This window comes from Aythya ferina, assembly GCF_964211825.1.
Source record: "Aythya ferina genome assembly, chromosome: 1".
Taxonomy (NCBI): domain Eukaryota; kingdom Metazoa; phylum Chordata; class Aves; order Anseriformes; family Anatidae; genus Aythya; species Aythya ferina.
In genome coordinates this window covers 68,940,279-69,084,457 of record NC_140296.1, presented here as the reverse complement: position 1 = coordinate 69,084,457, position 144,179 = coordinate 68,940,279, and the positions used below count along the sequence as shown (strand labels likewise).

Sequence of the window (144,179 nt, the reverse complement as noted above, 5' to 3'; positions counted from 1 at the left end):
TCCTCTAGCCACGGCTAAAAGAGGATCCCTTGCACCAAGAAAAATCCTTTAATTAGTTCCCACATTTACAGGAAGCCCTGGAAACCTGGCCTCGGGTATTTTGATCACAAATACATCAGGCGACTGGGGAAATCTGTGGGAAACACTGATCTTTTCTTTTCTATTCTTTTCTTTTTTTTTTTTTTTTTTTCTTTATTTTTTTCAGCAGTTGATGCAGTGCAGCCCACATGGTGTGGGAGGCGGGATGCCTGCAGGGAGCAGGATGCGGCCAGGGGCAAAGCAGCCGTGCAGATGGGTTCATTTGTCCTGACCGCGGCACTGTGCAGCGCCCACCACGTATAGCATCCAGATTTAATTCATCTTCGTCTGGCTGTACAGATTACCAGCTGGATTAATATACCAGTGGGATCAATATACGTACCTTGTCCCCTGCCCTCACGTCTCAGCCATTCTCAGTAAGCTGAGAGGACAGTGGAAAACCTCCGCATTGCCTTTTTTTTGCCTTGTTTTTTTTTTTTTTTTCCTTTGGCATTAGGTTGTACACAAACATGAAAACAGATTAAATAACATGCCTTTCAGGGCATACATTTCATAATACCATAGAGAGCATAAGCCTTTAAAGCAATTCTCTCCCCTAAAATTAAAACAAACTGCTCCAAATAGCATTTTTAAGGCTCAGCGGAGGCCGGGGGATGCTGATTTCCATGCTACTCCTGTGTGCCCTGTTAGCAGACATTGAGAAACATATGCAGTTTCCTTAAAAAAATGCAGTTAGGAAGTCATCGCCCATTCCTCAAACGATTTCACAACGTGTGCACTTGCACCACAAGGACAAAATCCTGAGTAAAGCCTCCGAGTGCACACAGGTGTGTGGAAAAGCCATCGATGGGGGTCCTTGAGGGAATCATCCTGCTCCCAGGAGCTGGCTCTTGGCCCTGGGGTGCAGGAGGGGAGGGCTGGCACGGGAGCTGTTGGGCAGTGGGGATGGACTTCATCCCAGTAGGAGCAACTGAATAAAAGGGCTGAGATCAGACAAGAGAGCGCAGAGGACCCGGAGCCTTAGGGAGGCAGATGGGACATCAGCAGTTGGAAATGGCATGGTTGGGTTTTATGGTTTTTTTTTTTTTACAATACCTGCATGTCCCTACAGGATTTTTGCAAACCCCACACATCTATCACAATAACCCTTTGCAGGAAATATATACATATATATATATATAAAATATCTTAAGAGTTTCACAGTCTTAAAGCAGTGTTAACGTTTCCTTCCATTTCCTTCTTTCTGTAAAATTGGTATCATGGTACCAGAAATTCAAATGTAACTATACCAAGGAGAGAAGAAGATCATAATTAATCAATGTTGCTTTCAAAAACACCTGCTTTTAGGGCTCAATAACATCTTGACTTTATAACCCAGTGCCTTGAGGCTTAGCAGGACTTGAAGGAAATGCTGTGCCCCGCTCCCATTGCCTCCTACCCCTGGGCCAACAAACACCGAGGAGAGGCTGTGGGGCTCCCAGAGGAGCCCAGGACCCTGCACATCCACATTTCCCTGCTTGCTCTCAGTGAGCAAACAAAGCCCAACGTGAAATCCCAGGCAGAGCAATTTTCATTACAGCTCTCTTCCAGCAGAGCCCCCGTGTGATTTCAAAGAGCAATATTGATCTAGGGTATATTTTGATAACAAAGGTATGCATTATGTTTGCACAACTAAAGCGCTTTTCAAAAACAGGCACTTGTCGAAAACAGAAAAATTGTGTTTTGACTGCACGGAGAGACCCGCATATTCCACATTTAACTACTGTATTTTTGCCCAGGAGTCATTTCGTTCCATAGCAATCTTTTAACACAGTTAGCAGCATTTAACTCGGCATGGAGCATAATCGTAGCAGTCACCTATTTGTCTGATGGAGCTGGTAAACTGGAAGCCGCACGTGCACAAAAGAAAGGAGAAGAAAGGGGCTGAGCCCGGAGAAGCACGCGGGCAACCAGCTGCGGTCTGAAACCGCGGGCTTCTGCTGGTAAAAGGTAAAAAACAGGACAGAGGATTTCAGTAACAAGCTCTTGCAGGGACAAAAAGGTGACTGGGAGGGTTTTTGGAGCTTTGAGGCTACAAGTCCTGCAAGGCAGGAGAGATGATTGCCTTCAGCAGTAAGCAGAAGAAAGCATGTATTTAAAAGCCCAGCAGGAATTACTTCTGCTACCCATTCACTTTCTACAAGTAATTCAGAGGCTTTTTACATAGTTAAGCTAAAGACACTCCCTCTTGCTGATTGAAAAATGATTAAAACTGGGCCTAAATGCCACGTGATGCTCTGGGGACCATCCAGGCCTCCCCAGCTTGGTTTGCAGGTCACACTCTGTTAGATTTCAGTTCACGGCTGCTTTTCTTCTGCCATTGTCTTCAAGGTGGACAAGGAAAGACATGAGGACACAGCCTGATGTTGTGGCAGGGGAATGGGTAGAGAGCATGGTGCTCCTCAGCCTTGAAAGCACCCGTCTACACCAGGTCTCCATGACCCAAGACTTTCCTGAGGAAGGTTTCCATGCCAGGGAGATGAGGTGGTCAGAGGCTTCGCTCTGAGGCTGAAGGACATCCCGTGGGCTGGCCATGAGGTGCTCCAGCAGGCTGCAGAGTCCTCCAAGGGCTCGTGAGGAAAATGCTGCACCCCAAGGACACCTCTACAGCAGGGGCCGGCTCCTGCCCACCTGGGGGTTAGGGGATCACTGTACGTGGCTGTTTCCTCCTGAGGTGTCTTCGGTGGCAGTCAGGCATTGTGGAGAATGGTAGGGGTAAATGCTTCTCCCCTAGTTATACAGAAAATCTCCACCAGGCTTTTAGAAGGATAAGGGGAGGTTTAGAGAAAAATTCTGGATTTTGGAAGGATTTTTCCCTTCATTTGGAAAGTTGATAACGTTAAACCCAACAGCCACAAGCAATATGGGAATTGCCCAGGTGAGCATGCCTATCCTGGAGCATCTGAACACGTGTGCATCACACACTTGAGACAGGCTTGGAAAGGTCATTCAGAAGTGCCTGTTGCTTCTGAGGCAGCAAGATGACCACCATGCTGTCCTGTTTCATTGTGGTGACCACCAGGAGCAGCCCAGCTCCCTGGCTGGAAGCCGCAGCTTGGTCTCTGAGCCCACAGAGCTTTCAAAGCACCAGGGAGGGTTATTAGTGTATAATGCACTCAGCCTGATCACAGGAACATGGCACAGCTGAAGAGGGGCTGACAGAGCTTCCCTGGGGGAAAGTCACCTACTTGGACCTGGCCTTAGAGGCAGGCAGTGATATTTATTCACTCTATTACAAGCCAAGAATAAGCTGGCTGGCGCGGCTCCAGGCTGACCTGCTGTGCTACTACAGAAAATGCACCAGATCAAACCGATGCTCATGCCTCCACTCTCGACCATTAGAGGGAATTAGGATTTCTCATGCCACCTCCTCCTGGCCTTTTATCTCCTGTGCTGGCTGCCGGGCTGATCCCACTCAATGGGATCCCTGGTGCTTTCCCTAATGCCTACAAAACATGGGAAGGAGTTCATGTTGTTCTGCTGCACAACAGTGTCTATTCCTAACCCCCCCCCCCCCCCCAAAAAAAAAAAAAAAAAAAAAATTGTTTTACAGTCATCCTTCCTTTATGAAGATCAAAATATTTTCTCTTCTCCAAAAGAAATTCAAGGCTAGTACACCCTAGTGTATTTTAGGCTGGAAATGCTGTTTCCCATAAGGACTGGTGATCTGCTCGTAAGGCACACATCCCTCCTTCTTTCTGGGGTGTTTTCAGACGTATGCCCAACAAACATTTTGTATGCAGGTCGTCAGAAGGCTACACAGCATAATAAACCCTCGTGGGCATGTCTGTGGCTACAGGGACAGACAGGGCACGCAGTCTCCCTCTGAGCAGTTCTGAGTTGCAGAAGATTTGAGTCCACGTCCAAGCACCTTGGGTAGGATCCTACCCATGCATCGCGTGGCTGAAGCAGAGCCCTTAGTATATGTTATACTTCTAGAACCAGGATTGTCCCTTTTTGTCCCTTTCGTGCAAGTTGATTTCTATTCCTGAGTGTGTGGAAACATAATTATGTGTGTAATATATGTGTCTATCTATATAAACACAAGGCTTCCTTTTTTTATAATAAGACACACTCATCTACTTAGGGCGTGCATAAATGTACCCAGAGAAGCCTGACTATGCCATCCTCCAGAGAAATGCATGTATATATATTCTTACATAAACACATACACTCACACATGAAGGCTATGTATAACATTACAGGAAGCTCAGCATCAAGCTTCCTCTGGTTGTTTCCTAAGTGCCTTGCAAAATTGCGTAAACAAGCACAATACAAGGATATAGAAGGGTGGGAGAGTCTTTTTTTTTTTTTATACTGCACAGTAGTATGAGGAGCTGATAACAGCAAAAATAAGCGATTGCCTCAGAAACTGGAAATCTCGATAGCTGAATGGTGCATTTTCTCCCTTTTGACCTCAAGAGCATCCAGGAGTAAGAGGTTATTGTCCTACTTTGCTGTCTCATTCAAATCTGGTGCTGCAGCTGACTTTCAGCACTGAACATGTGCTCAGGGATGTGTTTTTCTCCCATTTCTGCTCTTGTTGCAGACATTTACAGAGTAGAAGTTTAAAAAAAATAATAATTTAAAAAGGGTGCCAAAACTGAACTCCCAGAGGAAGGCAGTTTTCAAAGATTTCTGATCATTGACAATAATTTTGTCTAATAATATTCAGGAGAAAAAAAATCAGAACCTTTTCAGCAGGTACCTGATTGCCATGAATGCTCAAATTAAGGAAGCTCAGAACTGAAGGGTGCATTATCAATAGTAATCATGTTAATAGATATCATTGTTGATGGATGTGGCTGATAGATTTGCAAATATTGAGTACAATTTCCTCTTTTTTTTTTTTTTTTTTTTTAATGCACTGCTTGGCACAGCTATCACTCTCATTTCTCTGCAAACTCAGAGCAAAGAGATTCAGAGCAAAGCGGTCTCTGTGAAGATCCCAGTCCCTTGCCATGGTGTAATGAGGCCAATGTAGCTTCAGCAGGCCAGGCTGTCTCTCTGTGGAGCACCTACCACAGCGCATCTTGTTGTCTGGCCTCTAATACCCCTTCATAATGCCTGATCCACCACAGGATAGCTGCCCACTAGATAACACCTGTTTAAATTCCAGCCTATAAATGCTGCTTAGGTCTATCCTCTCACTTTGTACTTCAGATAATGAATGTGGAGGGGATGGGAAAGCTCCCCTTGGCCTGCATGAAGGGGCAAGGCCATCAGCTGCACTGAGATAACCAGGAACAAAGAGCTGGGTCAGCTTCACATTTTGGTGGACGTGCAATGAGCCTGTTTGTTAGCTTCCAAAGGGACTTGAGGTGACTGTGGAAGCTCTGAACTCGGGTGAGATGAATCCCACTCTTGAGAAGCCCAAAGCTTTCTCTGGATGGCCTTTACTTATCACACTGAGGTCTTGTGCTGCAAGCCAGGGTCAAACCTGGTTCGCCTCATTCTCCACCTGCAAGTGGTATATCCCCTCAAGTCTGTCTCATCCAAATGCTTTGTTTTGTACCGTGCAGAGCTGCCATTTACAAATAACCTGTGAGTTCTGCTATTTGACAGGATCTTATTATAAAGAGCCGTTCCAAGATTCAGCTAAACATAGCTTTTCACTTTCCCAAAGAGCACGCACTTACGGAAATAGACTTTCCTCCCCAGCTCTGCAGTGCGATAGCACAAACTTTAACGACGCAAACTCATTTAATTAGGATTGCAAACCATACCCACCCTTTTTTTTTTTTTTTTTTCAGAGCTCTGAATGACTTCAGCACAGCGCAGAGCTGCTTTCCTCCCTCCTCCTCTGCTCCAGTCACCAAGTACGCAACAGCCTTGCAGCCAGATCAGAGGCAGCCAGACGGTTCAGAGATTTATGGTATTACTTAGTAAGGGCAAGTGAGAAAGTCAAATGGTAACTTCCCAAGAGAGACTGATTACTCTGAACTGCAGCTCGTACGGTTCGCTGACAGAGAGTTATGAAGACGTCAGTTCACAGCAGGGCAGAGGACAGCTGCCACGCGGGTGCTGGTGCTCCTACCAAACACCTTCGGGAGGTACAGCTCAGAAGTGTCGCTGCTTCAGACACCCATAGATCCCAGTAAAGTCCCCCTCAAGCCTTTAGGAAGCTGTGTTTTCCACTGTATTCTTGTTCAATGGTATTGTATATTCAAAGCGGCAGAGCTCCTGCAGGGAGCACTGTTTGACATCACCTTGGCATTTTATCCCCTTGTGCAGTTTAGCTGCTCGTGCCTCCATCTGAAAGTCACGGATGTAACTCACTTGTTGCATTTCCTTGAAGCTGACACATCTCCACAGCACTTCTCTTCATTGGTAGAGCCACCCTGAGCACATCTGCAGCCAGTAAATGGCCAGTTCGAGCCCTTTCTCAAGCTGCTGCTGCACCCAGGGGTGCCCTGGGGCTGGGCTCCTAAGAGAAGACGTGTGCCTCAGCCCTGCTATCTGCCAGCTGTCCTTGGGGCTCAGCATCCCAGCACCTGCTTTCAGGACCGCTTCTCCATTCTCAGTCAGTTCCACCATTGGGAGGACGATCCCACTGCTTGCACCAGGGCTCAGCTCAGCCCTTCTCCTTAGTTAGCAAAACAGGACACTCCTACCTTTTTCTGTTTCATTTTTATTATTTTTTTTTTTTTTTAAGAGGGCAACTGGGGAGGGAAATTACAGGGAAGGGTTGAACATTTGATTTCATTTAATGAGTTTTGCACTTGCCCTAAGAGCCTGCTCTGGAGAAAAATCCTTGCAAGATTTAATTTACAGAGCAGCAATGGAGGAAGTTATGGGGGGCGGGGGGAGGATGAATAATTCTTTTGGAGCCTTTCTTCCACTTACAAAAATGAAATGTATTGAGGCTGTGGGAATGGCTGCTGTCTTCTGGGAGCTTTAATTCTCTGCACTACCAATCAGTCCTGGGAAGACGAATAGCTGAAGGAGTCCTCCACAGATCACTTCATTACCCTCCAAAGACCATCAAGGGAATAACAGGCTCCGGAGGAATGTGAGCCACCATTTCTGGGGAGACTTGGGGAATTTCACCTCCACACCATGAAGCTTTTTTATTTTCTTATGAAAAATAATAATAATAATAATGAAGAGCTGAATTTGCAAAGACATTCCTGCAGGTTTTTTTCCACAAGAACTGTGGAACTGTGGAAAAGAACTGATGCTCCTCTCAGCAGAAACCCACTTCAGTCCATATACACGTGTACGTGTCTCCTCATTTATCCTGGACAAAGCTCATCAGCAGACTTCATGCTGGGTGAAATGAGGGGTCCAGGATGGCTGGATACGCCTCAAGGAGGAACTCCCAATGCACAGGAGCCGGCTGTTCCTGCGTGCCCTAAGATGAGCCAGTGGGGAAGAAGACTGGTGTGGCTGAAGAGAGAACTTTAGCTGAGTGTCCAAGAGAAAAAGAGAGTTTATGTCTACTGGAAGAAGGGGCAAGCAACTCATGACAGAACAAGGAAGTTGCCAGCATATGCAGAGAGAAAAATCAGGAAGGCTAAAGCCCAGCATGAGCTCAACCTGGCCGCTATGGTTAAGGATAATAAAAAATGTTTTTACAAATATATTAATGGTAAGAGGAGGGCCAAGGAGAATCTCCATTCTTTACTGGATGCAGGGGGGGACAAGAATACTGAGGATAAGGAAAAGGCTGAGGTTCTTAATGCTTTCTTTACATCTGTCTTTACTTGTCAGACCACTTATCCTCGGGGTACTCATCTTCCTGACCTGGAAGTCTGTGACAGGGAGCAGAAGAAACCCCCCATGATACAGGTAGAAACAGTTAGAGATCTGCTGCTCCACCTGGACTGTCACAAGTCCATGGGGCCAGATGGGATTCACCCCAGGGTGCTGAGGAATGTGACAGATGTGATTGCTGAGATGCTTTCCATCATCTGTCAGCAGTCATGGTCATCCAGAGAGGTCCCAGATGACTGGAGACTTGCTAATGTGACTCCCGTCTCTGAGAAGGGTCATAAAGAGGAGCCAGAGAGCTACAGGTCTGTCAATCTGACCTCAGCGCCAGGAAAGGTGATGGAACAGGTCATCTTGAATGCAATCACACAGCAAATGCGGGACAACTAGGAGATCAGGCCCAGTCAGCATGGGTTCATGAAAGGCAAGTCCTGCCTGACCAATCTCATCTCCTCCTATGACTGGGTGACCCACCTGGTAGATGAGGGAAAGGCAGTTGATGTAGTCTACCTAGACTTCAGCAAGGCCTTTGGCATGGTCTCCCACAGTATTCACCAGGAGAAGCTGTCAGCCCATGGCTTGGACAGGTACACTCCTTGCTGGGTTAAAAACTGGCTGGATGTCCAGGCCCAGAGAGTGATGGTGAATGGAGTGAAATCCAGCTGGTGACCAGTCATCTGCGGTGTTCCCCAGGGGCCAGTGTTGGGTCCCATCTTCTTTAACATCTTTATTGATTATTTGGATGAGGGAATTGAGTGCACCCTCAGTAAGTTTGCAGACAACACCAAGTTGGGGGGAAGTGTTGATGTGTCGGAGGGCAGGAAGGCCCTGCAGAGGGACCTGGACAGGATGGGTTGATGGGCAGAGGCCAGCGGGATGAGGTTCAACATGGTTAAGTGCCGGGTCCTGCACTTTGGCCACAACAGCCCCATGCAACACTACAGGCTTGGGGCAGGGTGGCTGGAAAGCTGTGCAGAGGAAAAGGATCTGGGGGTGCAGACTGATGCTCTCCTGAACATGAGCCAGCAGTGTGCCCAGGTGGCCAAGAGGGCCAACAGCATCCTGTCTGGTATCAGGAACAGTGCAGCCAGCAGGAGCAGGGAGGTGATCGTCCCCCTGTACTCTGCTCTGGTGAGGCCGCACAGAAGCACAGAATCACAGACCTCTAGTGCTGTGTTCAGTTTTGGGTCCCTCACTACAAGAAGGACATCGAGGCCCTGGAATGTGTTCAAAGCAGGGCTACGAAGCTGGTGAAGGGCCTGGAGCACAAGTCCTGTGAGAAGCAGCTGAGGGAGCTGGGGGTGTTTGGGCTGGAGAAAAGCAGGCTCAGGGGAGACCGCATTGCTCTCTACAGCTACCTGAAATGAATATGTGGGGAGCTGGGAATAACTAGGTGATAGGACTAGAGGGAATAGGCTCAAGCTGGCAATGAGGAGACATTTCTTCTCAGAAAGAGCAGTCAGGCATTGGGATGGGTTGCCTAGGGAGGTGGTGGAGTCACCATTCCACAGGGTGTTCAGGAAAAGGCTGGACATGGTGCTTAGGGCATTTAGGGTGTTTAATGGGTGGCATTGGTGGTAGGGGGATGGATGGACCAGATGATCTTGGAGGGCTTTTCCAACTTTAATGATTCTGTGATTTTATGATTCTGTGAAATCCTACCTGCTTCAACTTGGCTTTCTGAGAGATCGTTGTTCCAGCTGCCTGGCTGTGTTGTAGCCAGATCCCACTGAGAGAGACCCATCCTTTCCCATTTTCCTGCTTCTTCACCACACAAAGCCCTGTAGCCAGCTGAGTCCAATTAGGTGTCCCAGAAACACAGAGGAAACCCGAGGAGGAATCACAGCAGCTGTGGAAAGACCTCCTCAGCACAAGCCCTCTGGTCAAGAAGGCAGAGGTGGCTGCATCCAGCCATTCTGCCCCAAAGTTGCCTGCATTCCCTCCCAGCACCTTTACATATGCACACAGCAAAGACTTTTAAACCCAGCAAAAAGGCGAACACCAGAGATTTATCACCAAATATGTTTTCTCCATCCGGTCTGCCTGGATAACAGTGTCAAGTACATGCCTACCGATTCCCTATTGCTGCTATAAATTTTTTACCCTACTTTGCATTCTGCCCGAGAGAGTAAGTCACAAAGATGGCACCTCCCATCTCATCCCAAATTCCTCTGCAAATCATATCCCACTTCCTGAAGCAGAAGCAGATTTCCACCTCGCCAAACCAGACAGCTGTGTCCTGAGGTGATGGTTTACATCCATGCAGAGAACCAGTACAAGAATTCAGGGGCAATTAAAGCCTGCAGAAGGGTCATGAGGACTTGGACTGTTGGTTGAAACTGTCTGCTTGAGCACAGGCCTCTAGATAGGTGACATTTATTCCCCAAGATAAATCATATAGGCAGGCAGTGTGATCTGAAGCCAGGGGGAGTGCAGGATGAGCAGTGATGCTGTACAGTAAAACAAGCAGATGGACTCCTCCGGCAGATGGACTACCCAGGCATACACAGGATTTTACCAATTTCTGGGGCTGGAGATGAGCACTGGGACTCTTTCCCCACATCCAAGACATGGAGTGTGATTCTCCTCTCGTGAGTCCTTGTGCCAGAGGACAGAAAATAACCCTCAGGGTCCTGGTTAAGAAAACCCCTGCATTTAATCCTGACCATACAGAGCAGGGTTAGGCCATAAGCGAAAACTTCTTAATTAGCTAGTGTATTGGGTTTACATTACAAGGTTTTGGAAGTGAGGGGCTGCAGGGGTGGCATCTGTGTGAATAGTACAAAAGATGCACCATGTTAGATAAGGGCCAGTTTCTGCTGGCTCCAAAGATACCCTCCGCTGGCCAGAACTGAGCCAGGGAGCAATGCTGGTTGGGCCACTGGGAGAGCAGGTTTAGAAAAGGGGAAAAAAAAAAAAAAAAAAAAAAAAAAAAAAAAAAAAAAAACACTGCTGCACAACAGCAGCCGGGAGAGAGGACATGAGAGAAGAACCAGCCCTGCAGACCGCAAGGTCAGTGCAGGAGGGCAGGAGGTGCTCCAGGCAGGCAGCAGCAGTTCCCCTGCAGCCTGTGCAGGGAGAGGTCCCTGTTGGAGCAGGCTGTCCCCCTGCAGCCCATGGGTCCCACATGGAGCAGATCTCCATGCTGCAGCCCCCCCATGGGTGGAGGAGCCCCCGGTGGAGCAGGTGGATGTGGCCTGGAGGAGGCTGCGGCCTATGGAGAGCCCCTGCAGGAGCAGGCCCCGGGCCGGAGCTGCAGCCCATGGAGAGGAGCCCACGCAGGAGCAGGGGTCTGGGGGGAGCTGCCGCCCACCCGTGGGGGACCCGTGCTGGGGCAGTTTGCTCCTGGGGGATGGACCCCGTGTTACGGAGCCGTGTGGGAGCAGCGCTTGAAGAGCTGCTGCCTGTGGGCAGCCCCCACGGGCTCAGTTTGGGAACGACGGCATCCAGTGGGAGGGACCCCATGTGGAGCAGGGGCAGGGAGTGACCATGAAGGAGCTGTGGAAACGAAGCGTCAGGGACTGACCACAGCCCCCATTCCCCATTCACCTGTGCCACTTGGGGATTGGGAGGGTAGAAGAGAGTGGATGGGGCAAAGGAGTTTTTAGTTTGTTTTTTGTTTGTTTGTTTCTCACTGCTCTAGTTTTTTAGTAATAAGTAATAAATTATATTAATCTCCTTATGCTGAGTCTGTTTTGCCTGTGACAATAACTGTTGAGTGATCTTCCTGTCCTTATCTCAACCCATGAGTCTTTTCCATTGTGTTTTCTTCCCCTTTCCCTCTGAGGAGGGGGAATGAGAGAGTAGCTGTGGTGGAGCTCAGCTGCTTGACTGGGTGAAACCACCACAGCCAGTCCCTAACAGAGTGGGTGATACTAATAAAGGGAGGACTAAAGGCCTTTTGTGCACTTTTCTGAGGTTTGATGAGTTGTTTCACAGATGGGGATAGAGATGCAGAGAGCCCCTTATCTTTGACATTAACACTGAGAGATAGCAACATGTCACAGGGACACTAATTCAGCAAGGATAACCTTGCAGAAGGAAAGACAGCAAATAGAAGAATTACATGAATGTTCAAAGCACAAGCAAAAATTAAGGATTAGTTTATAGGCACAAGGTTGTACACTATTTTTTCTGTTAAACACTCAGCAATGACTTCTCAGTGTGACATCAGCTTTATATCAAGGCCAAACAAAGACAAACATTGCAAAACACAGGCAGGATTACTATTTTTTCAGAGCCTACTCTTTGTGACAGGTTAAGCCATAATTTTGCTGTAACTCATTCCATCCCTGAAGTTGCTGACATTTATTATGGTGCTTTGAAGCATTGGTATACCCAAGGATTTTGAAACATTAGATTTGGCATGCCACGTTAGTTCATCAGCTCCTTCCACAGCAAATCCACAATGTGGTGGCTGAGGGCATGACAGCTACATGGTGCCAACACCTGACATACCCTCCAAAGCCCCATATTTTGTTAGCAGGTACACTGAGCCCCTGTTAGCTGTGTCCATCCATTAATGGAGCAGAAATGTTGCCTGTAGTTGATTGTCTAACTACAAGAAAACAGAGATGTGGCAGATGTGAGACACCAACATATTCCTACTGTGGGTGCAAGTCGCAAGAGGAGGTCTCAAGGGATTCCCATATGATGCTCTTTGTGAATGGTTCCTGGGAGAGGTGAGCACCCAAAGGAATAAAAATAAAAGCCCAAGGACTTAGGAGACAGCTGCTTCCTCGAGAAAAGAGTGATCAGAAGAGGCATGGCCTATCCATTGCAGGGTCTCAGGAGAAAGAAGCCAAGACCCTTATTTTGATACTTGTCTGTTAGGTTGTGGTCAGGGCAACCAACTTTCAGCAGCCTCTCTAGGCTCATAGGTTGAAAAATCTGGTTAGGGTCACCCCAGATGTGCTAGCATGAGACAATAAAGCATTTGGTGTTTAATTCAGGTGTAACAGCTAAGTGCTACCCTGCTAGCAGATTATGCCACTCAACGGCACGCAAGTGTTGAGTCCAGGTGACGGGGATTTATCCTTATGTGCCCCTGCTGAATGAAAAGGCCTTTATAAAAATAAACTAGAGGTGAAGCAAACTCTTTGTGTACTTTCACTGTGCCTTTAGTAAGATATTTGTAAACATCATGTCTGACGGTTTATTTTCCTCCAATTCAGTGTTGCATTTCTTAATCATCAGCTTGAATCCTGTCTCTCTCCACTAAGCCCAGCATACAGGCGAATGGTAACACTACTGAGTGAGGTCTTTTATCGGACCTGAAACTGGCCTTCTGATGAAGGAGAAGCTTTCCCACCACTCTCTCAGTACAAGAACAAATACAAATACAAATACAAATAAATGCAAATACAAATACGAAGTTGTGTTCTATTCAGGACAGAAGGGAACACAGAGGATTGTCTGGCTTTATCAGCAGTAAAAATGTTGTTCAAGCCACTTAGGTCTAGTTACTGTAAGTTCCTGTTTAATTATAATCCTGATGTTCTTGAGGCCCTCTTACCCTCTAGCACACTTTGATGAGCACTGTGCAGAGGAAATGCAGCTCCGCAGTTTTCAGGGTTAAGATGCTCTTTGGAGACCATGCCAAGAGAGCTGCTTTGCGTGGAGGGGAGATGGGGTCTCATCCTACATAACTAGGGGGTTATTTCAATCAATATAAATTGTAATAGTGTCCTGAGTGGTAATTGGAGAGGCAGGAGAGCAAGCAGCTCCCCACCCCTCACTAGGGTTTGCCCACATGAGCTGATCCTGCCTACTCAGGCCTTCCTTAACAGCACCTGCTAAGATGTGGGAAGATGTTCAACTCATCACAACCAAAGTGGCATCCTCCAGCCTTCTGAAAATGTCTGCACGATGTCTGGTTTGTTTTCCCTCATAATGCCCTGTTCGCTTTCTCTTTTGCTTCTTCTATCATAGCCTGTATGTTTTGTTGCTGAGATAAAAAGCGTATTTCAGTTCCTATCAGTCTAAATGCTATTTTGGTTCTTTCAGGCTAAAATCATCTCAACAAAAAGGTGTAGCTTAAACTATTCAGAAATGACCTGGAAAGAGAGGGTAAAAATAACATTAACAAAGACTTCTAAAGACATACTCTGAACAAAGTATATAATGAATTAATTGACCTCATTGCTACAGGATACTGCAGAAGTCAAAAACATAACATGGGCATCGCATACACTAAAACAACTTTTTTATGTCCCACCATAGCTTTTGTCTTTTCTGTTCTAACTGCAAACTTCTTGTTTTCCACATGAAAGTCAATCATTTTGAGAAAGTTTTCCTTTTGAACATTTAAAAAATGTGCTGTTAAAACAATGATTGCCAAGTCACACAAGATTTGCTTCATTTTGAATGCTCCTCATGTGTATATCCACATTCATTTTGAATGTGGATATACATTCATTTTGAATGTGGATATACAAACCATGGATGTATGTCTCAGAAAAGAATCAGAGACTGGGGTTCTTAACAATGATCACAACTAGTTAACGGTCGCTGCTAATGCAAACTAATAGTCTCTGTCTGCTTGATGGAAACTAATAACAAACCCTCTGAGGTTAAGAACAAAGTTTGTCTTCCTGATTGGCAGTGGTGAAGGCTTACCTCATTTCCTTCTTCTCCTTTTGCTCAGATACAGTAATGAAGTTGCTCAGTATATACCACATGTAAAAGGAGATAAAGTGGTTCTGAACTTGAATTCTTCTCTATTTAAAAATAGTTCCTGAAAAGTTCCAACAACGATTTCAAAACACCACATCCTCTTAACAGAAATTTAATATATACTCATCTTTAAAAATATTGTCATTTCTGGCCCAAGCACTATATTTCCTGAGCTTTAACGTCAGTAACTAGTATTATTTTTGTATTTTTAAGGGATTATATAGTATTGCTAACTACAGCATCTTTCTAAACACATTTCCCAAGCATGTTGTGATTTCTATAGTTCTGTGACACAAAATGAGATTCAAGAAAAAATACTAAGTGCAGGCATGAGCATTGACACATTGACAAAGTGGACAATATTTGGGGACATTGACAAATCTGCAGAAGAACAAAGGCCCTGAAGTTCATGTATTCAGGACAGACATTAAAAGGTCAGATGTCATAGACAGAAAGGAGTTTCTAAAAAATATAATTTTTGCCTCTGCAATTACATTTTTAGTAGATCCTTCCAATTTGATCAGACACTGGATTGAGTATGACAGTTCCAATTTTGCTCTAATTTTAGCAAATAGTCCTGCTATTACATTGTTAGACCAGAGGAAGATTCTGCCATCCAGTGGTGAAACATTGCTCTTTTATTTTAAGGCCATGGTTTATACTAAAAACACATTACGCCTCTAATCAAATTGTCATGTTTGAGTTGCTATGAGAACTTCATTTTTTTTTGTTCCTGCACCAGCAAAGAAGACAAATTTATGGAGGAGTACTCTAGTAAAACTCACAGGTATGCAATGCATGCACATGTTGTCCCTGTTGTCAACAGTCAGCCTTCTTCTCTTATTAGTGCACTTGGGCTCCTTACCCAGTACAGTACAGGATTGCCTTTGAGCCCCTGAGCACAGGAGGATTACCTGTGCTTTTTTTTTGGGCAAGCCATAGCCTACAATAGCTGCAGAAGCATGCACAGAAGCCTGGTGAGACACGATCTGACAGCCCTGACAGCAGGTGAGGAACCTGAATTTTTGTCTGGTACCAGTGCTGTCATAGTCCCAAATGGACTTACCCAGCCTGCAAAACTGCTTTGTTTTACCAGACCTGGCCTACAAAGTTCATTCCTTTTGGATATCCCCCGCCGTTAGCTGAGATAGGCCTGGGCCCAATGTTCTTCAGCAAAGGGTTGATTAAAAAACTCCTTTAATACTCTTAAATTTATGAACCCCTAGTATATTGAGTATCAAATTAGCTTATGATTTGCTCTTATCCTTTAAACAACAGCAGGACACCTGCACCATTCAGGGTGCCTATTTGCCAGAAACAGCTTTGAGCATACACTCGACATACAAATGTATATGTTGGAAAAGTACCCAGAGGCATTCTGATGTTGCAATTGCCAGCAGCGGGAGAGCTCAGACCCCCTGAAGATGTCCATCCCTCTGGGAACTCAGAGGTCCACCAGCTCTGCTGGGAGGGGACAGCCCCCACATCCCTGGACTGGGAGCAGGAGGATCAGTGCTAGCAGCCTGTCCCTCTACCAGTGCCACCACAGCTGGGGCGTACCTCACAGATGACACCTAAATTTAGTTGTTTTCATGTAGGTCTGAAGAGCAGATGTAGACATCTCTTTCAGGGTGCTCTGGACAGTCCCTGGACTGCCTTGACAAAATACTAACAAGGTATTAACAACAAGCAGAGCTGCCACTCTTGCAGGGGACACCTTGTGCGCGTAGACTTACATGTCCACGTTTGGATCCCAGCAGGTCTGTAGGGTCAGGGAGGACTAAAAGCCAACAGGGCTGGAGTTCATAAATGCAGCAGGCAGACCTCTGCCCATAGGGGATTGGCAGGGGAGCCAGGCAAGTGGATGAGATGAAGCCTTTCTAAAACAGGGTTGAGAGACAGCCCCCAACAGGGCTGCGTTGATGGACTTGTTAACCACCACATTAACACACCATGCTCCACTTTACAAGTTCTTTCTGAGGCTTTCTTTTCCCATGCAGGCTCTTCAAGTATTGATTGGGAGAGTGCTGAATTTTCTCACTGATCAGTAGGAGAGCCATAGGTGGGTGGGCTTCAGATTGCATGGTGCTCTCAGGAAATACCCCTTGAAGAAAATACTTTTCAGCACAAAATCATACATTTGTGTTTATTTTTATCCATATGTGTATAAAAGAAAAACATTCTTTGAACTGAATTGGGCTTTAGAGATGGCGAACTGCCCTGGTAGCAAACTGTTAGCATTTACCTTTAAAAAAAACAAGAAGATTGTGAAACGTCGTCATGGCATGAGTTTTGCACTTCTAGTGTGTTGCATCGAAGTGTTTGCCTTGGCTTTATTTTCTATTCAGAGTTTAGCTGATACCTTTACTGCCGGGAGAAAACTGGATTATGAGCAAAAATGTAACTATTCAAAGAGAAAACACAGTTGACCTATCTTTCTAATCTAGTATCCAGGTAGATAAAAAAATATGGTATGAAAAAAAAAAAAATCAATTTTAGATGGGTGAAATCCCTGCTTCTACCATCCTTACTTGGGAGCCAGTTTTATTTACACAACGATAGATGAAAATCACAAGCACAAGCTTCTCTCTGCACAGAAGCAAATCTTTCTCTGGCAGATGTGCTTTAGAAGAGAACTGCATCTCCCAAAGACATTTCTGGCTCTGGGATTCATATTTTCCGCAAGGTGCTCTTCTCACTGAGCCTTATTCCTGCAACTTTATGCTCACAAGACAGGTTCTTTTGACTAAAGTTATACACGTGCTTAATCAAGTACAGAATAGGACAGCGTTTATTCACTATTTTTATAAAGCAATTACAAATGACTCACTTGCATGTGATTTGTTCCGTAAGAATTATGAGCCTTTTACCTCTCTGCTGCTAACACCGGGGAGCTTTGCTTTGTGATTTATAGTCATTTTCTTGGAAGGGCTGGTGCCACAGGTACATGATCAAATACTCCTCTTTGTCCTCACTGAATGTGTGTGAGGACTGCCCTCGCCCTCCTGTGTGAGTGACGACCCAGGTAAGTGGAGTGCTGAGCCCCTGTCAGATCAGCATCAGACCTGCCTGAATGCTGGGCACAGCCTGAGAAAAGCAGAGCAGAAGACACTCGTGGCTGGGTTTGGACCCACGTCACGAGCTTTCCTTGCCAAACAAAGGGCAGTGCAGCTCCCTGAAGAAACTGCAGAACCAGAGTTTCTGCTGGCAGATGCCATCAATGTCAGCAGAATTACACCCCCAGGGAACTTAAACCTTTCAAAAGTGGCAGATATTTAAAAGACTATTTTAAGAAGGTTTCAAAGGGAAAGATTACTCGGAATGCTTTAAACTCCCTGTTTCTAAGAAGTCAGGAAAATCTGAATTCCAGAAAAAGGTTATTTCCTCTGTGAGTAAAAACGAGCTGGCAAAGACGCTGGATACCAGGGAGGGAAAGCAGACAAATATTGGTATTATTTTGTCTGAATAGCATTCATGCCCCAAGGAATTGTTTTATTTCTGGACTACCAGCAATGGAGTTAGATCAAATGCATTTTTTAAGGGAACCAAGTAGGAAATGTGAAACAATGGCCTGCTTAATGCTCCAACAAAAGCTCAAACCCTCATCCTGCTAGTTTTGGTGACATTGCTGTTTTACCAGGGGTGAGATGCTGGAGATCAAAAGGTCCTCATTCATGACAAAAATTGCCTTCGTGGGAGCAAAGAGGAGAATGAGCTGTCAGCGTGGCCACTCTACAAGGGGTCCAAATGAAATCACTGTGATTTCTAGCGGAGTAATAGCCTGCTCATCCCCAATAAAAATATGACAATCTAGTATAAAAACATGACATTCTGTAAAGCTGCTGTACAGCTAAATGACATTTGCTTGTCACTTATTAACAGTAAAAAATAATACATACAGTCACAAGAAAAAATATCACCAACATCTGAAAAGAAAAGCTGGAGGAAACCTGTTCCTTCAGAAAGGTGAAGTAAGCTCAGAGACAATACAGAATATTCATCCTGCCAGTGATTATTTCAAAAACAGGAGATATCCTTTTCTTACATACCAGCAGCTAGTTTCAAAGGCTAGCAAGGAGATGGAGGAAGTGAAAGAGAGTAGAAAAGCTAAAACAATAATGTAAAGAATGCCTCTTGGTTGGGCACCAAAGGAAATCCTTGAAGGAAAAGCTCTGGGCTGCTCAAGGTTTCTGCTGGTTTCCACAAAGTGCTGGCAGGACTCTGCTTTGTGCTCCTCTTCACTCTAAACTCATTGTCATTGAACTGTCTTTCCTAATCTGCTTTTTTATTCTAACACCTCAAAACACGGGGTGAGGTGTACCATATAATGGCAGGTGCTTGCACCCTGCTGAACTCTCACTTTCAGGATATGTTTAATTAGATGTATACCAACATATGATGGTGACAATGTTTTCTGGTGAGAAAGGGTTAGTTATTTACACAGAAATCAACTCCCAGCACTCTTGCAAAAGGCATCCCCTGAAACACAACATTCATTCTTATGGCTGTGACAAATAAGCTTGTGCTGAGGATCAAACACTTCTGCATCTTCCTTTGCTGTCAATGAAGCATCTCAACCATAAATGTCAAATTTGATCCAAATATCCACAAAGTCTGAAGCTGCTTAAATCTGTTGTTTTGTTCACATCAGTTTTATATAACAAATTTTAGATCAGCTAGTTGACATGAATTTTCCCGGTGGGAATATAGTGTTTTAGTTTGGGCCATCCATAACATGGCAAGTAGCTCTACAACTCCATCATGTGCCAAAAATAATACCCACCTGTAAAGAAACTAGTCCTGTTAATTTCAAGTATGCTACAGAAGCAGATAGAGGCCCTTCAAGCCCTTCCACCTAAATTTGACGTACCAGCCACCAAACACAGTGGAACAATGAATTCTTCCCTCTGAACCCAATGACAACCTCTACCTGCTTGTGAGACCAGGAAATGAAGATATCTGAAAAATAAATGCACTGTGGAAATGTGGGTTTTGTATGGGTTACAGGCAGCTCCTGCGACCAGAAGTGGAAGACCCTCCCTTGCATGTGGTCCTGCACATCTTTGCTTTATTATTTACCCATCTCAGTTCTTCAGTTATGAAGGACTTATTCCTGTGCAGGCAAAAAAAAAAAAAAGAAAAAGGCTTGGTGAAATGAAGATCTACTAGCCAGTAATATACATCTTCCTTTTCTCAAGGAAGATGTATATGCCCACAAAACATACCCTACATATTTTTCAACCATTTGAACCAAAAGAGAAAAGAATACTTCGTCTGGAAGAGAAAAAGATGCTGAAACACCAGATAAACATTAAACTAATTAATTGATAAAAAGAATGAAAATCCAGCCACAGCAACAAGAATGATTCAGGTTCTGTAAAACCCAGCTTTTCATCAAACACAAGGAAGCTCATTCTTGTTAGTCTGCAGGATTAAGGAGAAGAGCATTTGTCTATAGGCATGAGATGATCAGCAGAGAGAAGAGCTTGGATGTGAAAAGACTCTTTATGGATCAGACACAGAGGTGTATTACAGTTACGACAAAATCACGATAGAAATAGGGCAAAATCTTGTAATGTTTAAAGTAGTTACACACTGGGGGGGGGGGGGAAGACTTCTTTTCTCTTGAAGTCTTGAGTTGTTGAAGTGAGACCAACTATATTGTCAAAATGACTGGGTTTAGTTAGTGTGGACTTTGTGCGAATTTCTAAGTAAAAGTCTATGGGTTGTGTTAAGCAAGAGGTCATATTACACATTCACAATGTCCTTTCTGGATTTAAAATCTATAAATTTCTGTTAGGAGCATTGGCTTTCACAGGCTGCTAACTTTATGATAAACTCTCTGCTGGGCCTCTAATTCTTCATGTTTGGTCTCGAGGGACAGCATTGTCTGTATATTAATTTTGAAAGAAAATCTTCAATTGACTAGAAATTGAGTGAATGAAATATCTTTTCAGCTTAAAAACAAACGAACACAGACACACACACACAAAAAACCAATTACTCAATTTCCTTTGTGGAGACTCTTTGTTCAGCCACTGAATAAAAAATGGTTAATTTATGTAACAGAGACTGCCACCACTGAGAGTCAGACAATTCATTTCCATGAGAAGATGAGAAGATGTGCCAAGCCAGAGAGCTAGGTAGAACTTCTGAGCAGGCACCCAGAGCATAGCTGGAACTAAATGGTGCAGCTGTACTACACAGGCAGTCCTGGGACCCCACCCCTTACCCTCTGTTCCTGAATTTTGTACAATTGCAGGAGTTGCAGCCCCTGACCACAAGCACAAGGTCACTAGTGACATTATCCACTGCCATTTCTTACAATATAGATATAGGGGGGAAAGCCAAGATGAGGCCAGGCTCCTGTGCTGGCTGCATCCCAGCCTCAGGATGGTTTCTGGGATGGACGGGCTGGTCCCAGCAGAGACCTAAGGAAGAGGGGTGCTGAAGCCACAGAGAAAGGCTGGAGGTAAAGCACCCTTTTGGCCAAGACAGAGCTGCAGGAGACCTAAAATAATGGACAAGAACAGATTTGTGACCAGACAGCACCCACACCAGGTAGGTCCTCTGTGATGAGCACTGAGCAACATTCACTCTTCCCTTCTGAGGCTTTGCAGCATCTGAAACATAAAAAAATATATATAATAGTTCATAAAACTATGTACACTGCTAAAATAGCAATGCCAAACAGTGCAGCAGAGCCTGCTTTAACCTTCTCTTTCCAAATGTTCTTCATTTGTTAGGTCTTTGCTTTTTTATCTTCATGAGAAATATCCCCATCTGTTTGGCAGCAATAATTCTAGGTTTCAGTGTTTTGCTCCAAGGTGAAGCAAAAAGCAAACTATTATTCTGTTCACTGAAGACTAGAAAAATGGCAAATCTTGTAACAAACTCTGATTGAGATGGGACAGAATCAGTTTTCCTCTGTGTAAAAGATCGATTGGAAAAATAATCTCCTTAAAAGAGCATGTCTGACACTTGCTTTTTTGATTTTCTGGAGTTCTCTTCAGAGACTTATTGGGACTGTGGTTTCTTAAGGTACAAGGACAGTATCATTTCCTGCACACTAGCAACTCTTTTCATTCTGCGGAGGAAATTCATTCTTTCTAAATGGATATATCTCCCTTTCCCTTCCCTTCCCTTCCCTTCCCTTCCCTTCCCTTCCCTTCCCTTCCCTTCCCTTCCCTTCCCTTCCCTTCCCTTCCCTTCCCTTCCCTTCCCTTCCCTTCCCTTCCCTTCCCTTCCCTTCCCTTCCCTTCCCTTCCCTTCCCTTCCCTTCCCTTCCCTTCCCTTCCCTTCCCTTCCCTTCCCTTCCCTTCCCTTCCCTTCCCTTCCCTTCCCTTCCCTTCCCTTCCCCTCCCTTCCCTTCCCTTCCCTTCTCTTCCCTCCCCTTCCCTCTGCCAGCATAACTGATTACTGCAGGACTGCACTTGGCCCTTGAACTATGAGGCTGCTTGCTTGCCTAGCAATGTATGTACACATTAAAAAAATATTTCCATTTTCTATAGATGAGCTGGATTGACTAGATGGGAGATGAACTCATCCTTAGCCATCACCTTCTGGCTACTTGTTTATTCTCTCCCAACCCTGTTGCCCACTACTTTTAAGATCAAAGTGGGCCACCCATTTCACCAAGCACAGTACAAGTATGTAGATAGTCATTATGTCCACAATTCCCACACTGTTTATGAGGCTAAACACATGTGCAGGGAAGTGAAAAGGCTTCTCCAGCACAACATGGCTGGAAAACGCTCACCTGGTTGTTCTGCTTCCTCATGCCCCACAGGATAAGGTGAACTCGGAGGGCTGCAGTACCCTAGTGAGGCGCCTGAAGATCAGACCTTGGTGAGAGATCGGCTTTGCCTTGTGATTTGGGGACGATTGGTTTAGGATCGCTGGGGAACTGCCTCCCAGATGTTCAGGATTAGAGCTCTTTTGCTACCCCGCATATCTGGAACCATTTATGTATTTATTGGAAGCTTTTAATGGAAATTTGGACCTGGTTCTCCAGAAGCAGGCTGCTCCTGCTGGACACGGACCAAGAAATTGCACTGTAGCAATTACATTGCTGTCCTTTATGTTGGGTTTCATCTGCCTATAATTTGTAAAGGTAAATACAAGGAAAATACAGACTTTTTATAAATAATGACAGCAGTTCTCCTGAAGCCAGACAGGTACAGATAATTCTTCATGACCCAGGAAAAGGAAAATGAGAGGTGATCGATATAAATACTGAAATACGCGGGCAGGAGCACGTGTGCTGTAACTCATAGCAGTACGTGTTAAAGCACCAAATATAATTTGGGACCTAGTGGGTTTGCTTTTCTTTTTTTGAAATAGAAGATTCTCTTTTCCTTGAAAAATCTTGAAAATAAAGTTACTGAGGTGGCTTCTCAAAACCTTTCTCCCCAAAATTTACTGCTGTAAGTTATCCTTCTTATCTCTATATTTCTTCCAAGGAAAGTGATGTTAGCTGATACATACTTTTAGTGTATTTGGACTTCTAGTCCAAAAAGTTGTTTCTGTATACTGTTCCTTTTGTTCTAGTTCAGTCAGCGACCATCTTTTTCCTGTAATTCCTTTACATAAATTTTCTCAAAGTAGCATCTGTTTTGCCTTTTAAAAATTAACTGTGTAAGCACAACAAAATCAGAGACATGTCAAAGCTGTGGCATTTTCCCTTGCAACCACACCAAGCCAAGTCTTGGATGATTTTGCTGCAAGATGATAAATCATCTCTAGTTAGGGAATTTGGGTTCAGGTTCACTAAGGTGGTGATTATGAAGCTCAGCAAATCATTATTCACTCCTGGTCTGTTGTTGTCGTGCTTTTTTGTTTGTTTGTTTGCTGGGGAGAGAGAGAGGGGTGGTTGTGGGAAGTCCTAATATCATTATCCAGTTATATATTTCAAAGCCTTCCTTAGAAGAACCAGAAGTGCTGTCCTAAACCTGTGACAACTCTCATCAACAATTACAAACAGAGAAAAGAAAAAAAAAACTAGGGACAAATGTTCTCAGAGACAAGTGTTTGCAGTCAGCAAAAGAGCTTTTAGATACAGTTCTCTGAGAAAATCCTGGCAGATGAACTTAATTAAGAGAAGAAAACAATTAAATTGCAATGTGCGACAAAAATTGGCTAAACTAAAGTTCACTGTAAAATCTCCTTATTAGGAAACAAGGGAATTATCGTTCTGCTGTTTTCCACGGAAGGCAGGATGGCCTCTTTGTGTGTGCTCATGGGCAATATAAGTCTCTATTCACTGTGGTCCAGCTGGCAGCCCACAGCTCATGGGCTGTTTCCGTGTGTCCCCTGCCTTCCCCGAAAGAGCCTGACAATCGTTTTGGGGGGAAAACGATGCTATGGCAGCCACCATATCCTCTGGTGCATGCAGCACCATGCACAAGGCTGGCCAGGAGCTACGTCCCCAGCTCCCAGTGGGGAAGTGATGCAGGAAACCTCTGCACGCGCTTGCAGCCCAGCACGCATTAGTGGCTTTCGTCAATCCTGAGCATGGGAAAAGGGGGTCCCAAAAGCAGCTCCAGACATCACAGCTGCTCAGCTTTGAGCAGCCGATGACTCCCTGGCTGACAGACTGATGTGTAGCAAGAAACAAAAGCCAGATTTAGTCCTGTCCAATTTTCTCCAGCATGACTGCCCCGTAGAAACATGGGTCTGTTCTGATCCACAAGCTTCAGTGACTCCTGGCTTTCTTTTTAGAAAAAGTATTACCTTTCAAAGATAAATTAGATAGAAGAGTCCTCCCAAAAACTTCTGGTATTAGCTCCTCAGAGGATTGCTAGCCGCAGGGCAGTCCTGAGCCATGTCCTCCATAGAGGACTGGCAGCTGAGGAACCATGATGGGAAGCATCCTTGTGGAAAGTCCCTCAGCTATGAGTGACTGTAGATGAGGTGAAGAGTCCTGTATGTCCTGGTTGTTCTTCCAAGGTATCTGGGCTTAGCCTGTCTTGGAGAATATTTGCTGTCCAAGAAGGTCTGACCCAAAATTGTCATTTTTATATGTTCCTAGGCAATAAGTATTCAATGGTCACCAAGAACATCTTACCCCAGTGACTAATGAAATTGACAGAAAGAAATCAGACATACTTCTGTGGACATGGGATAGTCCTATAATCTTTTGTGGTTATCATTCTGGTTTTACAGAATAAAACAACAGAGAATTTTAAAGTTCCAATTATGGAAAATCAGAGGAAAACATCAAAAATCTGCTAGCATGTGAAAAATTCAAAGTGTAAATGTTTAAAAGAAAATAAGGAAAATCATGACCCATCCACCAAAAAAAAAAAAAAAAAAAAAAATTCAGCAAGTGCCAGGCAATCTTGTTGGCTCACAGATCTTCCAAGTAGCATATATAATAGGATTAACTTTAATTGCTATCATCCTATATCTAAAGATGAAGAACAGGATACCAGCTGTTTGGAATAGAGCTACCTTACCAGTCATTATCCATTAAAAAAAAATGTCTGGCTCACACACTGATTGCCCATAAATTGGGTACCTCTTGAGGACACCTTTTTAACCTCACCAGCTGTCTTAGCATTTCATAAACCTCTGTCATCCTCAGAAGCCATACTCAAGCTGTTTCTTCTTCCCATTTGAGCCTGTGTCTTGCAAAATCTGGGGTGTTCTGCTCTTGCATCATGCCTAAGTGAGTACTTGGCAGTACAGACACAGTTAGGTCCACAGTTTTCAACTAGGGGCTATACTGGTTCAGTGCCAGAATGGTAAGTATTTTTCAGAATTTAGCCCTTTTTTGAGGATCTACCACTTTTTCAATGAATTGTCTCTTCCCCCATGAAGGAGACTGTTTCAGCTGGTCTGCTTTTGTAGTTAAATACTGCTCAGATTTAGCAGATAGCAGAACTACAGCTTTGCCTATATGTAGTGTACAAACCAAAGAGAAAAGTAATTCTGTTAAATGATTTCTCTTAGCCATTCTCTGCACTAGAATATACTTAAAAGAATAAAAAAATGTGGAATGTAAATGGGCAACTTTTTCTAATGCTCAGAATGTTTCATATGACCTTATAAAAGGTCCTTTTTTTTTTCCTTCTTTTTTTTTTTTTTCCTCCTGGATGAACACCAATCTCACATATGCAATAGAGTATTCATTCCTCTTAGAGTAATTTCTTTCTCGAAGAAATTTATCTTTTAATATTGCACTGCAGATTCCCTTTCGGTGATAGAACTGCTGTTTTTTCTTTCTTTTTTTTTTTTTTTTTTCTGAAACTGGCAATAGACTGCAATCTGTCCCCCTGTTTTTATTCTTCCCTTTTCTCCAAAAGTGTTTATGACCATAGCTGCTTCGATCTTTTTAAACAATTTAAACAAGTAGCAAGAAATATGGGAAGTGACTGGAAGATTAGAAAAGGATGTCAGCTCCGACACGGTATTAGAGTGAAAAATCCCAGTTAGGTTATTGAACCTTGTGATCCCACGTCCCTCATGCACCTATTGGAGTATGCATCCCACTCCATGTTTTCCTGCATCGTATAATTTTGCCATTTCAGCAAATGAAGCTGTCTAGCAGCACAGCATTTCTCTGGCTCAGCCTGTGTGATTGTCCCTTTTCCATCCAGACCGAATCAATTTATGGCTTGGGCCAGACCTTTCCACTTCCCAGCATGTGGGATCGGTGTGCAGCCTGGGGAGCTATCGCAGGCACCCTTGTGCAGTGGATGTAAAAGCAGAGCCTTCCTAAGCATGAGGGATGATCTCTCCGCACGGCAGTTGGCATGGCAGCAATGGATACTGCCTTCTGCTCTCTGCAGCTCTGAAAGATGGAAATTGTTGCCTGGCTTTAGAGTGATGGCTCGACAGCCCTCTGCACTCTGTGATTAGGTGTCTCATTGCAAGGTGAAACCACACAGCTTCCCCATTGCAGCTAAAGCCCTCATACAGAGAGTCTAATGGGAAGAGAAACACTTTAGGACTTGCAGGAATCCTCAGGGATCTTCAGAAGCAGAGGATACCACGCAGTTGCACAGCATGATGCATGCTGTGATTACCTCTTTACTCCATCAGCAAAGCAGCTTTTCAGGAGCAAGAACGTTCACACACCATGATGGGGTTGTAGTCTGGCTCCAGAACTTCTGAGGAGGAAACAAATTCCTACGGATCTGCAACATGAGCTTGCCCCAAGCGGCTATCACCCTAACACTACATCAGTGCAATAACAAGGGGTTACTGCTAACTGGAACCCAGTTACCTTCTGGTACCTGGCTGAGCAATGTAGTGATGCAAACCACCAGCTGAGGACCTGCCAAGGGAATTTGGCAATGGTGTTCTAGGTGTAATATACCTGTGTGTTATCAGCATTACAGATATACCTGAAATTCTAGCAAGGTTCAAGAAAACGGGGTTCTCAACTTGTGCTGGGAACACTAATGGCACACACAGGCCCCTCTTATGCACTCTCGCAGGTGCCAATAAATAAGATCTCCACAAGAATGCTACTTGTCCTTTCTGCAGGGCTCACCTGGGATAGGTTTCATGCAGAAAGTGCTTTGGAAACACAGCTTCTGCTCCTGAAAGTGTGTTGTATTCTTCCTATTCAGACTGAGGGTGGGAGCGTGCTCCACTGCCACCTAACTCGCTGTCAGATGAACATCATGAAAACATGGAGGTAGAATCAAAGTAGGAGTAGAAGGCATTTCTAGGCAAATACAAGTGCTTCTGGCAGACTGCTGATGGTCACAAGGCATAGGAGATGTTGTGATGCCCTGCCTACCTCCCTAGCAGTAGAGGAAGGGAAGGTCTGCAAAAGGATGAGAAGTTGTAGAAAAAGTGTCTTGTGGGATCACTTTAGGAGGAGTCACCAGTGAATACGTCATGTAGAGTCAGAGCAAAGCAGTGACCAGACTGCAAATTGGGTGTATGAAAAACCTGTGGAAAAAGGTTAAGATTCAGAGGCTAAGAGGAGCTGCTGTGATCTGGATGTATTCTCAGGCAAAAGGAGAAGGAGCTCCAGTGTGGAAGGAAAGAATAAGATTTACCTGACCAGATACAGATGCCTACATTGTAGGTATCTCTGCCCTATTTAGTATTCCTGGCTGCCTTGGGAGGAAAAAAAAAAAAAAATAGAAAAAGAAAAAAGAACAGCTCTAAAGCATGATTCACTTCATCCTTAAGTAGATGTCTAAGATATGTCAAATGAGTCACAGCCTAAAATTGCCTATTTCGTTCCATTGATTATAAAGGGAGCCCGGAGTGATTAGTTCAGATGAAGACACCTACAATTATGAGTACATTAGATGAGCTGAATCCCCCCAAAAAAGTTCTCAGTAAGGGTACAGGTATGGACACGGGCTGTGGTACACACCAGTCCAGCAATGCAGAGATAACCTCTGGAGGCTTTATGCTGAAAGCCATCCACAAAAAGCCTTGCAGCTGGCTCAGGCATGAAAAGCAGAATTTGTACTTGTCCACATCACCTCCTCTTTTAAACACAGAGTGTTAAATCTACCCTATCAGTTATTCAAAGAGCTCTTATCTCTGACGGAAAACGTGTGATTTCTCAGTAAAAAATACACCTGACATTAGTCGTGTAGGTTTGTGCATCACAGTTTCCACATAAAGGTTTTGTGGGGTCTGGTGTTTGAACATCTAAGTCTGTACTTGGATACACAAACTGGTGAACTGAGCTAATGCAGAAGTAGGTGTTACATGTCTTTCTATTACAAAGATATTTGAAGGTTGGCCTATTGCTGATAACACAATGGAGTCTGTGAGAACAGGAATAATCTGACTGTTATTTTGCAGTGGAATTAGCTTGGTGGAAGACCGTATCTGGAAGAACTACAGGTTGGCAGAGGATCAAAGGGAAAACAGGACATGAGAGCAATCAGGAGGTCCATTGGTCCAGAGCAGAAGCTGGCTCTGATCTACACCAGGATCTTCTCTGATGTGAACTGCCCTTTCAGACCTCTGCAGATAGGGTGTGTTGGGAAAAAAATGTCCCCCTAGCTTTTTCTCCTGGCCAACTCAGGAAAAGGGAAGAAATGGCAAGAGAATAGGGACCCTGCTAGTGCGTCCAGAGCACTGTAAACAATATTGTTGTTGTTGTTGTTTTAATTTTATTTATTTTTATTTAATTGTTTAGTTACAAAACATTATTTGTACAGACAGCTGTCCCTCAGCCACAAGTAGCTTATCTGATTTTTGGAGAAGCTGCACCAAGGTGTATAAATACCCGTGTTGCCCTCCTCAACAGTCCATCTTATGTCCAGCAACACATACTCATTTTTGTGCTGCACCTGTACAAAAAAATACCTTCATGAACATACATGGGGTGCAACAACTAAGAAGTTTCTTGATTCTGGGAGTGTTTGGTGCAGAAATCCCCAACCAACACTGGGAGAATGGGGTGGCATGACCCTGGAGGTAAACTGCTTCTTCTTGACCCATCACCACACCAGATGAAGAGCTGACTATGAACAGAAAGCTGTCCTTACTCACTGGCACGGTACAGGTCTTTGGCAGATTCATTTGTATTCTCCAAAAGAGCGCTTTGTGCAGAGGTGGTGTAACCTTCAGGTCTCCTGGCAAGGCTAAGGTTCCGGGTCTGCTCTCAGGACTTCTTGCCTCATTTGGCCCAGCTGTTCAGATGGGAAGAGCTGGAGCCAACAGTGGTGACTAAAAGTCTGAGAGTTCTTTATAAAGAAATACTTCTCACATTTTCAGCAAAGTGAAGATAAATCATGCAAGCTTCCCCCCGCCCCCAGACTAACAGACTGGTGACATTTGCAGGTCTGGCTCATGGTAGTCTTACAGGGCTTGACATCTGTGTGTGGCAAAAGCACTTATCTTCAGAGCTGCGTGCCCAGAGAGTGCTATCAGTGTGGAGCAAATCCTGTTCACTTAACAAATGCTCTGTGTCATCTTGGGGGCTCTGTAATATTAGAATAACAGCAAGAGCAGAGTACTCTTAGAACCATCAAAAGAGCAGTCAAAAAAAAGCTTAGCACAGCTGGCCCCTCTGACTGTGAGCCACACACTGGTTAATGTGAAATGGATTTGCAGATGCTCTTCTACATGGGTGAAGTAAGAAATTAGGGGATGTGATGGTACAAGAAGCCATGAGCCTGGGATGCAGAGATGGCTTAGACACCCTGCAACGTGAGGTGATTGGCAGTGTGGCTCTCTAAAGGAAGGCAGCAGCTCAACAGAAGATGGGGAATATGTGTCTCAAGTGTGTTAGCTGGCTCGGTTCAGGAAGTGACCCTTCACCCTGGTAGGACTTCAACCGCCTGATGACCTGGAGCATGGTGCTGCCTCTGTTTGGGGGTGGCCATAATCAAGGAGTTTGTTTTTCTCAGTAAAAATATAGCTCAGAAGTAGTATCCAATAGCAAAATAATATCTTCCTTTGGTCTCTCATGTTTCCTCTGTGGCTTATTTGTAAGAAGTAGATGCAACAGAGAGAGAGATCAGGAAGTGTTTAATAACCTCCTGGTTATTTAATCTGTAAATACCAAGCTTTGTGAGGACTTTGATGTGAAAGTACATCAAACGACAGGGTTAGAATTCAAAATTATCTCAACAAACAGGAGATGTAGGTTGAAAAAAAAAAAAAAAGGCAGCATAAAACTCGGTGAGATAAATACAAGTTTATTCAGGTATACAAGAATAATCAACTAGAGACCTATAGGGTGGGCAAAACCTCAGTAAGAGCTGTGCAGGGAAGGATGCATGGGTTATGATACAGCCATCACAGGCTGAATGTGAGGCAGAACTGTTATATGTGAAGGCAATGCTGAGGTGTATGAACAGGCATCTAAAGCACCCAAAACAGCTTTTGTTGAAAGCTCGGCTGTAGTTCAATGTCTCAGTACAGACACAGTATTTCAGAAAAGATAGAAACCATCTGGGGAGAATTCCAAGAGAAAAAGATGGATTGACTGGAAAATTTAGGTTGAAGGGGACTTCTAGAGGTCACCTAGTCCAAATTGCTGCTGCAAACAAGGTTAACTTCAAAATGCTGTTCATGGTCTTGGCCAGACCAGTTCTGAAATTTTCCAGTTCTACAGTCTTTCCAAGATTTGAAAAAGATTCAAGAAATTGGAGCTTGTCTCTGAAGAATTCAAGTTCAGTGGGCCTCACTTACAATTGCTAGGATTTAGATTGACTCAGGAGAAGCCTGGGTCTTCAGTGTGGGTGGACTAGTATACCTCTGATCTTCAGACCTTTCTATTTCCTGCACCCCATGGAAAATGCCCAGGCTGGAGGCCCTCCCCTCTGTCTCCACTTTACCAGTCATTAAGTTGGTTGTGCAGCTGGCCCGTGCCACTGGAGAGATCTGATACAGCCTGGTCCTGATTCACTCAGGAATTTAGTCCTAAGTAACTATTTGCTAGAATCTATAAACTAAAAATGCTATGAATTTCTGTATTTTAACTTGTCAAATTATCTAAGCATATTTAAATGACAGGATAACCAGAAATCACAGGAATCACAACTGGGATGATTTAGAATCCATTTCCACCTTTACCCTGATCCTATGTCAATGCAGAGTCAGCCTGGAGACCACAACCAGCCTTGAAGGAGTGAGAGCTTTTCTACCGCAAACAGTCTTCACTACAGTCATGCATCTAGCCATGTACATCAGGTCCTTTCTGTAGGCACCTTTATTCTTTCCTGTCCAGAAACAGACACAGAGCTCACCTGCCCAGGATGAATGGTGGAAAGGCTTGAAAAGACCATCAACATCTGACTGGGCATTACTTGCCTCCTAAACTAATTCTAAAACAGAGGGTCTCCACTTAAATTTGGATAAGAGTCAGAGTCAATAGTAGACTGAAAATATACACTTTTTTTGATAGCTGGTACACACTAATGCCCTACACACACACATAAACACACCCACATCTCTTTTTGTTTTGAAGTGATGAATTCACTGCCGTATAGCAATTATCCAATTCAGAAATGAGTCATATCAACTACCAGAAGAGTGAAATCTGTCCACGCAGTAACTTTCAGCATTCTAAGTCTCTTTGAAGAATATGTTTGAATGTTTTTTTACTGATTTTTAAGGAAAAATTGAGGGGCCGGTTTAGTTTGGTGGCATAGAAGTAAGTCATGCAAGGACAGACAAGAGGCAGGCAATCCAGGCAGGACCAAAAACCAAGTGAGGTCTGAAAACTTGTTAAAGCAATTTTCAGCTCATTGCTGGAACCCAGTGAAACCTTCAAACTCATTGTTATTCATTAAGCAGATTGAAGGAGTGAAATGAAATTCAGCAAATTGTCCGCCTCTGCAGAGTACAATATGTTCGTTTTGAAGGGAAAGCGGTGTATGGATGGAAGGTGAAGTGTAAGCCATACTTGCATCGGGGGGGCAGAGGGTCAGATGCTTTTTAAAAAATCCACGTCCCTCTCTTGGCTCACTTGCACATGCACTGATGGCCTGTCTGCCCCTTTTAGTCTGCACTGGTGACCAAGCCCAACTGTCTGTCCCCACCTGTGACCCACACCGATGTCAGGGCATCCACCGTACCTGTGAGGGTTCACAAGTGCCGCTCCCACTGCAGTCCCCATGGGAGCCAGAGTCTCGAACGATCCTTTATTAACACTAACCCCTGGTTCAGCCCTGCTCCCATGGAATTTTGTGGGAGCTAATTCAAATTCTTTGTGGCTTGCTTGATTGAAATACAAAATTAAAAGTGAGCAGGGAAGACTCTTCCTTCAGCCATTGTGTGTGCTATCCTTCTGCCCAGCAATAAGGGTTTCAATCTTTTTATAATTATACAGACAAAACTCTTATTTGGTCTGCTGCAAACTTGACATCTCTGCAGAGAAACCCCATGGTCCCACCTGGGTTTCAGTCTTGCCTGCATGTCTATCATGATACTTCTCTGTTGGCCTGGGCAGTGAGACCTGTGGCAGCCCAGCTCAGAAATGCCCAGTTCAGGCTGTCCCTATCTCCAGCCATGGGTCCAGGCTCAACCTGAGAAAGAGGGAGGGGAACAGGCATCTGCTGGGTTCATCAGATGTAAGGTAGATTCTACTTTGAGATGAGAGTAGTGATGTCCAAGGGACACCTCTATCTCTCCAGTAGCTGCAAAGCAAACCCAGAAAGAATATCTGAAATGACCGGGCTAAAAGAGATGTAGACATTGACATTAAATGAGATGACTCCCTTCTCAAATAATTAGAGGCTAGCAAAGTTAGGGGTAAGTAGTTTAAAGCAGAAGTTTTTTTTCCATAGTCTAGTTCTAGAGGTCCTAGAGACTGCATACTGCAACTTGCTGCTTCAGAGACTGCTTGTATTTAATTTCAGAAACAGTCACTCCTAAAGAAATGTCTCACAAATAGCATTTCTCCAAGCTTTAGTGGTTTATTTGCAATATGAAATTATCTTTTAACAAGAACAGCATTTTGCACGATTTTACTCTTTTCCAGTGTAAGCACAGCACTGTGCAGTTGTGGCCTGAACCTCTCACAACATTACAGTTCTCTGTGCTTGCCACAAATAAAATGGCAAACAGGGATTCCTCTCCGGGGCAAGTCTTGCCTTCTTGATGTATGCAATGCCTGGCAGGATGGAGCCCTGATCACTGATTAAGGTCAATCTGTCATACCCTCATACACAGTGCTCTCATAACTGATTAGCAGCTGAGCCAGGAGTGAGCTCTGGGTGCTCATTACACCACACACACTCCCTGGTTTGCTAATTGTGTCTGAACAATGAAAAGTCATTCCGGAATTAAATCTGGCATCGAATCCCTCAGCCCAAATGTGCATTTGTTTGGGACGTTTTGGAAGCGTGGTAGGTGGGGTAGACTGCTTGTGCCTTACTGCATTCATGGTTGCGTAGGCCCTGGGTGCCTTGGGGTGGTTCGGACTGCCTATGAGGGGGCCTCAGGAAGGCTTAGGAACATGCAAAGGCACTTAGGAAGATGGTGAATGCTTTAAAATGTCTACAGCTGGATAACACCAACCCCTGAGTCCGGTTCTCAGAGACAATAGGCTTTTGCAGCCCCACAGGGGCATGGGGCAGCGCAGCATCCCAGACTTGTGGGGTCCCTAAGGCAGGCTCAGCTCTTCCAGCCCAAAAACCCAGAGGGGCTGCCACAATAAGCAGCCCATGCATGACCTGCACAAGCCAGCTTCACCCACTCAATCAAGGCTAATGCCAGAACTGTTTAAAAACTTCAGACACCCATCTTTTGGGTGGGGAAGCAGCGAGGAGAAGGCCTGGGCCTGGCCCCAGCAGATGCTGCGTGTGCTCCGTCTGTGCCACCGGGGCCTCGCGGTCCCCAACCTAAGTGCAAATTTTGACTGCCATGGCAACAGCATCAGGCAGGTGCAAAGCACTGCGTTTTCTCCGCTGGATGTAAAGGAAAGCCTTTTTGCTCTGGGGAAGGGGGACTGTCAATTGTAATGAAGACTCTCCTCTCCTCTCTTAGCTCGAAGCAGAGCAAGGAAAACTCTTTATTGATTTTTCATGAGGGAACTGGGGCTCCAGGATTAATTATCTTCCGCTGTTTATTTTTGCTGCACAATAGGTATCCATACAGGCACAGGCAATAAGCATTTGGGCTATATATAGCACCATCTACAAAGCAGCCAAGGGAGTTTCTCTCTGCAGCAGATAAGGGCCACAAGAAGGAGGTGAAGTCGCTCAGCAGATGATGATGCTTTTCCCAGTGGCCCTACAGAGGGTCCTGGCCATGGTGTGGGTCACTTCTGACGAGGTACAGGTGCCCCAGGGATCTCCCTGGAGCAGGGATGGGGTGAGGATGCTCCCGGAGCTCAGGGCTGGGCCAGCAGGAGGTGGCACCACATCTGCTGAGATATCCTCTGTCACCTCACTTTTGAATCTATCACACCTCAGGAAAGCCAGAGGAGAGAGGACCCCAGCTGCATGTGTGCTTTCCTTATGTTATGTACCCAAAACCTCAGTAAGGGGGGTCTCTCAGATGAGGGGGACCATGCCCTGAAGAAGGAAAGGGGGAGGCATTTTGCCACATGTGTCTGCATAGCCTCCTGCTAGTAGCCTTTGTCGCCTGATCTGATTATTCGAGGGCTGTCCCTCAGGATTTCCAGGGGGGCCCTGCTCCACACAAGTGCTCTGTTTTACTGTTGAAAATATCAGAAATAAATAACCCTGGAAGAGAGGTTGGAGAAAAGTTAATTACAGTGAAGGGCTGAATCCCTGAGCGTCCGAAGTTTCTAAATCACAGACACCGATTTTTGTGTCCTTCTCTTTGAGTTTTGTCACCATTTTTGTCCTGACGTTGTTCTTGGCAGTTTAAAACAAATTACTCTCGGTTCCCATTAACTTTGCAGCCACAATTACATTACCAGAGGGGAGCCTGGCATGCAGACATCATTCCTTCCAACCTGACAGCCTTGGCTGCTCCGAGCTCTCCTTGAAACCCCTGTGAAGGCACAGCTGGCACATACAGCCACCTTGTGGTACATTTGGGTGGTAAAGTAAGGGCACACTTTTACGGTAGAGGAAAAAGGGAAAGTATGGTGTAGGGGTAGTTATTCACATTCTGTCCCACTCTGTTACAGAAGGGCATCGAACAAACCAGCCCTCTATAACGAAGTATCAACTTTTTCACTTTTTTTTTTTTTTTCTATGCATATGTATCTCAAATTTAATTTTGATTTGACGACTGTGTTCCAGGAAAGAGCTAGCATCCGAGCTTCCCCATCACTTTTTGTACTGTAACATTTTTGCTTGAGTAAGAAACTGTGCACATAAAAACCATTAGCCAGCTGATCAGTGTCAGTGTGTTTTCTGAGGACAAATAACTGTTTGATGCTGTATAATAAATGCTAATTATTAAATGTGTATTTCCATGTTCCATGTTTTTTTTCTCGTGTTCCTAGGGAGTCATAGCCAGAGCAAACATTTTGTGTATTTATCAGCATTATGGGCAATATCTGATTCATTGCATATCACAAATGGCCAAAACCAAGATTATTTCACTGACAGAGATAACTTTGACCTGTCAAGGGACTTCATAAAAGAGCAATGGAAGAGCAGCAAGGCCACCCATTTCAAAGACACTGAAGACTGAAGTTAACTGTATTCTGAATCACAAAAATTGCAAATTCAAAGTAACAAATGCTAACATCCCACTCCTAATGCAACCTTCTAGCTAGAAACAATACATCTAAAAATATATCTGCTGATGAGGTCAGTAGGATTATCCCTGGTGGGAGTCGGAAGGGCGGGAAATAAATAATAATGCAGAAACAGAAAAAAATGGTTATAGCAGTGGGAAAATATCAGGCTCTTTGTTCATGGTTTCAGCTTTCCTGACCAGCTCCAGTATGTGATCTCTTTCCTGTTGCTAAAACTTCGAGTTCAAATGAACACTGCCCAGAGTGCAGCATAATTATTACAATAAAAAGTGTATAAGTGTATTTAAAAACAACACTAGCAGCTACTAAATAAAAAAACATTCTTTCTTTTTTTTTTTTTTTTTTTAAGTAGAAGATTCCTCCACCCCACACCATTGAATACAGACACAGATTTAGTGTAATTATGGCTGGCAGTGACAAATGTATTCATTGTGAGACAATAGCGTCCACTAGCCCATGAGTGTATAGGTGAAGATGGGATGGGCAAACTGTATTCAGAGAATCCTCTTCCCCTGCACTTATGGTTTTCCTGAGAGCCTGATTCATGCCTGGTGCATACAATATTTCCCTTCTCCCACAGGAGCCTTGTGCGAAAAAGAATATGCAACTACTTTTAGTCCTTTGAGCATATTCTTTGAGACATCACCACAGCCAAGCTGCCAGAAACTTCCAAAAATAGCAAGAGGCAGCAGAGCTTTAGGGCAGTCAGGGGGGGTTCAAATGAATGAAGGAAAGAGAAAAACTAAATTCCACAACTGCTCTGAGGAGAAGCAAAAGGGTTTATGAAGAGCCCGACGTGGGACTGCTAGGGCCACTGCAGAGCAGAGGTAGAAAGAAAACATCAGCCAGCTCAGTTGCCACAGGCATTCACTACACATCTCTCAGTGAAGGAATCAAAACCAATTCATGCTTAAGATGGTAGGCTATTTAAAAAGACTCACAGGAAGAAGTTGTGAAAATAAATAAATAAATAAATAAACCTTGGTTTTATACTTCTGCCACACACTGCTAAGGCACAACCTGCAAATGTGTGCTGGGCTTGCAAATCATGCTACAGCATCTGTGCCTGGGGACCAGTCCTGCTCCGAAGTCAGCATTTTCTCCCCCAAAGGCCCAGATCAATGAAATTTGACCTTACTGACACTGCTGCTCTACAAGAAGTGGAAGGGGCCATTTACATCACTAAAGTGACTCCACTGAGGCCAAAGCACCACAGCACCCAAGGCAAATCCACCTGCCAGGTCCCCAAACCACCTTCTGTGCGAGCCTGCATCTGCTCCCATTGCGACAAGTGCCAAACTTGCCTTTGGCTTCAGCTACAACAGGATCAAATGCTCTCTCGTGAGAAAGGCAAAGCTATCCCAGTGCAGAAAATCAGAGCCTACCAAATAGAATCACATACGGAACTCATGAAGTAATCCCCTGGGGGGATTTTTGGGGGAAAGCAGACCTCTATTTGCATTATTGCTCCTGGAGTCCTTTGATGAGACAGTGGTGGCTGTGAAACTCCAAGGCTGCCCCAGGAGGGACAGGGCTGGCAGGTTAAGGTGCAGGTCTTTTATGGCCACAGTGGTTGTTCCTTTTTTTTAAGCTCTCTGAATCACTTTGGACAGCTGAGCAAAGCTGACAAGACTAATAAAAGCCAAGCAGCTAAGCTGCAGCTGTAACACTGCTGTTTGTGGGGCATCAAAATACGAGGTCAAGCACACTGACTTCAGTCATGTTGCACTTGGAATAAACAGGGCCTGTGAGGTTTTCATTTGCTTCACAACTGCACTACGGCTCAGCTTTTAGATGTTCACAGTGTCACAGCCCTGGATGAGTACTCTAGCACTGCTGATTTCAGTCCAACACCTGTGTTTTGAAGCTCAGGATCCAGACCAAGGTACAGATTGCCTATATACTCTGGGCAGCCTGCGCTGGGTGGCCCAGCGTGGGCAGGGGGTTGGACCAGGTGGCCTCCAGAGGTCCCCTCCAACCTCAGCCAACCTGTAATTCTGTAATACATTTTGCCAACCTCATTTTGCCTCACCACCCTGTTTCTTTTTATTTATTTATTTATTTTTAATTGAGTAGAGCTCATCTCAGGAGAGGAGTGTCTGTTTCCTTTCTAGATGTCATGGTTGCCCTTGGGAGGATGGGCACTTCCTAATTTTGCTGTCTGTGTCTTTTAAACAGGTCCATAAGCTGGTTATACTCTCATGTTTCTAACATGAGGTGACTCCCTGCGTCTGTTATTTCTCAAGTGATCAAGATCCCTCAGAGCATAAGCCATTTCTCAGGGAGTAAGAAGTCTTTTCCAAATAACCATATACGACATTAACAAAATAAAGCTTATTTAAGGCATGCACTATCAAGGTTGTTATTTATCCTTGGAACCGTTTTCACAGACAGAAAGTCAATTTTATTTGTACCAATCATTATTGTAGATTAGGGGTACAAGTCAGTATTTGTTCAGGAAAAAGAAAAGGAAAAAAACATGCTATTGGAACAATAAATGCTAAATGCAAGTCAGAGAAAATTTTCTGGTGGATTAAAAAATATAATGATGCAGTTTTAAAATGTTTTTAAAGCATGTCTTATTTAAATCAGAAGACTTTTAAATGTTTAAAACTTGTGGAATTCCAGTTTAAACCTAAGTTTTATCAGCTGTTTCAAAGAGCCTGCAAAGTTCTCCTCTCATACATCGACCATCCTTTGCAGACCAAAGCACAGTTGTGTACTGGGTTCTGCAAATTCTTTGTCCTCTGCTTATCATTAGACACAAGAACACCAGTCACATGTATAGCATTAATCATATACGTAAGTATTTGCAGAACCGAGCCATCATTTTATCCCACTGTGCTGCTGAAGATAGGCAGTGTGTAGAGCAAGGAAACAAATTGCAAAGTCAGGGTGTCCTCCTTCAGTTGTATCCACTCAGTAAAAAACTCTATATGGAAATTAGTGGCGTGGTGCCTAATTAGGCATACAGGATCGGACTTAGCATCCAGTGCATCTTTCTGAGGGAATGGGATCTGGGTAAGAGTTGTGATTACATGTTTCTGACATTGGCTGCTGCTGGAGGGAGAATACCAGACGAGATGTACTATTCTAGCAAGTGCTAAGTCCTTAATTTAGGCACTTTATGGAAATTGTTGAAAAACAGTCTAATTGGAAGCAACTTCTGCTGCTCCAGCATATAATTTTCCCTAGTTTTTAGCACTGAGGCATTTGCATGAAAACAAGCTCTTTGTTTTTAAAATTCCACTGCTCTTGTTGTTTATTCCCCACTGGAATTCATAATCCTGTGTTTGCACAAAGCACTATAATTGGTTGCTGTGGAAGTGTTTCTATCAAAAGGAAATGATTATTAATAATCAAGAATGAACGGTTGCATAATAGAGATTAGTAAAATAAGCACCATTCTAATAATAATGCTAATCTCCGTGAAACCAATCTCTTCAAATGCTTGGGAACACAAACACGTCCTGGTGATACACATCATCTATGAACATGAAGAGCAGTAGGAACTTTTGGAGCCAGTACAGGTGGAGGTTGGCTGTATCAGCGGGAGCACGGCCTTTTGCTGCTGGCAGTAAGATCAAAATCCCACAATGAGCTGAATGCGTCCTAGACTAATACTGATAGGAGCCAATTGATAACTTCATATAGGCAATTCCCATGGCCCAAAACACATGTAATAATGGATTAATGTAAAGGGCAGGTTTCTCCATGTCATCTATTTCTAAAATTCTTGAGAGAAAGAGACGCTTTGCTGGTAGTTTACTTACTTCTGATATGCCTACTGCAGACATGGAGGACTTCATTCTCTGGTTCATGACACTCTGAAGTCTGACACAGGGGATTCTGTTTATAAATATCCTGGGGAATCCATGGAGACAGTCCTACAAAGGGCTTTTGACCAGATCACTGTCCTAAGACAGTTTTTGAAGTCTGTCAAAATATCACCAAATCCCTGCAGACCTTCTGGTCTCAAATATCTTCCTCCTCGGCAAAGAACTTCCTAATTTTCCCTTGTAAAACACATTTCTTCTTTTCCTGCCTGCTCTGATTCCAGCTTTTAAACCTGAGCCATGCTACTTCAGTGGGGCTGCCTTGTCTACCTGTGGGACAATTCTGGGCACATAGCCAGGACTCCCAGCCCCTGGGACTACCTACACCAGACCTCCAGACACATGCCGGCTGCCTGCCAAGTCACTTGCAGTCAGGTTGAACACAAGTCAGGATTTAGGAATAAAATAATATTAACTTTAAAACATTGATATGCAATGATGGAAGAACTTTATAAAAAGAAAAAAATAAATAGTCTTTACAAGGGCATATCGAACAACAAGGATCCTTCTCCATAACAGCTAACTGCTACCTCTTTTTGTCCTAGGTTAAACAGTAATTTCTCCCAAATAATCTTTTTTTTTATTATTATTTTATTTTATTTTATTTTATTTTATTTTATTTTATTTTATTTTATTTTATTTTATTTTATTTTACTTTATTTTATTTTATTTTATTTTATTCTGAGACTGTTTCTGCCTTCTCTTGCATCTTTTCCTCAGTCCCCCTACCTTCCCTCTCCCCAGGAGGCAGTGACACAGAGGAGCATTCAGACCCTTTCTTCATTACAGGCCAGCTTGCTCACTTCTGACCTATGAAACCTCCCCCTCATTGCCTGTGCCTGGGTGTTAGACACCACTTGGACCTGCATGTTCAGTAAGGAGATGGCCTTTATACCACTAAGCAAAACAACTGTATAGCTAAAGATCTTCCTGCTCTGCCCACCTAACAATTCAGTTCAGCTAAAAGAGGAATAAAAATCAAAATTGAAGGTATGACCCAAAAGCAGCCCTATCCTGAGTGGCCATGTGTCAAAGGAAGTCAGAGCTTCTGTTTTTTTAAAAAGGGCAAACTCTACTGCTTCATATAAAGATTCCTCCTAATAATTGATTTTAATTAAGATTTACTTCAACACACGCCCATCTAAGATTTCTGCATACATTCTTTATATAAAATGATATAATTTACTTCTTAGTGAACATTATTTTTGTATGGCAGGAAAACTGCTGGAGCACTGGACAAGTGAGAAGTCTTTATAATGCCAGCCATTTTCTGCTGCCTCCCTGTTTAGTTCTTGGCAAACCAAGGGACATTTTAAGGTGTGGCCCAGAAGCATCTCCAAAGTAAACATAATTTCAATACATAAACATGAAAACACAGTCCTTAATATGGGCTCTAATATACTTCATGAATTAATGACAAAGATGAAGCTGAAATCTTTATGTAATTACCTTTTGTTATGAGCTTTGCCAAAGCCTGCAGCCTGTCCTTTTATGAAGTGAGGCTGGATGAGCTTATTTCCCTGTGTTGACAGAGAGTTCAAAGTCCAGGTACAGCTTCTTCATGTGCAGTCTTTGTCATTAAGTGAATTGTTCAGTAGTATTATGACACAGGAGGGCTTGGACATACCCTTCCCTTGCTTCCCAAGGAGCTCTCTGGTAAAAACACACACTATCTGAGAGTGTAGTGAAAGGGAAATCTCGCTCTTCCTTTTGCCAAATAAATTGCATTGAAGTAATTTACTAAATTTAAGGCCAATCTGATTGATGTGCATTCACTTAAACTTGTTCAGTAAATAGACATATAGCTGTAGTTACTCTTTGCAAATGATCTTCTCTGGCACTTACACACAAGTAACATCTCTCAAACCCTACATGCCTATGTAGGAATCCTTATTCCAGGGCTTATGTAAGATACAAGATACTCAGTTCAAACCAAAGAAATTAAACATTTGTATGCAAGCAACAGGGTAGTATCTTGGAGGTATACATCTGGATTTTCAAAAGGCTTTGAGGAAGCTCCTCACCGAAGACTGCTCAGAATCTAAGTTGTGTTATACCTGTGGGCAGACACTCTTCTGGATTCATAACTTGTGAGAAGACACTATACAATGGACACAGAAAATGGTCTAGGTTTACAGTGGAATGAATTTCTCAGTGGGCTCCAACAAGGATTTGAGGGACCTGTACTGAATAGCGTATTCGTGGAAAGGGAAAGGGGAAAACTGAAGCAACAAAGTCCACAGGGATGCAGAGTGATTCAGAACAGCCAGACCTGACTGCAAGGAACAGCTGAGGTAAAGCTGACCATGCAGAGCTGCAGAGGGACTGCACAACATGGAGGTAATGGCAGGCAAATTTCAGTGTCACTAAGTGCAAAGGAATGCCCATGGGGTAAAAATAAATAAATAAATAAAATAAAAGAACCTTAAATTATATCTGATGGAGTCTAAAGAAGGTACAGCCAGTCAGAGGAGAAATTTTGAAACCATGTGGATAATTCTCTGAAAATAACTCAGTACTCAACAATGGTCAAAGGGGTGTTTAGGGAATTACTAGCAAAAGAATAGAGAAAATAAAACAAAACAGAAAATACCATTATGCCATTGTATAAATCCCTGGAGCATATATTAATTGAATATCGAGCACCATTCTGGCCATGCCACCTCAGAAGAACTATAACACAATTGGAAAGAGCACCGAGGGGACAACAGGATGATATGACATCCACGTAAGGAAATGGCTAAACAGACTAGGAGTTCACTTTGGAAAAGATATGATTGAGGGGGTACAGAACATGGGGCTCCACCATCAGCAGTACTGCAGCTAAAGTGGGGAGAGAAAGGCTGCTCGCTGCTTCCTATTTTTCTGGAAGCAGTGACATGACCTGGCAGCAGGTTTAAAACAAAGAGTAGGAAAAACTTCTTCACGCAGCACATAATTGTACAGCTGAACTCCTTGACACAGGGTAATGTGCGGTGCAGAAACAGCAATCATTTCAAAAAGGGGATTAGATCAGTTCTCAAAACTCCACCAAAGGCTATTAAACGTGATGATCTGTCTGAAGCTGCTTGCTGAGGAATAGTCCCTCAACCACAGGCAGAATGAAGCTGGAAAAGTGCACCAGGTAATACCACACAGGTGCTTTACATCTCTCATTTGCCTCAGCTGCTGATGACTGGCAAAAGCATGCACCAGGCACTAGGTCTCATCTGCTACAGTCACTCTCACCCTAACACATTTACAGTGACTACAGTTTCCATACCGGTAACGTGGGGTCTGGATCACAGCTCATTGGAGCTGGATGTCTGCTTTCCTGACATTTAATATCACCCTACCAAATCATTATGAACAAGCCTGTCTCAATGATGTCAAGGAAGGAGGCAAATGCACAAATGTTAGCTTACTCCTGGGTTTTCCTTTGGACTAAATGGATGATTTTCTCCTGAAACACAGACACTAATCTCGCAGGCATACTGCACCCCAGAGATTGCTGAAGAAAAAGGCAGAAAGGACAAGGTAACACCAGGTTTGGCTCTCTCCAGCCTGTGCAGCCCTCTTGTGCTTTCCTAGCTGGCTCTGTGCCCTCGGTCTCTTACATGGTTCCCCAGGGCCTCCAACACCACACCAGCACCGTGCTGGAAAACCATCGCTCTGCTGGGCCGCAGCACAGCCCTCTGCTTCCCCAGGCACTTTACATGAAAAAATAAATACATTTAAATTAAAATCAACAGCAGCAACAGCAACACAAGCACAGCCACAGGAGTACCCTAGGTGGCCTGAGGAAAGCCCAGTGCCAAGCAGTATGTGGTGGGACCAGATGAAGCTTGCTGTACCAGAGGGGACCAGCCTTGAGCCAGTGGAGGTCTCCGAGCTGAAAGCCAAAGAGGGGAAGGAGTGAAAGACAGACTTGCAGAGGTTCGGTGTATGGTGAGAGCAAGTCCACGTAAGGTGAGGAATTACGTGTGAAAGTTTAAGGCCAACCTTGTCGATGCTTTGCCTGTGGGAAGCTCAGTGAAGGACCATACCAGGAAGCCCAGGGGCCAGAGAGATTTGCAACCAGCATCCACTCTCACCTGCAAATGTTTCCACATTTCTGATGGCCAAATGAAGATTTCTGCTTTGCTGCTTCAGCTTATCCAGGAGTCCTTGTACCAGGCAATGCACTTACCTTATTTTTAGCATACACAGGAAAATTCCATTTTGTTTCTGAAACATCCAGTTCTCCCAGCCTTTTCTACTGAGCTTTTGCTGAGGCCATACAGTTTTACAGGATTATAACCTCTGCAGCTCAGCAGAGTCAGATTCATCAGATACCAAGATGTGTGAAACTGCAGAGTCCAAAGGAAATTATGAACAGCTCAGTCAAAATGAGAAATCAGAGTTAAAAGAAGAGTTCGTTTTTATCATCCTAAGTAAACAAGATATGTGTGTGAGCATGATTTAGGCTTTCAAGGATGTAGAAGCCACATTAACTAGTAAGTCTGACAGTACATCAGTATGACTACAAGATTAACTGTGTTACTGCAAATTATAACTTCTACATATGTGATAATTTTCTGTATCATCTAATACATCTGGTACTTTTTCTGTAGAAATCACAGAACTATGTGCCGCATATTTATTTGTACTAGTTTTCAAAGCCTGAAAATTACAGAACATTGTGCCTGTTAAATTAATGAACCACTAAAATACTGGAGCAGTTTCCAGAGCAATATATTTATGTACAGTTTATGTACAATTACAAGAAATTAAAAGGCACAGGTATTCAGCATCTAATGAGGAAGAAAAACACACAGAAGGAGATAAAAGAAAGTGCTGACAGTGCAAACTCCTGCCAGTAGAATGGCAGAAAGAGAAGTATAAAACCCAGTGAAAACTGGTACTTTTATGTAGAAAAAATACTCCCCCAAGGGCAGTATTTCTGAAATAGTAGCCAGAATGTACTATCTGCAGTCAGGTTAATGAAGGTGAGAGTATGTGAGTAGCTAATCAGACCTATAACTTCTGTAGCTTTATACTTCTATATGACTTTTTCTCACTGGTTGAGTTTTGTTAAAATTAAAATTGTACTTTATCCCCGTAAATCTTACAGTTTGTTCCAATTTCCCTTCCTCTTTTTATAGCAAGATACTTTTTACACTCGAAGCAGTTTTTGTAACTGGGAAGAATGAATGCAAAACTTTGTTAATTTTCAAAGGTGTACAAATAATGTTAATTTATTGTAGTAGCCCACTAGTAGCCCACCAAGGCATGGGGTTCCAGGTTGGATTTCCTCCCCTGGAAGATTAACCCACCTCATGCCACCCAGTGTCCCTGGGAGAGTTCCAGTGCTGCTGAGAGAGGCCCAGCAGAGGAAGGGTCCCTCTTTACAACCTCAGCTTTGCCTAGCAAAGGTTCAGTGGGAACAGAGAGGACAGGAGCTGGTCAGGCTGTGTGCCTTAGTGGCTAGATGCCCGTCTTGGACACAAAAGTCATAAGAGAGGACAGAGCCACCAGCCAGAACCACCCTCAGCCAAGACCCAGGCCTGGATGTGTGGCTTTTACCCACACTTCTAACCCACCTCACCAGCACCCTTGGGTCCCCTGGCACAAGATGCTCCTGCAGGATCTGCTCCTGCAGTACAGCCCCATCACAGCAGTGTTTTGGACACAGGACATCCAATGTTCTCATCCTGTTTAGGACACACGATGGTATTTTTATATGCCTAAAGAGCTTTATTGATCTGATCTACGATGAGCAAGGACAGCATGCTGTCTGTACAAGTAGCACAAAAGAGTGAAGTCTATTAGCGCATTAAGCATTATTGAACACTCCTTGTCCTAACACCTGAAATGCCCAGCAGAAGAGCATGATGGGCATAGGCTCACTCACAGCTCCTCCACCCAATGCCACCTGCCTCTGGTCTTGTCCTGGAGAGGGATGAGGGAAAGATCAGCTATCTGATGTTAAAAAAAAAAAAAAAAAAAAAAAAAAAAAAAAAAAAAAGGATGCTGATAGAGAAGGAAATTCTTCAGGTGAGTAACTGAAGTTCTGTGAAAAATAAGAAAGGAAAAAACGCAACAGCAAATCCCTATGAGAATGGGTTTAACGATCTTATTTGTCAGGCTATTCATAGACCGTGTCATTAAAACTCCCAGCTCCAGGCTCTGCTCCCCCAGCCCTCTCCAATACCAAGGCTCTCTGCTTTCTAGTTCCAGAGGAAGAAGTATATATTCTGGTAGGAGGATAGTGCTGACACAGTGGCACCTACCAGCTGTCAAACTGCTGGCACGGGCAGCTGGGTATGCCAACAGCCCTCGAGCTGTGCGGCATCAGCACAGGGCTCTGGCACAGTTGGAGACAAAGAGTGACTAACATCAGTTTAAAGGAGAAAATGTTTTTCTGAATTGATTCCCTCTTGTTTTTAATCATAAGCAGCATTTGCCTTCATTTTTGCTTTCTCTCTCCCACTCCTTTTAAAGGCCCATCCTACTCTCACTGTCATCCTTATTCGTGCCAAGGCCCAGCATGGTTTACAGTAAGTCTGAATCTTTCATTTCATCACTGGTAATACAGTAGTTAAAAACTTGAACAACCAATCAGCAAACCACATAAAGGCTGGGGATTTGAAGTTGTTGGCAGAATGCCATGCTGATAAGATGTTGTGGTTGTTCTTGGCTGGCTGCCCAATGCCCACCCAGCTGCACTCTCACTCCTCCTCCTCAACAGGACAAGGGGAAAAATTAGGGTGGAAAAGCTCCTGGGTTAAGATAAAGACAGTGTGATAAGAAAAGGAAAAGCTGTGCGTAGAAGCAAAACAAAAAGATGAATTTATTCACTACTTGCAAGCGGCAAGATGTCCAGCCAGACCCAGTTTATAAGAGTGGGAAGAATCTGATCAGCTAGCTATATTATGGGGGAAGGGAAGGGAAGGGAAAGGAAGGGAAGGGAAGGGAAGGGAAGGGAAGGGAAGGGAAGGGAAGGGAAGGGAAGGGAAGGGAAGGGAAGGGAAGGGAAGGGAAGGGAAGGGAAGGGAAGGGAAGGGAAGGGAAGGGAAGGGAAGGGAAGGGAAGGGAAGGGAAGGGAAGGGAAGGGAAGGGAAGGGAAGGGAAGGGAAGGGAAGGGAAGGGAAGGGAAGGGAAGGGAAGGGAAGGGAAGGGAAGGGAAGGGAAGGGAAGGGAAGGGAAGGGAAGGTGACAAACACTGCCTGTTCTGTAAACAAGCCTACTACAGCCAACCATACTCCTACAATTAATCCAACTTCATAGGTGACTACTCTTCCAGCACCAATTAATTCCTTGCAATTTAGGCAATAAAGAAGAGCAAGCTCCGTATCTGAGATTTACACATCCTCTGTCATGGACACATGGAAATTGAAAGAGGCCTTTTAATAGTGTGCAAGATAATAGTTCTTATTGGCTCACGTTATACGTTCAAAAATACAGGCGGATGGTTTGGCTCATCATTTCTTCATGCAGCAACAATTACAATCTGATGATACTTTCATTTTGGAAAGGTCGCCCAATTGGAGAAATAATACTGAGAGGCTTAAGCTCTACAGATTGACAGAAATTCATTCTGGTGCTCTGGAAGCATGAATACCTGCAGAGCTGGATGAGCCATAAAGGCAATTGGAGGCAGGGCTTTGTCTGTTGCTTGCCAGACAAGACCTCAGGAGCACTACCTCCTCTCTGTGCCCAGATGTGATTTTGCACTGGGAAGCTGCAGAAAAGAGAAAATCCAGTGCCTTTCCCTGGAAAGGGAGAAAAAAACATTCCTCGCAGGTGTAGTAAGTGCTGAAGACTTTGGTCTTAGTGTAAGCTCAGCAAAGGCTGGAGCTATTTTCTGAATATCTGAAGCCAGGTAGAGTACCGAGGGAAAAAAGGCTGAAAAGGGAGTCACAGACAGCAAGGCATGGGTTCACCTCACTTAACACAGTCATGACAGAAAAAGAGAGTGCCCAGGTCCTGCTGTAGGCACTGGAGAGGAACTTCTGAAAGCCATTTAGACCTTATGTTGGCTGAATCCCTGTTGGGTTTGCCTATCACTCTCCATCCACAACAGGAACAGTCTAGCAGAGTAGCATTTATGCCTACAGAGCCTGTCTGACTTGGAGACATAATTTTAAGGTGCTATGAGCCAGAGACAGTCATAGAAATATTTTTTTTCCCTGTGCTTAATTTCATCTTGATGACTAACAAGTGAAAGAGAGTCTTAACTTACAGCTACTCCCCTTTGAACTTGGCTAATAGTGCCCTCTGCAACCAGCAAAGAGATTACATGTGGATGGACAGGAAAAAAAATAGCAGCTCAAATTGAGGGCACTGCACTGAAGGCACACTGTATTGCTAGACATTCACACAGTGGAAGCTAATCACTAAAAGTCTTCTTAATCATTTATCTTTTGTGCCCTCTCGAAGCTAAATAAATGTTCATTTGCTGCCCGGTAATAGCTGACAAAGTCCTGGATACTGAAACAAAGCATTCAGCACTATTTAGTCACATTCTGGCAAGCTATTTATGTCTGTTCATTATTATTATTTATTTATTTATTTTTAACACTGCCTTATTAACAGGAACGATCATTGTTTATACACTAAAAAAGTAGGAAATATGTCTGTGTGCAAAATTTATTAGTGAGAGGCTGTTGCCTGGTGTGACAGAGATTGGTATAAATTCCTAATTTTTCACACAAAACCTTGTTTCCAATAGGGAATTGTTGAAAGTGTTGATAAATCTTCCCTGTGATATATTTAAACGCTGCTGGTGAACACTGCAAGGCATGAATCACAGAAGGTGGCATGTTTAACTAGTAAATAAAAAGTAAATGAAAATATCATCACATAGATTTAGAGGGTGTTTGACAACAAGGACCTACAAGCGATTTTTTTACTAGTAAGAGCTCTAAACGGGGAACGACAAATACTGGAAGTCCATATTGCAACCCTGCATTTCTAAGGCAACACCCTATCACCAAAACTTGAATTATGATTACCTCCAGCTGAGAAGGATGATATAATACAGCCCATCACACATATCAACAACCACTTTGCTCAACTGTGGAAGACTCTGAACGACAAAGCACAAAGTGGTTGGAGGGATGGGACCAGGCAGACCCACGTGGAGATCTTAAAGTCTGTCCTAAGCAAAGGAGAAGTGTTACACAAAGGAGAGATCCTACAGTTATGTGAAAAAGGAGAAAACAAAGCAAACAGAAACAAAGCTGATGACATGCTGGCTGGCAAGCACCAAGTTCAAGCAGTAAACAGAAATAAGAAGCTGCAATTTGCCACCGCTGGCAGGTAGTGCCCCTATTATTTCTAGATGTGCAGAGTGAGACTTGTCTAATCCAGAATTTCCCTTCCTACCAATAAAGTGCAGGTTTAACTCAATAACCCACATATAACCACATAATGCACAGAATGAGCAGTGTGCTTGTTGCAGGCTGGGGTGTAGCAGCATGGGGTCAGGGTGCCTGGGCACGACCTTCTTGAACCTCCTGTTACCAGCATTGGCTGATGGGGTGGCACTGATCAGCAGCCCCTCTCTGACACGAGTCCTCCCAGGGCACAACAAGTGCTGGGAGAGGAAGACGAAGGGCAACGTGCTCCTCCTGCCCTCCTTCAGCCTGCCCATGGGGCAGCACAGGGTGCCAGTGTGGTTACAGACAGTGAGCACAAAATCCAAGAAAGTCATTTTTACTCTCTAAAGAGATGCAGGGCAGCTTTCTCTGGTTTACTTCACACAAAATTGAATTTTCAGTATCTTGAATTTCATGGGGTTCTGCTGGAATTTATCCGGGCTATGGAAGTCTTAACATGAACACCTTTATTTACAGGGGTTATTCAAGAAGTCTAGAACCTCATCTGAAACATTAAGCTTTTCCGTCTCAAGTCTTATAATTTCTATGTTAAGAAAGATGTTCCTGGCTAGAAGGAACAATAGAATGTATTTGCTGGAAGAAGAATTACCGAGAGCAGCTTAGCCCCATGTACATTAAACTAAGCCTAGGTTTTCTGCTGGGAAAATTATCTGGTACTTATGTGTATCATCATACCTATATTACACTTCAGTGCCCACAGTGAAAAGTAAGCTTTGCCTTTACACATGGAAGGATGAATGGATTCCAGGCAAATTTCATGTTATTGCAACTTTGGAAGGGTGAAACCCTCCCTTTCCTACTGCCAAACATGGATTTAATCAGCTTTTGGAGTTTGAAATCAAATTCTTCAAATTGAGTGGTGAAGAAGTGTGTGTGTGGATTTCCCTTGAAAAAAAAATAATAAATCCCATATTTTTAATAAGTCAATCCAGATTTTTACCAGTCTTCCAATAGCTCCAAGGAAGGGTATGAGGCCATTAAGTCAGTGGAGCTATATCTGCAATTGTGTTTTCTTCATTTGGTGTCAACGGTGTTGCCAACATTTCTCCTTTTTTAAAAATAAACACAGACAGACTATTTTATTAGCACCAAGACTCTAGCTAGGGAAAAGGATGGGGGAAAGTTAAATTGAGTTTCCTTCATTAGGATGTAGTTTGCATAATTACTGTGATACTGAGATTATGCAGCTGTTACTATCTGCAGGTGTTAAATGCTGGGCAAGATTTTTGTGTCACTGCTATGCTCATTTTTAGAAGCAAATATTAAGTAGAAACACTGTGCAGATCGAGTATTTCAAATAAGCTTCCATTTCTGTCAATTTTGACTACTTAGGTGTTCACGTTTGTAAAACCGAGTATCATACAACTAAAATACTCCTTGTAACACGATGTAGTGGTCACAGCAGGAGAGAAAGGGATATTAATGCCCTCAGCCTGTCACTGAACAAAGTGACCTTCCTCCGCCTCTCTGCACCATTTGTAAAAGAGGCTTTTTAACTATCACCTCAAGACTGTGACCTGGTTTGACATCTTAGCATCCACAAAGCACGTTGTGCTCCAGTGGAAGGCTCAGGAGGGGCCATCTACTCATGTCAAAGTTGCGTTTCTGCTATTAGCCTTTGCTCTGAAGGAAACAAGCCTAACACAATCATGCTGTCTGCCTGCATGTCCACTTTTTCCTTAGTAACATCCAACACATTGGGCAATTTCCACTGGACAGAGGCAGTAGTGGTCTCAGCTGTATGTCATAGACATTTCATCAAGACAGGTGGTAAAGAAAATCAGAGAAATCCTGCTAATGATGCCATAGAGGAATGGCAGGAGGAGTTCAGCCATTTTTAGCTTGATCTGGTAGCTTTACCTTGATATTTTCTCTCCTTCATGCCTATGAATCCACAGAAACATTTTGCATACTGTGGCAGAACACGGCTTTGCAAACCCCCTCATTCGCTTTTCCAAGCCTCTCAAAGGCCACCTCTTCCCCCACTAGTTCATTTTAGCTTTGCTCAAAAGCATCTAGGTATAAAGAAATGAAAAGTCTTTATGGGCATTTCCATGGAAATGTTCGACTTTCAGACAAAAGCTGAAACCTTGCCTGTGAGTACTGTTGTGTTTCACAAGAGAGCTGACCCTTTCTGCTCTTCTTTCTGCTTCTTCTGTGGCATGAGCTGCCGGCTGAGACGATCCATCCCACAAGATAAGGCAGTGTCCCAGATGAAGAAGTCTTTGCAACCTGACTGTGTGGAGCCCTGTAGGCAACCCAGGGCACTGAGGAGCTCAGGAGCATACCGGGCATGGAACAAGGCGGGGTGATCCCTGTGGTGCACCACAGCACTTTGTCCTAATCAGGAACTGCCATTATCTAGAACCTGCCTTTTCACAACATAAATCTGTTTTGTGGTATGTTTTTTTGTTTTGTTTTGTTAGTTTGTTTTTAAAGGAGAAGGAGGCATTTTTCAAGAAAAAGTGTAATCCAGCAAAGCATGCGTTTTCCATCAACAACAGCTTAGATACATTTTTTTTTCACCAATTTCCTAGACCCAAAATCTTTCCTTTAAGGCATTTTGAAGGAAAAGCATGGGGATGCATGGGAGGTCCAGGTGTGAGCTGACTGCCTCCAGCCAAACCCATTCACAGAGCCTGGAGCACTTCAGAAAGGTTCAGCCCATGGCAGCTTGCTTTAATCCTGTCGGTATCCAGAAAGCAATTTATTTATTTTTAGGAGGCAACAGTGGTCTTGTTTCAATGTATTTTGATTACACCATGGGTGAGATTCCTAAATCCAAGTGCCCAAATATGCTAGGGGTGAGGTTAGTGTCACTGCTATCCAGTGCCACTTGTCAGCTGCCACTCCAGAATGAAGGACACAGATGTACCCCTGGCCCAGTGTCATATCTGCCAGTGAAGTTATCTCAGATACCTACACCAAGAGGCCTCAATGCAGCCCTTGATTTCAGCTGGTTGGACATCTGGTTCACAGCCAGATGTTCGCAAGCCCACATTTAACTATAGGTAGTTAAACTTCAGAGCTGAAGCCCCTACTATGCCCTTACTCTGATGACAGTGAGATCCGATGACATTACTAGTACCTGTGTTTGCGCTGCCCTATTTCAAGTGACACTCGGGCTGCAGATTAGGAAGTTTCAGTATGGCCTCATTGGGTATCCGAGCTTTTCCCAGTGCTGCTGAAGGAGCACACGCTGCATCTGTGGGATGTGCAGATTTTGAGCTTTCCCTCTCCTCTTACTCCAGGTCTGCATCAGGTGTAATTTACACCCCTGACACTGATAAATTCCTCTCACAAGCAGCGATCTCTCCCAGAGCTGATCTATTCACCGTGGTGTATTTTAGTCACAATAAAACCCGGGGAAAAGAATATGTCTCCTCTAACTCTGTCAGACAGGCGTTTTGCATTTGGTGAGGGGCAATTTATAATGGTTCTCCACCGAGCTGAGAGCCAGCAAGTGTGGTGACCTTATTGCAAGCAGAAAGAGCATCTGATGATGAGGAAGTGCCATGTCATTCAGGAGCCTTCTGAAAACACACGGTCACTTTCTGGGAAGGAAACCTCTCAGATGGGCCACCCGGCTCACTGAAGGGCGTCCTGACATGGGGTCTTCATCCCTATGTGAGGCTGGTGCTGGTGGACATCCTGCTGTCCTGAGAGGCACCAGTGCTGCTTCCTTGAACACTATCCCCGTTCCCCAGACCCCAAGTCCACCAGGAGCATTATCTGGCTCCTCCTGCCCCCTGCCCTACTTTGGCTCTCACCCCTTTGGCAGAGTCTCATAGGCATCTCCTCCTCGGCATGGAAAAAATGCATCTGAACTCAAGCTTTTCCTCCCTGCCTGACAGTAGCACCTCAAACATCTCCTCTAGCAAACTCTTCCCACTCCTGCTGAAGTTAGTGGAAATGCCGAATCTGCTGCAGTGAGTTAGAGAGAAGGGTGAATGAAGGCTTGTGGTGGAAGCCAAACCCCACATATGAACATGGGCTCAATGGGGTTTGGTTACCTGATGACTCCTTTGTTTAAACCATTTTATTTTTTTTTTTTATATTGAGGCTTCACGAACAATGGAAAAATAAGAAATGGGTTCAGCCCACCCACAGCATATTTTGTACATCTCTTCATTTCTTGTTATTGTTTCATAATTTCAGAAATCAAGTTTGCTGTTAGGACATGCAGAGTCAAAGAGCACAATTTAAAGGGGAGACTGAAATAGCTCAGCAAGGACTGCTCCTGGAAATCAGTGGTGAAGTTCCTCAAGGAACTCAGGTCTGGACCATCTTGGGGAGTATCTTATCAGCGGTCTTCAATCTGGACATAGATGATGTCTCAAATTTTCCCATCATGAGCTCCTTAGGGGAATAAAAAATGCTTGGTAGAACTGATGTACCGGTGAGACCACATCTAGCACAGCACCCTGCTTCTGCTCACCCTGGGGAAGCTGAGAAAGGGCAGGTACAGTGCAGGGCTGCTCCAGTGATGGAGAGCCAACACCATAGCAGAGAGCCAGCGCCTGGCCTGTCCATCCCATGGGAGAGATGCAGAGAGGGGAAGGGATTGTTTTCCTAGAAACGCATGCTGCAGGCCAGAAGAGCTCCTCACCCCAAAAAACAATGCTGGCATTGGGATGAATGCCCATAAATAACGCAATCTGGAAACTCAGTCGGAGAGAGGGGTTTGGCAGCGACCTTCCCACAGGACAGTGGGACAAACAGCCTCAGCTGCTGCTCAGCTGGAGCCTGCAGTGTTGGGAAAGCACAAGCGTGTCGGCGGGGTGAGCAGATGAGCGAGGTTAGGGTAAGACAGTATTTTTTCAATATGCTATAAGTGGAAAAGCGGTGACCAAGTTTTCAGGTGGAGAAGCCCTTCCTGAAGGCATTTTGTAACTTCAGGAGGACACTGCGGGCTGGAGAAGCAGGGCAGCACATGCCTCTGCCCTTCCCCAGCTCCTTCCCAGGACACCTAGTGACATCCCAGTGGTATGGTGACTACTTTTCCCTCTGTCCATGCCCTCTTGCTTGTTTTAAAACACAAAATCACCACGGCTGAAATCTGGAACCGTACAGCTGTGGCCATTTCTGATGTCCCCAGTTGAGCACACCCCGTTTACAGCCCTGCCCTTCGGCCAGCAAGCTCCCTGGCTGCCTGTCCTCACCTGGGTGCAGTGCAGCACTCAGGCTCGCCTGCCACACCGGTGTCTGTGCTTCTTTATCGTGCTGTCTGCATTTCTCTGCAGTGGTGCTTCATTGTGTGCCAGGCACAGCTCGCACCATCACACTGCATGTAGAGCAAAGCCCTCCTGTAGCCTTTCTCCAGGCTGAAGAGCATCACACAACATCTCTACAAAAGACTAAGGATGCAACTTGTTTCTACTAAAAATTTTTGAGTCTCCTGGCTAACTTAGATACAGAGGGAAAAATGTTCAGCTATTCTAGCACTTACTATGAATTTTGTATGTACATAAGTACAATGACTGGAGTGCTGCAATGCCTGGCTATAAGCTCTATAGAAGGGACAGGCAGCATAGAAGGGGTGGTGGTGTGGCTCTCTATATTAGAGAGTCTTTCGAGGCTGTAGAACTCGAGGCTGGGAATGACAAGGTCGAGTCCCTTTGGGTTAGGATCGGCAGGGACAACAAGGCTAGTGTCCTGGTCGGGGTCTGCTATAGACCGCCGAACCAGGATGAGGAGACGGATGAGGAATTCTACAGGCAGCTGACAGAGGTTGCAAAATCATCAGCTCTTGTACTCGTGGGGGACTTCAACTTCCCTGACATATCCTGGAAGCACAACACAGCCCTGAGAAAGCAGTCTAGGAGGTTTCTGGAGAGCGTGGAAGATAGCTTCCTGACACAGCTGGTTAGTGAGCCTACCAGGGGAGGTGCCCCGCTAGACCTTCTCTTCACAAACAGAGAAGGACTGGTGGAGGACGTGATCGTCGGGAGCTGTCTAGGGCAGAGTGACCACGCAATGGTGGAGTTCACTATTCTTGGCGAGGTCAGGAAGGGGACCAGTAAAACCGCTGTATTGGACTTTCGGAGGGCTGACTTTGAGCTGCTCAGGACATTGGTTGGTGGAGTCCCTTGGGAGGCGGTTCTGAAGGGCAGAGGGGTCCAGGAAGGCTGGGCGCTCTTCAAGAGGGAAGTCTTAATGGCGCAGGAACGGTCTGTTCCCACGTGCCCAAAGACGAGCTGGCGGGGAAGAAGACCGGCCTGGCTCAACAGAGAATTGTGGCTTGATCTTAGGAGGAAAAAGAGGGTTTATAAGCTTTGGAAAAGTGGGCAGGCCACTAAGGAGGACTTTAAAGAAGTAGCGAGGCTGTGCAGGGACAAAATTAGGAAGGCCAAAGCTCATCTGGAGCTCAATCTGGCTACTGCCGTTAAAGATAACAAAAAACGTTTCTATAAATACATCAACACAAAAAGGAGGACTAAGGAGAATCTCCATCCTTTACTGGATGCGGGGGGAAACTTAGTTACAAGAGATGAGGAAAAGGCGGAGGTGCTCAATGCCTTCTTTGCCTCAGTCTTTAGCGGCAATACCGGATGTTCTCTGGATACCCAGTACCCTGAGCTGGTGGAAGGGGATGGGGAGCAGGATGTGGCCCTCATTATCCATGAAGAACTGGTTGGTGACCTACTACGGCACTTAGATGTGCACAAGTCGATGGGGCCAGATGGGATCCACCCAAGGGTACTGAGGGAACTGGCAGAGGAGCTGGCCAAGCCACTGTCCATCATTTATCAACAGTCCTGGCTATCGGGGGAGGTCCCAATCGACTGGCGGCTAGCAAACGTGACGCCCATCTACAAGAAGGGCCGGAGGGCAGACCCAGGAAACTACAGGCCTGTCAGTTTGACCTCAGTGCCAGGAAAGCTCATGGAGCAGATCCTCCTGAGAGTCATCATGCAGCACTTGCAGGGGAAGCAGGCGATCAGGCCCAGTCAGCATGGCTTTATGAAAGGCAGGTCATGCCTGACGAACCTGATCTCCTTCTATGACAGAGTGACGCGCTGGGTGGATGAGGGAAAGGCTGTGGATGTGGTCTACCTTGACTTCAGCAAGGCTTTTGACACCGTCTCCCACAGCATTCTCCTCAAGAAACTGGCTGCTCTTGGCTTGGACTGGCGCACGCTTCGTTGGGTTAGAAACTGGCTGGATAGCCGGGCCCAAAGAGTCGTGGTGAATGGAGCCAAGTCCAGTTGGAGGCCAGTCACTAGTGGCGTCCCCCAGGGCTCGGTGCTGGGGCCGGTCCTCTTTAATATCTTCATCGATGATCTGGACGAGGGCATCGAGTGCACCCTCAGTAAGTTCGCAGATGACACCAAGTTAGGTGCGTGTGTCGATCTGCTTGAGGGTAGGAAAGCTCTGCAGGAGGATCTGGATAGGCTGCACCGATGGGCTGAGGTCAACTGCATGAAGTTTAACAAGGCCAAGTGCCGGGTCCTGCACCTGGGGCGCAATAACCCCAAGCAGAGCTACAGGCTGGGAGAGGAATGGTTGGAAAGCTGCCAGGCAGAGAAGGACCTGGGAGTGATGGTGGACAGTCGGCTGAATATGAGCCAGCAGTGTGCTCAGGTGGCCAAGAAGGCCAACGGCATCCTGGCTTGTATTAGGAACAGCGTGACCAGCAGGGCTAGGGAGGTGATCGTCCCCCTGTACTCAGCTCTGGTGAGGCCGCACCTCGAGTACTGTGTTCAGTTTTGGGCCCCTCGCTACAAGAAGGACATCGAGGTGCTTGAGCGGGTGCAGAGAAGGGCGACGAAGCTGGTGAGGGGCCTGGAGAACAAGTCCTACGAGGAGCGGCTGAGGGAGCTGGGATTGTTCAGCCTGGAGAAGAGGAGGCTCAGGGGTGACCTTATTGCTCTTTACAGATACCTTAAAGGAGGCTGTAGAGAGGTGGGGGTTGGCCTGTTCTCCCACGTGCCTGGTGACAGGACGAGGGGGAATGGGCTTAAGTTGAGCCAGGGGAGTTTTAGGTTAGATGTTAGGAAGAACTTCTTTACAGAAAGGGTTGTGAGGCATTGGAACAGGCTGCCCAGGGAAGTGGTGGAGTCACCATCCCTGGAAGTCTTCAAAAGACGCTTAGATGTACAGCTTAGGGATATGGTTTAGTGGAGGGCTGTTAGCGTTAGGTTGGAGGTTGGACTCGATGACCTTGAGGTCTCTTCCAACCTAGAAAATTCTGTGATTCTGTGAATTCTGTGATTCTGTGATAAGCATCATATGAACCTACACATTGAATAAATAAAGCGTAGGTATGGCTAGTCATGATTTAATCCTACACAATTATGTTGTGATTAAACCACTAAACTATTTGTCATGACTAAACCCAACCAAACACTGCAGTGCAGCAGTGTCTATAAGGCCAGCTAAAGTTTGTCTCCACCCTTAGATGTGCCTGCCCGGCCCCATAGCCTGCCCTCAGTCTGTGTGCCAGGGGCAGGGGCTGAGGGAGCTGCAAAAACACAGCAACATTTTCCCTGGTTTTACAGCAAATTGGCACCCCCTGCCACTTTCACGAAAATAAGCAGCTCGTACTCTTATTCCCCAACGAAAATGGTCTTCTGTGGCAGCGTTATTTCACTTTTAAATGCCAGCCTGCAGTAGTTTTTTTCAAGGGCCCTTCACTGCCTGGAAGCGTGTTTATTTGGTGGGTGAACAGTGACATCTGCTGGGTGAGTCCCTGGGACGAGGACTGGGAGCCTGGGGCACGCAGCACCCCCTTGCATCCCCTGTACCCCCACCAGGGCTTGCAGAGAGGGCTCTGCCCCAGCTCAGCTCATTCATTAGGTGCCCCTGTTCATTCTGGACAGGCAAAATTAAAGCCTATGCAATAATGACCTGCCTGACTCTGTCAGTGAGCTGGGTGTGTAAAACAGCAGTCATCCCAGACTTTAAAGAAATAAATAGCATTGTCTGTGCACCCCATGTGTGTGTCAGTTCTTCACCTCCCTCCCAGCCAGGGTTCCTCTGCTTTCCCCACTTTATTGTGAGATGTTCTCAGCAGGGCTTATCTGAAAGTCAGTTTCCCTGGCGGGGTTGTACAAATAGTACAACATCGGGTCGATCGAGTTCTCCTTAAAATACCCCCCCACACACACACACTAGCAAAAAAAAGAGCTTTATGTTAGGAAAAACACAATGTGCTACCCCAAGAACAGCACTGGGCCGTGACGTAGCACACCGTGTGCTTTCTTGGCTTCTTTGAAGTGTCAGTGATGCACTCCCCCAAAATATTATGGAGTTTAAAATGAGTAAATGCAAGACCCAGGCAGCATATCAGACTTTCAGTATGCTCAGCAGCCCTCAGACTACCTGCCAGTGGCTAGGTGACTTCTGTCTTGCAGTTTCTCCTTGTATTTCAGAAGTGCCCAAGGAGAGGAGAATGGTGTGAGCCCAGCACTGGGCACCAGAGATACACCTTGTATGTATTATTCAGAGGGCTTCTGAGCCAGCCTTCCCATGTTATTGATACTGCAAGAGCTATTGTAATTTAAGGGTTATCAGCTCACGATGACCATTGCATAACTTTTAAAAAGAAAACCACTTCTGCCTCCAGCCAAAGCACATCCTGCTGCAGGAAAATCTGGGCTGCTCACCAGCCCGGGCTGCTCCTTCTGGCACAGAAAGGCACTGGTGTGGGAGGTGCTCACCTTCAGCAGGAGGGAGAGGAAGATGCCAAGCATCTGAACTTGTTCCCCTGCAGAGAGACATGCGGTGCCCCAGGCTATATGCCTGGATTTGCCTTCAGCTCGAGCTGCCTGGCTTGGCAAATCGTTTGCTGCAATAGGAACTTGAAGGAGCTGCTGCCTGAGGAGCGCGAAGGCTGGGGACTAAATCATGCTGGCACTGGCACTCCTCTGGGGGCTGCACAGCTGCTGCAGAGCAGCTTCAGTGCCAGGAGGTGGGCAGCGCCCAAAGGCTCCCTGTGCAGTGCCCCATCTCCCAGCCCTTCCTCTCCTGTGGCAGACCCTGGCAGTGTGCTGCTGGAAGCCCTGGGGGCACACAGCAATTCCCAGCAGGCGTGGACTTTGCCCAGACAGGGATACACACGCTATATCCAACACAGCGCTATGTCCTCATGCTGTCCTCCTCCTCCCTGTGCTGGCTGGGTTTCTGCACAGGGCATCCCCCAAGAGGCACAGGCTAGGGGTGAAGCACAAATCTGAAAGGGTGTTTTGCTGGGGAAGGTAGCTCTGATGACTGCCAGCTGTAGCCCCCGCGTCTTGCAACTGGGAGATATGATCACACAGGGCAATGTACCTTCTTGCTCTGCTTATCAAAACCCAGGCTAAAAAAAGACCCAGAAGTGTCTCAAGAAAGCTGCAAAATGTCCCCAGGGAAGCTAGGGAAAGGACTGCACCAAGGTGAACACCAAGGTGAGGCGAAATGTCCTAAGCCAGGAAGAGCAGATGGGAAGCATGTGAGGGAGCTTGGGAGAGGCAGGGTGAGGGAAGAGAGAGGAAAACCTGGGAGATGTTGGGGAAGAGAGAGCCCATGGAGAAGAAAGACATACTGAAACGGGGGCTAGCCTAAAAGCTCATTTTTTATTTTCTTAAGTTGGGAGTGGGGCAACTTTGTAACTGAAATTACACATGAAACCATAACTATTTCTTAACTGTGGAAAAAATAAGTAAAAAATAAACAAACAAATAAAAAAACACATGCCTTTCTGTTTGTGATTTGGGGAAGGACAAAATCAAAGTAAAAACTCGTGAAAGATTCTTTGGAGAAAGCTTCATTTTCACATTACTCCTCTGTTACTCTTCCCACATAGCTGAGCATGTTCACATGAATCACCAGTTTACTCGGAGGAGTAAGCACCCAGATCACGCACGGTGAGGGAGGGCTGGGGTGACCAGAGATGCAGCCTCACCTGGTTTAGACCACGGAGCTGGAACAGCCACAGCAGGCACCAGGAAACCTTCCTCACTCCTGCATTGAGGCAGGAGAAACTGATGGGAGAAAAGCCAGCTGAACAAAGTGGTTAAGAAAGCACCAGCAAATAAATATTTTGGAAAAGAAGGACTAACTTATCTGGCTGTGAAGCTATCACTGTACATCTGCCAGGCAAACACTGCTGTTTACAGCAAGCAGGACTACCACACAGTCCTACACCAAGAGGGAGGCTGAGTAACTGAGCCCCAGAGGGACTGTGTATGCATGCATGTGTTTGGGTGTGCATTCAAATTTAGCGTGCTGGCAATAGTGCTACTGCCAAGTGGTCAAAATCTTGAAGTTAACACACAAAAAAAAATGAGGTTCAAAACATACCCTGGGGAGACTTTCTGCTCTTTGTGCCATTATCGTATTGTGCCTTCCTCATGTGTTCAGGCTTTTCCCAGAACTAGAACGGGGAGACTCTCTTTTAATGAAACCAGAAATGTTGTGGTATTTCCTTTGATTTTAGCAGCTTTATAAAGAGAGAGCACTGCCAGCTGGTGACTTGAGAGGGAGAAATGGCAGCCTTTACTCCTTGATGGAGCTGGCCAATGCTGCAACTTCACCAATGGACCAGAAAGATAAAGAAACAAGAAACAGCCTCCCCTGATCTTGGACAAGACAAAAACCCAAAGCAACACCATGGGGAACCTGAAGTGGAAAGGTAAAATGCTGCACTTCTGAAACGTGGTGTGTAATAAGGAGTAAATGTTTCTCCAGTCCTCCGTCATAGGGGACCTCTTACAATTAGTGATTCCTGAAGGAAACCCCATGGGCAGCACTTCCAGGTTAGTTTGTGTAAGGAGCAACCTCTGAGGACTTGCACAAGGAGGCTGTGCCACCTGTAGAATCCCATTGTGTCCAACCTTAAATACAGCTTGGTTGTGTTCATGTTCTGCTTTGGCATGTTTGGAGTCATGAAACTAAGAATAAAAGTATTTATGCTAGGACTGCAACAGGCTCTCTCTCTGCTTTTCATTTCGGGGCTGCTCTACTGCTGCTAAGTGCTCAAGGGGCTGGCTGGTTGAAGTGAAAGACCAAAGGTGTGTTTTCAATTCGTGAGCACCATCTGTGGATACACCAAGTCTCCAGACACACAGTTCACCATACAAAGAATAGGTTTTCCCTTGAGTAACGTCCGTAGTAGAAGCTTGATGCAAGTCCTACCAGCAACACCTTCATTGCTCCCAGGTGTTGCTTTCTCCCAGATAGCTATGCCAAATAATGCAAAAAAAGCCTTAAAAGAACCAAAAGAGAAGTTCTCCCGCACTCCCCACCAGCACAGGCACAGCACAAGTACGGTGCTTTTGCAGCCTTCACAGCTCTACGCATCTCAGCACTACCTCCCTGCACTGCACAGAGCACCACGCTCTTCTGAAATTCAGGAATTTTGTTGTTCCCACAAGGCAAGGTTAGACAGGCTGATAATGAGCCTCACAGCAACCTCCTCCCACTGCAACAAGTGCTATTAGAGATGTTAACGCTGTACAGGTGGATTGGATAAAGAGAAATGAGGTAGGTAGTGGCAACATTCGGAGTCAAGTATGGCTGTTGCACTAACAAGTTTCTTTTATTCCTCTCCTCTGCTCTGTAGCATCTTTTCATGAGGGGTACCCTGTCTGGGTAGGCTTTCTTCTCTTTTTTCAAAGCGAGCATTGACTGCTCAAGAACAAGTTCCTCTGTTGTTAGCACTCAAGCTGTTCTTTTCCCCCCTAAACTATGGGGCCAATGTGCACAGAAGGTACTCAGGGAGTGGCAAGCACTTTCCATTTTCTTCTTGACCAAACTTAAGAAGAAGCCAGAGGCACAAGGAGCTGTATTTGTATCAGCATCTCAGACTGCATAAGCTTGTTGCTAGTGGGAAGGGAAGGGAAGGGAAGGGAAGGGAAGGGAAGGGAAGGGAAGGGAAGGGAAGGGAAGGGAAGGGAAGGGAAGGGAAGGGAAGGGAAGGGAAGGGAAGGGAAGGGAAGGGAAGGGAAGGGAAGGGAAGGGAAGGGAAGGGAAGGGAAGGGAAGGGAAGGGAAGGGAAGGGAAGGGAAGGGAAGGGAAGGACACCCATTTCATATCTTCAAGCTCTCCCTATTAAACATGAAAGACAGACTCTTTAAAATGTAACAACATATGCTCAGGCATTTGTTGTGATTCTAGCAGCTTCTAAGACCAAATATTTTTTAAAAAACAACCAATAGTAAATGATGGCAGGCTCCTGTTTTCTTTAAGCCTAAGGATAGAATGGTTTCAACAAAGGATTTGAATAAGCGTAAGCATCAAGCATCATGTTTCTGCATCTTGTTTCTGCTGCCTCCAAGCAATTCAGATGGTGGATTCAACTTTCAGTGCTAATGAGCAGACAGTACTTAGGTGGGGAAACACTCGTGGTGTAACAGCCTGTATGCTTTTCAACAGCTTTCATAATATGTGATGCAGAGTGACATGGAGCTGCACAGGGAAAAGACTACCAAGCTAAAGGCAGAAGCATATGTACGAGTGTGAGTTGTGGCTATCCATACATAATGAAGCAACTTGGTGGGGTTATCCTCTCTCTTCCTCCGCTCCCACTCAGTTGTCCAAGCACAGTCATATATGATATGTCTGGGTGTTCTCATGGCTTTCAAGTGCTGGAGACGTCTCCCAGTCTTTTGGAGGATCATATCCAGGTATAACTAATACACATTCTTAACACAGGCAGTAAGAGTGAGAAACATCTGGCGAGCATTTTTCAAAAAATGCTTTTGCATGCAAGTAATGAAACCTAAACCTACTATAACTAGGAATGTGCACTGTAAGAGCCTGCCTGTTATTAGTAGTGAGTGATCACTTCTACGGCTAAATAGAAAAAGGAAAAAAAAATGTATTTCAAGTTCACTATCAATGTGAGATGAAATATTCAGTCATTTATATGGTGCTTCTGGTGGATGAGGCAACTGCTTCATCTTAAAGCAATTCCTGTGTCTTCAACTATAGCTGTTTCAAAAATAAATCTTTTTTAAAGCTGTTAACAATTCATTGACAATAGAAAGACACTTTGTATTTCATTAAAGATCTCTCATCAGCAAAACAATGAGAAGGATTTGATTTATATTTGCTCATTGTGATGCCATGAAATAAATGCAGAATAAAAGAATTTTAAAAAATGGAACTACTTGGACCAAACAGAATTGTGTTTTCCTTCAGAAAATCCCATGAAGTTCAAACTTAATGTAAGATGGCATGCTTGTTGTCATGGTTTAACCCGGCCGGCAGCTAAACACCACGCAGCCGTTCGCTCGCCCTCCCCCCTCCCTCTCTGGGATGGGGGAGAGAAATGGAAAGTGAAGCCCGTGAGTTGAGATAAAGACAGTTTAATAAGACAGGAAAATAATAATAATAACAATAACAATAACAATAATAATAATAATAATAGTAATAATAATACAATGGTGATAATAGGAAAGTAATAATAATATGTACAAACAAGTGATGCACAATGCAATTGCTCACCACCCGCTGACCGATGCCCAGCCTAACCCCGAGCAGTCCGGCCCCCTCCCCCCGGCTAGCCACCCCTATATATTGTTTAGCATGACGTCAGATGGTATGGAATACCCCTCTGGCTAGTTTGGGTCACCTGTCCTGGGTCTGTCCCCTCCCAGCTCTTACTGCACCCTCAGCCTGCCCATTGGCAGGACAGAGCAAAAGGCTGAGATGTCCTTGGCTTGGTATAAGCACTGCTCTGCAACAATTAAAACATCGGGGTGTTATCAGCACTCTTCTCATCCTAAGCCAAAACACAGCATTCCACCAGCTACTAGGAAGAAAATTAATTCTGTTATAACTGAAACCAGGACACTTGTGTAACATCACCTATCAACCTAAGGCTGGAAAGACAATCCTATAGATTTTAACTCCTGTGTTATGAATAAAGGTCAACTTACTCTATCATATAACCAATGTATGTCACCTCTCTTTCCCTTTTTCACACCTGACTCCAGTAACAGGAGTTCATTCAATATGGGAGAAGAAAATATTTATTCCTATTGGGATACATAACTCACTGCAAGCTCCATGATTTATCAGTCTTGTAACTAATGCATAAGTATGCCTCTATCAGTGAGTGAACGGAGGATTTTATTGTGTCTTTCAAGGAAGACTACTTTTATGAATGACAAAAGAACATACTCTGTCTTTAAAAATACAAAAAATCTTCTTAAATCTTTGAAAAATATACTGGCATTGCAGCACTTAGTACTTGGTCTTTCATTGAAGATATATTTTTAACACCAGACTGAATGTCAAGCAACTAATGACAGAAGGTTCAGCTATCCCTGCATGGTCTAAATACTCCAATGTCTTAGCTAATATATTAAATGTATTTTTAAACATATATTTTTACCCTTATTTAGATAATCCTGAGGAAAAAACATATCAGTAAGACAACAGTTAGTAATAGAAAATTCAGCGATGTTATCATTCATAATTGATTCTAGAGTCACACTTCTATGAGGTCCTCTTCTTCATATGTCAAATGAAGCAAACCATGAAATAGTTCATGGTTTTTTGCTCCATTAAGGGTGGCTGAGGAGTGTGACTAATAAATATACAAATTGCTAGCTCCTTCCGTGGTAAGATGATGTCTTAGCACAGGTATAGAAGTGAGAATATATATAGGATCATAATGGTGAGGAAACAGCAACTGTTCTACTGATGTTTTGTTATTTTAAATGATAATTATAGCATTGTGACAAGAATATCTCACGAGTCAGTGCAGCCTTTTTAAGCCTGAATTCCTTTTTCCACTTTCAGATCTAGACATTCACCATGGCACCAACTGGAAAGTGTTGGTATGTACAAATTACTTAACTGTCTTTGCCATCAATTAAGAGAAAATAACAAGGATATTGTACTTAAAACTCACACATGTGTTCATGGAAAGGCTTACACCCTCTCTTGACTTCTTGTAGCCATGAATCACCTAGCTAAGTCTAAAGATAACTATTTCTGGTTTATTTTGCAAGCTCTTAGAATAGTTCTTACTCAAGATGCATGTAATGTGTTCTTCAAATTGCTTGTTTTTAATTAAAAGTAGAAATTCCACCAGAACTCTAAAGCCATTCGTCCTGAAAAACGTGTATCCATGAAGCTTTGGTTCATTAAATCAAGAGACTTTGCTATGTTCCTAAACTTAGTTTCCGCAAATCCTCAAAGTAAAAAAAAAAAAAAAAAAAAAAAAAAAAAAAGGTCATATTATATGGAAATTTTATGTTCTTTTGGGGGGAAAAAATGAAAGGATAAAAAATTTTCAAATATTTTTTTCATACTGAATTAAGCCAGTTATAATGAAAAAAAATGAATGGTTGCATTCAGTCAGGAAGGACCCACTGTGAGATCTCACAAATATTGCCAGTACCTGTAGCTGTAAGCCAGGGTTCCACCATGCCATTTTGGACATCACACAAGACAATACTGAGACACTTAATGCCTGTCAGTCTTGGGGAGGAAACTGCAAAATGCCTGCTTGCTGCTGGCCCTATTCACTGCCCTCACACTTCCCGCTGAGCATCCATCCTGCCACCTGCACTTGGAGCAGTGAGGAGCATCTCAGCTTTTGCTCTCACAAATGCAAAAGTGCCTGACCTGATGTATGGTGCGTGATGGGGAGCTAGATGTCTGTCTCCACCCTGGGCATAGACACATTTCACCTGGCCCCATGTTCACAGCCTTGTGATTCCTACTGAAAGGCAGGTCAAGACAGTTGTCAGACTTAAAGGAAGTGTCCCACACACTTGGAAGAGATCCTGGGGTCAGGCGGCACAGCGATGCACCCCAAGCAACAGCCCTGAGGGCCCTGACTACACAAGAAGTTTCAGGGCTGTGGCTTCATGACTGCTAGTTTAAACCCTGAGGGTACATCTGCTCTCAGACAATTCCATTCTCCTTCTGGCCTCAGCTCCACACTGTGTAAATGTTTGTAATTTTTTTGGCTGCAGGCTCCAGGAGTGGCTCCCAACAGGCAGTATGGAAATGTCCGCAACACCTTGGCACCTCTCCACCTTCTGCCAGCCTCAAGCACCCTCCCCACAGGATCCCAACCTTCACATCCTCCCACAGGTTTTCATGCCATAGCCCCAGGCACAAAGCTTGTAGTCTCAGTTTTCTGCCATTAAGACATTGTTGCAGCAGATTAAAGCAGAGCCTTCAATCTGTTTTGGAGGCTGAACATTCAAAAAGTCACACATCTTCATCACTACCATCATCATCACTGGGCTGTGAGGCTGCACCCAGCCTGTTCTGGAGGGAACCATCCCTACGCCATCTGAACAGGACTGTTTTGCACAGCCTAGCCTGCCCAGGGGGCATGGTGGTTGGTACTAGCCAAAACTGCACTGGAGCTGGGCTAATCCAGCCAAGCTGTGTAAGAAACTACAGGGCAGTGCTCAAACCTATGCCCTGATCCCTACAAGCATGGATGTAGCTGAGATGCCTGGAGTGCTCCAGAGGGGAATGCAATAGGAAAGGAAGTAACCTGATGGTTTCATGAGAGGAAAAAATAAATTGATCATGAAGGTCCGGAGAGGTAAGTGAAACAGTGAATAAAGTCCTCTAGATATCTTGAATCAACAAGCTTAAATTGCCAGGGCCAAGTGCTGCAGCATTGCTCTTGATGTAATATCTGGCAGCCTGTTGCCATATCAACACAGTGCAGGAGTCTCAGAGGGAACAGCTCGAGCCATGAGCACAGAAGAAAGGCATTGGTGATTTTTAATTTTTTTTTTCAAGTGAATGTACTGCTTGCAAAAAGTATCGTGAATGACAGCTCCAGAAGCAGAAGGGCTGGATGCATCTTTTCCAGTACTCACCGTTACAAATGGTGGGACATGTGTAACCCCATCAACCCCACATTATTGAATAAAAAGACACCCATGCTGAATATAGTATGACGAGTCTTAAATCTGACAACAGTGTTGTTAACAAACATCAGAAGAAGAGCCTGAGAGGAAGGGTGATCTCTGTGGGTCTTTCAAGCTGTTCATGCCAATATGTGGGAATAATGAAGCCAAACTGGCATTTTCCAAGAGCTGTTAACATTTGCCCCAAGCCTCTCAGAAAGTTAATTGCTATTATTCTAGAAAAATGTTACTCATGATGTCCTGAAAGGATCCCTGAAAAGCTGAGGCAGGAATTAGATCTCCATACCCATACAATTCTTTGTCATTTTAAACTCAGTTAGTGGGATTTTCTGATGTTATAGATATGAAACAATGATAACGGACATTTGCAACCCATAATATAATCCTCGCTATAATCATGTACCTAGAATTTAAAAAAAAAAAAAAAAGAAGTGTTTTTTAAAGCAGAACAGAATAGCTTTTAATACAAATAATCTGAAAGACGTGACATAGGAATGATCTTAGTCAGTCTATCATACTATCAGCCTCAGGTGTTCAGTTATGTCCCATATTCTTCCTCCAAGTTGCCATAAACTGAGACACTGGCAGTTGTCATGTCCTCTACAAAATACTCTGCTGGCATTGGCTCTTTCCCTTCTACTACTCTGTGCTGATCAGCCACGAAAACACCTAGTACTGTTTCATTTTCTCTTTTGCCACATCCAGAGAAGCTTGCAGGGGGCTGCCTGCCTCCTGGCATCGGGGCAAACAAGCCCAGCAGCTGGCAGCCTTGCAATGGCTGGGATTGCCGTGTCTGGGGGCAATAAAAAATCCCTGACCCTCAGATGTGTCCATAAAATACTATGGGTCCAAATGAACTTTTTTATCAGAAATGTGCAGCACTGGAAAATGGCTGGCCTACTGTATTGGGTTTACATGGCAAGGATTTTGTAGCGGGGGGCTGCAGGAGTGGCCTCTGTGAGCAGATCCCAGCAGCTGCCCCATGTCAGATCAGAGCCAGCTCCCAATGGCTCCAAAAGGGACCTGCTCCTAGCAAGAGCCGAGCCAGGGAGTGATGCTGGTTGGCCTCTGGGACAGCAGATTTAAGGAAAACCTGATGTGCAACAGCAGCTGGGAAAAAGAAAATGTGAGAGAAGCAGCTCTGCAGCCCCCGAGGTGAGTGCAGCAGGAGGGCAGGAGGTGCTCCAGGCAGGCAGCAGCAGTTCCCCTGTGGCCTGTGGAGAGGCCCCTGGTGGAGCAGGCTGTCCCCCTGCAGCCCATGGGTCCCACATGGAGCAGATCTCCACGCTGCAGCCCATGGAGAGGAGCCCACGCAGGAGCAGGGGTCTGGGGGGAGCTGCCGCCCACTTGTGGGGGACCCGTGCTGGAGCAGTTTGCTCCTGGGGGATGGATGGACCCCATGCAACAGAGCCATGTGGGAGCAGTTCTTGAGGAGCTGCTGCCTGTGGACAGCCCATGTGGGATCAGTTTGGGAAGGACGGCATCCCATGGGAGGGACCCCACGGGGAGCAGGGGCAGGGAGTGACCGTGAAGGAGCTGTGGAGATGAAGTGTTAGGGACCAACCGCAGCCCCACTCCCCGTTCCCCTGTACCACTCAGGAGGAGGAGGTAGAAGAGGGTGGATGGGGGGAAGGTGTTTGTAGCTTGCTTTTAGTTTCTCACTTCTTGAGTCTGCTAGCGATAGGCAATAAATTATATTAATCTCCATATGTTGAGTCTGTTTTGCCCATGACAATAACTGGTGAGCAATCTCCCTGTCCTTATCTCAACCCTTGAGCTCTTCCCATCATATTTTCTCCCTCTTTTCCTTTGAAGAGAGTGAGAGAGTGGCTGTGGTGGAGTTCAGCTGCCCAGCAGGGTAAAACCACCACTCCAGATGAATGGACTATTGCCATCTGTTGTCCAGCCACTCTAAGCTTCTCCATCAGTACTTACTTCATAAAAGCCCAAACATGCTATGGTTTTCTGTTTCCACTGTTCAATCTTATGTATGACGTCAGTTAATAATACACAGAAAAAATATTTTTCAAGTAATGCGGTATATACTCATTCCATTATAGTCCTATTGTAGTTGACACTGAATCATTGTTCCACAAATGAGTAGGCACAGGAAGGAGCAGGGGTTCAAATATTTCCAGCATTGGATGACTTCAGGTCCTTCAAGTTTCCATCATGTTACCTCACAGCTTTCCAAAGGAGCAAAATTAGGATGTGCATGGGAGGTCTGCTTGACCTGATATACTCTTTAAGTATTTAATGTCAACTTCATGTAGCACGTTAGATAGTGAGTGAAGAAAGCCGTTGTGGTTGAAGGGTCTTTCTGATCTCAAGAATTAACTCCAGAAGTCACCACCAAAGCTACCTGTTCTGCTAAAGGTTGTCATGTTTCCACCACCAGACCCATCCAGCTCTGGTTAAGGTGAAACAGAGCAGTTGCAATTTCAACCACTGCCTCAGGAGCCAACTGAATGCTGTTATAAGTTTTATACTGGGGGAAAGTGGTTTTACAGTGCAGAAAACAGAGCTCCTCCAACAAAAAAAGTGGTTACTTAATTATACCACTCCAATATACCTAATACATCTTTAATAAACAAAGTATGTGCATGTAATTTACATCATTTGGAATATGAACTACCTGTACGGTGCAAAAATATTGCTCTTAATTGCTTAATTAAAATACAGCTCAGCTCGTATATATGTGGTTTGTCTGGTTGCCAATGCCTAGGCATACTCACTTCCTGCAAATTCAGACAAATAGGCACAGAAGATGGAAGCAGATTTGCCTAAGTCTTTCACAGATCAAAACCACCATATAACCAGTTTTTCATCAGCTGATATATGTACATAAATATACTGGCATCTCTCCATTGCTAAGTGAAATCTCTAAGAGCTTTCTTTTGAATCCGGTGAGCTCCACGGTGAGTCACTGACCCACCTCTGTCAATAACCACATCATTTAAACCAAGGATAATAATAATTCATCACCTACCAGTATAAAGCAGAAGAAACATCTTTAAGCCATGACAAAACTCATCATTATGTTTACCCATTACTGATGGATTTTGTTAACCAACACAGGCAGGCTGAAACACAGAGGTTCAGTGAGTTACCAGGGCTCACCTGGAGCAATAGTTTCTAACCAGTAACATGGGCTTCAGAGTCAAGGAATGAGGATATTGCACCTGAAACACAGCCTAGTGACTAATCTAGCAAATCCAGAAGTCCAGTGAAGGCTTCACAGTGACTCACTGGCCTCAGGACCTATGAAAACTGGGAGTCACTGCTAAGTTGGAGTGTAAGGACCAGTAGGTCTATGTGTCAGAAAACCTTAAGTCTAAAGGGGTTTCTTTCTCTATCTAGTCACCAAATGACAAACCGATTAACAAACAGGCACCATGACTGCTTTTTGCTGGGAAGATATATTAAAAATATTTCACCAAGTTCCTAGAAGTCTGTCGTGGTTCCACTCGAGTGGGCAGCTGAGCTCCACCACAGCCGCTCTCTCACTCCCCCTCCTCAAAGAGGAATGGGGAGAAAATATGTGAAAAGGGCTCAAGGGTTGAGATAAGGACGAGAAAATCACGCAATAATTATTGTAACAGGCAAAACAGACTCGGCATAAGGAGATAGTAAGATTTATTGCCTATTACTAACAAGCGAGAGAAGTGAGAAAACAAAGGAAAAAGCAAACCAAAAGCACCTTCCCCCCCAGCCACCCTCTTCCACCTCCTCCCCCCGAGCGGCGCAGGGGAACGGGGGAATGGGGGTTATGGTCAGTCTACAGCACTTCTTCTCTGCCGCTCCTTCTCGGTCACTCTCGTCCCCTGTGCTGTGGGGTCCCACCCACGGGATGCAGTCCTTGATGAACTGATCCGGCGTGGGCTTCCCACAGGCAGCAGCTCTTTCAGAACTGCTCCAGATATGGGTCCGTACCACGGGGTCCATCCCTCAGGAGAAAACTGCTCCAACCTGGCTCCCCTACAGGCAGCAGCTCCTGCCAGGTCACCTGCTCCTGCGTGGGCTCCTCTCCACGGGCTACAGGTCTGGCCCGGAATCTGCTCCGGCAGGGGTCTTCCACAGGCGGCAGCCTCCGTCGGTGCAGGGCCACCTGCTCCACCGTGGTCTCCTCCACGGGCTGCAGCATGGAACCCTGCTCCCCCGTGGTACTCCATGGGCTGCAGGGGGACATCCTGCTTCACCATGGTCCTCACCACAGGCCTCAGGGAACTTCTGCTCCGGCGCCTGGAGCACCTCTCCCCCTCCCTCTACGCTGACCTTGGCACCTGCAAGGCTGTTCTCTCACTCCCGGCTGCTGTCTGGCGCAGCGTTTTTTCCCTGTCTTAAATATGCTCTCACAGAGGCGCAAAACAACATCGCTTATTGGCTCAGATCTGGAAAATAATGGGGCCCTTCCCAAACATGGGGCAGCTTCTAGATCTTTCTCACAGAAACCACCCCTATGGCTCCCTGCTACCAAAACCTTGCCACGTAAACCCACTACAAAGTCTAAAACTCTAAAGAGACCTTTGGGTTGCCATGCCAGATTTTCAAGCTATCCATCAGCTAGGGCCAGTCATAGCCCAAAGTTTGTAGAAACAGGAATTTCAGAAATTAGGAAGTGAAGAGTTCCCTTAGACACCCATAAGGAAATATCAACACAGGACACCCTGCCTTATCCCGAAAAGGATCCTTATCCCAAAAGTATTTGAAACCCTATCTCTGTTCAGTATTCTCAGCCAAAATATTTCTGAAAAAAATAGGCATATAATCCAGGTCAGCCTTTTGCCATGAAAAAAATATGTGGAGAAAAAAGACGTTTGTCAGTCCTGTTTAGCAAATAGACAAGTTGCCTTTCTTCCAATCTATTTAGTTTTGTATCTCTCTTACTGTTATGCATGCTGCCTAACACAAAGAAAGAAAACTGTGGTGAAAGAAAGGCTAAAAATTGTTTTGCACAGGCCTTAGGTTATAACTGCAAGCCCAAGGCACAGGCAGGCTCACCTCCTTTTACTCTTCTCCCACTCTACCTTCTTCCCTCTCACCCAGGAGTGAGACTGAAGTACAAGTTATCCCACAAGGAGTTGGCTCTCAAAAAAAAAAAAAAAAAAAAAAAAAAAAAAAAAAAAAAGGTAAGCATGAGGATTTCCAATGATGCAAATGAAGCAGAATGTGGATTTTAAAATAGGTACCCTAGAAAAATGCCCCTGACTCTGAGGCACAAGAGAGCACTGGGGTGTTCATGCCCCTTCCTGGCTCTTCTCTGCTTGAGAACTCAGGGTCTCTATTGTGGGAAGGCCAAGAGGCTACAGTGGGTTGGTTTGCAGGGATGTTTATTCTGAGAATCCCCTGGGGCTTGGGGATGAGTGGGAGCCAGATTAGCTCAGCAGGCTCACCATGAAGGTGATTTTGCCTCTACATAACCACAAAGCAGCTCCCGGCAATGACAGATTGTTAGGGGCAGGTATGTTTAAACTTGGACCCGTTCTGCTGGGTTGCTTGGGCAGGGAGGGCAAAGCTGGTGCAAATGTGAGCTGGACCAGAGTTGCTGGTCCACTGCATTAACCTGGAGCTGAACCCAAGGTCTGCTCCAAAAATGCTTGGCTTCTCTCCGTACTGATGCAGGTTTATGGCTTCCGGAGTTATGTCTGTAAACCTACATGGGGTAGGAAGAAGTTGAGGAAGAGCTGTGCAGCACTGCTGGCATTTTGACAAGCGTGTGTGCAGGGGACAGGCTTTGCCAGGCAAGTGCAAGAGGAGAGCTGTTTTAATCCTGTTACTGCTCAACTGTGGGGCTGCTGAGCATTTTCTACAGCATTATCTGACTAGAGGCCAGGATCCACCAAGATGAATGTAGCTGGCTTGTTGGCTTTTCTGAACCACAGCTAAATGAAATAAATTGGGAAGAGCTGGCTAGGTGCCCAAGTCATGCCTTAAAGACTGTTGTCGCTGGGGGAAGAGTAGCATGCATCAGTATGAGAGGCTGCAGGCTTTTGCTGCCAAGGATTTTGTAATATCGTGCCTGATTTACAGGGGTCGGGCTTGGTAGGTGTCTGACTCTGCAGCTCCATCTCTTGGCAAGCACCAGATAACAGACTGAGAGGGCTCTTCGCAGTCCGTGTTACAAATACTTCGCAGTACAAAATATTCCTTATTCCCTTAGCAATAACTCTCCCCTAAAATAGAACAGGGAATTCTCTCATGTACTTTCTTCAGTGTTTGTTATGTTATCAACTGTTGCCCTGGAAACAGAGTCCTGAAGTCAGAAACTGGCAATTTGTAGAGAAGAAACTGGGTTTTGTAGGTTTTTTTTTGTATTTTTTTTTTTTTCCAAATGCTTTAAAAATCCATAATTACATTTTTTGATCCATTACTATTTTCTGGTGATGTGAGTTGCCTTAGCAATTCCTGGATAACCATTTTTACTTAAAAATAAAATAAAATATTTGGGATGTTATTCTTTTCTCTTCAGCTAGTTTGCTTCTGTGGCAGCTGATGTAATCATGACATACACAACCAAGTTGTTCTCCTTTTGCCTTGTTTGTAGGTCAGTATCTCTAATGAAAAATGCAAAGCCCAGAAATTATCCATCAATTACTATTATTTGCTGCACCATGGCCTTCTGCAGCCTGTATGATTGATGAGCTGGTTGGTGTCTCTTTCAGAGTGAACCGCAGCAATTTATCCTAGTTGATGTGCCATAAGTACAGTCTAGTCAAGCCAAATATTTTCAGACCCAATAATAAATCATAGTAATGCCTTGATCTGACCCGGATTTAAAGTATTTAAAAGATGGACAACAGTAATGTAAGAAGCACAGGTGTACTCTGGCTCTGGGAATGGAGAGGGATAAAATGCAGATACAAAACAATCTTGGAGAGTCAAGTGACAAAAGGTTTTGGCTGAGAGAGTTGGAAAACTAACAAGGAAACAGGAGAGCAGAAATGGTAGAAGGCAAAAACATTTAGATAAACCAAGAGGGGAGCTTGTATGGAATACCAAGCAAGATGCCACCACAGATGAATGCAGCATTTTCAAACAGAAGATGGTGCCTTCTGGTAGGAATAATATGAACTACATCTTCTGGCTTCTAAACGCAACTGTAAAGAGTCAGAAAAACAGTTGTGTGTCACTGTAAGCATTTTGAAGAAGATGTCTTTCAGTGGTAAAAACAGGAATAGTTAGTAAGGAAGAAGAATGGAACAGAGAAGTGATGCTGAAAGTATTTCCTATTATCCCAACTTAGTGCATTGTAGCCAGTTCTAGACACCCTGAAAAGGACAAAGCAGAAATAAAATGAGTTCAGAAATTACAATGAAAATAATTAGAGGCATGGAAAACTTCTGGATGAATAATATAATTGTGCCTGTTCACTTCAGAGAAGGGAACAGATGATGGTGTTCAAAATAATGAATGGCACCAAAGAAAGTGAGCCCTGTTCATCGTTTCCCATCCTACCCGAGCAGGAGGGCATTTGCTGAAAAGGAAAGGCAGAGGGGTGAAAAGCAGGCCTTTCCCACAGCCTATGATTGTCTGGCGGAGCTCCTTCCCACCGTAGGCAACTGAGGCCAGGAATTTCACAAATTAAAAGGGAATGGAAGTGTGCATGGAAAACAAAACAAAACATGACATAGCAACAACAACATCAAAATGTTAAGTTCTAAAAATAAATTTTTAATTTGATTTTAATGGAAATAATTTCTCAGATGGCTGGTGTCCAAGTAACAACTGGAGAGTGTCTTTGCTCCTACAGACTACCAGCAACACCCCCTGCTTCCCTAACCGCTTTCACATTCACCCCTGTAGTCACACATTGCAACTCATACTCACTTATTTTACTGTTTTTATTGATGGTTTTCCATTGCCATTGCTGTAATTGAAACACACCAGAAGAACAGATATATTATTTCTTTTTCATTAGCAGATTAGCTAAAACTGAATCTTTCATGGCTCTTTTTTAATTATTATTAAATATATGAAATAGAAAAATATTACCAGATTTGGCAAATGTGGTGTATCCCATTTCTTTCATCATTCTTTGTGTTATAATTTTCACAAAGACCCACAGTATTGCTTGTGGGCACTGTATGAACACACAGTGATGCTTTGCTACCTTTTGAGATGTAAGGAATGACACCAAGCAGGAGTTCTCCTCTACCCCCTCGCTATTGAGGAACCCAAGGCAGGAAAAATGCCTAGCTGAGGAACAAAGGTTTGTGGCTTAAAAGATATGGTATAAATCACACACAACTTCTCAGTATTTCATAAATGTTCCATCTTCTTCCATGTTTCAGTATCTTGTTGAGATGCTCTCTCTTTCCCAGTAGCACAGTTCTGAGTCCTGCTATGACTTGAATTTAAAGTACAACAGATACTCTTTTATGTGAATGGATGGCAGTTCCTATCCAATTGCTTTTCTCCTAACAGAATGAGTTCTGACCCATGGTTCTTATTTTTGTGCTGTTTTAACTCTGCGTCTCTCACCACATCCTCTAGTGCAGCATCATCCTCTGCTAGCACAGTTAATCACACACTCCCTCTGCTTGAAGAGTTAAGCACGACACATGCTTTTACACAGCTAATTTTTCTTGGGTAGGGCTTTCCAAAGCTCCAGGGGAAAAGACTAACTCTATCTATGCATTATCTGTGTCTCTTTGCTTGGTAACTTGAAATTTCATTGCATTAGAAAAACACATTCTGAGGTAGTTTTCCTTTCCCCTAGAGACCTGTAAATCATCATCTGCTACAAGCTCTTTCAGTCTTTTTTCTATACAGGACAGGCCACTGCTTTGAGGACCATGCACCCTCTCTGAATCTCTTCCCATTTCTGCATAAGAAATCCTCCTCCGTGCACATCTAGGTAAAGAGGGGAGCAGGGCAGACCAGCAGGGGAAAATAGCCAAGCATGAGGTACGTACACATCTCTGCCCTTCAGTCCCTCAGCACCTACTGATGCATACAGCTGAGAGTAACACCAACCTGACCCACTGCTTGACTATTATTTTTTGCATAGAGGGCTTGTTCTGCTACACAAAGAATTGTCAGAAAGCTTGTGAGGTTTTGCAGTAAGCAATATAAGCTTCAAGACGGAGATCAGAACAGCTGACATTTAAATACATATACAAATACATGTTTCTGCACTGGTCAGTCAGTATTAACCAAGGGAAAAACTTCTGCACAGATCTCTCACAGTTCTGTGCAAGCTTACAACTTCTTAAGCTGATCAGAGGCAGGTATAGGGATTTCAGTGAAAAAAAAAGTGAAGTCAGTATCTTTATGCAGCTCACAGCTATGCAACTTTTTGAACAGAAGATAAAAGTCAGTGAAAGAGAGAGGACAAGCTCGTCTGTGTGATCATCTCTAGCTCCAGCTTCTCTGCTGATGCTGGTGGGCTACAGAAGAAATTTAAAGCAATAAAATGAAGCAAGACAAGTCTGATTGCTTCAGCCCCTCCAGTGGCATAAGCGGGAATCACACAGCAGCCTGCGTTATCACTTGGTTGTTCATCCCCAACACTAGCTGATGTACTTCCCTCTTTTTCTGAAGTTCAGCTGAGGTTGGCAGCTGGAGTCAAACACTTCATCCGAAGGAGCCCCAAATGATGTTTGAGCATGCATGAAAGCTGAAAAAAAAAAAAAAAAAAAAAAAAAAAAAAAAAAAAAAAGAGCAGCTGCATCATTTCTCATCCTTAGGCTTGCCCTGTGGGAACCCCACCCAACGGCTGGTACTTGCACTCGGATATACAGCTAACATGGGTGGAAAAATATCTTTCTTTCCTGCCTGTGCCTTTGCAAGTAACAACTCCTCCAGCTGGGCAGGTGTGTATATTTATCTGTGTAAATACATGCCACTCACAGGCTAGGGGACGGTGTAACTTCAGGACGAAGGCTTCAGTGCAACTCTCTTATGTGAAGGAGACGAATTTGCTTTGCCAGCCCCAATTGACTTCACTCTTCTGAAATACAAAAAATAAAATAAAATAATTGACCTGCTAAGCCAGAATGTAAATCTATATAGTGGTTTGGATAAACTAAAAAGTACTTTTGAAAACCAGAATGAAAATATGAAAAGGAAAAACTATAACGCACCAATTAAAGCAGAACTTAAGTCACCCAAAATTCTTTTTATTTATTTATACTTTTATTTCAAGGATAGCCTTTCAAAAATATTGAAATTTAACATCAGCACCTCAGACCAGCAGCAGGAATGACAACAACAATAATAAAACACAGTATTTCAAATAGAGGACTGAAAAGCTAGGTCTTTTTAGTTTTATTCACTGTCTTAATAGCTCATATCCATTAAAATGCACAAAAATTTCCACAAGATCATAACTTCACTGCATGTTTGAAAATCAGCAACCAATAGATCCTGTGACATCATTTTAGGCTCATGAAATAAAAATAAAACTGGCAGGAGTTACAAATAAGCTTGTATTTTGTCAGTGTTAGCTGCCATCAGTTCCACTTCTGAATGAAAATTTGCACACACGTGCACACAGATATACATCCTCACATATTTTTCATGACTTCCTTCCTCCCTCCCTCCCTTCACACACACCGCTCAAAAAATGTGTTTGTTTCTTTTTTATTGTTTTAATAATGCAGCTTATTGGCAAATCACACACTGAGTTGGTTCACTTATCAGTAAGATTTATTAAAACCAGTGGAAGAAAAAGTGCTTTAAAGTGGTATCTTGTAAAAGAGCCATGCACAGCCAGTTCACAGACCCTAAAACAGGCTTTTGGTATCCCAAGGTTATGAACATACTATGACAATAAAGAATTCAGCTCTGGAAAAGAAACCCACAACCAAAGGCCCACATCCCTTTAGCACGGATTGTTCGTATGGAGGAGGATAGAAGAGGCTGTAAGAGCTTGGGGAGGATCCTAAGCTGAGAGTAAGCTGATGAAAGCTCTGGTCAGCCACAGGAGTGATTTACCCTCACTGGAAAATTTTTCCTAAAAGCTTATATGCTTTCTGGGACCTTTGCTTACTGCAACAACCATTACTGCTGCAGCATTGGAGGCACCTGCTGTCCTTGCCCCCTGCTTCTCTCCACTTAGGTTTGGACACAGATCCTTTTATTCGTGATTATTTTACTTTGGAAAACAGAGTGCAAGGGGGCTTAAATCCCCTCTGGGGAGCCTCACAGCCCCAAAGAAATACAAATAATAGCAAAATACACCATATGAAGCTGCGGAAAAGGCCTCCACCATTTCTACGTGTGCTTTCTGGGGGTCTGAAGCACCATGGGCTGAAATGTGCCTGCTCACTTGGTGGGAGAGCCCACCCCAGAGCCAGGACCCAGCTGGTAACCATCAGCAAATGAGGCAAACAGAAATGACAGGGTCACCGAGAAGAGTGCAGGGCCACCAGGCCCCCCCACATCGCCTGTCACGCTGCCGAGAAGCCCAGCAGATGCCACCAGCAGGAAGCCTGCCCAGAGGTGTTAAGCAATTCCCTCCTGATATGGGTTGCTAAACCACACCAGTGATTTTTGCTGTCCTTGAAACTCCTCAAAATACAGAGTAAAAGCTCTTTTTTTGTCGTTGCTTGTTTTGTTTAACCATTGTTAAAGCTCAGACTGCCCCGGATGTTTTATACTTTCAGTTCATTTGCTGGGGTGGAGAATACCTTTGGGCAAGGTCTTTGTTTCTGTTAGCTTAACTCGGCTGTGCTATCCACACAGATGAACAGGTTCCAAAATAAGGTACAGAGAAGTAGAGCAGCAAGTTCAGACTCCAGTTTCTTTGCCATATAGACAGTGTCTTTCCTTCTCACAGCACAGCCTGTGTGGCTTCTGTGTACTGCCTTCAGTTTATGCACCGCTTCCCCATTTCTTCAGGCCTCCTTGGACAACCTTGAAATTAGCCTGCCCTGACCACCCCTGCCTGCACACGTTGCTTAAAATAATCTCATCGACACGACTTCACCCCGCGGTGGCCAGAAGCTGCTCTTGCTCCCTCGGAGGGGTAGGATTAGGAACGGCAGGTCGAAACAGGGGACGTACAGGTGGGGAGGCTGACGAGAAAAAAAGCGTGGAGGGAGAGCAGAAAGGAAAAAGTGGGGCTGACTGATTAGTGAGAGCATAAAAGAGCAAAGCAGAGACTGGTATGCAGCTTGGCAGTAGGGAGAGTGCTGTATAAATAAAACATTGTATGGGAACCACAGAAGCCTGGAGAAAACTGGGAACGCAGAGAAAGGCGAGCGCAGGAGGAGACAAAGCAGCATGCAAAGAAAAAGCAAAAAGAGAAAGCAAAAACATCCGTGCTCGGTTGCTTACAGGCGGTGAGACTCTCCTTGCTTTCTCCTCTGTCAAGAAATGCCATGAAAGTTTCCAACAAAGCGTCCCAGCTCTCCTGACACCGCACCCACCCCATACGAGGCAGCTGCTCTCCCTTGTGTCCTTCACCAGCTCTGGTCTTGTGGGAAATCCTGGTTGTTGTCCGGGCTGATGGCATGCCCGCGGGTACCGGCAGCATGACAAATGCATGTTTTTTGCTTTTTAGAAACTCCTGGTGTAAATGCCATTTGCCACAGCACATAGCAGCATGTAACTCCTCTAAGTGTGCATTATGAGACACAGCCCACAAGGACTCTGCACTGCTGGTGGAGGAGAAGGCTAGAAAATCTGCCCCCTACTACAGTGTACCACAAATAAACACGGTTTACTTCTTTTAAGATAAAATATTTAAAATGAAATATTTGGAGCCCATAGGGAAAAGAAAGAAAAAAAAAAATTGTTCCTCTGATAGTTCATGCAAGTTCATGCAGGTTGAAGGGAAGCATTTTAATTTGATTTTGCTGGAGGAAAAATAGGAATTCCACTCCCAGAGCGACACAGCCTCACTTCACGGAGGGGTTTCCAGGTGAATCAAAAACCATCAGTGGGTTTTTCTTTTCTTTTGTTTCTGTTTTTGTTGAAATGGGATTTTCTCCTCAATGAGTAAACTTCATTTTTTTACCTGAAACTTTCTACTGTTGATCTGTAAAACATGGTAATGCTACCTATTAATCTCTTTGAGATGTTATGAAAATAAAACATTGTGAAGCACTCAGTTGCCATAGGAATTAGTATCATGGGAAAAGGCCTACAAGAAAACAGAGGATGTTGTCTTCAGAAAAGGGTTTAAATCCTGCATGAACCTTAAGACCCACAAGAACTGATGAGGAGAAAAAAACATACAGAGGCCCTGCCCATCCTGGACTGCGTAGTGAGGCAGAAATCCTGCAGGAATTAAAACACTAGCTGCTGGTAAAACTAAAGGCTCCACGGCTCACACAGCCACCTTCTTTTCTACATTTCCGGGGAGTTTTTTAGGTGACTTGGCAACCAGGAGAATGTTTTTATTAGTTAATGGGGTTTGTGTCAAACTCAATTTGATGTGCCCTGTTATGTGTAATTTAGTCTCTCGCCTGGATACCTGAGGAAATCATGTCTCTGTATGTTCTTTTTCCAATAGAACGGTCCTCATAACTAGGTCTAAAACATATACCATATATATTTAAAAGTACTTTGGATGATAACCTTAAATTTCTGCTCTAACCTTTGTCCACCTTCTTTTTTTTTTTTTTTTATATATGTTCTTTTAATCAGCCTTTTGTTTCACTGTATCGCCAATAAAAAAAGAAAAGCTTCATAATCAGAAGACATGATGGGGCTTGTTAGGTTTTGAAATAGCAGTGTGCTTGGATGCTTAAGAGCATTTGGCTTTGTGCTTCGCATCTCGCCAACAAGCACACCTAGGTGAGCTGCTATTGGGCAGAGGCATAATCCCTGTCATGTTTAATCACTACATTAAAAGATTTAAAGACTAATGTTAAAGGCCATTCAATTTGGGCCCCGTAGACTTAAATGACTGAGCTGGAAAAGCCACTTGGTTTAGCCAGTCAAAACCTGTCGTAAAGCTTTGAGAACAAAAGGCCATGGGAGTTGAGAAAGGACCTTCTTCCTCACAACCTCCCATGGCTCAGACATCTATCCCAACTTCCAGCAAGCCTCACCTATGTTGTCCTATTTGCATCATTTACTTAAGCAGCTGCCATGAGGGGTTAGCTCTGGCCCACTTCTCTTCTGCTTGGTGCCAACCATCCCTGCTGGGTGCCCTAGTGCACAGGACAGGAGGGGCTGGTTCACTTTCCCTGAAGAATTTGCCACTGAATGTAACCTCTCCGTCTTAAATCCCACTTTGTTTTGGGATCTGACTTCTAGCAGTAGCTGCCAGGGTTGTTCCTGCCTTTCCAGTTGTCTGAGGAGTTAGAAGCCTGTCTTGGAGCTGTAGACTTTGTTGCAGTGTGAATGCCATGTGCTTAACTTTGCTAGGTGTGAATGCCACGTGCTTAACCTAGATCTGAGAGAGCAGAGAAATAAAAGAGGTGCAATGTGTCTGCTCTGTTTTGTTCCCTGGAGCCATGTAAATCCTGTGTTGCATAAACTCCATTGGCTTCAGTGTTCCGTTTCCAGGTCCAACAACTGACTTTGATTTGCCAAAACACTTCTGATTCATCCTCTACATCTGAAAAAACACCTCCTTTTAATCTTCAGTCAGCAATTAATCAGCTGGAGGGCTCTGATGCTACACACAAACCACGAGGCAAATGCAATGCCTTCTGCAGCTATGTCCTAAAGACTCAGTCCCTCAATATCCAGATAAAGGGACTGGTAAAGGCCACCACGGATTCTTCCCTGACTTTCTTACAGATTTTCTTCCAGTGGAAAACAGGGTAGGTAGTGAGGGAGGAGTGACATATCAGGTCTCCTTCTGATGTGCCATCAGGATTCAGGTCCTGCTGCTCAGAGGCATCCTCATGGTTCCCCAGTTAGATGCCTGATACCTCACAGAATACACCATCCCTTCCCCTGGCAAAGACCAATTTTAATTAACTTCTGAGGATGCTTTGAGCATAATTAGCTATTTAATCAGACCATTTCCAGGGTCCTAGTTGGAGGGCCAGAGATCTTGAGGGGTATTTTAGATCTTTGCTGACTACTTGCTTGCATGTTGTTGTGCTGGTTAACTTTACTGTTCGGTTTATATCTGTGGTAAGTGTAAATGTATCTGGAGGTGGTACGGAGATGCACTAAATTAAATAACAAAGTAATAAAACTAATCAGCATATTGATTTTAACCATATTCCTACAATATAAATGGAAGCTGAAATTCTAACTGCACTTGAGATGCCTCCCATTAAGTGGGAGGCACTATCTTTATAATTGCTTTATTTACAGATAAAATTTAGATTTACAGATAAAATTTAGTTTTTCACAGACAACCCTACAGTAATCATCACTCTTTCCAGCTATCAAAACCTGCCACAAATAGAAAGCCTATTTCAATAATCAATATCTGCCAGCACCTGTGGAGCAAAGACATCCTTCCCTGATGTTTTCCCTGCACCCCTTTTATCTTTGCTGCCTTGAACAAAAATGTTTTCACAGCCACAAAGCTAACAATATCACACATCATTCCAAGCATCAAGTCTTCCTCATATGATAAAAAATAATAATATTAATAAATAAAATTTTAAAGCAGCAGACTACACAGTGATGCCCACTGCTGTAGAATAGATATCCCATAAGGGTCTCATCAGAAAGTCATTCCTTATGAACACTCATTCAGATTTACAACGCTTCTGTAGAAATGATTATATTGACAATATGAAGGGCAATTTAAACCCTGCAATCTTTATTTATTTATTTATTTATTTACAATTAAAATTATGCTACTGTTGTTTTATTGCCATTTTTTTTCATTGGGGTAGTACACATTGTCTTTTTCACAGCTGCGTGATAAACCCATACAGGTAGGTTTTAATACTCCAGAACAACCTTTGCAAATGTTAACCTTTATCATATGTTGGGCTCGTCTTTCATGCACCAGTGTACTTGTGCACACACAGAGAAATACACACAGAAAAGCTAAGGAAAGCAAAGCACCTTCCAAATCAACCGCTGCCAGCAGTGGTCACCTACCGATGAGACAAAGCACGATCCCCATATACAAAGAATTATTTGCTCAAGTAGGGCAAGGAAGACTTGGCCTAGGATATTGTTTAATGTAAAAGTAATAAGAAGACTTTCCAGTGCAAATATTCCACCAGTCACATGACTTGAGTATAGTCTGTGGCTCAGCCTGTATGCAGAGTGGACTCATCTTGCACTAAATTATGTTGTGTGTTTTTGTTTTTTTAACATAAGAGAGTAAAAACAAAGATGTGAACACAAAAGAATCGTCAGTGCATCTCACTGAACGAGGCAGCCTTTTCAGTTCTCCCTCCACACAGACACATGTGGCTGAGAAAGGCAGAGGCTGCACACCTCTCTGTCTGTACAGGCACAGCATTTCTTCTTAGGAAAGGTCAACATGAAGCACAGTGCCACTGTGCCCTGTTTACACCTTACCCAAATATTTGCCACAAGAAGACTGAGGGTGAGAACCTCACTTGGTGTTAATTTTCAGAGCTCACACCTAGTTCTGAGTGTCTTCAAATTATTTTTTATACTATTTTCATCCATTTTCAGCACATGATTTCACAGATTTGGCATCGCTTTATTCTGAGAAAAAAAATATCTAAGCATAATAGCCAGTGTTTCAGAGTTAACTTAACTAGTTACTAGTCTTAACTAGTAATTAGGTGAACGGTACACTTCTGATGCACTGTATGAAGGTGGTATTTGAAGCACTACAAGCATTATAGCATTAGAAGTTAGGCTGATTCCAGGTCATAAATGATTACAAGCACTTACCACGTTACACAACTCTTAGCTGAAGATCCTACACACTTATAACTAAGCTTTTGAGGAGCCTCTCAGGGCAAAGATTTTATCATGTAAATCTTTCTTTCAGGTTCAATAGGAGTATTTTTATGGAGAAGAAAGGAAAAAAAAAAAAAAAGAAAGAAAAAAAAAAAAACAGGGATTACTTGCTATATTTAGGAGCTCATTAGTTTAATTGAACATTAAAGAGAGTAATAGTGTCTGCAAGCATGGAATTAACCAAATTAGAAGATGAAAACAGAAGGATGCTCCTTCTAGAGTATAACACGCCAGTCTTGGAAACATCAGCATCGGTATTTTAATGGAAGATAAACCCCAATCCTACACAATACTTCTTAACACATTTCCCCTCATTCTGAGGAACAGAATCTCCAGCAATTTCCAGTCATTAACTTCAAACTGGAGAGTGAGATTTGGTGGATTTGTATGCTGAAAGGAAGGTCTATCATGCCAGCACTGAAGCTCCTAGTGGTGACTGAGCCACTAAAATGCAATTCTTGTGACTCTGGCTTCAACAGCAAACCAATTTAAAATATACTGCACCTTTTCACCTCCTTGATGGTCATTACAGATCAGAAGCACTAGATCAGAAGCACTAAATAACAGACGAGCATCATGTTTGGCTCAGGCAGGAAGGACATGAAACTGAAAAGCAACAGGCTGCACAATGATGGCCACTGTTAGAGAATCCACATCATACAGGGGTCGTACCCTTAAAGTTATGCTTTGTGAGTGCTCATCTGGATTTACAATGCCTTCATGCCTGTAATTGCATCAATTTTGATTAATCTGGAAGCGTGCAATGGCATTTATTTTCATTATCCTCCGCAGGATATTGATGCCAGGTGAGGTACCTCTCCAATCGGATGTCACTGGTGAAAAACCTCTGACCTGCTGCTTCCTTTAGAAAAACCAATGTCACCGCAACCTCTCGGGGTTACAGAGCGATCCCTGGACACAGAACCACATCCGCTCTGTGATTCGTTTTCACATTTCTTTCCATAATTGCAAGGCTGTCAGGACCTTCTGGGCTTACAAAGGAAAAACTGTCAAGAAATCACAATTAACATTTATTGTATGTTTGAATCTGATTCTGATGTGCATCACAACCACTGTAGTTCAATGACTCCAAACAGTGCAAAGTAGCTGCTGTTTTTTTAAGTGCTTGCAATAAATGATCACTGTAGGTTATTAAAGGAACTAATTCACAGGAGCTTGTCCATTCTTTACAAACATAGCAATTTAATCACAAGTTTGGCCTTTTCCATATTAGTAAAGTAAAAGCAGGATTTCACAGTTCACGCAGATTAAACATGAGCCTAGATAAACAGCACTAAAAGCAACACACTGTTTCATACCTGAGCAGACTTTCTGAGACATAGGAGAATTAAGATTCTGTTTTAAAATATACTGATTTTTAGTTCAAATGAGTTCTGGATCCAGACAGCTCCAGCCATTATATCCGAAAGAGAAAAGCAATGGGAACAAGGAGCTCTGAAGCACCTTGGTACTGTTCCAAGGTCTATTTCCATCCCAAGGGCCAAGCCTTTCAGTACACATTCATGCTAAAATCCCGACTATTTAAACTGGATTTTCTTCTGCCGTGAAGCATTTTACCTTCTCTGTGCTGCATTTCTTCAGAATGCCAAACAGAAAGTATTATCTTCCTACACAACCAAATGCAGAATTAAGAACTGTGAAAGCAAAATCACAAATGGGCTAGATGTCCTGTGCTTTTCCAGACAAAGCACCTGCTGAATGCATTCGCTGGGTACACAATGGCCTGGATGATCTCTTCTGCTCCGTGTGCACCACCAGCCCAGGGTGTCCGTCAGCCCCAAAATCCAGAGGTGTGATATGCCCGCATGCCAGCATCAGGTGGGGCTGAGACAGGGACTTTACAGGAGTTTCCATAGAAAGGCGATGCAGGCACAGGGCTCAGACACAGCCTGCAACACTCTCCAGCAGGCCCCAAGCACTGCGTCCTCCAGCTTGGTGCCACCACTTCTATGGTGAGCTCAGCGCTTGGAGTAGAGGTAGTCTGAGTAGGTACGCTGGCTGCACTTCTTTTAACCTCTTGTGTCCAAACACAGCTCATCCCCACCTTGGTAATAGATTAATATTTTCATCCTCTTCTCCCCAGCTAGGCTCTTTCAATGGCCAGTGCCCCCAGCGTCCTTGTCCCTCTGCCCCGTCCTCTGACATTCCTTGGAAGTAAGGCATGGAGCAAGGCTCAAACCACAGGAATTACATTTCCACCTCCTACCAAAACCAGGCAATTCATGATGGGACAAGGCACGAGAGGCAGCTTAAATCCTTCTTCTTCTCCTCTGCTCCTTCTTCCCTCTGTGGTTTTGCTGTCTCTGCAGCAGACAAGGAAGAGCTACAGTAAGGTGACTATTGCTGCTGAGGAAAGGAGGGAAGCCAGGCTTCACACTCACATCTCCTAACACTCAAACCAAGGCAAGCTGGAGCTGTGGCTGACACTGTTTCTTATGCTAAATAAGGGTTTGTTTTCAAGCAGACACCTTTCGGGAGCACCCTCCTTTCCAAATTAAAACCTCCCCAGACAACAGTATTACTAATGCAGCTGTACCAAAAGCACCAGGTGTGGAAAGCTGCATATTCTGTGCTAATTACTCAAGCCTTCAACTTTTCAATTATGTCAGGATGACCTTTTGAAAATCATTTATTGACTGGAAAAAAATATATATATATGGATAGCAAGTTGGACCTGATTTCACCAAAGTGCTGCTGCAGTGCTATTAACCAAACCATGCTTTGTATTCAAGGATCAAGCTGTTTAAATAGGAAAGTAATTATGACATTAAAATGCCAAAGGGAAAAAAAAAAATTGAATTTAGCACCATGTAGTATAACACAAGGGCAAAGTGAGTTGCTGGCATGACATAAGCTTCTCTTGGAAAAATACAGTGTCTCTTCGCAAAAGCAATATTACCAATTGGGCGTTGTGTTGTCCCTTGTTTTAGGAAAACCTGTGCTGTGTTTGTGCTGGGATTGCTCGGCAGATTTTTTTTTAGCTGTGGCAGGTTGATAAATGTGGATGCCTGCACCCTTCCAGGCATTATTAAGTATGTCACATTAATTGCACAAAGTCATTTTGCTCTGCTCAGCATGTCAGGCTTCTATATATATCTAGGAAAAATAATGTAGGCATGTGGTCAGGAAAACAGCTGTGTCAGTCAGGCTTCTCGTTTACAACTGAAACGAGAGTTAACCCAAACCTGCAGAGCTGTGTGATGCAAGACAGTTTCAGCTGTGTGCTGCAGAAGCCACTGAGATCGCCCCGTGAAATCTCTGAGTAAACAGAAGTATTGCTTCTGAGCATCTTTCACAACCTACTGCAGCCACTCAAAGGCTTCTTTCTGAGACTGGAGGACCTGTCGGGAGCTCAGGCCGGGCTGTGAAGGTATAGAAGTGTAAGCACAGCAGAGAGAAAAAAGGCAGGGAAAAAATGGGTTGGAAATACCTGCAGCGCTGGCATCCTCATAGCACAAAGGAAAAAAAAAAAATGATAGTGGCAGAAAAGAGCATTTCCAATTCATCTGCAGAGGTGACCAAAGAATATTTTGGAAACCTACAGCACCAGCCCTGCACTTCACAGGGAAGAATGATTGTGTCCACAATCTGACCCTGCAAGGAAACTGAACAAGGTCAGCATGAGGTGAGCAGAAAGATGGTCAACACAAAGACTTGGGGATGAAGAGGTGAGCATGAGCTGCTTCTCCTTGCACTGTATTTCCTTCCAGATGCCACTGTGCTGGGTGAAGCAGCCTCTGCCCTGCTGGGCGAATTGCAGTGAAGCACAGAGGGAAAGCTCCCTCATCTTGCAGAGAGGAACTGAAACACTGTCACAGGTCAAGACCAGCCTTGCAGGCAGAAGTGGGAAGGACTTCAAGGTGGCGTGAACCTCCACGTCATACCTTAGCTAAGAGACCAGTCAGCATGAAGAAGGTATGAACAGGTATGTGTTTCAGGACTCAGAAGTGTGCACCGCCTTTCAGAAATGCCTATGGAAAAAATAAATCCTTCAGGTTAAAATGAAGAAGCAGAGGTAAGTAGCTCAGGTCCTAGAATGAAATATTAAACACCACTCTTGCTAGCTTGCTCACTAAGCATCCCTCACTTTTCCCTCCTCCAGTGGGAATTTAAGGTAATCGGAAGCACGCCTGACACAAGTGTTGAGTAGAGGCAAGGAATCAAACTTTACTCTGTATTGCTTGCATTGAGCTTCTGTATTTTTCAGACCAACGTTTCTATGTCTCACAAATAAAAAGAGCAGCGTTTAAACCTGGCAGCGTTTAAGTATTCTCCATGATATTCCTCTGTGCCAAACCAATAATAAAAGCTAAGACTAGTTTCAGACATTAAAAATTAACGCTGGCATAAAACCACATCTATATAAAAGCATGCAGGATGTGGGGGAAACACGTCTGGCCAGTCTCCAGAGGACTTTGAAAAGTGAAGTGCCTGTTTCCTTATTTCCACACGCTTCACTCACATCTTACTCTACCGAGAGCTTTACCACAGCTCTTAGCACAAGGAGGGTCACGTTTACTGCAAGTGGCAAAGGGTGGCTTCACCATGCTACCTCCACCATGCTGTCTTGGCTTCATCTCCCCCTTCAGCTAAGGATTACGCTGCATTACGCCAACCGACTTGCACTCCCCTATAGACAGCCTTAGGAGTTCAAGTCTCTCTGTCTGCACTGAAAATGAGGAGATCTGAGTCGAGTGTTGTCCCCATCTCCAAATTTCCTCTAGGGACAAAGAGAGGAGCAGATGAGATGACAGACCATCACTTCTTACCTCAGTAACAACCTATGTTTCCACCCCTGTCACCCAGTCACTGCAGAGATTTTTTTATCTCCCTTTTACCCATACGAGGCTCTAAGTCACTATTTCCTTATGTTAGTGACCATCTTTTCCCCTTCCTTACCTTTTAACTGCAAAGGGAGGCATAAAGTCTTCAGCTATCAGCAAGCTGAAGCATTTGGCTTGGCTCCCAAAGGCTCTTAACACTTCAGTGTATTTTTTCTGTCTAAAGAGGATTAACTAAGTTAGACAGCTCACAAAAAGATGCCTATCATCTAAGGGGTTACACTTACAAGGCTTCAAGATCTCATTTTCACTCTGATAATTCTTTGAAATCAACATAAAAAAAGAGTATTATCGAGTCCTTTGTACTGGGGTTTTCACATGAAATGAAAAAGGGATACATGCAGCGTTCTGCCTATGTTCACTAAGCCAGCTCTCAAGAAAACTTTCTTCTACAAAGCTCCAAAGTGAGACATCAACCTCTACTGAAATTAATATGCAGCAGACCTGGTTCACGATGGCATTTCTCCAGCATCAGACATGAATGGTGAACTGGGCTTGGAATGCTATTTTTAATGAAAATTTTTCCTTTTCCTCCTGCTGGAAACCACTGCCTATTCCATACAACCTGTGTACAAGGCAGGTTGTTAATGTTCTTCTCCAGCAGTTAAGAAAAGACACTTATTTCCAAATGTTCAGATGCTAAAAAATAGGTTTTCTAGAGGGCTTCTACATAGCCACCAGGTTATTAGCTGTAATTGTTTTTATATTTTAACCTAGCACTATTTGCATCAGGTAATTGAAGCACCTCGCTGCAGCCTGTCTGTGGAGGGGCTCGCTGGAAGCCAAAGCACTTGTTCCCCGCAGCTGCAGCCCACACCCATGCCAAAAGCTGCAGCACAGCTTAGTGAGGAGCAGGCAGCAGCAGCTTCTCCACCGGGAATTCCACTCACATTTCTCCAAGTTCAGGCTTTGCTCAGCTGGGAAGATACTGTTGCTTTCCACCAGCTGGCTATGCCAGTGCTGAAAGCACTCAAGGCAGCAAAAGCATGTCTATGCCCCAATACTCGAGCCCTGTGGAATATTTAAAATACTTAAATGAGGCAGGAGAGTACAATTATCCCCCTCCTAGCAGAAACAGCTTGGGGATGCCAATGGCCATAGTTATCAATGGCAAGTCAAGCTACTCCAGTGTAAAAAAAGTTTCAAATACGTGATATAAAACCTAACAATGATTTAGTACTTCCCCCAAAGTAGCAATTTATCCCTAGCAGAAATCAAAGCAAAATCCATCACACAGCTTGGTCATCCGTGCACTACTGCTACAGAACAATTTGCTCAAAGTATATTCCGTGATGTATCGTCCTTTGTATGTTCACAGCCAAGAAGATTTGTCCCACACCTCCTCGAACCAGAAGCAAGGCTGAGACTTTTCCCATCCATGGTCTGTTCAGAGAAGCTTTTCCCATACCTCTGGATGCAGTCAGTGCAGTACACAAGCACCTCCACCCCCACCATCCACATCAGCTGGCTCTATACTGCACGTTTCCTCTGCCTGCTGTCATCTGCCTCTTTCTTAAAATCTCATTTGTGGACTAAGAAATATTGGTCTTGTTTCTTCAGAGGAAAACCTGTGAAACTTCTAAGCACTACCTCAGAGCAGTCATGGGCCATGAGATGACCATTACTAACTCAGGACAAGATCTCAGGATTGCAGTCAATAGTTCCACAGGAAAAAAAAAAAAAAAAAAAAAAAAAAAAAAAAAAAAATTGATGATCTGAAAGAGGGAAAAAAAAATAAAAAGAAAAAAGAAAACAAAAAAAAAAAAAAAAAGAAAAGAAGTGGCAGAAACTCTTTTGGAAAGAAAAAAAGGATAAAATGATCATTTCATTGTATAAACCCATGGTATCTCTATCCTAGATATTTAGAGCAGTCCTCCTCCTTCCTGCTACAAGGTTGTAGGAAAATTCAAAGATGACCAAAGGCCTCCAAAAAGTTGCAGAGAAGGTCTTATGCAGTGACTGAGTAGGACAGATCCCAGCAAGGACTTTAGGAGCACCACCTAAATGTGCAACAACATTGTGAAGGCCAAGGCCAGGCTGGAATCAAAAGTGTTGAAGATTGTGAAGGACAATAAAGGCATCTATTAGTCCATCAGCAGCAAAAGGAGGCCTAAGGAAATTGTGGCTTTGCTGACTGATGTGGCAGAGCACCCAGAAAAGACTACATCGGTGCTGTTGTTACTGTCAAGGTGTGCTATTGGGGTTCCCAGATCTCTGTGGGTAGCAGCAAAGCCTGGGGGAGATAAGGGGCTGCTCACAGCAGAGGAGGATGGAGTTATTCAGGACTTGAAGTGTGCATATAAAAGCTCAGAGGATCAGATGGGAAACAACCAAGCAAACTGAGAGGTGGCCAACGTCACTGCAAGGCCACCTTCTACCGTCTCTGAAAGATTGTGATGCTCACAGGAGGCGACCAGGGATCAAAGGCAAGGAAGATCTGGGGGTCTTAGGGCTGATAGGCTTCACCCAAAACTTTGGGAGGTTATTTGCAGGGTGGGAAGAGCCAGCATGGATGTGCTGAAAATGAATAATGCCTGAGCAGGCTGAGTAGGCCTGTGATGAGAGGACTGGCTCTGTGGGCAAGGGGAGAGCAGACGATGGTGTTTGCTTGGACTTTAGCCCGTGACTTGGCTCCCTGTAACACCCGCAGAGCCAAGCAGGGGGTGAGGACTGGACACGGGGGCACTGCAGCAGGGCTAAGGGGAAGCAGGAAGGGACCACATCTCACAGATCATTTGCTTTGTGTTACTATTTCTGGGGCGACAGGGGAGCTCGTGGCACAATAAACGTTATTCTCAGCCTGCTATTTTACTCATTAAAACTGGCAGGTTTGGCAACTGGGTGGCAGAGGGCTTCCAGACACAAACTCTGCGTGTTTTAGTGAGCAGTTTTAGAGGAGCACTGAGGCACGATGCCGGCTCGAGCCCAGCGACGCACCCCGCTTTGGGACCATGCTGAAGCCCGAGGGCATTTCGCTCAGGATTCATACCCCATATATATGTCTGGAGGTGCTAGGGCTGGGTGTGCTGCTCCAAAAATCTCTCACGTGAGAAATTTTAAAAATTCGAGCTAAATACGGGAAATAGTGAGTTCAAACACGGCAACAGAGCTGCGTTTTATTAAAGCTCTTAAACACACACGCAGGGTAAAGATTTGGCTTCGATTTCACGCCTTTGAGAACGCATTTTCATGGTTTTAAGGGTTTATTTTAATATTTTAAGCGTTTGTGGCCCCAAATTAGATGTGTTTTTTTTTTTTTTAACCACCTCGTCTACCGGGTTGCGAGCGAGCAACTCAGTGACCCCCCCCCTCCCCTCCCCTCCCCCTCCATCAGCGCTTGCGCACGATCCCCCCTACCCATCCCCTCCTCCCCCCATCTTTGCCCTCTCCCAACATGGCCGCGACCGCCTCCCTCCCGCGCAGCGCGCAGGCGCCGCGACTCTATGATCCCACCGCGCTGCTAGCGCGCCCCCCCCTTTCCCCTGTTTCCCCCCCTCCCCGCGCGCTGCACGCCGGGACGCGCCGGGTCCTCCTCCTCCTCCTCCTCCTCCTCCTCCTTCCCCCCTCCGCCGGTCCCAAGATGGCGGCGCGGGGCTCGGGCTGAGAGCGAGGAGCCCGTCGGCGACAGGCGGCGCACCCGCGGCCCGCCCCGGCCCTCCTCCCCTGCACAGGCCTCGGGGGCTCCTCCTCCTCCTCCTCCTTCCTCAGCGTCGTCGCCCGCAGCCCCCGCATGAGCCCGGCCGGCGGCGGTGGCGGCAGCAGCAGCAGGCCCAGGTGGGTAGCGCCGGGCAGGGCCGCGGTGGGGAGGGGAAGGGGAAGGGAAGGAGCTGGGGCGGGGGGGGGGAGGCCTCGTGCCCGTCCCTAAAATCCGGCTGCGAGAGGGCGAAACGCGCTGCTCAACTCTGCCTCAAATAATCCGTAATCTCGCCCTGCCTTCTGCCCCCTCCTCTCTCCGCTTCATGTAATTATTTTTTGATGTTGTGTCCCTCCGTGCAAGAGGTGCTGTCGCAGCCTGGGGTGGGTGCGTGTGGAAACTTCGCTGCCTCGGCAGGAGGCCGGGCAGACCTGAGGCTTCCTGAGATCCAGCTCCTCAGATGGGATTTCCCCTGCCTGTCTGCCAAAAAAGTTCGTCGCCGTGGAGTTGTACCTGGTTTTTAGCTCGGATTCGCAAGGAAGAACAACCCCTGTAAGCCTGTTGTCAGTGCATCTAATGTGTATTTTGAACTAGTTTGAAAAGGAGAGGCCTGAAAGATCAAGTTCCTGAAAGATTCGTGCTAGCAGCATCCACGTAGAGAGGAATTCCCCGCCAAGGAGAAAGCTGTGGTGCGAGTCTACCTGTACTGTTAGGCTGGGTGGGAGCAGGGTGGAGGTGATGGCAAGAAAAAAAAGTAAGAAAGCAGCTGGAAAATGTACTTTAGAGGTCTCCCAAATGACTTGCTTTGGGTGGTGGTAGAGTATTTGAATATTGTGGGACTAAGCGCTCTGTGCGCTTGCAGCGTGGAAACAGCTCAAGGTACTTTTTTCCTGTCTGAAAGTGCTGTGGAACTCAGTGTTTCGTGATTGTGTTGGACTGAAAACATGAGGCGTGCATCGCCAAGCTGCTGTGGGTATTCAGTAGTTTTCCTCACCTGCGTTTGCCTTTTAGAGCAGATGCAGTTTGCAGTGCTTATGACTACTGTCTTCATGACAGGGATGTGCTGTCAGTTCACTACACACAAATCTCAGCAGAAAAAGCTATGCCACTGTTCAGGTTTACAGGGCAGAAAAAACACCTTTAATTGAAATATTACATGAAAATAGTGCAATATTACAGATACTGTGTTTCTTGTGACTGCCCCATTTCACTCTGTTTACTGTTTAATGTGGCATCCTTCATAGTAGAATTAATAAGTTCTTTCTCTTTACCAGAGCTGTTTGATATCTCTTCACTGCAGTAACCTGAGTTTCTCCCAAGTGTTTAGAAATAAAAGCACACCAAGCTAGATGACAAAATAAATGATTTCACTTTTTTTTCCACTTCTTTGTGCATCTGTATTTAAAAAAAAAAAAAAAAAAGCTTGAAATAGTGGAGGTGTTTGTCTTTTTCATAGCAGTGAGTTTCAAAGCCTCATCTCTCAATCCAGGGCTTCTTCAAAACTAATGTGTGGGTTTTGATCGTTTTTTAATAGCAAACAATTTTCAGTCTTTTTTTAATTACTGCTGCTTCTTAAAGACACGCCAATGATTATCTTGTGTGAATGGAAGTTAAAACTTTTCATGTTAGATATCTAGGGACTTGCCAGAGTCTGTTAGAGCACCTTGAGACTGTACCTACGCTAATCAATTCAGGAAAATACAGCACATTCACTTCGTTTTCATTCAGCTTCACTTTTTGTAAGAGAAAACATGCTTCAGATATATGAAATATGTACCTGCAGTGTGAAGTCATGCTTGTTTCACTTTAAATGCGTGCTTTGTTGATGTGTTTGTTAGTTTTTCCATGAATTCACAGGTTCTGCCTTACTGAATGTATAATTTGGAGGAGGGGCAGGAGCATCTTTGAGTCGAGTTTTAGTAGTCCCAAACATATAAACATGTTTAAGCGTATAACATCTTGTTAAGCAGTAATTAGCGTAGTACATGATATGACACTTTTAATGGAACAAATTAAGTGCTTATTTTATTGAAATATGCATCGTAGTTTTTGCTGTGTAAGAAAGATCTATTTTTTTTTTTTTTTTGCCTCTACTACTTTTGGTTTCAGTTTACTTAGGGAATGTCCAGAGAGTATTCATTTTTTTGTAAAAGCAGGAAGTGTCTTTTTCCCCTTCCGCCTGCACCAGTGCATTCATCCACTGGAAGGCAAAACCTGCTATTTCGTGAAAATAGAACATGAAATTGAGTGACAAAGGGAGGGAATTCCTAAAATATGTAGGCATACATCTCATTTCAAGTGTCAGTCTTCGTTTCTGGTCACCGTAGTCCAGATCTTTGCTGAACTTCAGTTAATGACTGATATTGATTTTATTTATTTTCCTTAAGATAAATTTTTTTTTTTTTTTTTTTTTTTTTTTTCCTGAAGTCTCCAGTATATTTGAGGTAGCTATGAGTTTTATGGAGAGCCAGTGTTCAAGGGCTTTCTGTTAGTAATCGAATTCTGATTTGTATGTGGAAGAAGAGGGGCAATAAGTTCGCTGTCAGGGTCCATACAAAATAATTTAAAATTTGGTATTTACTTCCATTACTCTCCTACTTTGCCTAACTGGCTGCCCCAAGAGCATTGCACGCGTGGCTTAAATGTTTGTGTCCCAGAGACGACAGCAACGAGCACATTGCGCGTTTGAAGTGACTTTTGTTCTTGCCACCTTAAACACTTTGACCTTAACTAACATTTACTGCCTGAACTTCCTGTATATGTAGCCAGCACCTGACTGCCTCATGAAGCCACGACGTATGGCCCGTGAACGAAAGCTGGGAGGCTGCTGGCTCATCTGGGCAGCAGTGTGCGCGATATATCTCGCTGGTTAGCTGGAAGTCAGCAAAGGCAGTGTGAAGGTAATAGTTTGTAATGAAGCCACGCTTCAGCAGCTGTACCAACTGGGGAGATGTTTCTTCAGGAAAACAACCTCAGAGTAGAGAGGTTTGAAAATAATAGTCAAAATCAAGTGAGGTTTACATCCAGGATTCCTGCCTGGCAATGTAGCATAGGAATGAGTTGGACTTTAAATCACTAAATTCGAATAGTTCCACCTTTCCGTGGCAGATCGTATTGACAAAGTAACTTGTTGATTGCACAATTGCGTTATAAATTAAATATCATCTTACAAAGACTCCTCTTATGAATGAACCTCTTAAAGGAAGCATTAACTGCTTTTTACTTTTAATAGGTTGAAGCTGCTTCCCTGTGTTATGCAGACTGCTGGCTGGAGGAAGGGGGTGGAGATCAGTCTTTACTGATACTCATTGTCACCGCCTCGCGTGGATTTTTGTACCCATGTTTTACAGGGTGGTGAAGAATTAGGAGAAGCTGCGGTTGTTCAGCTGAGTGGATCTAAATGGGTGGCTTCCCTTTGGACCCTCACTCCTCTGTCTTAGGTAAGAGGGGTGACCTGCTCCTTTCGGAGCAACTTGCGTTTCCTTAGAGCAGGCATGTGTGTGTTGTAAGAGGAACTTCTAGGTAGAGCAGCAGAGGCTTGGACTTTTTTGCAATCTTGTGGTTTGAAAAGGATATTCGTATTATGTGGCTTTCCAAGGCTTTTCATCAAAGAGCATTACTGCTTGCATCCATCCAAACGTGCTCTTGTGCTTATGTACTGGAAGAATCATGCTCATCTTGTGTAGGATGCCAAGGATGGGACACACCGGAGGTGAATTACAGTAGTGATGTTTCACCACAACCTGGAAGTGAGGTACCTGTTGACTGCTTGACAAGCAGGCTACTCATTTTTTTCATGTTATATTCATTAGTGTATCAAAGAACATACTTAAAATCCTTGCGTGATGTCATTTTGCAGGTCGTGGCCTAAAGAATGAAATAAGACAAGCTAAGTGTATCAAAAACTATAAGGTACAGCATCTCTGTTCTGGACCTGCTGGAAATTTTGGTCATGAAGGGCCTTGTGTTAACCAGTGGGCTCACAAGCAGGAAATCATGGAGCTGGTGTTTAGGTTTGGTGGTGGTGTACGTTGGTCTGCTGCTGCTGCTGAGTCCATGTGTTTTTTTCCTCATTCTGGTAGTAGCGTGGCAGGAATGATGCTGTCCTGACTGAGCTCAAAGTGTAGGGTGAGGCTGGACATTCATGTCTCCTGCACAGAGACAACCACGCTCTTCCTCCCTTTGGAGGACCCTTGTTGGGACTTCTTGGTATAAAAAAAAAAAAAAAAAAGGTATCAAAAACTTCTACCAATCCAGATATCTATCTATCTTACAATATCTATCAGTGCTTGAGAATTTCCATTTCCAATATGATGCTTTCATCTTCATCTGAATGTGGTCATACAAATGATGATTACTTCCTAAACCATAGTGAAATCTAATACCCAAAGTCATGCTGGCCACTATCATGGCTTAACACGCACATGCGCCCTATTCTTTGTTTAGAAAGTCCAAGGTACAGCAGTGCGTGCTGGCAACTGTAGCAGCACCTAGATGCTCGCTCAAACTGTTGTAGCAAAATTTGCCTGTTGTGGGTCATGGAAATACATTCTTGCTGTCCACACGAACTGTAAATTCTTCCAGTTCAGAGGCCAGGGGAGTTCTTAGGGGACTGTATTGCTGCACTTGAAATAACCCTGGTTCTTGATTGCAAAGGTTAAGTCCTTTCCTTTATAAGATGGTGATTAAATACTCTGTTTGCGTGGTTCTTTTGACCTGAATATCTACCTCCAAACATCCTCCTTTCAATAAGGCTTGTTTTATTTGACTGATGTGCTAAGAATGTCTGTGGTGGAAGAAGAAATTCTTATTTCAACTTACGTATTTGAAATTGTGTGAGAGGATCTATACTACTAGGCAGAACACCTACCATTTTCTTTAGGATAGCATGCTTAAATTCTTCTCTTCTGTTCCTGTCTTGTGACAGCTGATGTGTGCGGTGTGTTTTAAAAGGTAGAAATGATCATTCAAGCTCCTGATAGATGTGACACTCTTACATCTTTTATCAGGCAAGAAACAAGAGTTGTAAAGTGTTTTTCATAACTTATAATTAGATTCTTAAATATTTTTGCAGTGCTGTACACTACACTTGGTTAATTCAGTAGCTTGCCATCTCTGTTAATGTGCAGTGCGACTCGAAGCCTTTTCTTACTGAAAATGTGTGACGACAGCCACAAAAAAGCAGCACTCTTGGCTCTGGTCATGAGACAGATCGAGGGTTCTTCATGTGGAGTGGAAGCAGCAGCGTTAGCCTTGCTTTTAGCCACACGTGCCCATTTGCATCTTTTTTAAGCAGCTGTGGCTTAGTGTTAATCAGTAAATACACTGGAGGTAAATGTTGAAGTACATCTGATTTTGTGAGGTTACTCTCATTCCCGTTAGAGAAGCGTTGCAGATCCCACGTTCCCTTTTGCTGGTGTTCACGGAGCCTTTCCGCAGGCTGCTGACCTCCTCGGGCTGGAGCTTGCCTTGGTGGTAGCTGGTGGTGGGAAGGCTGAGGAAGGAGAGCTGGCAGTCCAGGTGCTTCACTTTCACGCTCTTGGAGTTACTCTTTGCTGCTGCCAGCCACGTGTGTGAGTCTTCTCTATCCATCTCCTCCACTCGGGTCTTGCTCCTGCCATAACCTGTACTGTCTTCAACTACGTGGCTTCGGTTCCATTGGGACCCCTTGCTTTCTGGTCTCCTTTTGTGGGCAGTAATCCTAAGATCCCTGATAAATGTATTTGTGCTTGTTCTCCATGCTGTTCTTTGCTGGTACTCAGTGCTCACTGTAAGTTGGTGCCTTTGCACCTTAGGGGGTGCTGAGTGAATTGCGTGTAGATGGCGTTGTTCTGGGTGGGTACAAGAATGTGTGCATAAAAAATAAACATATTTTACAGTTTAAGCTGGAAGTCCTGTGGTATGAGATGTGAAAATCCTGTTCACATTTGTAAGAAACCTTCTAGCTGAGTTTGCCTAATGCTTTCACTGTGAAAGTACAATTACTCTTCGTGCTGGTGCTGAAACATGGTGTAAAACAGCTGGATTTCTGCTCGTGGTATGGAGTGTCAGCACCTCCAAACAGGAAAAGCATGTTACTCTCTCACTGTTCAGATAAATTTATTCTTCTGAATATTAGTAATGTTTTTTGACACATTGATGAACATGATGTTATTAATTTTAATTATATATAAATCCACATAATTATTGTAATTGTGTGTTGAAATAGGAATCTTGTGTCACTGAACACTTAGGCTGCCCTGTTTTATTTTATTTATTTTTTTAAATATAGAAGTCATGTACTAACTGTTAGTGCTGTAGAGCTGAACTGGCACAAGTGTGCCTCTCCGGGGTCGTTCCTTTTCGTATCCCTGGTATGGAATTGGGCCTTTCGTCCTGCATGGGTCCTCTGTTTGACAACTGCAAGACAAAGTTGAATGTTCTCTTCAGCTAACCAGATCAGGTTTTCTTTCCTGGGGACGCTCTGATCTGTGTCAGAAATCAGACTGGATCAGCTACATTGAATTTGTTGTTCTTAAAAGAGTTCTAGCGCCAAGAAATTAAGTATTCAATTTCATGGCACTGAAAATGTGATACGTTGCACCAAATCAGTAACTTTCCAAACAGTAATCAGTAGAGCTCTTTAATTATATGCCTATTTCTATGTTACTTAGGTTCACTTAGGTTCTACTGTGCTTGTTAGTTGCTTGTTTGCTTGTTTGTTTAAAAAAAAAAAAAAAAAAGTTTGGAGTTTAGGCATAAGTCCTTTGTTTATTGTAGCTTTTCTACAAATGAACTTTTTATAGAAATGCTTATCAAACTTAAGCAGTAAAGACAAAGATGTGGTTCTCTTCATGAATTCTCTTGATTGTTTTTCTTCATGGTATAATTACTGGTGTCTTTGATACAAAAAATTAAAAGGGGGAGGGCAGGGGAGAAAACTTGCCAGAATCTTCGAGAAGAAGGAAATGGATATTTATAATGAAGTGGATAAACAGAATTATAAAACTGGATTGCATCACTGGAGAGGAAAGAATAGGGAACACGCTGTGTATGGACTTTCTGCTTTTGCAGTTTTCCTCACATACTAAGTATTTTATCTGTTGTACTTTATTTTGAAAGTATATGTTTCCTTTAGCTGTGAACTTATGGACAATTGGATGGCTGTTCTTGAATATGTTGTCTTGAAGCAACAGTGAGTTTCCTGGTAGTATAGAGCATACTGCAAAAACTGAAATACAATGTTTTGCATTATAGGTACAAGAACTGTAGAAGTCCATTGTAGAATTTGGAAGAACAAGTTTCTGCAGCTCTGGAAAGATATGGTATGTTGTTTTTAATTTTGTTTTAATTACTAGAATACACACAACATATTATTATACTTTTTTTTTTTTTTTTTTTTCCTGATTTAAAAAACAGTTGAAAATAAATTCAGGTTCATTTTTTCCCCATATTTTATTTTTATTTTTTTCCAACTGTGGTGCCTGTTACTTTTAGGCATAGTTTTTCAGAAAGCTAAATTATTTGATATTCCTGGAGAAAATAAATGCTGATGCTGCAACATTGATGAATTACCTTTTAGTCTGTTTTACAAGCTCAACATTATGCTACTATCATTTGTCTGTTTCTCAATGGATTGGATAAGAGCTGGTGCTGTTCCTCTGAGGGCTTTTTCCTTGCTGTTGTACACAGTTATAGTCAGGCTTGTGCAGTTTTTAGGTGTAACTTGAAAAATAAGCTCAGAACAAGGAGAAAATTTAACCAAACATCACTGTAAGTGAAAATTGTCAATAGGACTGTTAGGAGACACAGAAATGTAACCTCCACCAACAGTGTTAATGTCAGGCTGTGGTACCTTGTATCTCTTTTTGTATACACTCTTAAGTGTCCAACAAGCTCAGAAGTATTACATGCATTATAGCAGGATTGGAATGTTAACTTGTAGCTATGCTCATTCCTATTTGCTAACTTTTTACTGGCATATTCCAATGGAGATACCTGGTAGTACAGAATATCTGCTCCACTCTGTAGTGGCTCAAGTTCTGTAGAGGTCAGCATCTTGAGACAGTGATTTTTGGAAACTTCCTGAATTCAGAAAAAAATATTATAAAATTCAGACCTTTTCTAGGTTATTGAATAGGTCTGTTAGTGCATATAAAACCATATGGGGCTACTTCAGCAGCTATGGCTAAGCTATGCATGTACCTTATTTCTTTTTAAGTGCTTTAAATGCAGGGAAGAACTCAGTAACTGCTGAGACAATTTTTATACCTGTGTGTTTGTCTGGACCCTTCTTCTGAAGATACCTAATATAAAAACATATTTAAAGTTCTTAAACCTCAACGTTACAGAGGGGTTGTTGAGTGTCTTTTTTTTGTATAGTTCTACTTCATAGGAAGCTATCGACAGGAGAGAGGAACAATTCTAAACTGAAAATTTAAATATAGCGTGTGCTAATTAAAACCAGTACGTTTTTTTAAAACAAAAAAAAAAGTTGCGTTATCACAATCCAGATGTTCCTGAGAGAATGCTATAGATTGGTCCTTTACTCCAGCAGGCATCTATATTCATTTTTGCACCCACAGCACCACTGGGACCACCCACCTGCTTCTTGCTCTCCAGTTTCAATACCTGTTGTGTGTATGACAGGTCTTCAAATCTAGCCATTATTTCTTTACTGCCATTACTTCTGCTGACTGCTTTTTTCCTGAATGTTTAAGTACTTGGAACTGTATGTATGCACATAGTCTTTGTAATGATGTGCACTTCATAAACCAATGAACAAGAATCCCCAATCTGCTACAATATGCAAGTAATGAATACTAACAACATGAGAAAAGCTAAAGGTTGTGCTACAGAACTGCACGATTGTTTGCTTTCAATATGAACTATATACAAACAAACACGCTGGTGATACTGAAGAACTTGGTGAACAGGAAGGTACTTTATGTGGAAGAGGGAGGATGGAAAAAGAAAGCAAAATAACCAAGCTTGAGCAAAAGGATAGCTGGAATAGAAGTTTAAATATTAAAGCTGGAATGTAGCTGTAAAAATTGTTTGGAAGAGAACTTAGGCTGATACCAGCCCAGTAAACAGAGGTCTGCTAAAACAAATCTAAGTAGACAACTGTATTTATTTCACCTTTCCAGGTGGGAGGGCCTTTCCTTTCAAAACTACATATAATTTTGGAGGGAGCCTGAAGTAGCATACATCAGTGAGATAGAAACAAATGGTTCTTCCAGGAAAAAAAAAAAAAAGGGTTTGTGTGGTGGAAGAAGCATCAGCTATGGCCCAAGCAAAAAATGTAGGACCTAAAGATAATTGTACTTCTTTCCCTCTTTTACAAAGGTGAATAAAGTATGTCTGTTATCTTACAAAAATATAAAATGGAAAAAGAATGCTGGGAGGGGAAATCTAGTGTCCAGAGCTGTAGGGATGGTTTTAGAAAATGAGAGTAACAAACAGGCCTTTAGCTTTAGAAGGAAAATGGGGCCAAATGTGAGACCTCTTACTACTACTATGTGATTTTTATTAAGGTATAGCAAGTATACAGATAGCATGGGGTGAAGTTTTTGTATAAATCTGTAGTTGATTTCTTTATTTTGAGATGTACCAAATGCTCCAGATTCTACCTTTATTAAATTCAGGATCTTACGTTTTCACTGAAGTGTAAATTCCAGAATGGTACCAGCCTTAATTTGAAGATGATAATGAATTCAGATCCCCATTCCAAATAACTTATTCCTCACCATCCTGCATGCTTGTGTACCTACACTAACTTGAATTTTTCAACCTGTAGTTTCTAGTTATAGAGCTTATCAAAAGCACATTTTAATTGGAGGATTTTCTGTGCCGTGAGAGGACTTAGTTTCTTCCAATATTCTCATTGATTAGCCTGGTTAACTTCAAACTCTTTCCATTGGTCCATCACAAGGAGCTTTCTCCTGTTCTCATGCTTGCTTTGTGGTTCTCTTCTGCTGCTTCTGGAATGGTTTGGAAGAATACTGAGTAACTGGACGATAGGCTCAAGCTTCTAACGTGTTTGAAGTACTTTGGGCAGATGAACAAACACCTTTCCAGAAACTGTTCATTAATTGTGTGTCTTCAGCTGTTAATACTGGGAGCATATGTGTGTTTGATTCTCAGCTGTGACTTCTGTGGTCACTTTTGGTTGGCATTTTCCATGATAGAATCTCTTTTTATTTTGGTCTTCTAACCACGTGGTTTTCTATTATTCTGTTCTTGCAATTAAATGGGTTTAACTTATGAAGTAGTGAAGAAAACTTTTATACAAATGCCTTACTGCTGGCTTTTGCAGCTCTTCTAGGTTTTATATAATCAGGCCATCAATAAATAAAAATAAAATAAAAATAAACCAACATTTAAATAATAGTAAACTAGTGGCTGTTTTATTTTACTTTAAGGTAGCTGTTAATTTGACCTGCTAGAAGTTTCATGGAGAAAATGTCTGGAGTCTTATGGAGAAGGACATTCAGAGGGATCCTTCAGTAAATGTATGAAAGCTGCCTTTCATGGTGTCATCCTGAGAGATAACCAGAGAGCTGGTTATTTTTTAAAAAAGCAAGTCAGATTTCAGCACTGGAAGTTAAGGAAGGTCATGACACATTTTGTATTGGTGGATCAACTCCTTTTTTTGTTAGATCATCCATCAAAAAGATGGTCTTAAAAAATGGATAGAAGCTTACTCAGGTGGAAACTTAAATTATTCTCTAAAAGAAACTTACGTTCTTAACAATGCCACCTCTCAGGGCATGCATCCTCCCAGCTGTTGATCAGAATTGTTCCTCTGCTCCAGGGTTTTCCTAGACCTCTGACACTGAGTGTCAGCCACCACCTAGCTGTACTGCCCCAGCTAATGGACACCTGGAAGTCAAATAACACAGGGAAACAGTAGGTGTAGGAAATGCATGCAAGTGACAACTCGCTTGGATTACTTATGAACATGTACTTGTGTTCTCCATGGCGTGGCTTTGGATTATGTTTGTTGAAGCTGCATGCCTCTTCTTGACTCATGTTTGTGCTTCCAGACTCTTAAGATTCAGGTAAATGTATAAGGAGAAGGTCTCATCAGGCTATGCAACGAAGTTGCTTTTTACCTGCTTTTGAAGCATCTGAATATGGTTTCACTGCTTGCTTTGAGCAATTTATTATTTATTTCCTCCTCCTCCTTCAGCTGCCAGGAGTATTCTTTTCAGAAAATCTGCACCTTAGAGAAAGGAGTGTCACTTCCAAGTGCTGCATAAACATTACTTATCCTGCTCACTGTTGCAGAGTGCTACTCTGGGCCATTCAGGGCTCTTCAGATGTGTGGTTTGAGGGCATGGTTCTTGTTAGTTGCAATATCGGGCGCTACAGTCCTGCTTCAGTCTTTGCCTTTTACATAGTCACTCGGCAGACATAGATGTGTCTGTCCTGGAGCACGCCCAGTCCCGAAGAGCCTCCAGCAGCCATCTCAGGTTTCTCAGATATATTCCACAGGCATACACTATGCTCGATACCTTCAGCTGCCCTGTGTGTTTGTAAAAGACTAAACCTTAAACCGTGCTAATTATGACAGTGAAGACTGGAGAAATCTTTTTTAGTAACTCAGCTCTGAGAATAAATATTTGCTCTGGAGCTGCTTTAGAGTCAGAAGGTAAGTTACATCCAGAGTTTTTATTGTACAGGAATACCTATGACAGAAAAGCAGGTGTCCTAGGTGAGCTTCCTAGTCATTCTTCCCAATGCATCTTTCCAATATGCTAGTTTATTTGTTAGTGTGGTTTCCCTTTCCTAGTCAAGTTGTCCTCTACAGGACTCTTTTAGCATTTTTTTTCTGCCTTGTCTGGTTCCAGCAGTCAAAATGTGCTGTGTTTGAACAGATACTCAGCATAAGGGATCTCTGGTAGCCTCCTTCACGCCCACCCCGTGTTTCAATGTGCTGGTCTCTTAATGCCAGCAGACAGTACTCTGCTGATGGGTGAACAAGAGAGGTTTTAGTGAAATGAATTTTCATCCATGCTGTCATCCACAGGACTGGCAGTGATTAAAAGTGGGGAAGATAGGATGAGAAGGAGATAGGAGGGAAAATGAAAGTGATTCACTGAAGTTTCTTGCTCCTGGCATCCGGATTGTTGAAAGGGACCATGAGCTTTTTGTACCTCGGTACAGTAAATCTAGTCTTAAGGTACCATGTAACAGATTTGAAATGCTGCAGCTCCATGATTCAGAGTTCTGATCATAAGATCAATTTGTAGATACTAATTTCATTACAAAGCTTGGATAAGTTAATGTCAACTCTGTCATGCTGTTTCAGATAGTCTCTTAATGTGGGTACTGTAAATTTGGTTTGGTGCTTCAGTAAGTCTGGCTAACAGAGCTGGGTCTGTGTCAAGCATGAGCACAAACTTGCCTTGGCCATGACTGTGCAGCCATCATCTCCGACTGTTTTTTAATGTTCCAAACTCGGATGGTTTTGAATCCAGCAGCAGCACTTCGTGTGTTCCTTCACCGTTGACAATCGAGTTCATGGCTTCTTCCACATGAAACAGCTACAGGAAAATCCAGTTTTGCTAAGGTTCCTGTCAGCCTGTTACAATAATATGCTTTTACTCCAATGGAAAACAGCTGCAGTTAACTTCTGGTGATGCAGGACACAGGTCTCGATAGGGTGTGATTGACTGAGCCCTCCCCAGAACAGCAGCTGGTGCTTAGAGCAGACAGACAAAATGCAGGTTTCCCAAGCCATGAGGCATTACAGCTTACACCACTGCCCTCTTTCACCAGCGTACAAAAAGTTACTTGGGCAAAGAGCTTGGTTTTTCATATCTAAGTGCAGTCTTACAGAGCCATTTCACTTCGGTTCTTAAGAAAGCAGCAAGAAATAAGAATAAGAAATAAGAAATAAATAAATTGTAGGTACTGGAGAACCTTCCTTTTGTTTAGGAGGTTTTCAGATGCTTGCTTTCTACTTGCCTTAAATCAACTGCACTTGTGAAGACTCGAGTATTACTGACTTCAAAATTAAATGGCACTTTACCTGTGTCAAGAAATGTACCTGACAAAACTGAAAAGCATTATTTCCAAACTAATATAGATTTTACTCCATTTTAAGGATGCAGTTCGTAGCGGAATGGCAAATCATAGTAGAAAGGCAAAAGTCAGCAGCTCTGACAAACTTCAGAAAATTGTAGGACTTGTTCAGCAATTTCATATCTCAGATGAGTCAACAGGTACAAATTAGTGTTGAGAGTTCTTGATTGCTCATCAAACCTAAGACCTTTCTGAAAGATTCTCATGGACTGAAGCACGAAAGCATTGTTTGATGAAACCTTTAATGCTATGGGTTGTACTCCTGGTGTTTGCACCAGGTGGTGATGAGTGCAGGTGTTGCAGAGCTGTGTTGGTCCTCAGTAGCTCCTTAGCCTTTGGGCACCATCTGCAGAACAATCTAAAAATGTGGATTCTCACCTGTGTCAAGAGATAACAAATATAAATTTTCAGAGACTATAAAGAGGCCTGTATTCATTGCTAGTGGCTGCTCAGGGAAAGTAAGATACTTTTTATTTACTAAGTATAGTAATAATGTTTCAGTTTAATTAAACATTGTACATCACTAGAAACTGAGTAATGCTTTTTGTGATCAGACTCCATCAGAGGCCTGTTTTCTTTGCAGACTATCCAGGTCACCTAGGAGCTTGGGTGGGAGAGAGAATGGGGTGATACTGAGCATTGAGGGTTACATTTGGAGATATTTTATCAGTTAATTTTAGTTTAGAGTAGCTAACAGCAGTAGGTAAGAGACTAATTGGTTCCTTTTCAGCCATGGAAGTAATCAGCTGGGGTGGTCCCAGGGCGCCCTGGGCACGTGTATTGCTGAGTGATCATTGGCTGCCACCTGCGTGACAAAGTAAAGGACCAACCCTTCAATTTAAGCCAGTGGAGCCAGGTCACAGGAAACAATTGACAGGTAAAGGACCCTTTTGAAACCATAAGGGAGAGGAGAGAGTCCGAGCAGCATAAATGGAGCAACTAACCTGACAGACTGGCCACCAGTGGCAAAACTTGCTCCACTGAAACTTTCACACAGCTTTAGCTCGCTTCATTTTAGGGAGAGGCATACAGCAGAGTGTAGGTTATGTGTTCTTCCCTTTGAAACTCAGAGCCTCTTCAAGGCACCAGTATTAATCAAGTTGTAGTAGGGAAACAATTTATCAAATTTTATTGTAGTTAGAACCTAAAGTTCATGTTTACATACATCCTTCCAAATCTGTAAATGCTTCTTGTCGTGATATCAAGTGCTTTCTGCTGATCCAAGAGATGTTTTTTCTTGTGTTTTTTTTGTTTTTTTTTTAGAGACTAAAAATAAGTTGATGAATTTTCAAGTTCACCAGTTGTGTGTACTGTAGTAAGGTATTCTAGCAATCATACAATGCTATCCAAAAATGAACAAATCTTTGTGCAGTAAGTCTTAATTTTGTGAATGAACTAATTCTTAACATCTTTTGCATTTTTGTGTAGCATATTGGCTGAAAATAGATTGTAAGGACTTTTAACTAAATTATTTTTACTTATTTAGAGTTGTTAAGCTTATGCTTAGCCCACCGTGACACAGGACTGGTGTGACAACTTGGTTTTTAATCAGTGACTCAAAATTGTGATCACCCTGATGTCACCGAATGGCCACAGCTTGTAAAAGGTAAGGCTGAAGCATATTGTGTTTTTTTCCTAAGGGTTATTATTAGAATAATATTTATTTTGTATGTTTAATTTGTATTACTTGAAGTTAATTCTATAAATAGTACTCAAGTATATTGTTTATTTAAGATAAGTTAGCTGGCAAAGCTGACTTACACTATTTTACTCAGAGTAATTTCAAAGCTTGCTTACCTTGTTCCTCCCTGCTTTTTAAATTGCAAGCATGGTGGTGCTCCATCGTGCTCTTAAGAGCAAAACCATCACTTAAAAGTCTCTAGTGACTTTTACCATCACACTAAAATTCTGTATAAATTGTTTGATGTGCTTACTTAAGCAACTTGTTGTTTTTAAGTGTTTGTCCAGTAGGATTGATGAAAATTTTGTAGACTTGCATACCTTTACTTTTCTCTCCTAGGGAGTTACAGTGGAGGTAAAAGGAGGGGCTTGCAGAATGGAGGAGTTGCTCCCTGTGTTGTTGGAAGTGAGCCACCATTTGAATTCGCTAGCTCATACTGCAGTATTCAGATTAGATGGTGTCTCATGATCAGTTTCTACCATCTAAGTCAAAGCTGAAATTTGTAAGAGCATTTGCTCTGAGATTTTTCTCTGGACAGAACTTTTTTTCAGATTTTAAAGCGTGATGAAAGGACATCTTGTACTATAGAGTTGTTTTACAGTACTGTTGCCTGCTTAGAGGAATAACAAGGTATCTTGTTTGTAAATCGTTACTTCTTACAAAACAGCTTCTCAACAGATGAGTACAATTCCTGTAATTAGATTGATCTTCCGTGTTGTTTTAATGAATACTGAAAGATCATCTTATTTGGTGCTTACATTGTCATTTGAAACCTGTTAAAATCCAGTTACTGCATGGATTAATATTTCTGCAACTCATTTTTATGGTAGATCTGCTCATGTTACAGAAAATAAGAATGTGAAGGAATTTGAGCCCCCCCCATTTTTTTTTTTTTTTTTTTTTTTTTGTAGAACCACTTCCTTCAAAGGACAAAAAGCTTTTTTTTTTTTTTTTTTTTTTTTAACTCAACTATGTTTTTGGTTTTTTCCCTGGAACTTTTTCTCATACATTATACATAAATCATAAGGGTAGGAAAAGATCTTAAATATACTGATAGCTGTATTTGCTGTATTTACATGTCTGTACTGCAGACTACCAGCTACTTTTTTGTATATTTAGATGTCAATTTGCTCTTTTTCTGTAATTTTTCATATTGCTGTGTTTTTTAAAGTCTCAGAGTGACTAACACTTGACTTCTTTAACACCACTATTTCACTTGTATTTTCATAGCAATTTAAAGCATTGCTCTTATCCAAAGCTTCACTGTGTTGCATTTCATGTGAGTTTTCACATGAGATTTCAAAGATAGCAGCTGCCTCAAACTTCGAAGGTGTTTCTGTGCTATTGGTTGCTGAAGCCATGGATGTCAATAGAGGAGTTAGCCAGTATGAATATAAAGACATCCCATCAATCCTCAGGTTGTATGGCTTCTAACACTTATGTGTACTGGTGAATAATTAGAAAAAAAAAAAAAAAAAAAAAAAAAGAGGTTACTCGTTAAGTATTTGGGGACTTTTGTACACTGGAGTCAAAGGGGAAATGCAACTTCCATTTGTTTTCCCGTTGAGCATTATTTTTTCTAGCAGCTACTTTGTCAGTCCTGAACTTCCTTGAGTAAGGTAAAGTTCACTTGGAGGCACTAAGCAGATCATATTTTGAGACTGGGTAGCTTTTGTTATTTTTTTTGAGCTAGAAGGTATTTGCGTTTTAAGCAGGAACGTAAACTTAGTTGGATAGTAAGGTCGGAGTTCCACCTCTAGCGTCAGATGAATATTATAACTTAGTGAAATGTAAACAAATAACTTCCTGTGTGCTGCATCATCTGTCACTGCACAGTATCCAGTTAGCCTAGGAATTTTAACTTGTCTACCAGGAATGCTTTCTAGGCACCCAATCTGTTAATACAGTACAGTTTGGTAAAATCTAGGAAGCTACTAAGGTTTGGTATGTCAGTAAAAGGAGCCACAGTTTTAGTAGAAAACTGTGAGAACGTTCCAGGCTGTGATAGCAGGGACCATGTAGTGAGGTAATGCAGTGAAATTTAGGATTAGCAGAAGTGCTTCAAGCTATGGTGGAATAATGTGTAAAATAGCATGGGTGGCCATGTAATAAATCAAGAAAAATTAAATTGCTGTGAACAAAGGCTATTCTAGTAAAACTATGGGAAATCCTGCTTAGCTGTGCTAACCAGAGTCCCCTAGCAAACTTGGTTGAAACCTCCAAAGTGAGCTGTATTTACAGATGTTAGCTCACTTCTGTTTAGAGAAAGCTCTGTTGTGAAAGACACTTTAGTTCATGTAAGCTTCAGAGTTTTGCTGTGATGGCTGTGTTGTGTTTCTACTCTCACACAATATGTTCAATTTAACAGTTCTGGTCAACTGTACCGAAGTCTGTATCACAGTGAAAGTTGGGTACAGTTCACGATACAACTTCAAGGCAGCTTAAGGTGACTGAAGTTAAAAACTGCTGCTTTCGTACTGCCTTGTTTCTTGGCTCAGAAGTCTCATCTGGCTTCAGACTCTCTGGGTAGGGGGGAAGCCCAGAAGACAGGAAAAAATTAATGTCTAAAAAATAAATTAACTTCCTGAATCATTGCTGGCATAACGAAGAAGATGGGAATAAGAAGGAGCCAAGCAGCTGTAATTTAGCTGACTTAAGTTAATATAGAACTGTACCCTTTAAATAACTCTCTAAATTAAATTAAAGTGATAGGCAAGCTGCGCAGAACTGCTGCTTGTGTTCAAAAATGTCAGGCAATAACACCTAATTCTCAATATTACTGGTGGATCCATTGGTTGGAGTAAACAGAAAACTGGCTGTAGCTCTTCTGCTCTGTGAAATTATGTGCATAAATCTGAGTAATTAGACATGAAATTTGTTTAGAGATTGTTCAGACCTGCTTCTGACCTGCTGTAGCTGTATCTTTGAATCCAACTGTTGATCACTGATAAACTTGGAATATACGTTTGGCTTACAGAAATGGTTATGAAGAATTACCCCAGAAGTGGTGCACCACGCAGCCTGCATAGAGAGGTACTGCCAGCAGAAGTCTCCTCTGGCTGCTGTTGCATAAGCTTTGGGGAAAAACACCATCCTTTGCCTTAACTGTGTTCTCAGATTTATGTTAAAAGCTGTCTTCTACAGTTTGGTCACAAGTTAAATGTACAAGTGCACAAAAGCTGATGCTTTTTAATTACAAAATAATTATCACTTTGCATTTCTAACTCTTCATACTGTAACAACTTAAAATAACAGAGTGCTTAAGACTTTATATCTGTATTTGCAGATCACCAGGAGAACCTCACTCTGAAAACATTGAAACTAGCCGAATGTAAGTACACGAGTAGATGAGTTTGATGTATGTTGTGTGAAAATGTTTATAATGTGTAGCAATTACTCTTGCACCTGCATAAAAAGAAAGGCAGAAGCTAAGTAGAACTATGGAATCACCTTAGAAAAATTCAAACTAATACTTTTGCTGTGAAAAATTATCTCAGGTCTCTGTAAAAACTAGGGTTTTTGAGTGAATAGATTGAAGGGAAAGTTTGGAGGTTTAATTTAATGTGAACCAGTAGATGGTAGCATAATACAGTGTCAATAATCTTCAGGCCTGTATTCAGATTTGACGGTAGGGGTGTGATTTGTACCTGCTACTTGCTAACATCATGCATGGGTTTGAAGACAGCTCAGTACTAAAGGCATAACACTTGCTAGCATCTATTTTGGCGGATGGATTGCTGAACTAAGAAAAAAAAAAGGTCTGATCTGGCAAAATTCATATGCTAGGTACTACTAGAAACAGCAAACTAACTTCCTTTCACTAAGCAGTATTCACATAGCATCATGCTAGCAGTTTGGAACCTTATTTTGGTCTGTCTTCATTAGTCCAGAAGCCAAGATTAACTAGAAACAAGATTATATTAGACTGAAATGTTCATTTCTATTTCAAATTACAAAAGGTTGTGGGAATGAGGAGACCATTTAAAAAAAAAAAAAAGTTACTTGAGGCTTTATTCTTATGTAAGTTAGCAAATGAAGATTCTTTTCTAGCTATTCAAACCATCCTGTTCTAGAATTCGAATAGAAAAACCACAAGCTTTGCTCTTGTGGCTTAGAACAGAAGTTCCAAAATAATAGAGGGAGTGTATCCCAGTTGCTAGGGTACTGTCCTAGACTTCAAAAGATCTGGGTTCATTTCTCTTCTGTCTGAAATGTCTTCTGTGACCATAAACAAATTGACCATTTCCTTCCCTCCCTCACCCCAAGTGGTCTAGTATTTTACACACCACGGGCTGGATGCGAATTTCAGGAGTTGTCTCGCAGGCTAGGGACATGGTCTGAATGGCTCAAGGACTCCCCTGCTGTAGCTGCCCAACTTGTGGAGGGGCAAAGCTGAGCTGAGCAGCTCCACGTTGGTTTGCATATCTAACAGCAGAAGAGGAAGCAAGGAACACTTCCCCATGGGTTTTTAGGGATTCACTGGAGCAAAGTATCTTCTTGCATTAAGAATATTTCTCCTGGGATGGCGAGTTTGCTCACCCTCTTTCATGCCACCAGCACCAGAAGTGCTCTCAGCTGATTTCTTAAGGGCACAGGTTGCAGAGATCCAGTCCTGAGAGGTGACTGGCTACCACTGCATGGCATGTGTTAGAGGTTGCAGAGCAAAAATCCTGCTATGCTCTCTCCTTTGCAGCAGCCTGTTTTATTGTTCCTGGAGCAAGCTGAGTTATGTTTCTCTGTAGCCAATTGTGCGGAATCAGGCTGTAGTCTGGCTGTAATCTGCTCTGGATATTGTAAGTTGGGACTGCTGCTTTTCACCCTTTGTAAGGACAGATACGTCACGTAACAAGGACCTCGACAGGTGTGAAATGAAGACTGCATAAAGACCTATGATAAATCAGAAGGGAAAGCCAGTACAACTATTTTCCCTTCTAGCAGTTTGACAATTTATGCGTGTTCTCCTTAAAACTGAAGCTGAAAAGTTAGTATCCCCAGTAGCAAGCTTTTCTGTGAAAGCTGTTATTTTTTTTGATGCAGAATGATGATAGGAGTTGCTCTACGTAGGTTTTATGCATCTCCCTAAAATACATGCAAGCCAGTCAAACTGTAGGGATCGTGTTCTGAGTGGCAGTTATATGGCATTAATAAATGGTACGCTTGCAAAAGGAAATTTTGTAAAACTGCAGGACAGTGTGATGTGTACATCACCAATGAAGAATTTCTGCAATCCCGCTGCATAGCTGCTCTCCCCACATCAGGTGGAATAGCATGCTGGGTAACAGAGGTTGACCTGCAAGCCTCCCGTGCAGCTAAAATACTGGCTGTGTTATTAACATGCCTATAATTCATTAGTAAACTCGGGGACTTACGCAAGTGTTTTGTTATTTGCACAATGAATGTTTAAGTTGTTTTGCTCTGGTTGGCTGATATAATTGCTTTATTTGTTCCTGTCTTGCATTGCAAAGCTCCGTACCAAGAGCATGGTCACATGTTTCACATGTTAATTAAAAGACAATAAAATTTGACTCTCTTGGACTCTGCAATGTGCTTCCATGGATAAGAGTCTTACTTATCCCAAGCTTTTCAAGTTCTGCCTCTAATCCTGATGAACAAACATCTTAGTGCAAGCTCAGAGTTAGGAGTCCTTTTTTTCCTTAAGCATTCATTCAAGTCCTTAAATTTTCAAGATGAGCACCTTCTCCTGTCTGCTCCTGCCACAGGACTGCAATAATTTCTGGCATTGATTGGTGCAGCTTTCTAAAAACCCCTTTAGAACTAATTTACAGAATTTGTCATTGTCTAACGGTAACTTGAAGACCCTTCTAAGTTCATGTACTTTCCCTCCACTTATTGTGTTTTGTCACACATCAATCCCAGGGTTTGAATATTATGTTATGATGGTTTTCTATTAATTCAGCTTTCATTTTGGTCTTGAGGATAGGATGCATTGTAACTTTGAAATGTCAGATTTGTTTTGAAGTTGCTTAACCCCACCCATCCCCATTTAGAGTGTTGTTACGGTTCTATTTGATGCGTAGCTGTCTCGCTTTGGAGTGGATTTCATAGTTGGTTTGTTTCCCTTCAAAGAATGGCAACATGAAAATCCTGCAGCAGCCTCCAAAGTATGCCAGAAAAATAATTTACAGCCATTGCAAATATATACAGTGACTATGTAAGTATTAGTGATTCATCATACCTAGTACCTAATGTCTGAAATTATTTTCCTCGTAGCTGAAACCACAGGTGGATTTGCAGAAACTGGAGCTTTCTAATCCGCAGGTGCTGGACTGCTCTTAAACTGGAAGTTAGGGTCTTCAGGTCTTCTGATCCCATGTTGTTTGCAGTCAGTTTCTGCATGACCACAGGCACTGTTTTAGGACAGTGTCAGATGGAATGAACACACAGTAAAAGAATGCTACCATGGGAACCTAACTCATTACAAACTCCAGAACTATTTTTTAACTTGAAAACAGAGTTGTAGGATTGTCCTTTTCCTGTACTAGACCTCTTTCCTTCAAGCTTCACAAGGGGAGTCCGTGGTGATCACTGTTTAGGTCCTTTCCTGCAGGTTGGTCTTAGATGTCAGTCCTCTTCTTATATCAATACTTCTTTTGTCTAAAATAGCTTGTCTTGTGGATCAGGCAGGCTTGCTACAGGAACACAGCAGTGGCCTAGAAGGAGACAATGAGAACCAGTGTCACCGAGTTACTGTCTTTATATGTTTTATCAGCAGCACTGCAATGAGATGCAACCTCTTTTGTTCGTTAGGGCTGCAGAACACAGCTGTAAACTTCACAACTGACAAATTTCAATACAGTTCAACGTGAAGTTTAATCTTTTTAGCTTGAGTGTTGGGACTTTTTTAACTGAGGGAGAACAACACAAAACATAGTAAATATGTATTTTGCTTAATATTTCATAAAATACTCCTTGTTTGTTTTTGTCTTGAACGTTACACAGACCAAAGGGTTCTTGCTAGTGTGTGAAGTTATTGTTGTCTCACTTCTTTTCAATAAAGACAAAGCTGGCCTTTTCACAGTCTCACAGCCAGTACAGAGTACTAGTTTTTAGGACTCCTTAACTTAAAATAGAATTTGGAGAACTGCAGAAATATTCTGTGCATAGACATGATAAACTCCTAAGGAGTTTAGCAGCTGATAACAAGTCTGTACTTTTAACTTCAGTAACAAATTTGTTCAAAGAGGGTAAAACATTGTAAGCTTTTAGTTAGTCCTAAACTTAACTATTAAAAAAAATAATTTGAATTACCGCTGGAATATAGCTGAGTATGTTTGTGGGGTTTTCTGTGAAAGCTGTATTCCTCCCAGCTTTTTCAAAAGACATTAATTCTGTAAACCTGAGCACAGCACTTTTAAACACAGTGAAGTGTCATGATATGCCTGTGGTTGTTACTTACATATGTTGATTGATTACAATAATTGTTTAATAACTTATTTTAGGGGAAAGGATTATTACCTTCTGGCCTGAAATGTTTAGCAAAAAAAAAAAATAAATAATTATCAGGCACTTCTGATATTGCTTGGGTTGAAAAGCCAGGGTGCAACTGATATATTACTCATTTCTAAATGTATTGACTAATTGAATGCTGAAATGCTTTTTTAAGAAGGAGAGATAGGAACCAGGATATGAAACCAGTTAGTCTGTGGCATGATGGTATCTCTGTAGAGTCCTAGAGCTAATAATCAGCAGAGGAAAGGGCAGTAACGAAGGGCGCTTTCCTAATAGGACTACAACCAGGTAATTTGTCTGTGAGACAAGATCAAGAGATACACGCTGACCACATTCTTGACTCCATCTCTCCAGCTGTCTTCCTGCATTGCTCCATGAAGCCAGGATGACTTCTGTTCTCAGCCTCGCCCTTCTTGAGGGAGTGCTGTATCAGGCTGCCAGCATGCAACGCTCATGGAGGCACAGTGGATCCAGAATGCGTGGTGGGGAGGGGGACCCTGGGTTGACCAATATGGTCCCAGGGGTCATTGTCTGCACCTAGCCACTGGGGTTCACAGCCTGAGGCACACCACACTGGAAGGATCGAGGTTTGGAAATGTGAGCTCCATGCGTGTGTGTTTGCAGGCCTACCTTAGCTGGGATGGCAGTGGCTGAGGCAGAGAAAAGGTGTTAAAACAGCAGTGGAACCAAGGGACATTGCTCGGCTCCAGCTCTGGGTGGAAGATCTGGCATTTCAGTGTGCAGGGTCCCTTCAAAGGGGGCTTTGTGGGCAGTGCTTTTACTAGAAACTTCCCACCAAGCATTGCCATTATTATGCTTACGAAACAGAAGAAGGAAAACAGTGTGCAAAGTTTAAAACAAAATCTCATAAAAAAACAATATTTAAATTTGCAAGTAGGTGAGGTTTTTTTTGACTGTTTTTCATCTGTTGGTGATCTTACTTCCAAAGTGCAGTATTACTGTTGCAGCTATGTAAGTCTGCTTATGCTTCTGTTTGTTAAGGCATAGACTGAAAGATGTTTTGCTATTAGTACCCAAAAAAAATTGTTTGTCTTCTGGGTAGAAAAATGTCTAACAAATTTCTCTCTGGTTTTCATGTGTTAGTCTATTTTTCTTCTTTTTTTTTTTTTTTTTTTTTTTCTATCAAGGAAGACAAGAGTTTGTGAATACTTTGGTACTTCTGGATTCTTAATGGCTTTGTTAAGACAGGCCATTGTAAATTCCCATTTATCAATATTGGACATGTTAGAGCAATCTGAGGCTTTGGTGTATTAATAAATTTAAAATTGTGTTCTAAGGAACAGCTATTTGGAAACAACAATCCATGCTGATAATTCCAGAGAAATATGAAACCTTCATAGCTGTTTCTTAAATGTAGGTAAGCTTGAAGTGAAGATTATTTTATGCAGATATCTTTAACTTCAGACAAGTTTTTAAACTTAGATGGAAATCCTTTGCTTTGCAGGTAGACTTTAAAATATGTTCTCCACATTTTTTAAAATTCCTTAAATGTTTAAACTTCTGACTTTCTCTGTTGCAAGTGTTGCTTATTTTTTTAATGTAACATTTCTCTTCATTCAGTGTGATAGCTGAAAAAGGCAAATTAGGTTCTGTAGTGTAGAAACTTTTGAAGCAGCACTTTCAACTCCTTGTTTTGTATATGCTGTAGGCATCCGAAAGAAGGGACTAGAAAATGAGAGTTAAGAGGGGTGTCTGAGGGAATTGGGGGTGTTTAGTCTGGAGAAAAGGAGGCTGAGGGGAGATCTCCTTGCTCTCTAAAACTACCTGAAAGGAGGTTGTGCCAAGGAGGGTGTCGGTCTCTTTGCTCAGGTGACAGGAGATAGTACACAAGGAAATGGTCTCAAGTTGCTCCAGGGCAGGTTTAGACTGGACATTGTGAAGAATTTGTTCACAGAAAGGGTGGTTAGGTATCAGAACAGGCAGGGAAGTTGTGCAGTCTCCATCTGTTGGGACATTTAAGAGGTGTGTGGATATGGCACTAAGGGACACTACTTAGTTACGGGGCTCAGTAGGTCAGGTTAATGGCTGGATTTGGTGATCTTTTCCAGCCTAAATGATTCTGTAAGTCAGTGTGCTTTCGCCTACGTATCCAGAAAGCACCGTGATGCAAGTCTCTAGTGATACGCCACAGATTTTGCAGCATTCCAATTACAAATGCAAAGTACTTAGCTGGCTTTTCATTAAAGAACAATTAAAAAGCCTAGGGCATTCTTCTTTCTTTAAGTACATAAGAGTAAGTCAGTAAACACTAATTTTTAAAATGGGAAATGAGCTTGTGGAACTGTTGGGCTTTGGGGAAGGAAAAAGAGAGGTAATAGTGAGCTCCTCTTGCCCTCGCTGAAGTAGTGTCTCACTTAAGAGAGCTTTGGAAGGCCCCCTGTTTAGGAAGTTATCCTTAAATCAATTTGTGAAATCCTTTTTCGTCATGATGTACGTGGAAACAAAAAAAAAAAAAATGAATCCCTTAGGAGTTAGCTGTTAGAGACAACTCTAAGCTTAGCTTTATCTCTTAACATCTCGGATATGACCTGCTTGAAGTGTAGGGTTTAATATTGCTATTAATGTAATCAGTGTTTATACACTGAAATAACTTAATTAAAGCTAGATGTTAATGAGCTAGAAGGGTGTGTATGCTGCCTAATAACTTGTCCAGCTTGAAAATGCAAGTTACCTCTTTTTAGGGAATTGATCAGCTTTTCTCAATGTAGTTAACCTGAATAACAACTCTAGCTGCTTTAGGTAAAAACATGTATGCACACATTTATGTATCATGTCTCATAAGCTTCTCTGTGGCATTCAGAGCTATATTACACAGGTCAGAAAACAAGTTATGGCAGAGAACTTGTAATCTACATGTAGACTGCAATGGAGAAATAAGACGGAAGGAAAATGTGATGAGGAAGGACAAAGCTTGAAAAGAGGATGTGTGTATGAAATGACTGCCGTTCTATATGCGCTGTGGAAAACATGCTCAGTGAGAGAGGAAAATTAGAGCAGTGAGCTTCAACTCGAGGTGGAAGGAACTTTCATGAAGGTGTCAAGGTAATGCATAGGAGGGACTGCAAGAGCAGTAAAGAGCATGTTGGTGAGTCAGGTGGCCATATCTCAGGTATAAGAATTCAATATTAGTTAAGAAAGCCTTTCATGTGTTACATTTACATGTGCTTACAAATTATATTTTACCCTTTAAATTTGAAGGTCTGGAATGATTCAAACTCAAGAATGATCAAAGCATGAAATCTCAGCATTCAATAATAAATGTCTAAAATTGTGTACTGGTCTAAGTTGTATAGAAGACTATTTTTAAAAACTTCTAAAAGCTGAAGTATTAACGAGAAGATGAAAAATAATTACATTTCTCTCTGTGTATGTACACCTACATGTGTGTACACAAGAGGCTGGTGTTCTGAAGACCACATATATAAAATCTGGAAAAAGCTGTAACTCTTTCCCTGGATCAAAATACAGCTACTCCATTTGTACAGTAGTGGTTTTGATAATATTGATGGTGCTGCTTCATTTTTTGTGGTCTTCCAACTCTGTCTTGGGGTGTCAGGGAAACCTTTCTGTTTTTTCTGCCGTGGAACTTTAGAAAGTCAGGTAGGCATTAAGGTAATAATTTTCTTTGTAAGAAATATTTTCTTTCTTCTCTTACACCTTTATGGTTCACGTGATTTGTAGAGAAGGTACAAGGGTGTTATTGCTGAATAATTCACACCTCAATAGTCACTTTCAGGATGCTTTCCTTTCTGAAGCCACTGCATTGAAACTGATACTTGACCAGCCCATACAAGCAGCCAAGTGCAGCAAATGCTGAGCAGTACCAGTGGGTCTGGTGCTGTAGTTCTGAAGTATTTGTGTTATGGAGAGAAGGTGCATCAACTTGTGGAAGAAAAGCAATTTCAAGTTAATCATCGCAATTCCTGATGAATATCTTGCTTCCCATCTTTATAGCACTGTATCATTAAAGTTGGATAAAAAGCCTATGTATTAGACCTGTTTAAAATGTTTGAAATGTTTTTTTCATAGTTGGTATCTTTAATAACTAGCTTTCTTAAATGAATTGAAAAATCTGGAGGTTTATTTCAAAAATGTGGTGAAATATGTTGTTCTTGGTGCTGCATGCAGCTTTTTCTGTCCTAATTGCCAGCAGCTTTCAGGTAGTTTATTTGCCATTGGCATGTTTTTATAGAAGTCTGACTTCAATAACTGGCCAGTTAGCTTTTTTGTGTGTCTGTATAGTACAAAGCATATTGAGTGGTATACAGATACAGTTGTAATTCTTCAAAATACAAAGTTGCTGTATGTTACTGTGGGAGAAAGGGGAGGATTTGGCAAACAGCTCTTGGAGAGCCCTATACCTTATTAGGCTGAGGTTACTCGGCCTTGAGCTCATCTTTAATCATGGTTTTGTCAGCAGTTTAATTAACCAAGCAACACTTTTCCTACTGATTTAAATAGACTAAATATCAGATAACCCAGTCATCTGGAATCTTGTTTTAAAAAAAGCCCTAGATTTTTTTTTTAAGTTTACATTCTATTGCTGTAGTATTAATAAATGCCTGGATCATTTGTTTGTTGTGCAGCTTCCCTCTCAGTGGCAACTGTACCTCAGTACTATGCAACAAAGACGTGATCACCTGTAGATCTGGTTCTGTTTTACATGCAGCCTTGCTTTGCATCTGCACTGCTCTATTTTTGTTGTCAATTGAGATTGCGTCCACTGTAACACTAGAGTGTAAAGCTGTAAACTATGCATAAAGAGGATTTACCTTTCGTTTGCATAGGACCTATAAATCAAGCTGTGTATTAAATATACTTGCGTTTGTCAAGATGAGTCCTACATTTAAAAAAAAAAAAAAATCTCCTGATGTTCCCTCTGATTCAGAAATCTTGTGTTTCAGTGCCTGACTAATCTCTGCCTTGCTGATGCTTTTTGAACGAGCTTCGTATGTGAAAGCTCTACTAATCCTTGTACTTACTGTTTGAATGTTTGCTACAGGAAGCGAGCAGCTGCAAAGCATCTAATAGAGCGCTACTACCACCAGTTAACTGAGGGCTGTGGAAATGAAGCCTGCACGAATGAATTTTGTGCTTCCTGTCCAACTTTTCTCCGTATGGATAACAATGCAGCAGCCATTAAGGCCCTCGAGCTTTATAAGATTAATGCAAAACTCTGTGATCCTCATCCCTCCAAGAAAGGAACGAGCTCAGCTTACCTAGAAAACAATTCCAAAGGTGCCCACAACAATTCCTGCACTGACAGAAAAATGAACAAGAAGGAAATGCAAGGCCCAAGAGATGACTTTAAAGGTAAGATGTCATTTTAGATTCTTCCTAAAATAGAACACACTTAATATGCGCAAGTATAAGTCTACAGATGTCAGCGTGGTGGTGTTTTTTTGATTCCTTAAATAAAATACAGTATTTGACCTTCAAATATTTTGCTATAGGTTCTATAAAGTGGCTGGGTTACTGATGAACACCGATTCCAAATCTGGATCTTCACTACATCTCTGTTAAAATTCATAAGCATTCTGAGATTACAGTTTCTACAGACATAGAGATTTTTAAGTGCTGTTGTAGGCCTATTTTAGTTCAGTTAATTTGCCTAGTTTTGTAACTGCCCTGTAGTTAACGGGCTGTAAAATGTATATTTTGACTGATTCCTGTTTCTGTGTTAAGAAACTTAAGATGAACAAAATGATATAATGGATAATAGGCTTGAACAGTGGATTTTTTTGGAAGAGGAAATAGGACTAATAAAACCTTGGAGTGTCCACTGGAGATTTGTTTTGGACTATCAGTGGCTTTAACATATACCCTTCTCATGATCTACAGTTAACCCTTAATGCAAAGCTGTGTCTTTGCCAAATGGCAAACCTTCCAGTTATGATGACCAGACATATTTGCAAAGGAAGTCGTTTAAGGAAGCACTAGAGAAAGAGACCACTGCATAAGATATCTTGACTGTTACTTAAAAACAGACATCTTAAAAAAAAAAAAATAAAATAAAATAAAATAATGCATCTACCAAGTGAAAAAAGTTTAAATATTTAAGCCAGAGTGGGAGAGAATTCCAATTCTGTACATCTTTTCAGACTTCTTCTTAGTTTGTTTTTTTGTTTTTTTTTTTTTAAACTCTGCTAGCAGGAGTCTGCAAGAATCGGTTTAATTGTGACCAAAATCTGTGATGCAAAAAGAAATCCCAAGCTAACTGAAATTAGAGCTATTAACCGATGAGCAGACTTAATGTTGTAGTAAATGGTTTAAGCACAGAAGTTTAGATCCATTTATTTTTGCTAAAGAAAGTGAAACCATTTACAGCAAAGAATTAAAAAGGCTTGCAGAATCAGCAGTGAGATGTAGCTCTGTTATAGGAGACCTGAGATGCTCCAGTCAATACTAGCATTAGTTTGTTCTTCAGCTGATGTAAGCATGTGTCCCCAAATTATTTATGATCTGAGTAAGCAAAGAAGCAAACAATAGGGAGGGGAAAATGGAAGCCAGTGTAGCGTTAGACTGGCCGGAGAGGCATTTGGTCTGTTCTCTGACTTGTCTCTTAGTTTGGTGTGTTTCTGATGGAGATGTTCACATACAGGATTTTCATTCCTCTACCCCACTCTGCCATCCTCTCTCCACGATGCAGATATGTAAGAGCCTTTGCACTCCAGAGGCACTCCGTTGTCTAAAGCAATGACTCAAATTTCATGTATTGTAGAGTCACAAGTGCGGACCTGTCTTTGTTGCTGTATGGCCAAAGCATTAATGCGTTGTTTAATACCACTTGGGACTCTTACTTACCTGGGGAAAGGAATCACATTTAAGGAATCGAGCACTCTAGATTTCTATTCTAAATTACTGGAATCACCTCTGAAGCTTGATTTCATGTGTGAGTATGTCATGGAGTAGCATTAGAGCAAGGTTTGAGAGGAACCGTTTACTTTGTTGGATCACTTAGTTGTAGTAGAAGGATTGAGAGAAGGTGTGTAAAGCTCACAGTCAAATGTCAGTTAAAACTGACTTCAATAGAAAGGAAGCTTCAATTATGTCTGGCTTACTCTGCAGATGATCAGTATTGGATACAGACATGTCAGATGCTGATCACTGCTATAAAGTAAAATGGGACAGGCCCTTACAGCAGCTCAGTTGGAGCATGGTCACAGAATATGACTTAAAGCTGTTACGAAACTGCTTATGCTAATACTAAATATTTTAACAGGAAATAGCACATGGTTTCTTATTTAAATACTATAAATCTGTTTAAAAAAAAAAAGAAAGGAGAGGGGTGAAATTGTGTTGAAAGCATGGGAATTTAAAATGTGTTAATAAACTGTCAGCTTTATTGATAATTTCTGTGCTATAAGTAACTTCCATGCTGTGGAGTCAGTGAAGAGTGTAGTCCTTGTTTTGAGGACCTAAGGCATAGAACAATCTGTATCAGCAGCTAAGTTTATTTTAGGCAGGTTTGCTGCTTGCATACGCATGGCAGCAGATAAAAATAGGAGATGTATTAGGACTGAATCCTTTCATAATATTTTCAATGCTGTTATTTATTTAGCGGGACAGATTTTAGTTTTGAAGCTTTTTCCACTGTCTTCATATTTGTTGGAAGTGAATCTCAGTAGCGTGACATAAACTTATTTTTTCCCATGTTACATGTGCTCATGATTTTGGGTCTCTGCAAAAAAAAAATAGTCTCTCTGCATGATTTAGTTTGTATTTTTAACTAAATGACTGCTTAAAATGAATGTTAAGGTAGGTAATCCCATTTCAAAATATTTAAACATACACTGTATCTAAGTATATATATTAAGATGATACAGTTACTACTTTCCTCAAAGGTGGTTATACTGCTGGGGTTGATGGATACAGTGATGTGATGCATGTTCTCAGCCCTGCAGAGATTACACAAATTCAGTTTTCATTCGATGTGCCAGTTTGGAAGAATCTGAATGTTTAAACTAGATTGGCTTTTCAGTGTCTGATCATGTGTTTGGTAGTAATCCTACTCTAAGTCATCACCTGATGCACATACATCTGTGGGCCCTGCTTGAGAAACAGCAGGGAAAACTATATAATGCTTTCTCCTCTTAATAAAGAGAAAGGAAGATTCAGGTTAGCAAATCTATCCCCAAACGAGCTATTGCACTTGGAGAGGGGGGAACAGGTACTTGGAGCCTGTGCTGCTGTTGTGTCTGTAAGCCAGCTTGATCATCTGAATAGCAAGTTGATGAGTGTGCTTCAGCAAGGCCTAGTGGACAGAGAAGTAATTCACCTGCCCGTCTGTGTGTGTAATTTAGAAGGTAGTATACTTTTCTAAACATGTAGTGTGTTTTTTTTGAATGATTTTCAGGTATGTTTAATATATATTATATTATATTTATATGCACACACACTGCAGAAAACATTAGAAATAGAAATAAGAAATTGTATATTCAATCATAAATACAACAAAACAAATTGATGAATCTTTTCAAGATCTGTGTTAAGAAGTGGGGAAGTGCGTGGATTAAATATGTGCTCTGAAAAAAAGTTGATAGTTCAGACAGTTTAATGACTTGTCTGTTAGCTGTGCAGTATTGTTACTGTCTTAAGACTTTCAAAGCTTAACATCTTACCGATTGCCCTAGTTGTTCTTGGTTAGACAATATAGTACTGTTAAATGTGACCAAATGTAGTCAATCAAAAGACAGTGAAACAATTTCACAGTCACAGTATGTTCTCTGATTCGCATCCACAAATGAAATATTACACAAAAGAATTGTGAAAGAAGTTATGAAAAGTTATGAAAGAAGTTATGATTCTTCATGCTATTGAAATCGAAATATGTTTTGAATTTATCAAGCGCTGACGCTGTTTTTTCTAAAGTGTGTTAATGATATGATATACATATTTCATGAGTAGAGCAAATATTTTTTTAATTTTATCTTAATACAATTAAAATATTTCATCTCTTTGTAGATGTGACTTTTCTAACAGAAGACAAGATATATGAAATTCTTGAACTATGTCGAGAGAAAGAGGATTATTCCCCTTTAATCCGGGTGATTGGGAGAGTATTTTCTAGTGCTGAAGCATTGGTACAGAGTTTCCGAAAAGCCAAGCAGCATACGAAGGAGGAGCTCAAGTCCCTTCAAGGAAAGGATGAAGACAAAGATGAAGATGAAAAGGAAAAAGCTGCCTGTTCAGCTGCTGCTATGGAAGAAGATTCAGGCGCGTCGTCGTCGTCATCATCAAGAATAGGTGATAACACACAGGGAGACAATAACCTCCAAAAATTAGGCCCCGATGAAGTGTCTGTAGATATTGAAGCAGTCAGGCGGGTCTATGATAGATTACTTTCTAATGAAAAAATAGAAACTGCCTTTTTAAATGCACTTGTGTACTTGTCACCTAATGTGGAATGTGACTTGACTTACCATAATGTGTACTCTCGGGATCCTAACTATCTGAATTTGTTTATAATCGTTATGGAGAATGGCAATCTTCATAGCCCTGAATACCTGGAAATGGCTCTGCCGTTGTTTTGCAAAGCAATGAGCAAGCTACCCCTTGCAGCCCAAGCAAAACTGGTCAGATTGTGGTCTAAGTATAGAGCAGACCAAATTCGGAGAATGATGGAAACGTTTCAGCAGCTTATTACTTACAAAGTCATAAGCAACGAGTTCAATAGTCGTAACCTAGTGAATGACGATGATGCTGTTGTTGCTGCTTCAAAGTGCTTGAAAATGGTTTACTATGCAAATGTAGTAGGAGGGGATGTGGATACAGATCATAATGAAGAGGAAGATGAAGAACCCATCCCGGAATCAAGTGAACTAACTCTTCAAGAGCTGTTGGGTGAGGAAAGAAGAAATAAAAAAGGTCCTCGAGTGGACCCTCTGGAAACTGAACTGGGTGTTAAAACTATAGATTGCAGAAAACCACTTATTCCTTTTGAAGAATTTATTAATGAACCACTGAATGATGTGCTAGAAATGGACAAAGACTACACTTTCTTCAAAGTAGAAACAGAAAACAAATTCTCTTTTATGACTTGTCCCTTCATATTGAATGCTGTTACCAAGAACCTGGGATTGTATTACGACAATAGGATCCGGATGTACAGTGAGCGACGCATAACTGTGCTCTACAGCTTAGTTCAAGGACAGCAGCTCAACCCGTACTTGCGACTCAAAGTGAGACGTGATCACATCATAGATGATGCACTTGTCCGGGTAAGTCCTGCGGCAGTGACATGGAGTGACGTTGGTTGGGTTTGGCTAGCGCAAACTGCACAGGCTTCCACTAACTGGAAAAGACCACGGGTGTTTCATGTACTAGATTTCCTCTGCAAGGATCTCACATGGCTTTACTCTATTAAGTTTGATTTCTGAGCGTGTTGCTGGAGACTTGCATGGTCAGCAGAACTAGTTTTGCTCGGAGCGCTTGCATCAAAGAGTTCTTGACCCTTGTTAACAGGTTCCACGCTGCTACACATCTTAATGCAGAGGGTGACCAAATTCTGTTTCAATGCCTTATTTTCTGTGTCCTCTGCACTGGATCATCTTTTAATAATATTTTTTTTTTCAGGTGTAAGTTTGAATTAAAACCTTTTCTTTCAGTTGTGTACTATTCTTGTGACTTGTGATCTTCTAGGTGTAAAGTGTGTGGAGTGACTACTTGATAAGTAGAACTTCGCTTCCCCAAGCCTTGTTGGTATTTGGTGCAAATAATGACTGAGAAAGGGGAAGTAAGACCTGTTAGTACTTGAGAACTGTGAGAGCAGCCTGTTTCTGAATATGCTGGCTTCTTAAGGTAAAACTTAAAAATCCTTGTTCACGCCTTTTTTGAAGATGGGAGTTGTGCAGAATACAAACTGAAGAATATTTCACACAAACTTTTTTCGTAACTAGGTCCCTTAATTTCAGGACTTTTCTTCCCTTTATTTTTTTGCTTAAAGCTGTTTGTGTTTTTTTTTTTCAGAAGCTCATTTTTCTGTGTTCTGTTAAAAGCACAACAGTCATTGCAAACTTTTAAACATTGATTTTAAAGCATGTCGCTAAAGAGCCAGACAAGGGTGTGTTTTTGGACAGAGTTTGGGGACAGTATGACTTCTTGCTTCTCAACCCAATAGCTGCTTCTATTTAACTGCTGCCGAAGGTCAGTTGGGAGAGCCCTGTATGAGCTCCCACCTTGATTTTCATTGTACATCTGAATCTCTGAGTCAGCTACTTCATGCTAATTGCTAATATCATCACTTAGCATGGAAAACTTTTGTCTCGAGTACCAGCAGGTGTGTTGGGGATTTCCAGTGCAGAATTGGCTTGTCTGTAAGCCCAGTTATTGTATCAAGCAAGTGAAAAAAATACTGTCGTAAGATTAAGCCTTCCTGTGTACCAGTTTTCTGATTTAAAAATGCTCTTTGTAGTTTCACTCTCTCTAGGGCTTACAGTTGTGCCCTGTTAGGTTTTGTCACCTTGAAGTAAAGAGGTTTTTCATTGATGCTCTTCAGGTTTGAGATACGTAAATATTAGAAAAGAGGGAGCAGCCTCTCTTCTGGAGAGGATTGGTGCAGTTGCTACATCTCAACTGAGCTACAGCAGACATCAGTGCAGCCTCTTGGTCTGCTGGAAATTTAGGTAATTTAAATCACTTGAAAGTCAAGCATACGAATTTAAATTGCAATGCATGTGCAGCAGCCCTAGCACAGCCCAGCAGTCTACAAATACATGCCTGGGCAGTTGCCATGGATCCTCTTACGGATGTTAATTTCAGCTGTCAGAGCGTGTTAAATTATGGTGATCTGACTGTCAAAAACCAAAGGAGAGTAAGAATTTTAGACTGTTTATTCTGAGACCAAAAAAATGGAGAAAAATACAAAGTTTCTAAATTCAAGCCGTCTGAGCTGAGGTGTTAGTGAAAGCAAGTGGAGCCCAGGCACTTCCCAAAAGTGGAAAATGGAGTATCTTCAAGATGAAGGAAGACTCACCCTCCCTAGGAAGGGAGCTGTATGTGACATTTCAAACACATGCATCAAGGTACCTGTTGCGAAATGATGTGGATTGAGGAAAAAATGTGTTGATAAAACAACCACTTGATACAGAAGTCATATATATCAACGTGTTTTAGTTGACAATAAGGTATCAGTGCTGAAGGAAGAGACTTCAAGTATTTCTGAGGAAGCATTGAGAAAGGAGAGAATGAAAAAATACAGTGTCTCTGTTTACCATGTGCTTATGTCTCTTCTGCATTTGTTTCCTATTTTAATATTAAAGGATGTAATAGAAATCCAGAGAATTTATGGTCTCTTCAGAGAGATGATGAAGTCCTCTTAAAGGAAGATGGATGACATGACATAAAAGAATGATGTAAATCTGCTGGTAGCTGGACAAGTGTAGTCAGGGAAATACATCCACACTGTTGTCTTTGCACTTAATTCAGCAGCTGCCTGATTGCTCACTTTCAGAATTGCATGCTGCTGTTATAAGCACTTCCTATAATAAATTCAGAACACAAATCTGTTTCCGCTTCCTAATTGGCATGAAATGGGTTAGGACAATCCTCAGTATTACGTCCCAATTGTAAGTGACTTCCTCTGCCTCTGACTGCAGTAAAGATGGAACTGTAGGTCAAAGGCTGGATGCTGTTAGCGATGGCTGCAGTTTCAGGTATGATGTTGAACTTTGGAAGGGTCTCAGTAACTGTTAAAAAATTTGCCAAGATAAGTCTTCAATCATAAAAGCAAAGCCTTAAACCTGTTCAGTGATAAAACAGTTTCTGAGCATGCTTAAAATACAGGTAAAAAATACTATTTGTAGTATTTTACCCTTACATTTTTTGCTTATGGGGTTTTTATTTAGTGAAACTGTTTGTATGAATTCTTATAGACCTGTTTAAATTGTATTTAAATATGCTTATGTCAGCAGACTGGTGTTTTTAGAAAATATTTACTGCAGGCTTTGTTTGGCTGTATGTGGAATTCCTTGGACAATTTCATGATGAAGGCATTCTCAGAAATATTGATTAAAGCGAGGTTGAGATGATCTTACTCATGTTTTCTTTATCAGTACTGGATATTTTTAAAGCAAATACATCAGTCAGCTTTCATAATTCATATTAGCAAATGGACTGAGTGCAGGTCTTTGCTAATTAGTCGAGCTGGATTTACCTCCATATTTAATATTTAAACTTCAGGAGTTCACTGTGTACATCTTGCTTTTTGGACCTCATTAAAACAAACACAAACTTGGAATGTTTTTAATCATGATAGGGTTATTTTCCTAGAATTTGAAGTAATGCCTTTTAAGTACTTTTTTAAAACTGCTTTTTAATAAGCAAGTTGTAGTTCTCCCTGTAATTAATATAGATAAGAAAAAAACTTCATTTATAAATTCATTGTTCAATTTCTTTGCATGTATGAAACACATTTTTCTGTTTTTTTTTATTGAAATGGACTTAATGAAACAGTAAGTATGTAATACAAAGAAAGACTGTGTACTTAGCTATATGTACATTATTCTGAAAAGCCCTCAGAGGGGAAATGGTCAAGTGTTAGTCCTCACTTTTATTACAGAGCTCTTACACTCAGGAGTTGGCAGCTCAGTTTGCAGTCCTAGAAAGCAGCTGACGTGTTCTTACATCTAATGGGTTTCTTTCAAGAGGTTAGCTGGACTACAACCAAGCCACATTAGGTGGATGCGGTGGTAATGAAAGGTTTATCCTTAAATCCCTTCTTCTGCTTTTTCATCCCCCAGCAGTTCTTTCTTTCATCCCCTTCCTCCGAGTTGACTGTCTTATTTTGCACAGATTATGTGGATTTATCCTCAGGTAGCAGTAATGGAAATGGTTTGAGTTACGACATGTGAGTTCCCCAAGTGGAAAATGCGGTGGGTTCCTCCAGCAGGATCTGGCTGGTACTTGCTTGCAAGCTAGAAATTCGCTTTGACAAATTTGGTGTTGAATTCAGGCAGCTGGCAGGCAGCCAGCCTCTTCTAGGTGCAAATGACTCTGCTAAATGCATTGGTGAGTGAAAACTCCTATGTGACAACTCAAGCCAGCGTGCAGATTCTCACGGGATGCTAAAACCAAGCACTCCAGGAGCTTTAACATGTTCTTTGAGACTGAGTTGGTTTTTGTGTGTATGCAACTGAAAATCCAAGCCCTTAGCGTGCCTTGGTTGCGTGCAGACTGCGTACATCACTACAGCCAGATGTAAGCTCCACTGGCAAGCATATGTGTGAACTATGAAATGCAGCTTGAGAGGCTGCTCCTTAGTCACTTTTTAAGTACTACTCACATGTAGTTCTGCACGTGCACAAAATGTGCTGCCTGACATACGTCACGATGTGTCTCTGGTACTTTGAACCTTGGAGCAGTTGTAGTCACTTTTACCTTCTAGCATGAAAAGTGTTCCTGCTGCTGTTTCTGAACTTGTGTGTTACATGCTGGAGCTTCCTATCTTTCAGGGAAACCCAGTGCTGTTCTGTAAGCAAAGTAAATCATACGGTCTGCTGTGTTGTGGCACACTAACATATGTAAGCCAACAAAATACACTTATTTGTATAACATCATGCCTCAACTTTTTAGCCTTTGAATTTGTATATACTCGGTTTTTGATGGTTATGCTTCAGACAGTTACACAGATGCTTTCTAGGAAGTTGCTGGAAAATACACTGACTTTACCTGCATGGCCAAACCATCATGACAGAAAACATCAGCTTCTAAAACTTTGGGAGTCCACATCCATGCAGATTGGGTTTATCCAGCAGCATCTGTGTTGGCGTGGCCAAGACAGCTCTGTTTGTTTAAAAAAATAATAATCTTTTAAACTCTTTTAAACTCTTTCATACTTCCTTGCTATGGAAGCACTGCAGTTTTACTAAAATGCACTGCCTCTACTGTTGTGGTGGTGTTTTCTACCGAGTTTCATTTATTTTCTTGTTAGGTGTCAGTTGAGAGAGATGGATATTCAAAGGAGCAGCTAAATCTGTGACTTTCAGTTGAGCAGCTTAGCAACGTTGTCCTCATAAAATCTGCTTCAAGGAACATTGCTAGGCTTTGACTCACAATACGGGCCTTTTGGTAATCCCTTATCTGACTTCCTCGCAGGTGTTCAGCACGGTGTTCCAACCAGTGTTGCTCAACTCAGTGTTTCCTTCCCCTTCTTTAATACTGCCATTTCTTTTATGCTGCTCATTACAGCCTGGTTCCCAGCCAAAAATAATTTCCATTTTTTTTGACTGCTACATATATGTAAATATGAGTATTTTCTTTAAAGTAAATGTGTTTCCATGACACGAAAATCTTTATACCATGACAAAAGGGTTGCTGTCCCCCCAAAATAATACACAGGCAATACCTGCCTTCTCAGAACTCATCAACGTTTGTAAAACTTCCACAAGAGTAAATTGGTGGTGGTATATCCTGCAAAGCCAGTGAACTCACAACTGGGAAGAAAAAAAGTATTAGTGTACTTGTAAGAACAAATTCAAAAGGAGAACATCTCTCTAATATATAACTGGTACTTAAGGTCTGTAAATCACTAGTGTTGTTTTTAAAATAATAATAAACTGCTGTATTTAGAACATGGCTTGTGCTCTGTCCTATTCAGGAGCAAAATTCTCCTTACACATTTGTAAGATGCTAAATGTAAAGATTTACGTGAAAGGCAAGATGCAAAACTACATTGATGTGGGAAGCATATGATAGGAGTATCAAGTTGGAGGGAACTGCAACGTGGTCTTGCATCAGAAGTATTGTTGTTTTAAAAGATACAGTGAACTTCGGTTTAAAAAAAAAAAAGTTTTTTGGTCTCCTTTGGGGCTAAAATGGCTCATGGCAAGTGATATGACATAGTCCATCAAATGGATGGACTACTTAATATAGTATATAACTGAGTTTTTCCAGAGACTCTTGTAATGTCCATTTCAATCTAGTAACCTGAGCTCACTTGCTTTCCTTTGTGGAGACTTCATAGCTAACTTGTTTCTTTAGCTGAGACTTATATGTATATTCTAAGGGGTTACCCTCTGTGTAGCTCATCTAGGTTATAGATACTCTGTATCTGCCCTTCCTGATACTGGTTTTCAATACCAGTTGGTGTGATTCTTTCCCCATGTGCTCCTTTTGCATGAGGAGCTTCAAAGCCTCGAGACCCATTATGCTCCCCACCTTCAGCTCAGTCACTCTCCTGCCCTGCTGTGCTGCTCGTGATGTGGCTGGCCCATTGCCTTGGTGTCAGCAGGAGAAAATGGCTCAGGAGAAAGCATCTCACTGGTGGCATCGCTTCCTTCTTTGTCCTCTTTGTTCCTGTTTTCCTTCACACTCCTGTAGTCTGATTCTGGGGCATAAGGGACGTGTTGGTGCTTGTGTGGATAAGGTAGGGTAGTGAAATAAAAAGAGGTTCAGCATGTTAAGAACACGTACCGGTAAGTACAGTTAGCACCATCCTGGATTGTAGGCGGATCTTGCCAGGAATATGGTCTTTGCAGATTGTACAGGTCCTTCTGTGCCTTACATTACTGCTGTTGAGTTTTCTTCTGCACGTGGGTATGTTTAATAATGCTGCACACGTTTGACCAATATGTTTGTGCTGCTAAACAGCACATTTCTTGGCAGGTAAAAAAATATTCTTTAATAACTTGTAATTTAATGAAAGGATACATTTCTGTTGGGGGGAAAAGGTGTTACTGACCTGTAATGGCCTGCACATAGGAATGAAACTCTTTCCTATGAAACATAATAACTTCTGTGTGACTTTACCTGAATTTTCAATTCCAAGGAAGCAATGCAGTAGGTCTGTGTGAAGGCACTGAAATTAAAAGAGCAAGATGTTTCTGAGACTTCTTCACAAGGGTCAGGAGGAACGGGAATTCATTTGACTGTAATATTCATGTCCTTTTATTTGTTTTTTTTTCCTACCTCTGTTAGTAAGATGTGACTACTTTTCAAAGGCATGTCTGCTGTCTTCCACTCTTAAGTATCACATGAAGTATCACATGAAAGTTCAAAAAACAAATCTGTGTGGTCCCTTTGTAAAACCTTTTGTTGTCAGCTGCATAGATCAAACTGCAGTCTCTTGTAGTCCGATGAGTTTAGTTAACCCAGCAGTGCACCTTGTTTTCATATGGTTTTCTGTGAATTTTGTCAACACATTGCTAACTTATTTGAAATAAGTGCTTAGAAGAATGGAAATGGAGAAGGCTAACAGGCTTAACTGGCTAACAGATAAGATCTTTGGTAAGTATCTTGCTGCGTTAATCCCCAAACGCTAATACCTGCTTAAAGTGATTTAGCATTACTGTTGTTTTCTGATGTTTTACAGTTGTGATTTATACTTGCTTTCTTCTTAGGTTTGGAGAGTAGATTTTAATGTAGTTAACCTGATAAGCCATTGGGATGTACTAATGAAATAATTTCATCTGTTCACTCAATAGCTAGAGATGATTGCCATGGAAAATCCTGCAGACTTGAAGAAGCAATTGTATGTTGAATTTGAAGGAGAGCAAGGGGTAGATGAAGGAGGTGTTTCCAAAGAATTTTTTCAACTGGTTGTGGAAGAAATCTTCAATCCAGATATTGGTATGTTACCTTCGCTTCTGAGTAATTAGTAAGCTCTTTGCAGTGCCTTTCTACATTTGCTGCTTCTTTTCCGTGAAGTTCCCCAGATTCCTTGGTGACTGAGAGTACTTGACACATTAAGGCTCAGTGTTTTGCCATCAGTCATCCTCCTGTGGAGCAATGATGAAAGGCATAACTGTATGTAGTTAGAGAAAGCTGCCATTGTTTGCTTAAATATGTCAGTAGTGCAGGGTTCCTTTGCAGGGTTCCTTTGTTTGTTCTCTCACTTTTCTCCTCGCTTTGCTTTGTGATTAGCTTCTAGAATTAGTAAGCAAACCAGAGAGGAAGAACTTCTGCAATAAAACCAGAGTAGGACTATGGTGAGTTTTTGAGTTATTTCCTCCCCTTCCCCCAGCTTAAGAAAATACATACATATATTTATGTGTTTAAGAGTTTCAGTTCTTCTAATGATTTACACTAAAATGTCTCTAGTTTGACAGTAGTGTCGAACTTGAGTGACTAAGATGTATCAAACTGTTCCTAGTTCTTCTTAACCAACTACAAGGTTTTTATATTTGTTTTAAGTCACATTTCCATTTTATTATTTTTCCATTGCTCCCTGCACCAGTCTCTTACACTTCTGTTTTTATTCATGCACGTACATGCTTTTAATATGCAGCTTGCCTGCAGTTGTGGCAGAATTTAAATGATTACATTATTGTGAATGTTCTCTCAGGACAGAAATCAGACCTACTGGGATTCTATCATAATTTCATGATTACATGGAATGTGATGTCATGTTTTAGTTCCTCTAATCTAACTTCTATTAAAGCTCAACAGCTTGTGGCCATCAGTTAATGTGGTTATCAAACTTTTTTTTAAAACTGTTGTTCTTAGTTTTGTAGCTTAGAAAATCGACTAGGAAATAGGTGTTTGTTTTGACCAGATGAAGGAGGAAGTCCCCAGACATGTTAAGAGAATCTGGATCTTGGGACTTGGCCTTTGCCATACCAAGGCGGGTGCTTGTAACAAGTGACGCAGACTCAGTCTTATTCACTCCAAAAACTGCTGTTGGAATCAGATTTGGAATCTGAGTTAAAGGGTACTTGGAATATATTAAAGAATGGCAAAATAAGGAAATCTTAGTACTTTGTTCAAGTACTGTTTCCCATGTGAAATGTTTGTTTTAACCTGAGTTTATCTAAAGAGAACTTACGTGGGTTTCTTCATTGTGCTATATATTGAATAGACCTGTGTAATAACTGAAGTCTGGTTCAGCTAAGATTTTGCTTGTGTATGTACGTTCCCTCTAGATAAAGATGGATAACAGATCAGGTGTGCATGCATGGTTTCTTTTTTTTTAATTCAAAATACAAACAATTACAAGCAGTTTTGTATTTATATCAGCTTTGCCAACAAAAAATAGCTTTTTTTCTGCTTTTGGTATAAATATGTACAATCAGAAAATGTAGCTTGCTTTCACATTCTTTTCTTTTACACATATATTAATATGCACTGTGGTGTATGCAGTGTATAAGCTGTTGTACTGTGACTTCTGCTGACTTGCGAATGATTCATTTACCAGTGATAGAAATCCTTTAAATAGAATTTAAAACATCTGCCTAATAGGCGTGTGTGGAGTGATGTTTATTATAATAGTTATCTGGTAGTGCACTTCAAATGTTTTCATATTAAACTATCTTAAAGTTTTTGTCAAAAAAAAAAAGCAAAATCACAAAGTATGAGATTTATGACCAACAATTCTCATGGGAAGAGAAGGAATAGCTTCATCTAATTCTTAGCAGCATTACAAAATTGTTTTCCCCTTGTTGCATTTTCCCCTTATTGCAGCTTTTCTTTCTTCTGGTGTTATGTTGTAATTTTAATGTACAATAGTTTCAATTTGGGTCAATGAATAAAATACTGCATTTCATTTTAGTCTTTCCAGATGTGAATATGGGTAAACTGTTAGTCCTTCATTATTATACATTTTCTGGAATTGTTTGTTTTCACTGTTTAACTCTTTCATCATCTTCCAGAAAGTGCAAGTCATTGCTTTTATTATGCCAGTAATCCAGAAGCTGCCTAAACTTCAGCCAATTCGGAAAATGGAATGCAGGCCTCTGTTTAATGTTTCTCCTTCATATGCTTGTGTTGCTCATCTGTCTCTGATTTCCAGTTTTCTTGCCTGATGTTAGTCTATTTGTGTTGCCGTTGATATGTGTTGCCGTTGATAGCTGACCCTGTCCTAGTACTTTGCTGAGATAAATAATAATCTATTTTGGGGAATAGCCAGCTTCTTAGAATGAGTTTGCAGGTCATTCCCTTAGGTTCAGTTGAATGAGAATTCAGGCTTCATATCTTGTTTGAAGGTGACATCTTATTTTCAGTCTAAGGAGGCATTTGGTGGCTCTGTGGCTTTGTAACCAATTTGTGCATCTCTTTAGGTTGTAAATATGCGTATCTCTTTAAGAGCTGTTGAGATAAATCTTGAGGCAAATGTAGTTCACATACTTGACCACATGCATCTAACTTCTGCCGTGTTGAGAGGAAGGAGCCTGGATACTTTGCCTTAGATTCTGCAGGGACATCATCAGGCTTAGCTGTACAAGCTGTAGGTCACTGGCAATATGGCTTTATTTATCCACTGTGGTCTCTTAAACTCCTCTTAAGTCTGTTTTTGTATTTGTCTTTGCTTACCAGACTTCACAGTGGGATTCATTTAAATAGCTTATAGCCTCTATAAAAACCATGGTTTCATGAACAAGAGGTAATCTAATGGCTTGTTACAGCAAAAGGGAGAGAAACTTTCTCTCATCCACGTAGTCCTATCCCTTCCCTGCAGCTCTTAGCAGGTACCAGTTCAGCTGTTTATTAAAACCTGCAGTGAACTTGGCAGGGGATCAGTCACCTGAAGCAGTGATCTGAATCAGATAAAGGGATAAGGGAAAAAGGAAAAACCTACCCTTTCAGCAGTGACATGTTAAAATTGCAGCTTCTCTTCGAAACAACAGTCCTGTGCTAGGTTTCTTCCTCAAGTTAGGATGTATGTGATAGCTGCACTAACTCAGTTACCAAAATACATCTTTAGGCATGTATTTAGGTGTGTTAGGCATCTACCTTGTTTTAAGTTCACATGTAATGGTTAATCCCAGCTTATCATCATAGCTTCCAGATCAGTGATACGGCTGCATCTATTCCTGTCCCTTTGAATTGGAATTGGCATGGGAAGGCCATCACTCTGCAGTAACTAGAGTTCTTCAGGACGATTTCATCCACATGGCTATTGATTGTTCTTTTCTAGCCCTGTTGTATTTATCAAAGTTAAAATCTATGTTGACAATGTGCTGCTGCTTCCTCAATAATGGAAGGGGTAGAAAAAGGTTTATATGTATGACTTCAGCAGGCATTTTAGGATGTTGTATTGCAGCCTCATGCTTGCTTGTAGTCATAAAGCGAGTACTAACATTTCGAGCAGCTTCAGTTACCCTAAAGGTAAGTAGCTTCTCTTTTTTGCCATTAAATTCAGTATAACTTTAAATATGTTTTGGAGGTGCTCTAAATAGGTTTATAAAAGTATGTTTTACTTGGCATTTTTATTGAAATGTAACCGCAATTGTTCAAAATCATTTTTTGCAGGTATGTTCACATATGATGAATCCACAAAACTGTTTTGGTTTAATCCGTCCTCTTTTGAAACTGAGGGTCAGTTCACACTGATCGGCATAGTGCTGGGGCTCGCTATTTACAATAACTGTATACTGGATGTACATTTTCCCATGGTTGTCTACAGGAAGCTAATGGGCAAAAAAGGAACTTTCCGTGATCTGGCAGACTCTCATCCTGTAAGTTCGTTATGTTCTTTGAGTTTATTACTGCCTTTTCTAGGCAATATCTTAACCGAGATTTAAATTAAAACACAAGATCATTGTCAGAGGTGGAAGCGAATTAACCAGTGACTTGTGTGAAGAGTCTGTGTTTGTTAAAACAAATTCATAAGCAATAAAATCTACATCTGATTTGGAGGAGGCAGTGAACAAATAAGACTGAGTGTTGTTAAAGCTTTGCTCTGTTTTTTACATACTGCCAAAGTGGCTTAATGTCATTATTAACAGTTGCTTAGTGTCTTCCCAAGGAGATTTCTAAACTGAGGCATTTACCTGTATTTGTAGAAATAGGTTTCTACAAAATACATAACAGTAGCAGTTGACATGTAGAGACACAATGCTTGTTTCATGTTTCCTAAGCAAAGGACAGAGGCAGTGGTTCATAAATACTCATTAAGTTTGCAAGCAGTGATCAGTGTCTATTTTACCTCTCTTGTTCCCAGCCAACAGCTACGTAAAAGCACCAAGCTGCCAGCATATGTTACTGAAGCATGCGTAGAAGCATGTATGTGGGGTGTCTTGGCCCTGCACCAGTAGCTTTCTCTTATGCTAATGAGTAGGGCTTGTTATGCTTCATTTCGTTTCAAAGTGGTGGGACACTTCCCTTTTCAGAAGCAGTTATGCAAAATCTTCAGGTATTCAAAAAAAAGAGTAAGGTGATAATTTAAAAAACGTGTCTTTTGTTTTGATATAATCAGGAATTGAGGCACGTGTAATCAAAAAATAGGCTATCCAGTCTGCTTTGGATGACTATACGTATCAACATGTCAGCTGTGACCAGTTTCTCTGTCAAATGATGTTGAGAAATACAGTGCTCCCAGATTCCAGTAGTTACAATTATAAACTAAACATTTTTGACTGGAGAAATATAGATTTATTTCTGTTGAACAAGGCAGTCAGGGTAGTTCTTTTTTCCTGCTACTCTTCTTTTTCTGTTCTGACACCTATGTTGACCTTTTAAGACATTTTTTTTTTTTTAACTCTTGGTATTCTAATATGACTGGAACTTACTTCCAAGCTTCAGAAGCCAGAGATGAAGTTCAGAGTAGTCAAGCCATGCAATCTTCTCTAATGCTATCAAGTGTGGGATGCTCCCCAATCCTCATGATCCAGAGTTCAAGTCCAGTTGTTTTCAATGCAAGGTATTTTAAGAGGTGCTGTGGATGTACCAAAAAGATCCAGCTAGTGAGAGGGCAAGGCTTACATGTGAACTTCCAGTAATTAAAACATTGAGGGGAACATTAATTACTTCTACTTCACTATAAAAATATAATCCCACTTGTTTTTTCTGACACCTTCAGTTTGTATTCTTGAATCATGTGTTGAAACTTCATTATGGACAGATGTGTATTTCTTTTTCCATTAGGTTCTTTACCAGAGTCTGAGAGACTTGCTTGAGTATGAAGGAAGTGTGGAAGATGATATGATGATAACGTTTCAAATATCCCATACGGATCTTTTTGGCAATCCAATGATGCATGATTTAAAGGAAAACGGTGATAAAATTCCTATTACAAATGAAAATAGAAAGGTACACTTTATCCTCAGATATATATTTCTAATGTAATGTGTAATTTTTAGATGCTATGTGCAGAATTACCTAGGACTCTATAGAGGCTGGTCTCACTTCTATAATGTATGTTTTAAAGCATGGCAGTTCATTATTTATTATTATTTTTTTTTGAGGGGTGGTTGCTCTTTTTGTTAGAGGGCATTGGTACATACATGCTTAGCTTCTGGGTTCTGGGTGTGATGTTTTGGCCTGTTTGAGGGATATTTGTGACTTGTTCTTCACCACAGATGAATAGAAGCTGAGAATTATGTAGAATTAAATGTATTAAATGCATAGGATTAAATGTATTTTTGGAGTTTTACATTGTTAGGAGATACTTTGAGTGGAGTATGTGTTGAAGTACTAAGAATTTCTTGGGGGCTGTTTCCTTGCAGGAATTTGTCAATCTGTATGCTGACTATATACTCAATAAATCAGTAGAAAAGCAGTTCAAGGCCTTTCGGAGAGGATTCCACATGGTGACCAATGAATCTCCTTTGAAATATTTATTTAGACCAGAGGAAATTGAATTACTAATTTGTGGAAGTAGGGTAAGAATCCTGAATGTACACCAGAAAAAAGTGGAGCTTTTTTGATCCTAATATAATTAGTGGTCGTTTTTTAAAATGTCATCTTCTTACAGAATTTAGATTTTCAAGCACTAGAAGAAACTACAGAGTATGATGGTGGCTATACAAGAGACTCTCTTATTATTAGGTAATCTTTTATAATTTCTGAAGGAGTACAAGCACTTTACATGCCTGTTTCTTCATAGTGAATTTAACACTGTCAGATTGAGTATTTTTGTAGTATCGGAAATAAGTCTTATCTATAACTGCACTTTACTCAAGTACTGTCATTAGAGCAGATAGCATAAGCAATGTTTTTAGCTTCCAGTGAACTTTTATAAAACTTTGATGGTATTTTCCTTGGGATTTTTGTATTTCTCTTAAACCATATAAGTAGGACTGTTTCAGGGCCAGGTTAGATGGAGCTTTGAGCCTCTTGGTCTAGTGGAAGGTGTCCATGCCTATGGCAGAAGGATTAGAACTAGATGATCCTCGAGGAGGATCCCTTCCAACCCAAACCATTTTGTCATTCTGTGAATAAATTATCACTGCTTGTGGTTTTGTTGGGCGGGGGGAAGAGGGAGGGGAAGGATTGCAAACACTGAATTGTTTGAGTAGGTACGATGTGTGTAGAACTTTCTAATTAGAAATCAAGCAAATTCAACATTTTTAAGAGGAAAAATGTTTGTAATGTTTTTTTTCCCCTTTACTGTCCCCTTTGACTGGAGAACTCTGTGTAAGCAAGGATCAGAGAAACACGCCTTTAGTCTTCTGTTTTTTTGACTTAAAACTGTAGTTTGTGTTAGGGTGGAGGAACTTTGACAGCAGTTGCATTTGTTTACTGTGGAGTTTAAGAAAAAAGATGGTTCAACTGGACAGTATAACCAGTGTATCGTTATAGGGCACAAGAATAATAAAACAAGGAATATTTTCAGATCATTTATCAGCAGAATTAGGACTTAAAATAGTTAAACTGCAATATTTTGGTAATATTTTTTTATTTCTACTTTAGTGTCTCAGTGACTGGTAAATACGTTGATACTTGTTTTATGAGTGCAACTTGTAAATTGATAAGATCAATGAGAGTACTAAAACTTTTTGAAGTTAAGTTACTTTTGAAAGCCTCATTTGTAGCAAAACAATTTCCAGTTTACTTATTGTTGTTTTCTTCCTTACTAGGGAATTCTGGGAGATAGTCCATTCATTTACAGATGAACAGAAAAGGCTATTCTTGCAGTTTACAACAGGCACAGACAGAGCCCCTGTGGGAGGACTTGGGAAGTTAAAGATGATCATAGCCAAAAATGGCCCAGATACAGAGAGGTAAAATTCTACATTACACTTGCTTGTTTATAAATGGAAGCAAATTCTCTGCTTTAATTTATTAAAGCTTTCACATTTAATTAAGCTAATCTTTAAGCAGAGTAGGTTCTCTTTGAATCCATTGTTATGTATTTAGAACATGGTGACGTATTTCTTAGCATGTAGTAAGTGTTCCTCAATCTGAATTCTTCTTTTTTGTGTTTTTCCACAGGTTACCTACATCTCACACATGCTTTAATGTACTTTTGCTTCCGGAGTACTCAAGCAAAGAAAAGCTTAAGGAAAGATTATTGAAGGCCATCACATATGCCAAAGGATTTGGCATGCTGTAATAAATATAACAAAAGGGATTAAATAAATGATGGTGGTGATGTCCCTGTCCAAAAAGGCCATAAGATAGTGAGCTACAGTAGTCACCTGTGTTTGTGCCTCCCTTCTTTACTGGGGACATTGGGCTGGAACAGCAGATTTCAGCTGCTTATATGAACAAAATCTTTATTTTTTCTTTTAGCGTGAAAGTGTTACATATTCTTTCACTTGTATGTACAGAGAGGTTTTCCTGAATATTTATTTTAAGGGTTAAATCACTTTTGCTTGTGTTTATTACTGCTTGAAGTTGAGCCTTTTTGAGTATTTACAAGAAAACAAACTGTACTCTCCCAAGGAAAATATTGCCATCATTTGTAGACCATGTAACCTTCAAGTATGTGCTATATTTTTGTCCCTGTATCTAATCAAATCAAGAACTGTACTTTTTGAAGAGTTTGCTTTTGAAACTTGAAGTCTTGGAAAACAGTGTGATGCAATTACTGCTGTTCTAGCCCCCAAAGAGTTTCTGTGCAAAACCTTAAGAATCAATAAAGATGGAAGGGAGAACTTGGAATGTTAAATTGCAGCCTTGAGAACTTTACTTTAGTCACAGCACAACAATTAAAATTCATTTCACTATATGTTGTCTTCACATGTCTTGTAATAAATTGTGGTTTTTAATTAGGAAAAAACATTTCTTAGCATATGAAAAGGTAGAAATTTTAGTTGCTTTTTTTTAAAAAAAAAGTTTACTGGGGAAAGTGCATTTTCAACTGAACAGCTTTAGAGTAGGGAGTGAAGTGTTTGAGGAAAAAAGATAGGAAGTCTTTGCTATATTATAAACAAAGCATGTGGAAGTGCACTTAAAATGAAGTTTTATTCTTAATTGCCTATTATGTTGACATTTTAAATAGACAATCCAAAGTCTTCCCTACATGTTATGTCATCACCATTTATTTAATGAATCGTTGTTCCTACTTATCAAGGCACATGATCAGTGTTGCAACATAATCTAAAGGGATGGCTACTGCATTTTAATCTCATCTAACAATAAGCAAAATTTAAAAAATATTAAACAAGGCCTACTTCATGTTGTACACTTCCAACCATTAAATAAACTGTTAGAAAGTAAATACTACAGTTATGTTCATCTACTACATAAAGTATTCAGTAGGTTTTTAATTTAACTTTACAAATCATATCAGAAATAAATCCTTTACCTTTTGTAGTCTGTGTTTAATGTTAATTTCTCCTGTTGCAATATATGATAAAGGGATTATGCATTTTTAAGTGAAGACGTAACTGGCATATCTCTTTCGTAATACAAGCTACAGCTGATGTGCAGAGCTGAGCTTGTGCCTTGACAATTGCTATAACTGACTACTAGAGATCAAATCAGTGACTGTGTGGAATTGGCATTAAAAGGCGTAGTTTTGAAATCATTGGAGAAAGAAAAGATGTCTTTCAGGATTATTTTAATAAATTCTTTCTAGTAATAGAAACAGACAACTGTTATGTAACTATGATGCTGAATAAAACAGTGACCTTTTTTCACCATGGTTCAGTGAAAAAGAAAACAAGTGATTTCCTTACTTTGATAAACTGCATATTAAATTATTTGTTTAGAAAACGTTGTAGTATAGCATAATTTGAGGGTTACAGATGTGTAAAAGCTCTCCAGGAATGAACTGTAGTGCTGCGGGGTCCAGCGATGGTCTGCTCTCGAATCCAGGCTGACACAAGAAGGCTGCCTTGATGTGAGGACTGAAACTTGCCGGGGCGAGAAGGGTACTTTCTGTCTTCTGGTCTTTGATCTCTAGGTGGCACTTAAGGTACGCCTTCAGCGTTTTCACCTCATAGCATATCAGATTTAAGAGGAAAATGCAAGGTAATCTAATGATGGTTCTTGCTGACTCATTTGGGTTTTGGGGCATCTTTTGCTGTAGATAGCGAGAATGGATTCTGCTGAGCTGTTTTGTTGCAGGTATGAACTACATGATGATACTGCCATCTGGTATGTACTGCCATCAGTAATCTAACACTATTCAACCGATATTCCTATAATATGTTTTATTCTGATGTAGCTATGGATGGTTATATCCAACTGATAGGCATATAAGTCACGCTTTTTATATAGGTCCAAGAGCTGGGCAGTCCATGTGGTTGGATAGGTGTACAAAGTTCTCACAGAAGTGCTAACATCTTATATATGCTTCTTCTATCTTCCTGTAGCATTAAGATTAAAATAATACATAACTGTATTAGCCTTTAAAACTGTAGGTGTTTGGTTTTTGTTTTTTTTTTTTTTTTGAGGAATCGTTTTCAGGTAAGATATAAGGACTTTGACAAATTTTCCACTTAAAATTTCTACTTAATTTACCCAAAATGCCACAGTATTGAAACCTTACCTCCTTAGCAGTGTTACAAATGTGCGAAACCTCCAGCCGGAGCAGTTTCAAATAATAACTCTTGAAATCTTGTAACTGTAAGCTGCTTTCCTGCCCTACAGGAGTTCCAGTTTTTGTAGCTTGAAAGGCTTGTCAAAGCATGGAAAATGCCATTTCAGTCCTCTTCTGCTGGGCTCTGGGAACAACCTGAATGTGCTTTATCTTCATTCAGCCTTTCAGCGGGGTTTAGCAAACTTCAGGTCTATAGAATTCAGCACGGATCTAGTTGGGCTTGCTTGAGTGCCCCTTGAGTGACCCAGAACACAAGGCAATGGTCTAATGCCAGGATGCTGATGTTCTCCAGCATGTCCTGAATATTAAAAATATAAAAAAAAATAAAATAAAAAAAAATTTGGGCATCTCAGCATTGTCTCATTTGACAAATGACAAATGTATCAGAGTGTTTCCCTCTGCACCCAGATAAATTGCCACGATGCTTCCAGCCTTGGTGTGAAGGGGATATCAGGCTTTCATCTGTATTTTGTAGTATTGTATGCCTCAAATGATAGTAATGCAAGATGCCTTGAAAGGAATCATTAATACCGAACAAAAACAGGATTCTTTCAGATTTCCTTAGGAGTAAAGGAATAGTTTGGTTTAAATCTAGAGGTGTGTTAGGACTTGAATCTGAAAGGAACATGGAAACTTCAGTTGTTAGTTGCTGTAACAATTTCAGGAGCAGCCATCGGAGGTGTGAACATAGTTTGGGTGATTAAGGAATACTGTTTTGTGAATTTCTGACTGGGCTTATCTTCTGTTCAGCAGGCACTAGTATGAGCCTGGACCGTGACAGCCAAGGAGGCCGTCTCGCACCCCATGCTTTGAGGAAAGCTGACAGGAGAACGGGCTGGCGATGAGCCGGGCTCTCCATGCAGCTCTCTTGGATTAGTCAGTCGCACCACTCATCCAAAAGCTGAAGCAGGAGCTTCAGACCATGTGTTAAACCGTACAGGAGTGGTGGAGCTGATGTGCTGAGCCTACATGTAGGCTCTCATATGGGCGCCTGCCTGCCTGCCTGGGTTTGTGCTCTGGAGCATGGGCCTACACGCTGCCAATGTTTGGTAGGAGGACAGCCCCCACAGTGTCAGCTTTAAGATGCTTCACTGGCACAGCTGTAATTATTAATTATTGTTAATTAATTATGTAATTATTAATTTATTGTCACTATAAATTGTTTTATTAGGTAGTTATATCCATTGTTGGTCTGTGTCAGTATTAGCTAAGACTTCTAAAAAGCTGCATGCTTTTTCTGGCCAAGGCAAGGATTAATGGCCTGCGTTTTTGTCATCAAGTCCATAGCACCACCAGGGGCCTGACACAAATTTTATTAAGAAAATTCACCGTATATACTGGCCTTTATAGAAGGAATGCTGTTTTATAAATAGAGTTGATATTGGCTTTTGCCTTTAGACATGTCAGTTCTTACCCTGATGAGAAGTTGACTTGACAACTCCATGAAACAGCTCCATGAAATAATGGCATTTATTTTTCTCCAGTACTTAATCTAAAAATGTCTTCTGCTGCTTTTTTTTCTGACATAATTGAAAAAGGTGTTGTATTGCTAGATTTCTCTAAGTGTTATTTCTTAGAAGTCGCTTGTCAGGTGACTTGTGCTGTACGCAGTACAGCTGGGATCTCTGTCACTGTAGCTTTGCCGAGAGAGATGCTGACCTCCAGGAAGGTTTTCCTGCCACTGCCTGCCATTGACATACTGCCTTGCTGCTGGATGTGGGGCCCTCCCTCCCACCCCTGACCCAGCACTTTTCGGTACTGCTTTGGTTAAGTTTCTGACAGCAAAGTATGAAGACAGGTAATCTAATGATACAATTAAGCTTTTTTTTTCCACTAGTGTAATTGCTTTTAATACAGTACAGGAAATTTGTCAGGGAAACAAACCCTAGTGCTGAAAGCATGCTTTCTAAAGGATCTCTATGGTGCTACTGACATTGGTTTTATGTCTTTTTTAAATCAATCTCCATCTGCACATGAAGAATCCTATGAACTTTGCAGAGTCACCCCAAATAAAGCAGGTGACCTTTTGGCCCCACCACCACTGGTGCTTACTCCTCAAAACATAATGCAGGCTTCTTTATCTCTTTTGGGATGATCTCTTATTCCTGAACTAGGATCTCCAGAGGGGAATAGCCTAACACGGGGCCCAGGTGCTGTGTGGCTCTGCCCTTGCTGCTCTTGCTCCTCCTCATCCTCCTCCAGCTGCTGGTGCTCGTGGCTGCTGCAGTTTGGTGCTGGGAAACCTCAAAGCCTTGAAACCTTGTCCTTGGGAGCAAGCGTGCTGCTCGCAGCCCGTGTTGGGAAGGAGGTGGAAACCAAAGCTGGGAGGAACCCAAAGTGGTTTTGCTTTCCTAGAAAAGCTC

The 144,179-nt window shown here is 42.4% G+C and overlaps 1 protein-coding gene and 3 long non-coding RNA genes across 13 annotated transcripts; 2 read left to right on the top strand and 2 right to left on the bottom strand.

The window, feature by feature from the left end:
* Positions 1–20,748: 20,748 nt before the first annotated feature.
* On the top strand, positions 20,749–23,002 carry LOC311422222. The gene is made up of 2 exons (XR_014685234.1): positions 20,749–21,027; positions 22,256–23,002. It is a non-coding gene; the product is annotated as an uncharacterized lncRNA (long non-coding RNA).
* A 51,697-nt stretch (positions 23,003–74,699) lies between these two features.
* LOC311430288 lies at positions 74,700–79,050 on the bottom strand. Its single transcript, XR_014688668.1, has 3 exons — positions 78,902–79,050; positions 76,472–76,571; positions 74,700–76,238 (listed from the first exon to the last, which is right to left on the bottom strand). It is a non-coding gene; the product is annotated as an uncharacterized lncRNA (long non-coding RNA).
* Positions 79,051–84,452: 5,402 nt separating this feature from the next.
* LOC311430385 lies at positions 84,453–85,903 on the bottom strand. The gene is made up of 2 exons (XR_014688752.1): positions 85,837–85,903; positions 84,453–85,758 (listed from the first exon to the last, which is right to left on the bottom strand). It is a non-coding gene; the product is annotated as an uncharacterized lncRNA (long non-coding RNA).
* Positions 85,904–91,860: 5,957 nt separating this feature from the next.
* UBE3A (ubiquitin protein ligase E3A) lies at positions 91,861–139,938 on the top strand. Of its 10 annotated transcripts, none has more exons than XM_084515943.1 (15): positions 91,861–92,070; positions 99,167–99,234; positions 106,488–106,607; positions 107,022–107,087; positions 109,660–109,715; positions 109,969–110,013; positions 119,176–119,486; positions 123,138–124,393; positions 131,594–131,738; positions 135,357–135,562; positions 136,971–137,135; positions 137,552–137,707; positions 137,800–137,873; positions 138,905–139,048; positions 139,260–139,938. In XM_084515943.1, coding segments are annotated over exons 6-15 (2,580 nt in total). In that variant the 5' UTR covers positions 91,861–92,070; positions 99,167–99,234; positions 106,488–106,607; positions 107,022–107,087; positions 109,660–109,715; positions 109,969–110,011; the 3' UTR covers positions 139,381–139,938. The 10 variants fall into 10 exon arrangements, with proteins under 10 accessions (XP_084372069.1, XP_084372068.1, XP_084372063.1 ...); XM_084515942.1 differs by lacking the exons at positions 107,022–107,087; positions 109,660–109,715 and adding exons at positions 95,281–95,370; positions 105,732–105,878; XM_084515937.1 differs by lacking the exon at positions 107,022–107,087.
* The last annotated feature ends 4,241 nt before the right edge of the window (positions 139,939–144,179 follow it).

What these genes read in the sequence shown, in the direction of transcription:
- UBE3A (XM_084515936.1), top strand. Translation starts at nt 106,588, where the DNA reads ATGGCCACAGCTTGTAAAAG. An exon ending in ATGGCCACAGCTTGTAAAAG is followed by an intron (nt 106,608 to 109,968) that starts GTAAGGCTGAAG and finishes CTGTATTTGCAG; the next exon opens with ATCACCAGGAGAACCTCACT. An exon ending in TACTAATTTGTGGAAGTAGG is followed by an intron (nt 137,708 to 137,799) that starts GTAAGAATCCTG and finishes ATCTTCTTACAG; the next exon opens with AATTTAGATTTTCAAGCACT.